General features: G+C 37.2%; 8 protein-coding genes and 1 pseudogene across 14 annotated transcripts; 3 read left to right on the forward strand and 6 right to left on the reverse strand.

Moving 5' to 3' along the window:
* Positions 1-611: 611 nt before the first annotated feature.
* On the forward strand, positions 612-5,667 carry LOC126608604 (mitogen-activated protein kinase kinase kinase NPK1-like). 4 transcript variants are annotated; one of them, XM_050276557.1, is made up of 18 exons: positions 612-1,139; positions 1,224-1,265; positions 1,577-1,642; positions 1,722-1,832; positions 1,914-1,994; positions 2,084-2,161; positions 2,249-2,331; positions 2,597-2,737; positions 2,885-2,966; positions 3,095-3,195; positions 3,350-3,389; positions 3,625-3,684; positions 3,787-3,842; positions 3,922-4,147; positions 4,231-4,467; positions 4,597-4,910; positions 4,996-5,063; positions 5,234-5,667. In XM_050276557.1, the coding sequence occupies exons 1-18, from the start codon at positions 786-788 to the stop codon at positions 5,332-5,334; spliced, it is 2,241 nt and encodes a 746-aa protein (XP_050132514.1). In that variant the 5' UTR covers positions 612-785; the 3' UTR covers positions 5,335-5,667. The 4 variants fall into 4 exon arrangements, with proteins under 4 accessions (XP_050132514.1, XP_050132515.1, XP_050132516.1 ...); XM_050276558.1 differs by having other exon boundaries at positions 3,796-3,842; XM_050276559.1 differs by lacking the exon at positions 2,597-2,737.
* An 11,558-nt stretch (positions 5,668-17,225) lies between these two features.
* Positions 17,226-18,699, reverse strand: LOC126606583 (protein FANTASTIC FOUR 1-like). Its single transcript, XM_050273980.1, has one exon. It carries the CDS (start codon positions 18,388-18,390, stop codon positions 17,353-17,355), a length of 1,038 nt encoding a protein of 345 aa, XP_050129937.1. The 5' UTR covers positions 18,391-18,699; the 3' UTR covers positions 17,226-17,352.
* Positions 18,700-29,707: 11,008 nt separating this feature from the next.
* LOC126609063 (protein phosphatase 2C 70-like) lies at positions 29,708-34,346 on the reverse strand. Its single transcript, XM_050277084.1, has 13 exons — positions 34,151-34,346; positions 32,974-33,163; positions 32,689-32,862; positions 32,405-32,580; positions 32,151-32,309; positions 31,316-31,459; positions 31,162-31,223; positions 30,944-31,079; positions 30,669-30,763; positions 30,465-30,580; positions 30,257-30,386; positions 30,083-30,137; positions 29,708-29,975 (listed from the first exon to the last, which is right to left on the reverse strand). Exons 1-13 carry the CDS (start codon positions 34,280-34,282, stop codon positions 29,820-29,822), a joined length of 1,725 nt encoding a protein of 574 aa, XP_050133041.1. The 5' UTR covers positions 34,283-34,346; the 3' UTR covers positions 29,708-29,819.
* A 15,093-nt stretch (positions 34,347-49,439) lies between these two features.
* Positions 49,440-53,310, forward strand: LOC126609384 (uncharacterized). Of its 2 annotated transcripts, XR_007618130.1 has the most exons (12): positions 49,440-49,716; positions 49,823-49,870; positions 50,270-50,434; positions 50,513-50,579; positions 50,811-50,875; positions 50,975-51,053; positions 51,179-51,297; positions 51,409-51,488; positions 52,211-52,280; positions 52,561-52,638; positions 52,737-52,893; positions 52,930-53,310. XR_007618130.1 is itself a non-coding variant. In XM_050277318.1 (11 exons), exons 1-11 carry the CDS (start codon positions 49,516-49,518, stop codon positions 52,803-52,805), a joined length of 1,041 nt encoding a protein of 346 aa, XP_050133275.1. In that variant the 5' UTR covers positions 49,440-49,515; the 3' UTR covers positions 52,806-53,310. The 2 variants fall into 2 exon arrangements, 1 of the variants encoding a protein (XP_050133275.1); XM_050277318.1 differs by having other exon boundaries at positions 52,737-53,310.
* A 1,773-nt stretch (positions 53,311-55,083) lies between these two features.
* On the forward strand, positions 55,084-68,659 carry LOC126607298 (probable ATP-dependent DNA helicase CHR12). Of its 2 annotated transcripts, none has more exons than XM_050274842.1 (12): positions 55,084-55,503; positions 55,814-55,973; positions 56,628-56,692; positions 56,923-57,114; positions 57,587-57,736; positions 63,201-63,557; positions 64,120-64,379; positions 64,533-64,748; positions 65,941-66,148; positions 66,237-66,390; positions 66,559-67,161; positions 67,571-68,659. In XM_050274842.1, exons 1-12 carry the CDS (start codon positions 55,327-55,329, stop codon positions 68,281-68,283), a joined length of 3,255 nt encoding a protein of 1,084 aa, XP_050130799.1. In that variant the 5' UTR covers positions 55,084-55,326; the 3' UTR covers positions 68,284-68,659. The 2 variants fall into 2 exon arrangements, with proteins under 2 accessions (XP_050130799.1, XP_050130800.1); XM_050274843.1 differs by having other exon boundaries at positions 56,926-57,114.
* A 539-nt stretch (positions 68,660-69,198) lies between these two features.
* LOC126607300 (RAN GTPase-activating protein 2-like) lies at positions 69,199-72,078 on the reverse strand. 2 transcript variants are annotated; one of them, XM_050274845.1, is made up of 2 exons: positions 71,786-72,078; positions 69,199-71,232 (listed from the first exon to the last, which is right to left on the reverse strand). In XM_050274845.1, exon 2 carries the CDS (start codon positions 71,206-71,208, stop codon positions 69,577-69,579), a length of 1,632 nt encoding a protein of 543 aa, XP_050130802.1. In that variant the 5' UTR covers positions 71,209-71,232; positions 71,786-72,078; the 3' UTR covers positions 69,199-69,576. The 2 variants fall into 2 exon arrangements, with proteins under 2 accessions (XP_050130802.1, XP_050130801.1); XM_050274844.1 differs by having other exon boundaries at positions 69,199-71,219; positions 71,786-72,077.
* A 3,678-nt stretch (positions 72,079-75,756) lies between these two features.
* Positions 75,757-76,456, reverse strand: LOC126608689 (40S ribosomal protein S16). The gene has a single exon (XM_050276661.1). The coding sequence runs from the start codon at positions 76,354-76,356 to the stop codon at positions 75,919-75,921; it is 438 nt and encodes a 145-aa protein (XP_050132618.1). The 5' UTR covers positions 76,357-76,456; the 3' UTR covers positions 75,757-75,918.
* A 23,868-nt stretch (positions 76,457-100,324) lies between these two features.
* Positions 100,325-101,490, reverse strand: LOC126608351 (2-hydroxyisoflavanone dehydratase-like). The gene has a single exon (XM_050276225.1). The coding sequence runs from the start codon at positions 101,450-101,452 to the stop codon at positions 100,433-100,435; it is 1,020 nt and encodes a 339-aa protein (XP_050132182.1). The 5' UTR covers positions 101,453-101,490; the 3' UTR covers positions 100,325-100,432.
* Positions 101,491-104,857: 3,367 nt separating this feature from the next.
* LOC126609145 (2-hydroxyisoflavanone dehydratase-like) lies at positions 104,858-105,886 on the reverse strand (annotated as a pseudogene).
* Positions 105,887-115,826: the final 9,940 nt, after the last annotated feature.

Below are 115,826 nucleotides of genomic sequence, written 5' to 3' on the forward strand. Positions count from 1 at the left end.
TATTATTGGCTTCGGTAAGTGTATTTCATATCATACGTAATATATATACATATATATGGAAACTATATTTGTTTTACAGCGATGGGTTATTACGTTTTCAAAAAGTTTTACAAAGCTTTATTTGTAGGCCTACTCACCCTTATTTTTCGCCCCTCCAGGATTTAGTGGCAGTGTTCGTGTCGACAGGGATTTCTGGCAAACGCTAATATCGGAGATTACTTCCAATGGTATACTTCTTATTCTAATTTTTAATACACTTTATTTATGATCTGACATCACGTGTGAAATACGTTCATTTCCGCCGCAACCTTATATTTAGGCACTTTTAGGTTTAACTTTATTTACATTTTCCACATCACTACACTTTATGGCTTCATCACCCTTCGAATGTCGGGCAGTACAACTCGATTCAGAGTTTAAGTAAACATTTCGAGTTAGGATGTGTCAATATATTTTCCTTAAAACTTTTTATTTAGATAAAAATTATTAACAGAATTATCCAAAATAATCATGGTTTACATTGTAATTCATAAACCAGTGCTCACATACGTCATAATAATAAGGCTCATTCAAATGGTGGCCGTTTGGTTATATCTATTTTTTTTATTTTTTGAATTATAGAGAAAACAGATCCCCCAGCCTTTTCCCTCCATTCAAAATTTTCAACTCTCCTCTCTCCTTCCTCCTCCCACAGAGCAACCCCTCCGCGGCCCCACCACCAAATTCCAAGAAACTAATGAAACTCACAAAACCCTAGCCTTGCTGTCCCTACAGCTCCACCGCCGATGGCGATGAGCCCCAACGACCGACCCAAAAAGAAAACCCTAACACCGATGCAAGGCCTCGTCGGCTTGATACGCGAGTCCCTGCCGCTTCGGCCTCCGCGCCGGGACGAGGTAGGAGGCGGAGGAGGAGGAGGAGGATTTGGTGGCCTGGTGGGGAAGGTCCGCTCCAGCCTCCGAAATTCGCGAATTGGACTGTTACCCAAGGCTCCGGTTTGTGCTCTTCCTCCGGTTGCTTCGAGAGACGACGCACCGCCGATTCGGTGGCGGAAGGGCGAGTTGATTGGGTCCGGTGCCTTTGGCCGGGTTTACATGGGAATGAACCTCGATTCCGGAGAGCTTCTCGCTGTGAAACAGGTCTGCCTGCTTGATGATCCTCAAGATTGAATTTGGTTTTTTGGTAATGGATTTGGGGTTTTTATGCTATTGTGATTCTTACAGGTGTTGATTGCGGCAAACAGTGCTTCAAAGGAGAAGACACAGGCATGATTCTGATTTTGCATAAATTTCATTGCTTTCTATCAAAGTTTTAATTTTTAGATTCTAGTAGTTGTAATTTTTGTTGGGTATTGCTTAATTTGCGTTTGGAAGCATACAAAGTTGCGATTAATTGAATAAACTAAGCATTTCGGTGATAAATTTGTGTTCTTTGTTTGGCTGCATATTAATGACCTCATTTTTTGTGTGCTAAGTTACTGTTAATAGTTTGAATGATATGTTTTCAGATGTGAACACTAATTTTCATTTTGAGACTAAGTGACTGCAGTTTTGTCTTTCTAATCTAATGAAATCAGGCTCACATTCGAGAGTTGGAGGAGGAAGTGAAGCTTCTTAAGAATCTTTCACATCCAAATATTGTTGTGAGTACGATTGTTTTTGTTCTTTTATGGAAGTGATGGTGATCACTTACTGTCTTACTGTTTCAATGTTGTTATTTAGAGGTACTTGGGGACTGCTAGAGAGGAGGATTCATTGAATATTCTATTGGAGTTTGTGCCGGGTGGATCCATATCGTCCCTCTTGGGGAAATTTGGATCCTTTCCCGAGTCTGTAAGTATTTGCTACTTCTAAGTGATTGACCTCTGGTGTTTGGAATATCAATTTTACATTTTGAAAATGTTACTTGTGCAGGTTATACGAATGTACACAAAGCAGCTGTTATTGGGTCTTGAATACCTTCACAAGAATGAAATCATGCATAGGGACATCAAGGTATCTCCCCATTTGAACTGTTTAATCTTTTCAGTTAGAGTATGAGGTGACCTCTCTCTCTCATTTAATCATGGGCATGCTTCATATAGGGTGCAAACATCCTTGTGGATAATAAAGGGTGCATTAAACTTGCTGACTTTGGTGCATCAAAGAAAGTTGTTGAACTGGTAATGACATTTTTAGTATGTATTATGGATAAATGATTTTATTGTCTTTTTCATACACATCAATAGCAATTTCATTTATTGCTACAGGCTACTATAAATGGTGCCAAGTCAATGAAGGGTACTCCATACTGGATGGCGCCTGAAGTTATTCTTCAGACTGGCCATAGCTTGTAAGGACAACTACTAACTTTTATGCTGAGGATGGTCACACTACTCACAATTATATCTCGATACAATGTCAATTAGAACTTAGAAGTGTTTCTTAATTCAGATTTGAAGCAGATTTGAAGTATCTTTACTAAGTTTAAGAGAGTTGACTATTTTGTGATAATTCCTTTGCTATTTGTTTTATCATTTATCAACCTTGTTTTCTGCATTAGCCATTATTTTTAGTCAAAGTTTTTTTCCAGTACCTTACTGAGACTTGTTTTGCAGTCTTGTGTGTGCCTTTTCTCTAGGACTGGTTCTACTTAGGAACACTCTCCTGGAAGTTTTCTATTTCAGTTGTGCATATATTAATCAGATAAGGTTCACTGATGTTGATATTTTGTATACAGTCTGTTTACACAAGAAATGGTACAACCTTTAACGCACTTCTCATCCTAATCTCCAACTAGAAGCATGTTCTCATGCATTGATGATTTGTCCCATCTTAGTTGGTGGATTCAGCTACTCTGTGTTTCTGATGCTTGGATCTCATTCGTTTTGAATATGTTTTTTTAGCTCCGCTGACATATGGAGTGTTGGATGTACTGTGATTGAGATGGCTACAGGAAAGCCTCCATGGAGCCAACAGTATCAGGAGGTAACCCTTCAAGCTGCTTTAGCCAACTAATAGTTTGATTATTGTGTCTAACATGACTAGAATTTTTCTAATTTAGTGTGGTTTTACCGAAGAGGTTGGATACTAAGATTACAAGTTTTTCTTTTCAGGTTGCTGTTCTTTTCCATATTGGAACAACAAAATCTCATCCACCCATCCCCGAGCACCTCTCTGCTGAGGCAAAGGATTTTCTGTTAAAATGTTTAGAGAAGTACAACTATGAATTCTATTTTTCCCTAATTTTTTCCATTTGTACAAGCTAAACATACTTTAGTTTCTCGATAGAATATGCAGATATAAATTTTTTACAAATGCCATCTATTTATATTTTTCCTTAACTCTTATAATCCATATTTTGGTGGCAGGGAACCTTGTCGAAGGTCTTCTGCATCAGAGTTAGTGCAGGTAAATATGAATGCATACAATGTTGCATATTAGTTCGTAGTGTAATTAGGAATGGGGCGTTACATACAAGCAGATGCGTCATAGTTTTCAATCATGGATATTTGACTTCCTAGGTATTATGTCAAGGATAGGATAATAAAATAAATAAATCGTGTCCATCTAAAACTACGGTCGCCTGTGAAGGTCTTTTTCTTCTTCTTTTTCACTAATGAAATAATATGCTGGTCATGTGCAGCATCCATTTGTGATTGGGGATTATCAGGAACCTCGTCCAGTACTTCGTGCTTCATTTATGGTTGGTATAATTGACTTAGTTTTATTGGTTCAACTATTCTATCTGTTTGATCATTGTTCTACAATCTTCATTATTGGTATAATTGAATTAGTTAATAACTAGTTTTATCAGGAAGCTGGAAACGAGATGGCAGCACCTGGGACAGATCTTAAGAACTTGTAAGTCTTATCATTTAATCGTTTCGGAATTTATTTCTGGTTGACAATCTTGCCTCTACTAATTTTATTACCACTACAGCCCTTCGATCAGAAGGTCTACCTGTGCCGGCTTGAAGGATATTTGTGATATTGGCTCTGTTAGGTGCTCAACTGTATATCCAGGGAATTTTTCAGGAGGGAGCTCCCGCTGGGGACCTTCCAGTAATGACGACGACGACATGTGTCAGATTGATGATACAGATGACATTGTCCTTGGTTCATTTGCAAAATTCAGATCTGTGGTTGGACCTGATGAATTAAACAAGGTAATGAACTTTTTCCTTGTCCTTCTAGATCATTCAGAGTAATAAACTCCAATTATGATGAGTGATTTGATTGTTTGAAATAGAGTTTCAATCCCATGTGTGAACCAAATGATGACTGGCCATGCAAGTTTGATGAAAATCTGGAAACGGAGAGAAGTGGAATTAACTTCTCCCCTTGTCAAACAATACATGAGGCTTCTGGGAGCATTGGAGCATCCCAAAAGGTGGAGACTGAATTCATGTTTCCTTCTGGGCCATCAGCAGCTGAAGATGATGAGGAAGTTACAGAGTCAAAAATAAGAGCCTTCCTGGATGAAAAGGTACTATTTATGTCTGCTGAGTTATTTCCTGTGCAAATTAGTGGTGAAATCATTCAACAATGGTATGTTTGCTCGGAGTTTGTGTGGTAGGATTCTAATGCAATAAACTTGCTCCATGAACCTAATCAGGCGTTAGATTTGAAGAAGCTGCAAACACCTCTATATGAAGAGTTCTGTAGCTCATTGAATGCAGCTGGTATTGGAAATGCAAATCGTGAACATGTTTCAAAGCATCTGAACTTACCTCCTAAGAGTAAGTCACCGAGTCGCGCACCTAGTAGAAGATTCTCTACAGCATTTGATGCTGCAGGCCCTGGGAAACATACAAGAGATGTATCAAATGCCAGTGGTGTACATGACCGAGTCTTGCAGGAAATTCAGCCACCTCAGCTTAGTGAATGGAAAGAGCTCCCTCATGATCAGAAAGAATCATTTAGTCTGAGGTTTGTCTTTGGTGTTTGATGCCTTTTCATACCTTATGTCTTGCACTATTCTGCTGTAACCGAATGGAGATGGGTTTAATTTCAGTGCAAGCTTTTCTGAGATGCAAAGAAAGTGGAAACAAGAGCTTGACGAAGAGCTCGAGAGGAAGCGAGGCAAGTTTTCATTTGTATTTTTCAACCTGGCATAACTAAGATTTGTTTTGTATTTATGTATGTTGTTTTGTTTTGATTAGAATGATCCTCTCTTTTTAAACTTGCGGGTGACCGTATATGATTTTTTTAGTATATAGCACGTAAATCTTACTGGAACTGGCTTGATGCAGAGATGATGTGGCAGGCTGGTGCAGGAACGAATACGCCATCCCCAAACAAAATTCTAAGTCGACAAAGAGAACGGCTAGGGATGGTTTTCCCTGGAAAATGAAGTGTATGTATGTACCTCACTTGTATCTATTTTACCATAATTTAGAAATAAGTTATGCTTTTTGATTGGGAGCCCACAGTATGCACGCACTCGGTAAGGATGTTGTCCAGTATTACATTGGTCCCCTTGCCGTAACAGGCCGTGCAACCTTCTGCCTGCTGCATTATGTCTCATGCAGCATAGCCAGAAAACGTCACAAAACCAATGATTTGTATTGATTTTAATTTATGTGGCCTTTGTATCTTACTGCTGGATATGAGACATAAAGTACTTGAGTTTGTATGAATTTTATAAAATTTCAAATATATAGTATGCTGCAGATTCTATCATGCATTCCTCACTCTCTCTCTCTCTCCCCCCTTGTCAGTGGGGTGATTGAATATTTTACCAAAATGCAAATTTCTTGGATCAAATTGTTGAAGCCACTGCATTTGGGTCATTTTATAAAACAAGCCTTAGCTTTTGTTTACGTTTATTAAAAAGGAAAATTAATGAAAATGGTTTGAAAATTTTGAGTTTTAACAATAAGAATAAAAAAAAGGTAAAGTGAATAGTACTAAGATTGATTTTTTTAGTGTAAAAATATGGTTTTTCGGTTAAATGAACAGTACCGAGAGCTTTCGTTAAAATTCCCTTATTAAAATTTTATAAACTAAACCATATTCACATGAAAATAGGTGACTTTTGGTGTGAATAGAGCTTTTTCGGCGTCCATTTCTACCCCAAGATAACTCTTAAAAAGGTGAAATTGTTCCCATTCGGAATAGCCTGTAAATGAATGTAGTGACAAGAAAGACAGTCTATTTCTAGCCAAGTAATCCCCAAGGCACCCATACAAACCTCAATATATTTTTAAACCAAATTTGTAAATCAAATGATGTGGTAGTAGATGATTGGATTATTAATTAAGTGTCAATTAACGTGTTTGTTTCTTATAGGTGACACATCATTTAGTTTAAAATTTTGGTCTCCCTAGCATTACTAATTTAATTATTGATTGCATATAAACAATCATGACTAGTCACAAATGAATTAGTAAAAATTTTCTTTAAAAGTGTCATTTGCTAAAATGTGTCACTCTAACTCACTCTTCAACAAACTCTTCAAATTTTATTTTTCAGCTTAAAATATTAATATCTTAACTTTATCTTAACTTGCACAACCCAATTTGTTAACTTGAAGAAGTAGCAACTGACCTTGTATTTACAAGGTCAGTAGTGTTAATTCTTTAATTTGCTAACAAGATTGTTAGCTCTATTGCATATGCGTTTTTCTTAGGTGAGAGCATCTCCAAAGGAGATGTCAAAATCCTAGGTGGAATGTCACTGTGCATATTTGGCATTAAAAGTTTTTCCGACCGAAGTGTTATTTGTTGACTGGATTTGAAAGCTTGGTGATTTGGAATCAAATTTGACATCAATGTCAAATTAATTTTTAATTCATTTTAATGATGGGTCCCTTATTCCACTAACATTTCAACTAATAAAAATTATGTTTCAACATTTTTTTAATAATTAAAAAAATTTAAAGTTCTATTTAAATAATAAAATAACATTTGACAGTTCAGATGAAAAAGTACAAAATTTGACATAAGATTTCAAATTGACACATCAGCCATCAATTGTAGTTTGACTCTTATAATTTGACATCTTATTTAGAGATAATCTGACATAAAAAATTTAACTTTGCTTTTGAAGATGCTAGATGAAATGTCAAGAAACATGGGCTGGGTGAGAAAGGGTAATATAGAAACATAAAATCCCCCGCGTCATATGTACCCTCATTGTTTCCTTATTTAGGTATAGAATTGACCATAGAGCTCATCACCATGACTTTCCCTCTGAAAAAATCATAAAAAAAAATCTTTAAAAGTTCCTTTTGTTCCCCAGACAAACTACCGAGTGTGTGAGCATTTAGTGGGTGAGTCAAAAAACCTAAAGCAGGTTTAAAGTCTCCATTTTCCCCAACCTTTGAATATTTGCATAGCAGAAAGTTTAGGGAACAAGGAAGGGAGAAATGGTTCAGTGTGCTGTTTTTTGGCTCAGTACACTAAATGTCATAATGCAAGTAGTATAATTTTTTATTTATTTATTTAACTATTTGTATTATAATATTTAATGTAATGAATTGTGCTGCGATCTCACTGAAAATTTTCTTTATGAAACCAGCGTATAGCGGGGAAGGGGGCTGATTTTTTAAATCATTATTTTTGTCTCGGATGCGGTGGGCATTATATTTTTCTTTCTTTTGTTGGTAAATGAAATGATAACTTCTTGATGTGAAAGGCCAAGATCGTTGGAGCTCTCAACAAGATGATTATATAGATCATTTGAAAATAACCTAATGTATTCTTTGAAGGCGAAGGAAAAAATTTCTTACGAATACAATAATATATTTATATCAAGTGGTAGAAGATTTGTACTAAAAAATACAATGAGTTAATCTTAATAATTCGAGGTTGAATTCTTTATTTATGAGAATTGAAATCAAAAGACTATTACTTACAAATTAAGAAGAACATCATCAAACTGTAGTTTTAAGTAGAAAAAGTTGTTATTGTTACATTCAATCAGCTTTTCTATTGAGAAGGATGGGGTTAAGTGCTTTTTTATTGTCAAAAATTCATTGGAAAATAAACTTGTCATGTCCTAAAGTAGCCCCAAATTACAATGAATTATGAACCGGACCATTTAGTTTTTGTTCACAAGAACAATGGTGGACCAGCCCTTATTTTATATTTTATGAGAATATCAATCGTATGATTCTCATGAATATACTTAAAAGTCCAAAGATTATAGGTGAGGTGGGTGACTGGTGCATGTCAGCTGTCTTTTTATCCCCTCCTCTCACCCTCCAACCGATCCCTCCCTCACTTTTTATCATGGAAAGTTTTAAGGACAAGGGAAAGAGACAATGAGGCATGCACCAAGCTTGGTCGAAGGGTATGAAGTGGTTCAAATTGTCATTTGTGGAACTTCCCAAGCTCACACAAACCCACGTAAGAGATTTGAGTCATCTGACATTAAGAAGAGACAATGAGGCATGCACAAAGCTTGGTCGAAGGGTATGAAGTGGTTCAAATTGTCATTTGTGGAACTTCGCAAGCTCACACAAACCCACGTAAGAGATTTGAGTCATCTGACATTATGTTTTTGCAAACCACAAGAATTGTGACAATTTGATGATCCTCAAGGTTTTTAATTAATGAGGTGGAGAGTATATGTTTGTGATTGTTTCCAGGGAAGAAATGACTCTGTTATGTTACGTGCTGAGTATTATAGACATAAATGTATGTATACTTTATCATGAATTGTGAGTAAGATTCTATGTCACGTGTGAGAGAAGATATTATATCACGTGTGAGAGGGTTACTTTCTATGCATGTATAATATATAAATTATGTATATATATGTAGCATTCTCTTTCTCTCTTTTCTTTTCTTTTCTCTGTCAATAATTTGCTCCCTTTTTTTGTGGCAATTGTAGCTAGCTGTGAGTTCATGCTTATCCATTTATGCGTGGAAAGTTAGTATGAGAGGAAAAGATGTCCTCAAACTTATATTTCAAGTCAGTTATCAAATCTTGCAACGGATTTAGAAGATGTTTATAGACTATTGATCGTAATACTTTTCTGTATTCATTTAAGGCTTATTATATTAACACCTCATAAATTGTTGAATAAACCACATACTTAATACACTTCACATTTGTTTTTTCACTTAAAAATTATCTTAATACACCCACATACTTTCCCATAATATCCCTACACCCCATATTCTCAATATACATCTTATATTTTGTACATTCACCCCACATCTGATCCAGCAAACCCTTCGACAACACTTTACTGACTGCACAGTCATTACTATTGCGCATCGTATAACATCTGTTCTTGACAGTGACATGGTTTTGCTTCTAAGTCACGGTTAGTATTGCCATATGAATCCATTCAACTTTCCTAATGATCCTCATAGTTATTTACTGTAATGTGTTTTTTATCGTGTTGTAGGGATCCAAAAGAAGAAAAACAAAAGAACTCCCAACACAACACCTCCAACAAATGCCAGAGATAAAGCTTTTAATTTGGACCAAAAATGCCGACTGGAATTTGACAAAAATGTTGCCTGGGATTTAAATCATATATGGGTTTGTTTTCAATTCCACCATTACAACCCATCTCGTCTATTTTTAATATTTGGTGGTAATTTAGGTGTTTAATTCTTCATGTAATCATTGTGATCCCTAAAAGATGAATATGAATATAGAAGTTTAAATAACGCAGCAAACGCAAGATTAAATAATTATCGATGTCGGCGAAATCACTAAAACAATGAAAAATATGAAGTCTTACCTCATGTGAAGCTCCCAAAACATCGATTTCGTATTCCATTTGTCAAAAACAATTTTTCTCAATCAACATGTTTGTAGTTTCATTAGTTAGGGTTTTGTTCAACAATGGAGGGTGGGAGGGTCTTGATAGTTGAAAAGATAAATAATACGCTAATTGTGATTTGGGGTGTATTTAGAAATTTTTATTTTTTTTAAAACCTAATAAGGTCAAAATTGTCATTGCATAGTGGGGTAAATAAGTCATTTAATATTAAATTTTAATGTGAAATGCATTCAACATTTTGTGGGATGTTAATATAAAAAACCTTCGTTTAATTAGTAAAAAAATTAGTCTGCTATAGTTTAATTAGGCATTAAAACTGTTTATATTTTGATGAGGGGGGACACACGGTTTTATCCATTACCAGACTAAGACTATTGTGGTCAATTTTTGCGTGGTCTCCTCCTTTTTGGGCTGCTTTCTTTGCCATTGTATACATTTGGGGTCCAAGGTAGCTAGGGTGGATATGGTGGTGGGGTATGAAGGATGGAGGATGAGGGGAAGCTTTTGCGTACCAGTGGTGGTTCCTTTTGTTGGTGACGCCATGGCTGGTGGCGTTGGACCCATGAAGAATGAGATTCTCCTTTACATATACACATTTTACTCGTATTAGAATATTGGTCATATAGTCATATGTGATGGTGTGAAACATGATGGAAATTGAAAGAGAATTGATGTGTCATAGATTAAAAATGAATATTTTGAGAAGAAAATGAGAAATTATTGAAAATGGGATGTTGCACGATTTGCAAAATGGTATAATATCCTTAACAAAGTGCAGCAATGAATGTATTATATTTAGTTTTTAAAATGTCCATATATAAAAAACAAAAACAAAAAATCTTATAAATAAATTACTTTAGGATGTTGTGTTTCTACTTATGTGTCATGAGTTTGAAACTCCTCGTACTCTAAATTATTGTCATAGTTTCAAACATCTTCCTCCCCTTAATAATATTTTTTTTTTAAATATTAGTTTTGGGTTTTGGATATTGATATTTACCCAACAAAGATTTAGATCCAATAGTAAATACACAGAATTCCATCTCATTTTCTTGATGCCTAATCATTAAAAAGGGGGCCAATGATATATTCTAGAGCTTTAGATTCTATCATATATGGATGACAAAAGGACAATCTACAATTAAAGTTAAATGGATTGTGCAAATTAATTTGAAAAGCACATGCATGATTGAACTTTCTCCATATAAAAATTGCAATATTGGAATTGCAAAGAGTGCTTACGCATGAAACCAACCCGTCTAAGTAATTAATCTATGAAAAAGTTATGAAAGTTGTTACGATCGAAGGTGTACTATTACAAATTGGCTCTTCGAAGCTCGATCTGCTCTCTACAAAAGAAGATAGTGGAACTTGTATATCGTGGCTTGGCTTTGCACGAATGATACAAACAACTTTCGAGTCCTTAACTACCAAGAAATTAAGTAAAGCTCCTTTCTTAAAGAGGCAACAAATAAAACCAATCGAAATGCACCTTTGGCGTTTCACTAAATGTCCACACATTCAACTTTTACACGTGGATCAATATTATTGGTCATCTATTAGCCTCGTGGATCAGATCAAATAAAGTATGGCTTTGTGGATTCCATGCATACACGATGTCGTCAAGAGGTATTTGCAAAATAATTAATCCAAATGACATTAAGAGGAAAATTAACCAAGAAGAAAAAAATTACTCTAGACAAATAGTGCACATCTGTAACTAATCATCGCATTAGGTAATTACTAATCTTTTTTTTTTTTTACTTTAGATAAATTTTGATATTATGTAATACCATAAGTTTAGGGTAGTGCAATCCACACAATTAATTTTACTTCTCATACACTCCTTCTCAATTTTCAGTCATCGAATTGAATGAATTGAAGTTGATCGATGGATAAATATTAATAAATGTGTGTGGGAGGTAAAAAAAAAAAGTGTGAATAGCACTACCCCATGTTTAATTTCATCATTATAGCACATACCATATATTTAGATAAGGAAAAATTAGTATCCGGTCCCTAGTTCTTAGTGTTCATTGACTAAGACCTTATTAGTTCTCAAATTTTGATTCAAGTCCTTAACATTAATGTGATAATGAATTTACATGTTTATTATATAATTTTTCAATATAAAAATTAGTAATTAATTTAGGGTTTAATACTCACACCTCTATTAAACTTCTAATTAATTTTCAATTCAAACATTTCCAAAATAATAAAAAATTAAATTAAATTAAGTTTGTACCTATTAGTTTTTTTTATATATAAAAAGATTCTCAATTTTTTAATCTTAAATGTACCCATTCATATAATTTTTCAATTTTTTTAATCTTAAATGTACCCATTCTCAAATATATCAATTTGTTATATGTAAAATGTACCCTTTTTTTAATATAAAATCCTTTCAAATTTTTTAATCCATGTTTAAACTTATATGGGTACATTCTTTTTCGTTGATTTGAGAATGTATCCATGTTTTGGTACAATAACTTTTTTTGTTAATTTTGGTTAATGTACCCATACATATATGTACACACACACACACACAATATAATAGAGAGTATAATTTATATTTTATTATTTTTAATCCCATAAATTATGGGTTATTTAAAATCTCATTAATATAAACAATTACAAATTTCAATTTTTAATTTTTAATTTAAAAAATATAGTAACTTACATTTTACATTAATGTCAGGGACCTCAATCAAAAACTAAAAACTAACAAGGTTTCAATAAAAGAATATTGATAGCTATGGACCGCATCCAAAGTGTCCCTTTAGATAACGATCACTTAGTCAACCATTTTTAACCAACTTCTAGTTCTAACTATACACTCCTACTTCCTGATTTACCGACAAAAGAAAAGCTAAGTATCTATGTTTTTTAGAAACAAAAAGAAAATTGCCCCAAGTTTAAGAGACAACAAACTTACTCCACCACATCTCTTTTAACTCCTCACACACAAGTGATATTTCATACACTGATATGTTATGCATTAATCTATAGTCATCAAATTTATAAGTTTTCACTATCATCATTGCAGTTAAAAGCGTACAATCCCTACACCCTATATATTCGTCATTTTCGTGCCCTTAAACCCTCTATGAACCCGTAATAGTAAAACAAGAATTTTGGAAAAGGTTAGAAAACGTAACAGAGAATTTATGTCCTCTTCCCGTCCATTCCAATTGACAGTTAGGGACTGAGAATTATTGCAACCTAATGCAAATTAGCTGGATGCATAAGTTTGAATTTTTAACTATATGGAGAAATTCAACCCAAAGAAGAACTATTAAGGCATTGGAAACCCTATCAACGTACATCTACGTGGACCAAAAATGTAATCTGGCCAACTTCCAAATTCCTGTCCTTTTTAGTGGGGACTCGGTTTCCTTTTCACAACAACTCCAGTTCATGTGGATATGAAAGACTTTGCTCTACGATTCTGTTTTTGACACGTGGTTCACATTTGGAAGTATATTATACACTGTTTTCACAGTATTCGAATCGACCCCATAAGGAAACACTTCACCGTTTTGTTTTTATTTTTTTTATTTTATTGATTTATTGCTTTTCAAACTACTTCTGCGCTTAATTTTCAACTTATGGAAGTAAATCATCAGATATCCGTAAAGTAGGATGTGTGGGCACAAGAGAAAAGATGAAATTAAGAATGAGGACAGAAATGAAGCTAGAGATTTGTATGAATGGGATATCCTGAAACAATAAAGTCACAACTAAAAAGCTCAAAAATTTATTAAAAAAACACTTATTTATTATTCCATAAAGTTTTTCATACAACATATTACAATATTCATTGATACGTTTTCATGTTTTAAAAGCGTTGCATGACAACATCATTACAAATATCATCAAATATTTGTCTTAATAAAAATAACTATGTCATCATTCATCCATTGATAATAAAAATAACTATGTCATCATTCATCCATTGATCTCTAAATTAGAAAGCTCAATTCTAAATTGTAGTGCCAAAAACGAATTAATGAAGTAAAGTCATATAAAATACCTTGTGGAGTAAAGTTCTTGCATCGAATTTTGATAATTGATTACTTGAATTCAAACTGTCTATGAAACTCCAAATTCAACTAAGTTTTGGTTGAATGAAAGGGGAGGAAAACCCTGAGGGTAATGCTAGAGAGACCAAATTTGTAAACCAAATAATGTGGATATTAATGATTAGATTATTACTTATGTGTTGATTAACTTACTTATTTCTTATTGATGATACCTCATTTGGTTTGCAAATTTGGTCTCTCTAGCATTATCCAAAACCTTGAGAAAATGAGGACAAGAATTGCTTTGCCATGGTGGTGGGATGAGTTTTGTAAGGATTAGGGACCTAGGGTTAGGAAAACGGGGAGGCACAATTAAATTGTCATCAAGTGGGGCATGGGGAATGCAAAATGGTAAACTTAGTTTAGTTGTCTACCAATTTTTTTTAATTGTAGTTTAATTAGGGCTGGTCATGAGGAATTGAAATGCAAACTATACATTTTTTCTTCTAAGGAAAAAAAAATGAGTGGGGGTGCCCCCTAGGCCTACACTAGCTCAGTCCTTGAATCAGGATATCCGAGGTAAGTAGGAGTGGCTGCAATTGAAGATAAGATGAGAGAAAATCACTTAAAGTGGTTTGGACATGTGAACCGAAGACCTACAGATGTTCTGGTTAGAAAATGAGAGTATAAGATAGAAGTTCAAGGTAAAAAGAATAAAGGAAGATCTAGAAAGACTTGAAAATAGACTTTGAGAATAGACATTAAGTATTTGGACATAACGAAAGACTTAATGCTAAACTGAGCACAGTAACGTCTAGGGATGCTGATCCTATTTAATAAGATAAGACTTTGTTATCGATGAAGTAAATTATCAACGTTAAATAATTGTTAGGTTTGAAAATTCAAGAGATACATGCAGACAATTGATGAGTAGTAAACCGCACGCGCGTTATCCTATCGAGAATTCCTAATGAATGGATGCCCTAACTCCACGATGGAGCACTACCTTCCTCTATCTGGTCTGTATATATATGGGGTATGTACTTTCATTGTTGCATGTGACATTTTAAGGGAACAAATGGAAAAAGAATTACTGTCGTCATTACTCTGATTGAAACAGACCGACCATTAAACTGGTCGGCATGCACTAATTCAAACGGCTCTAACCCTAGCTCTTGTTAATAGGTACTGTCGGCATACTCTTGTTGAAAGACTTAACTGACCTTCATATCTAACCATATTATAACACATAAAGTCGTACATCACGTTCAACTGTTGTGGGTAGATAAAAGGACCTGTGGCTAATAAACCTAATATAAAAATTCATATTCGTTTATCCATCTGATTAGTCACTGATATTTTTCCCACCTTATTTTTCTGGTGGTGCAATTTGAACTATCAACATTGAAGAATCTTTCCAAAAGGATGAAAACAGAAACATATATGGTAACTGAGTGCATGGCTATAGCGTCGTTGATGATAGGTTGATAACATATTCCAATGGTGGTGAGAGCACACAGTACGTACATGAAGATGAAGCAGTATGATTAACTATTACTATTCAGACTAAAATGTAAGGTCGATAGCACGCATAGCTACCATGAGACACTCCCCCCCTTCAAGCAACAACCACTACGATTCCACTTCCCAAATCCCCATCTTACTTTCAGTTTTGCAGGCCAAACCGTTACCAAAACCACCGCCAGTTTTAATTTCCTACCTTTCTTTCATAAACTCTCTCTCTCTCTCTCTCTAGGGGCTCTCTGTATACCAGCCCTAGACTGCAGTGCCCACTTGCGACTATCACTATCAGGCTGGCAGTTATATGAACCTTCTATCCTTTTGTGCTTTTAGCTGCTACACATCATGTTTCTGATGCCCTTGTGGGAAAATTTTGGTTCTGAGTCACAGATATGTTGGTCCCAAAAGCTTGAACGATATAGATAAGATCATACAGAATCCATCCTTATTTTAGAGATAATCCAATGTATGATACATTCTTGCATTGCACTATATATGGTTATTAAAGCATGTACAGAAGGGCAATAGTCTATATATTCACCATTGCACTATATCCAGTTAAATTTCAAATTGCTGATGGCATGGCAGATGAGTTAAGAAATGGAACAAGGAAAACATGCATAGTCTACATATTCACCATTGAGCTAGCTATGGCAGCTCGAAAATAACTCTTGGGAAATTCTGCTTACTAGCCTAAAAATACAACAACTAAAATTAGCCGCGCTCTCAAAATGCAATATTTACTAACTTTTTTGACAAGAATATCCTCAATAGTGTGTCAATAACGTATTAATATTGTGTTGATACTTTATTAACTTGAGGGTATTTTCATCCAAGAGGGCTAAAAGAGATTGCATTTTGAGAGTAGTGCTATTTTTGGTTGGTGAATTTGTAAAAGGGCTACTAAGCCCAATTGCCATAACTGTTCTGCCATGAGTTTAATAGCTCACGTGACAAGAGATATAGAGAAGAATACTGAAACTTATATACTCACTTATGAGCTAGTTGTGGTATCTTGAAAATAATTCTCCTATATTGAGTTCAACAAACCATCTGACGAGAGAAATAAAGAGAAACATTGAAATTGCTTGTGATATTAACGGAGTTTATCTATCATGTAATAAGTCTTGTGGGTTGGAGAGTTAGTCTCAGTAGTTATTAACACCATCAATTACTTATCATAGAATGGATTTGACTATTTTTAAATGTTGAAGTGGCTATATTTTACCGTGCAAACATCACAATCACAATCATTCATTTTCTTTATCATTATTATTTAAAGAACATTTCTAGAATAATTTTGTCAATTAAATACCGTTTAATAATTCATATGAGTCGAACAAACTTCATGATAAACTGTTGATTTGTTTGATACATATGAATAACTAAACGGTCTTCAGATGAAATAAATTTTTTAGAGAAGATCTTTAGATGATTAGAAAGAGAATAATTCCTTCGACTATAACGTGTGTATAAGAAAAGAGGATGGCACAACATTACATGTAATTGTTAAGAAGGAATAACTCCTTACATATACGAAAAATAGTGTAATTTCCATCCAAAAAGTATAATTTTCCAACATGTATATGGGGTCCACCCAGATCTCACCTGATTACTGCCAAATGCCTTTTGTAGGAGATTTTACAGTGTGCTAGAATTATTTTGCATGCATGTTAATTCTCTTGGTGGAGAGCAACTGCAAGAAAATTTGTTTTTTGTTTTAATGAAATAAAAGTTAATTACTGCATTAATAATATAAGAACCACCTCCCATTGTGAGTGTTTTAGCACTTTATTCAATTCAGAATATTGATGTCATTGAAATAGATTTATTTGAGGAAAGTCTGATCATTTCTGTTGTCTATGTCTTTCTGTATGCGTGTATATGTGTGTGTGTGTGAGAGAGAGAGAGAGCGAGAGAGTAACGAGATTAACTACCGACTATCACAGGGATACATTATGAAGACTAAAAGGGAATTTGTAGAATAGAAAGAGAGAAAGGACAAACAGAAAATTGTGAAATTTTGATCACACAACTGGAGAATACTGTACTTAATTAAACCTTTAATTACTAACAAGCCTAATTAAGTAGACACCCAATGGGGCTCCCAATACTTTAACCATCCTTTCTCCTCACACTCACCACCACCCTCTTTGCACCTGCTTGGCCTTTTAAACTTGTCCATTCCCTCTTCACCCCCAACATTCAAACTATTCCCATCCACCTCCTCACCTTCCATCAAGCACACATTTGATGTCTTACCTTCTTCTTCTTCTTCTTCTTCTTCTTCTTCTTCTTCTTCTTTATTTTCTTCGACTTCTTCTTGATCTTGTTCTGCTTCCTCATTGATGTCATTTTCACATGCTTCATTTTTACACCCTTCATTGTATTCATGAGTGGCTGCTGCTTCTTCTGAGTCAAAACTGGGAGAAAAGGTTTTTGAAAAGCACAATCGAAGGCGGCCATTGCTCCTTTCAGCTTGGAAGAATGTATGACTTGAAGGGGCCTTGACAGCCTTCATGATCAGCCTACCATCTTCCCTGTGAGGCCTAACTTGTAGAGAATCCTCACCACTTATTGTTGTCAACGGAGGTGGGAAACCATGAATATTATTCGCCTTTTTTCCACCCGAAAATTTAGGCTTATTTTGTCGCTCCCTTGGCACAGCATTCGATTCTGATTCAGGCGTTGGTGAGAAAATGCTGAAGCTTTCTGTGATAATGGCGCCGGTCTCGCAGCCTAAGTCTTCGGTGCACATCTCCAAGCTCTTCTCATTTAGCTTGGTAACTGATGAGGTCCTGTAAACCCTAGGAGGGGTGTAAGTATTTTCTTCGTCCACCTCAGCAGTAGGGTTTTCTAGTGAGGGTTTGGAGATAGCTTGGAGGAAACTCCAGCCACCTACCAAGTCAGATTTTTCGGAGGTGGCCTTATTGCTGTTGATTTCCTCATAATTATTGCATTTCTCTTCAGAGAAACAACCCTTGATTCCTAATTCTTGGGTGCGAATTGGAGAGATGTGATGAGCTACTGGTGCCGAAAACTTTAGCCTTAGGGTTCTTGGCTCCACAAGATGAGGAGACTCCAGGCATGACTGCAGACCTTGGCACACGATTGTCGCCATATACGATGACAATTTTCACCAAAATTTGAAGTGGGAAATGACGTTTTTAGCTGGAAAATGCTATGAAAGAAGAGAGAGGGGAAATAGAGGATTCAGATGAAAGGTCTTGTTGTTTTGTGGTGTGTGAGAAACAGGGAAAACAGAGGACTCTGTGTTTCGGGTGTTGGGAAATTAGAAGGAAGAGAGGTTTCTGTGTTGTTTGGAGAGAGAGAGAGAGAGAGAGAGAGAGAGAGAGAGAGAGAGAGAGAGAGAGAGAGGGGAGGGAGGAGAGAAGAGAGGAAGGAGGGGACTGAGCAGAGTGATAAGGGAGGGTGTGGGGTGGGTATTTGTAGTCCGAAGTGGAAGGTATAGAGCTCAGAAGGAGAGGTGACCCAGGTGGGCAGGGGGGCCTTTTTTGCACCACTTGAATTATACAAATTTTAATAGGGTAACACACTACAACTAGGCAAGAAAAGGAATTTTTAAAATAGTCCTAACCTTTAAGAGAGAGATTCAGGCTCACTATTTTTTTTCTTTTGTACATTCCTCTTAATTTCAGTTTTTATTTTTTCTTTAATTTGTTCAATCTGTCATCGTTTCAGAAGGGGTCTAGAGGTCCACTATTAATGCACCAATGTCGTCCCCAACTTATTCACTTGCTAGCCTAGCATGTGTGAGGTTTTCACAAAAAGCTTTTGTGCAATTTGAAGTGAAACCGAAGTTATATTCTATTTTGTAGGGTTTCCAAGATGGGACTTTCACATTCTTCAACATGCCCCCTCACCTGAGGTCACTCTTTAGTGAGCCACATGTGCATCCAATCTTACACCAGTCACATTTATGTTTTTTTTCCTTTTGTTTAGGCAATAGAATATTCAATGCTCACAATTGGAAGGTTCGGGTCGGGTTGAGGTCATTGTTCAAAATAGTAATCATGCTGATATTATTGGGTTGTGTTTTATCACAAAAGTGTCTCAGTGCAATAAAAAGTGTAGTCATTCAATATATGTTGTTATTTGTCATGTCAAGTTTCCAATGTAGGATTACATTCTTCAATACTTCTCCTCACGTAGAACTGTGTCTTTAATGGGCCACACAAGCAACTAATTTCACATTAGTAACCTCTTCTTTCTTTATTCTCAAGGAGTGGAAAATTTGTGGTCAGCTCTTGGTCATTATTGGAATGGTTTGTCAAGTCCAGCTCAGTTATCATGTCATTGTTTCACCATCAGATCAGCGGTCCACTACTAATTGTATCGATATTGTCTCAATTCAACCATCTATACAAATTGGCAATTATTGAGTTTTATCACAAAAAACCTCATTGTAATTAGAAGTGAAACCATTCAATATAGTTGTAACTATCATGTCAAGTTTCCAATGTAGGATTACAATCTTCAACCCACTCCAATTGCTAGAAGCAAAAAAAGCAAAATGTGTTGGAGGTGAAAAATAGTGTACATAAATCATTTTCCAACTTTTTTTTTTAACTCCAATTAACTTTTTTTTCTTTTAAACTTTGTGTTTTCTCTTTATTAATAATATTAAATTTTGAGTTAATATGAGGATTTCGAAATTTTCAGCAAAAGATTTTTTTTATTCTTTCTCAAATCTCATGTAGACAAAAATGTCCTTATATGGGCATGCATGACTGAATTTAAAGAGAGAGACAGATGGAATTTATCATTTCTTCAAACTTACCATATTTTCCCATTCATTTCCAAATGAAAGCCAACAAAGGCAAGGGAGAAAAGGAATCCTCCAAAAATTTCTTGACAGTGATATTGCTTTTTCTCTTTCCGAAATATAATACTTACCAATTAAATACCTGAAAACACTATCTGCTGTCTGGTGACCAGTTTTTTTTATGTATGATCCATATGCCGCACGAGTCTGGCATTAATAGTATGTAAATAAAGAGGAAAAAAAAATACATCAGCATACACCCTTCGACATTACTAGATTTTGCACATATTTATATATTATGCTCACCGCAGATTGTATACACACAATCAACTTAGGAATATAGGGGGACATATTTTCTTGTACGAGATAACTTGCTATACTATTATCAGGTATCAGCTTATGTTTTATTTGAATGTGTAGTCCAAATCCACAATTTAACGATATAAAATACTAGACTTCTTGTCTCTTAAGATGCTCTTGTTGTAGAGAGGGATCACTTGTAGATACCTTTGAGTGACAAAGGGGTTTTCTAAACTAATAATACAAGTCATAAGAAAATTAAACCACATGAAACTTTAATATTGGCTTGAAATGCCACCGTAACATTTTAAAAGGGCGGGTGGGTGTAGGTACCTAAGTTTCCCCGTATTGCGAGATGGTAATATATAATGTACAGGGTTGATTCTTGATAGATGATCTGACCACAGAACATTAGTATTATATGCACGTACAAGTAAAGTTCGACTTATAAACAATTAGTCTAACGACAGAACATTACCTAGATCGAAATCTACGTGTTATTCTATATACCAGACCAAGATAGGAAGATTCATGCTGCATGCATTAAGAGGGGGGAAGACTGTCAGCGCAGCTGCATGCATCAATAATTATGTTTGTAGAAATACAATTTAATTAATGTCAGCAGGGAGACAGAATCCCACGGGCATATTTTCCTATGGATCTTTGAAACAAGGAGAGGGAGATGGAGTGAGTCCCACTTCAATATAACCCTGCAAAAACTAGCCTATCTTGTTCAAATAATGTCATAATATTGCCTCATGCCTGCCTGGTCGGAATATTTGTCAACGCAACTACTGAACATCATATTTTCGATTCAAAGTTTGCGACCTACCCACCACACAATTTCATTGAAATCATGTTTCAATTTGATTCAAACCTTGAAACTTGAAGGAATCTCTCAAAGGTAAGGCCTTTAATAATTTTTCTTTTTTATTTTTCAATTTTAGTTTTTGAAAGGCCATGTGGTTCCAGTTTTTTTCTTTTCTAATCACCCAACTTGGTGGATTGTACATAAAATTTGGTTTGTGTTAACAATTATTATGTTCCTGCCGTCACTTTGCATCAATCCCATAAGGCCATAGAACCTGTACATGAATCTTAACTCCCTGTAGAGCCACTGCACTGACTGTACGGACATCTTAGGTAGACATGTTAAAAGCTAGCTAAGTGATCCTCCACTAGGTTACCCTTTTGCATGTCGGCCGGCGATGTGCTTTGCTATTCATACCTAAGGCTATGTTTGAATAAGAAATTTTTAAATTTTAAGGGATTGAGTCTAAATTAGTACGATGAATCAAAATGTAGATAAAGGTGATCAGTTATGCCTTTTATATGAGGATTATAAATCTCTCTTACATGTCTATGTACTGTAGATAGAGTCTTCTTTAGGATCGTAGGGGACTCTTTCCGCCAAGGACATATGCTCAAAAAGCACCTTGGGATTGCCGACGAAGAAAGAGTTGCCTGACCGCAAGGAAGGCCCTAGACGAGTGGTAAAAGCATTACTAATTCATACTCTATCTACATTTTACATTCCATTTGTTACTAATTTGGACTCAATCTCTTGAGACTTGAGAAATTCCTCACTCAAACATAACCTAAATGTATCTCTCTCTCAAAAGAAAAACTCGAGTGGAGACTTCCGTGCCAAGTGGAAAAATGAGGAGAGACGGAGCTATGTACAGGCCATAAACTAGCATCCTCCTAAGCATGAAAGTCTAGCTCTGCCACTAAGCAAGAGTGGTTGGTACTACCTAATTAAAACATAATATGCGTCTCAAATTTGATTTTTTAATCAAACTTCTTAACACTTTATGTTTTAACTAAACATTGCATGTATGTCACTCATCTTTCCACATGACAGGAAAGTCCTCATGCTGAAACACCAGCACAACTGCAAAAGTGATCGATGTTGCCTATAGTTAAAACATAATATGTGTTTCAAATTTGTGGCTATAATTTAAATTGCATAGCACATATTATATTCTAGGGGAAACTTGATATAAGTCCAATTTTTTGAGTCAATAGTAGGAATAATCCAATTTATTAAAATAAGTCCAATTCCTTAAATTTAATTATTTAATTATCAATAATTATCTCTTCAATGAAAAAAATTATTGTAAAAATCAAATTTCTTCCTAATTATCTCTTTGATTATTTCTTTTTATTTATTTTTTTGTTATTTCTTGTTCTTACTCTTGCTTTATCCTATTATAGATTTTATTTTAATTTTTATAATCAACCTATATTATAGGTTAATTTTATTTATCTACCTATATGACATATTTTTTTCATAGTCAACTTGTCACCAATTAATGTGTCTTGCTTGTAGGTATATTATGTTTTTTCTACCTTTTAGTTAGGTTTCATATCTCACTTATAGTTATAATATACATTCATAAATTTGCTACTTGAGTTAGGGTAAAATGTTTTGCATATAAATTTATGTTAGTATATTAGTTTTTTTTGTTATAAGATATATTAATTAGATATTTTGGAGTTGGAAAATGCATAATTTTAAAATTTTAATTGATTTTTAATATTTTTAGAAAATATTAAATGAGTATAAAAGAAATAAATACATATAATTAGATAACTGGATTCACTTCTAAAAACGCTCTATGATTTTGGACCTGGATCTAAAAGCCCTATATTCTAACTAAACACTGCATACATTTTGACCTAAAAAACACTGCCTAGTGCATACATATCACTCATCCTTCCACGTGTCATGATGAACACTCTTTATATCAAAGTCCCCCAAGAAAGGTCTATGATCTCTCTTTCTCTAAAAGATCAAAGGCTTGCTTATTGATCAAATGGAAAACCAGCTCAAGCTAAAGAAGCTATAACCACTTTGTGCTCGCGCACACAAAAACCCTAAACCATGTGGGAAGACAACAAGTGACCTACCCTAAACGCTAAAGCATATAATTGCCCTAAAAATGTTGCTTTTAGGAGTACTGGTTGCTCCTACTAGAGGGCGTTTTGTGGTGGTGAATGATGTGGGTTTCCCAGTATAGAAATGCTGGACCAGAAAGTTGCGCAATTGGAGGAAAAAGTAAAAAGGAAACCAGCGGGAGCATCGAGCAATCAAATTTTTTTTATGTGTACCTGCTGACATATTATGCCATTTGCATGTTGCCTTGTGTTCTTATAACTTATATGTATAATATTAGCAAAATTACGTCATACTGACGTCAAAAGTGTACTGTTTAAAAACATTATTTGTTTTATGTTAATATATACCGACCTCTTTTGTTCAAGTGCATACTATTAAAACATGCGTTCTCGTAATTTTATTTCACTATTTTTCTTTATTATTTTACATATAAATTGATATGAGAGGTCCAAGAGCCTGAAGCGGCCAAGACTTTGCATGAGAGTGCATGCTGAGGTCGCCGAGCTGACTTTCTTTTAAATGATCAGTTGACAGATTAATTAACGAATAAATTCCTCATTTAATTACTAATGGGAGGATTAATTAAGTTAAGGATAGAAAAAGCATAATAATACAAGAAATCACTAGATGCTTTCTGTTTAGCTGTTTAGTGTATTGTTTAATGTTCTATAACGTCATTAGTTTTGTTTTTCTATTTAATTATTTTTAATTCCCATATCAAGTTAATTAACTTAATTCGGTCCATGTCTTGTTTCTCTATTTTCCATGATGCAAAGAAAGCAATAACTTCCCGCAATTTATAAGAAAATGATCAGCATATGAATCTATGATTAAGAATCTAAGATAAAGTTAATCAGCATAATATGTGGAGAGCATCATGCATTACTATTCAAGTAAAGTTAATTTAGAAGGAAAAACCAAACTCATGGATGCTTTCATCACCTTTGAGATATTTTGGATCAAAAGTTGGAACCATTTGTTCATGGACAAAGGTCAAATACCATGTGCTATGATCATCAAATGCTGTTAATCCAAAATTTGAAAATTTGACCATCTATATGATCTATCTATTCAATCTTATCTCATTTTAATAAAAAGGTTAAATGCCCATAAAAAAAGTAAATTACAAAATATATCTTGAGGTTGAGAGGCACCAGCAGTATCAACCATTAAAAATTACGTATAACAAGAAAGAGTTTGCTCAAAAAATAGACGCGGCGGGTGGGAGAGACTCAAGTTTGCTAATTCATTGACAACAAATTTATCTCGCAATAGATATGTCGAATACTACAATTTCAATTATGACGTATCATCTCACACTAATCTTATCGCACTGTAATTTCATAGAGTTCTAGCTTGGGGACGTATATATGGCCATATGTAATTCGATCTCGTAGTAAATAGTCCCACAAAAACCAGAAAACTTAATTAAGAACCCTGATTAATTTATTAATAAGCTTTTGGTATACCTCTAATTGATCATACTTTTGTGCTCTCTGTTAGTTCATAAGTTTCCTCATCAGCAAGCTAATTGAATAACAAAAAGGCCATCAAGTGTGTATCAGAATCTGTTTTTTTCCCTAATTAATTTTGTTGAGAGAAAAACAATAGTTCAAACTTTCTGCACCTAAAATTTTATGTGACATTTATGCGATCTATCTATTTAAGTGACACACGGGGTTTAAATTCACGCCATTATGTAAAAATTCAACTTCTTTCCACCACTATGGTTAAAAGCCACTTGCACGTGTTCTTTAACTTAACTTATATTTAGTTTTTAATTTTTTTATTAAGGAGATAAGTTGAAAAATTAATACTGTTAAGTAAAATTTAAATGAATGGTTAGATCTCAACAAATAAGATAGGTCACAAAGGCTACATAGAATTTTAAATGAAGATTTGAAAATGAAAAACAAAGAGATAAAATTGCATCAGATTCCATCATGGCTTTTTGAGATTTTGAATTGGAGAGAATCTTTAACAAAGCAAACGTTATGTTCCCTTGGCTTTAAGTGAAAGCCTAAAGTTAAGCCTTTGATTGTTTCCAATAAACATCATTTTTTTTCGGCTAAGTTATGCAAAGGTCTCTGATTAATATTGTGAGTTTAATTTTTTGTCTCTGAACTCTATTAATAGTTTTTTTTTTTTGTCCTCAAATTATGTCATTTGTTGTATAGTAGTCATTTTCATTAATTCTGTCAACTTTTTCATTAAATTGAGGGATAAAATAAGGATTTCATCCAAAAAATAAGAAAATAAAATTTTCAAAGATAAATACTTGGTCCTCAAGGATTGAGGAGAAACCCTTAAAATACTTTATAACCTATTCATAGAACTTCATGCTTATAATCGAAACTCCTTAAAAATTGACTAAACGATCTTAATTTTAATTGATTTTTTGTAGAAATGATCTTTAAATAGTGATTTATAATATGAACAATTCCGATTACAAACATGAAATTCTGCGAATAGGTCACGAAGTATTTTGAGTAGCAACACCCTCCTTAAGGAGCCAACCTCTTTTCATTTTTGAATAAATTAGATTTTTTGTTTTGGTATTAAAATACCACTATATCCTTAAATTTGACAAAAAAGAGACATATTTGACGGAAGGATCGTTCATGCAATTTAGAATTAAGTTAGAAGACATAACAATTAAATATGAGAGTACAGAGACGAAAACTAAACATGAGGTAAGTTCAAAAAACATTGTTACCATGCATTTTTTTTAATTAAGGCTTTACTGAGAAAGACAAGAGGACTCAGTTCGTGGCTTACACAAGCAACTAATTAAATAAAGCACTCACACACATACACACCTTTTTGACCCATGTTATGATGTTAGTGCCACGCCTTTCGCTTCCATTTTCAATTTCTTCAAATTAATTATATACTTAAATAGCAGCCGAACAAAGCAATGAAAGCCTACGTAATCCATGCAAACATGTCATGCAAGTAATGGTAATTGGTTTATTTTATTCCTAATCTAATTACAAAGTTAACAGTCCACCAACATCGAGCCCAAGAAAAAAAACTTTTAGAAGCACGCAGCCGTAAGTACACATATGTAAGCATCGCAGTCGAAGGTTTGGCTTTATTGATGGTGACTAAATAAACTTTCAACTTTTAATCTCGACTTGCATGTCTTTTTCTTGGATTTGGCATTAAATCAACATACTTAAACTAAAACAAAAATAGAAGAAAGATTGAGATATCTTGGACGCAAGATATTTGGAATTATGTTTCCTAGTTGGTTGGGGATTTGGTTTTAGTATTGGATTTGGTTTCCTATATTCTAGGAATTTTGTGTAAATCCATGACATCTATTAGTATAAATAGATGGATACGGGATAAAGTTTTGTGTGAGAGTTTTGAGAGGCATAAGTTTGTATACTTAAAGAATTAGAAAGGTACTCCTATATTGGAGGAACTCTGAAATCGTTTGTGTTTTGTTTATTGCTTGATTGTTTTGGTTTAGTTTTCAGCACTTTCTAGAGCTTGTAGTTGTAGTTTTGACTTTTGACTTTTAACTATGTTATCTATTGATGCAAGGATTTAAAGAGTAATAATAGGGAGATCAAATTTTTCAATTAAATTTGTAAACCAAATGATGTGTCACCAATAAGAAACAAACACATTAGTTGACACTTAATTAACATCCAATCATCTACAACCACATCATTTAGTTTGCAAATTTGATTTTAAAAACTTGGTCTCCCTAGCATTACCTGAATTTGAATATCTCTGATATATCTGTAAATGGGGTTGCTAATAATGAAAGAGAGTGAAGTGATATCTTTGCAAGATTTCTGCAAATTTTCAGATATATTTCAGCAATATCGATAGTTTCGGTAAAATTTTGGTTCTTTGGTCACATGTGTAACAAATTTTGGAGATTTTAGAGATATTTCAGTAAAAAATTAAGAATAAGATTCTTTATGGTTGCTAGTCGGTATCTTAATTGTGTAATTTGAAATTGAGAGGCAATAAAAACAATATAAATTTTGAAATTGCCCCTAAAAACAATTCTTTCAAGTTTCAACAACAAAAGGAATAGAACAGAGAAAATGTATTTTATACAACGTAATTCAAATTGAATTGCATAAAACTGTAGTATTGTGCTTGAAGTCAATTTCTTCCAATTTGCTTTCACTTTTTCAGTAGGAGTAACTTTTATGCTACTAGTTAGATTCTGTCATTAGATAATTTTAAACGATATTTTCACCGACATCGATTTATGTATGAATATTTCTCTAAATTTGGACTGCATAAGTGCCAAAGAAAAGCAGAACCTGCATGCGTCATTTGGCACTTTCACTTCCACTACCATAGTATTATAGTGGTAATCATTGAACTAAATTACTAGTTAAATTGTTAATATCCTTTTGTAGATATTATTAGGGTTTCTAGATGATCAAAGTCCAGCTAGAGTTTCTGCATTTGGCCTTAAAAAGTAGCTGTAGCTATTTAAAGTTTAATTAGAACAAAAGTAACGTTTGTAAGCACACTAGACTAGCTGACTGATGAGGAATAACACTACTACTATGTTAGGAAATTTCCCTCATCGAGTTATCCAAAAATTATAAACTTGGAGGATTAACTAAATATATGTAAACCAATCATGACTAAAAAATAGTAATAAAAAAAATTAAACATTCCAAAGATTGTAGCTAGCATTAAGAAAGTCAAGCATATAATGTGTAGAGAACATATATATATATATATATATATATATATATATATATATATATATATATATATAAATGCACGCATTCACAAAAATAATGTAGTTAACTCATAGCCTCATAGTTACTCGGTCTGCGGACCGCATATACTTTGTAATTTTTAGGGTTAACAATATATATATATATATATATATATATATATATACATATATACATACATACAGACATATATACATACATACATACATATATACAAATGGTAGCTGCATCATCTGATGTTTTGATTTTTGTTTTGGTTGATTTTATGGTGTGACTAGCTATAGCAATTGATGATGGAATGAGGGTGAAAGCATTGCAATGCTGCAGCAATGGAGTACAGTTAAACCAGATGCCACACACTGTAATCCAGAAAATAATAATATTAATATTTCACTTGAGAATTGTTATTAGTATTCTAAAAATCTCATTTGGTACTCCAAACTTTTTATAATTAGAAAGAAAAATGCACTTGTGAGGAGTGTATAATGAGATTTTTGGAGTGCTAATAATAATTCTCTTTCACTTTCCAATTCTTTTCTTTCTCATGTTTGCTGATGCATGTTTCACTTTCACTTCAACAACGAAGAAGCCAATGATAAGAAAGCAAAAAGCCCCTTCCAAGAGATATTACTCCTTGCCTTGGATAAATAGAATCAAATGAATTGATATTGGTACGATCCGGCAACGTGAATATAAATAAAAAACATTTCCCAAGTAAGCTTCTCAGCTCCATGGTCTTCGTAATAGAAAAGACATTTATCGATACGTTTGCATTATTTTGGAGAGATCGTCATAAATGATTGAAGTGTGCTGTTTACGGGTAATAAAATATTCAGCTAATTTAAAAAAAAATAAAAAAAATAAAAAAATTGTTATCAACACTTCAAAAATATTATTTGCATTAACCACATGTGCGATTGGCAAATTACCACCTTCAGTTGGCCATCATCTAAGAGCACTTTGTTGCTAGAGGCAAGCCGAATATCGAGGGGAGATTAGTCCCACTCTTTGGGTCTGGGGACACTTCGTGGTCTTTACCAAAAAGAGTATTAATTTCCCTTCTCTATTTCTTTTATGTGCTCTTTGTTTCTACTACTCTCTCCTCCTGCCTTTTACCCCGATCTATTCTATCCCTCTTGCCTAGTTGGTATCCCTCCTCTTTGTTCATCTTTATTCCGATTCTCAACCATGAATATCGTGGAGATCGTGTGTAGAGCTCCGATGTTTTCACCGACTCGAGTGTTTCCAACACCACCACCTTCTCCTGGTTATCTGCCTTTACCAGCGGCGTAGTTCATGGGCTTCCACGGACTTCATCCCAATAGTTGGCTTCCTTCGATCAGTTGCTGGCTGTCCTTTCTTTGTGGCTATGCTCGTGAAGCAGATCAAGGTAGAATGATGCATTTGAAGAGGCGATGCTCGACTCTAGACAAGGAATTGAATGACTCGAGGTTTACTATGGTAGTGGCGGATGCAGTGGATGTTTCTAGAGTCTGTAAATTCGTTTGTGTGTTTGGACTTCAACAGTTGGTTGGACGGTCCAAATTTTGTCTTGTCCATATTGTTTGCTTCTGGTTTGTAATAAAAGTAGCTTTAAACAAAAAAATCACTCTCCAACTTCAAGACACATTTCGATATCGTCCATTTTTGCTTGTTGATAAACAAATCTTACTAGAAAAATATGTAGGCCTTGCAGGAGACTTGTTTGGTAAGGGAGAGAGAGAGAGAGGTAAAACTGTATCTATTAGATTTTGGGATCTGAAGATCGACGAAGGTGAAACATAAGAAAAGAAGAGAAACCTAATTCTGTGTTGAAACTATAACTTATATAACTCATATCAAGATTCAGATTTACATACGATCCTAGAAGTATCAAAATCTAAGAAAATTATAGAAGTATTATCCTTTGTTCGCACTGTTCTAGCCTCACTCAACAAAATATTAGCATTCTTCTCCGCCAAATTCTCCCCATCCATCGAGTATCTCTCTTTCGTCTGTACAACACAAAGTTCAAAAACCCAGAAAACAAAAGACGTTCAGCGAGTAAAGAATAAAATATTGATACCTCACAGAAAAATTAGTAAAAGAAAAAAATATATACCTGAAGGACTAGCTGAATCGCCTTCTTCGGACTAATTACATCCCATAAGCCATCACTGCAATTTCAAATCCAGAGTTAATTTCCATCATCCATAAGCATTGTATTTTTCTCTTGTGCGCTATCGAATTTCAGAATGTAAGCTTTAAACAAAGTCAAATCAAAAGGCGCCCTAACCTGGCCATTATCGCAAAGGCATTGCTCGCTTGATTGATATGCACCACTGGGCTAATGTATGGTTCTGAACTGAAGCGGGAATCCTGCTGTTTAAGAAATTTGTCTCCAAGCATCCGAGCAAGGTTCAAACCTGAACATGTGAAGAAAAGCGTGGGCAATCCCCAACAACTAATCATGTAATTCACAAACAAAATGAAGTAATCATTACCACATAGTCGTGTTTCACCCTCTTTCAGAGGCACTCCCGTTTCCTGGATTCGGAGTCGTTCACCAGAACTACTAATTCTATGATCTTCGGTCATCTTAATCAGCTTCCCATCAACACTGCCACAATTAAATCATACTCGGTTTAAAACAGGGAATCACAGGTTTACTTTTATCCTAATGGAAAGACAAATAGACAAACACATACTTCATAACACAAGCTGAATCTCCAAGATTTGCACATTGTACAAAGAAACTGTCACCACCATCAGTCCAAACTAGAAGCAGAGTCGCAGTACAGCCCTGCAAAATATGGTCCATTATATTTATGCAAACCACAAACTTTAACTACTAGTAACAGAAACATCTGAAATGTATATGAGAAAGGAATCAATTTTAGATGTGTGAGTCAACTGCTTTAGTTTCTAATAACATAAAAAGTACAAACTAATGGACCAAGGTGAATCAAGTGAAATGGGAAACCTCGTAATGGTGATTCATGCATGTTTCTGTCTGAAAAAATGACTCCCTGAGAACATCTGAAGCATCACATACTGACAAGACCCTCTCCCTTTTAAGCGAATCCAATAAAATGTTGGCAACAATCTGAGGAAGAAGCCTGTAAAATAAAAGGACTATAAGGTAACTACTAAAGAATCCAGTACAAACATAGGACACTAAATTGTAAAAGAAATACTAACTTGCTAGCAGATCTGGCGGCCTCTGCTCCACCATGTCCATCACAGATACCAAAAAGTCCGAACTGAAAGGCAAGAACTTAGGTGATATTAACTCGTTCAGAAACTTACAAAAGTATTTCAAAAGAAGAAAACACAATGAGATAAGCTCTGAAACCTGATCAACCCCGGGAAGAGGCCATTGATAGTAGCACACATCTTCCATTGGAAGCTTCTTCCCTCCACGACGCAGAGCCATGGGATCTGAAGCCACGCCAACTCCAAAGGGGATCTGACTCTCAGTTTCTGATGCTATATGAACCTACAGGAAATTAGCAAATGTTATGTCAGCTATACAATACAATTTGTAAACACTAGATATCCTCGTTATAAAGCCAAAAACTAAGCGAATTAGGATAATAAATATAGAATAAACAACTATGATATCAAACAAAGCCTTACCCACAACAGAAAATAATATTCATATACAGATTATAGATCGGTTTTCTAGAAGGAACCTGTTTGTTATGTTCAATAAAAGAGGCGCTTGTACAGAAATGAAAAGAAATCATTAAAGGGGTCATCTAAGTAGCACAGAATTTAAGCATCTGTATCATAGAACGTTATGATATAATGGTAGGTTTGTCCTATTATATTTACACAGGCAGGGTTAGAACAAGCGATCTTGGGTCTTGCACCTATTTTGTATACCACATGAATCCAAGTACTTGTATTCATTGAAACTTATATTGTCTGATATAAATTCTTCTCAGTTGCAGAAACAACATACAGCCTAAGTAAAATTATATTAATGTGAGAAATTCACGGTAAGTGTATCTATGTCGCCCAGCCAGAATGTCAGCTTTTCTCAATTACGTGTATGTTCTGCATAATTATATTTAATTAGCATGAAAATAATCAATATTAAGAAGAAAAAAACAGTAATGTTATACTTTCTAAATGCAGATATACATTTTATTTTCTTCACTCAAATATAAGGCACATTGACTTACAAACACTTTTGAGGTCGTTCCGAGTGTTATTATGTCTCCACTTGCAAGCTCCATGGGGTTACCCCAATGTCTACTTCCAGAATCAGGATTATTGATTGGCTGAGAGTTCAGAAGTGTTCCATTCAGGCTGCCCATGTCTACCAGCTCCCATTTCATTTTCTGCAGCCAGTGATCAGGAATAACATAATTATTATACCACAAACACACAGATGCAATGCCAATAAGTTCAAAGAGGTAGTTGTTGTTATGCTTACATTTGAATTCCAGTTTATCAATGCATGCTTTCCTGACACCTCCGAGTCCTTCAATAATAAATCACTTGGAGGAACCCTTCCTAGGGTCATAGGAAGCCTGGAGGTACTTGTTGACTGTATGGAACAACGAAGTCCATGGGAAGGACCAGATATGACCTCCAGGTTGAGGCAGGTTCCTGCACTTCTAAAAGAAGAATATGATCACATGTTTTACACACTCAACTGTATAAAAAAACCATTAGAAGAATAAACACTTCAAACATGTGAAGGCGATAAGAAATTACTTTGATTCAAGGTATCCTTGGGCAGAACCTCTTGAAATCTCTCTTGTTCTGAACTCTGTCTACCGCTCTTCTGCTCTTCCACTAACTGCTGGATTGCCAATGGACGCTTGAGTGTCTGACCAACCAAAATATCCTCTGGAGCATCAGAAATCACATCCAGGACCAAGCTATCACCTGAACCAAGTGAAGCATAAATGTCTGGTTTTGCTAAGGAGTGAAATTGCACTTAAATGCAACTAGTAAAAGAATTATTGAAAGGTGGAATAACTTGATAAATTTAATTACCTTGAGCCAAATTGGGAGGTGCAGTGGGAAGCCTCAGCTTATGCACAAGTCCTTGTGGTCGGGGTGAGCGAAAATTCCCTTCACTTGGAAAGCATGCTCCCTCTAGATCGTAACCTCTTGGAAAATCAATGCCCTGGTTCCGGACCAGATCCGCATCATCCGAAACAAGGGGTCTCTCAAGCTCACCAACCTAAACGAAGAATTACAAGGTGTGAAAAAGCTTATGAACCATAGCGTAAACCAAATGATAAATCATATACCCAAGAAGCACTTGGTATTCAGGTATTCATTGAGAATACTAATAGAGACACGAGACAACAAATCATCTAGTGGGATGGCTTGGGTTTTTGAAGGGTCACATAGCACCTGCCCTTTTCACCCTTTGTTAGAGTGTGTAGTTTTGTTACTTTCTAGTCTCTTGTATAAAGCTCATGCGCTAGAGCACCACACCTTGGCACTCGTTCAATTACTCTTTTCGCAATGTAGGCTTCTGATTTCATTACTTTCTTGAAGGTAACAAACGCAAAGCAGAAAACTAAACAATAGAAAACATATAATCATAGAACTTTCAACAATAGAAACCATCGACCGCTTGAATATGAAATGAAGTAAACAGCTCAATAGAGTCGCATACATAACATCAGCAAAAACACAAAACAACAACTAAGTTCTAACATTAACCCACAAAAGCTCAAATTCCCAGCTTCAAAGTCTTCAACTTTACCAAGATACGTAATATCAAACCCTAACAAAACTAGAGGGCACCAATAGAAGCACGAAACAAATTCAATTTTACGCATCAAATCATTGATCACGCTCAAATCACCACAAATGCTACTCACACATTCCGAGCTAAACTGATCAAAGTGGCACAAACCTACAAATCTTAGGCTCTAAGCTATAACTCAAAATCCGAAACAAATAAGAAATTCCCATTAAAACGGAAGAAAAAAAAAACCCCCCGAAAACCAGTGATAAAACAAGGTCAAATCCGATGCGTCAAAACATTCAAATTTTCCTTCCTTTTTTCCTACGTTTTCTCGGCAGCCAAACAGAACATTACACTAATGGCGCGCTCTCGAACGGTAAGGAGGATCGAAACCGAACCTCTGAGAATTTCTGAATTGAAAAAAATTGGGGGGAAAAGTGGAAAGAAAAGAGGGGAGGAGGAGAATACCTTGATAGTGCGAGAACGAGAGGAGGAGGAGAAGAAGCGCCATGGTTTGCAGGCGAGGAAGATGAGGAGGAGGATCAGAAGAAGCATAAGGAGAAGAAGACCGACAATGCTCACTAGCATCGTCATCGTCATCGCTCTCTCTCCTCTCCAGATAGAGATTGCCTTTGAGTTTGCGAGAAGCTCGCTTTGAAATGGTCGCACTTTTTTTCCTTCTTCTTTATTACTTTTTCACCTTCTTTTTATTATTTACTTTTTTTACATAAAACCCGTTGAGTAAGTTGTCTTTTATGTATTGGTGAAAAAGAGTTGGATTTTTGCATGGGACGTGAATTCAAATTCCATCGATGATTACTTTAGCAAAACTTATTGTTTAACAAAATAAAACAAAAAATATATAACCTGTTGAATAAAAATCGTGTATTCGGATTCAATCTCAATGCCCCTTCTCATTAAAAATAAAAATTAACTTTTTAACTTACCACACGCAACTGCTATAGTATAAAGGGTTCTATGTTTTAACATTACGTATATTTCTTTTACAAGCACTAATGTGATGGTTATGACTCGAACTTGAAAGACAGTGGGTTGAAGATTTTATTGAAAATGTTGGAAAATAATTTTAAATGTGAAAATAAATACTCTAAAATATGAAGGAATTTATATAATTTTATGTGTTCATCGTAACAAATTTTTTATTAAAAAATTATGTTTTGATTTCACTAAACGAAATAATCATAAGATAAACAATAATAAGCTTAAACTAATGATCATCGTACTAAAAGATCACTAAATTAACATTATAGTTCACACTCCTACTTCAAATGTCGAGGCATTGCTTTGAATTGAAAAAAACCATTGTAAGAATTATATAATGATAAAAAAAGCTCAGATAACAAAATAAAAAATTGAAAACTAACTGCAGAAACCGATCCAATCCAAAAATAAATAAAGACTTTTTATATTAGCATCTCACAAAATGTTGAATGCACCACATATTAAAGTTTAATATTAAATGATTTATTTATTCTACTATGCAATGACAATTTTTGTAACATCTCACATCGACCAACGGAGAGGAGGTGATGTGTCTTATATGTACATGCCGACCCCCATATAGCACGAGGCATTTTGGAAGCTCACTGGCTTCAGATTCTGTAAGAACTCCGAAGTTAAGCAAGTTCGCACGAAAGCAATCTTAGGATGGGTGACATACTGGGAAGTTCTCGTGTGAGTTCCCATAAACAAAACCGTGAGGGCGTGGTCGGTTCTCAAAGAGGACAATATCGTGCTACGGCGGAGTGGAGCCCGGGATGTAGTGGACCCCCAGTGGAAATGTGACAATTTGGTATCAGAGCCACTCTACCGTTCGATGCAAGTGTGAGAGAACGAGGATGTCGGGCCCCTAAGGTAGGTGGATTGTAACATCCCACATCTGATGTGCCTTATATGTACATGCTCACCTCCATGTAGCACGAGACCCTAGTCGAGATGTGACAATTTGGTATCAGAGCCACTCTACCGTTCGATGCGAATGTGGGAGAACGAGGACGTCGGGCCCTTAAGGTAGGTGGATTGTAACATCCCACATCGACCAAGAGAAATGGGGTGATGTGCCTTATATGTACATGCCCACTTCCAAATAGCACGAGGCCTTTTGGAAGCTCACTGGCTTCGGATTACGTAAGAACTCCAAAGTTAAGCGAGTTCGCGCGAAAGCAATCCCAGGATAAGTGACACACTGGGAAGTTCTCTTGTGAGTTCCCAAAAACAAAATCGTGATGGCGTGGTCGGGGCCCAAAGCGGACAATATCGTGCTACGGCGGAGTCGAGTCTGGAATGTGGTAGGGGCCCGGGCTGGGATTAACATATTATTTATCTTCTTTAACTATCAAAATCCCTCCGACCTTCTATTGTTGAACAAAAGCCTATTTCACACCCACCTCTTGGCTGCTTTGGACCAATTTGGCATCAACTTTTTCAACCTAACCATAAGATAATCTTTGATATAATGTAAGGCAAGTGAATAAAACGTTATCACGCTGATATTTGTTTGCGTTTCAAAATTAGATATGGAAGAGATACCAAGGCCGAAGAAGAATCCTATATTGTAACTTCATGTTCCAAAACTAACGACACAATGATCTTACAAAATCAAGCTCATTTTGGTTTAGAGAACGTATGGTTAACTTGAAATGAAATTTTACATGCACTTATTAGACATACTCATTATCTCGCCTCATTTCACGTAAACCTTATCATATAACAATGCTACAACCCACCACGGGGTAGTTCAGTAACAGATGATGAATTTCAGGCTCATATTTCATATGGCACATCTTGGGTTTCATTTCTGATTTTGGTCAATCACACGATAATAGCTAAAGAGAGACTGAAATGCCTCTGTGACCCGGCCTCCAAAAGAATAGACTACCGTGACGAAGACTCACAGAGACATTTCAGAGCTATTTTAGAAGAAAATTAACATTATATACGACCCAAATGCCTCATGCATTAACTTTCCAATGCATGCAATGACATTATTTGCCATGAATTCCAAATTATGTATGCATGCACTCCTAGATCTCGTTATTAAGAAATTAAAAAGAAAATTAACATATAATAAGTATGATTAGTAATGTTCAGAAATAGTATTTATATATAGTTCACAAAATGTATGTAAATTGTTTAGTACCGAATGGGGAGGATATGTGGATAAAGATGCAGCAGCTTTAGACATTTCCTTGATGAGGATGCGCATAGAAACACAAACTTTCTTCTTCCAAACTCGATAAGCAACAAGTGTAGAATTTTAAGATGAATGTTTGATGTGGAGAGAAATGCAAAAATGGTTTTAATTTATATTTAAAAATAATTAAATGGTTTTGATTATAAAAAGAAAATTAAATATATGGAAAGTGTACCTAAGGTGTAATATGGCCTTTATATAATAGAAGCCATATCGCCAATAATTATTTACATTCTAATATTTTAGATTTAATTTTAAGTTTTGCATCCACTAATATTTGGTAAATATATTAATTTTTATATAAAAAAAATTAAATTAGTTAATTTATTTAAGATGAATGGAATATAATTAGAGTATTTAACCTATATCTAATAGAAACAAGCGCACGGTCGAAAGTCTTATATATTGTTATATAACGCGTCCAACACTTACGATTTTCAATGTGGGATTCAACATTCTTTGTTAATTTAACAAGAATAATATAACCGTGAATAAACGCTCACTACCACTAACGTGCAATCCCATAGTCAAATGTGTGTTTGTTGTTGACACACCCCAACCCGGTATGTTCACAAGGATTCTAAATTGAGTTGTGTTGGCCGACACCTGGAAGGTGACGAAGCTATAAAGTGTAAAGATGTGGAAAAATATGAATAAATTTGAACCTAAGAATGCCTAAATACCAGAGTGCACTGGTGAGCGAGAATAAGCTCACTTCACACGTGACGTTAGAGCATAAGTACAGTAGAACGGATAAAGATTATACCCTCAAAAGTAGCCTTCTATCCTGAAATTGCCAAGAATTCTTGTCGATACAAACATTCAGCAATTAAAACCTGGAGGGGTGCAAAACAGAAGATGTGAGTGGGAAAAAAACAAAACGTTGAAACCATAATTATCTTTGTAATAACCCCTCTTTGTAAAACCGTATATTTTCTGAGAATTCACCATGTATAAGTATGATATCAAATGTACGCTAACATTAAATCCAAAAGTATACCACAACACAACAGCTCAACAACAATATAAATAATCATGTGCTTAATAATTCATACTAGTACATAAGTCAGAGTCACCTATGGTGACCTGTACAACTGCACCCATATCTCATCAATCAATGTTAACTCATAAGTCAGAGTCACCTATGGTGACCTATACAACTTATCCATATCTCATCACATATGCTAGCTCATAAGTCGGAGTCACTTCTAGTGACCTGTACGACTTATCCATAGCTCAATAAGTATACATGCACACGAGTCGGAACCAGCTAAAGTGGTATGTACGACATGACTGGGTGTAAATAAATACGCTCAAGTGCTACGATCACGTGAAGACTGTGCGAATAATCGCGGATCACCTACGAGTCGGAACCACCTATAGTGGTCTGTACGACAGGATTGTGCACCTACCTTGGATCCAAGGTAAGCGTAAGGTGCGGGAGGTGAACATCACGTGAAAGACTGTGACCTGGCCACGAGCAGGAGCACTAACACCAGGGTGCATGTTTATGAGCTCTAACTATATCTATTGTAACATATACGATTCTTGGGCAACATGTACGACAGTGTCAGAGTTGCCCATCATTGCAACCTATACGACAAGGTAGGAGTTGCCTAAACATACATGTAGTCATACCATAACCCCATTAATTCAACTAATACCATAAACTCACCTGAACTTACCTGAGTGTCCTGCGTTCACCTTTGCACTTCAAAGCATTCATAATAATTGTGTGCAGGTAATATACATATAGATAAACTATGATGAAATCTGATACTCAACCACGTTATAGCATTTCCAATTATATACATATACATATATATATATATATATATAATGTGGCATAAAAATGCATAAGCTATAATGCCATACTCCCGAATTATTTATTTTCGGGAATACTTATAAGTGACAAGCCCAACTAGACACTAGTTTAATTAATTATCATTACTTACGTTTCCTTACTTCAAATTCTTGATTGTTTACACATTGATTTATGACCAACATTTAACCACCAAATCATAAGGTTAAATCTCATATTCTCCACCAATGTCTCTCACATTGCTCAATTCCCTAAACAAGGCTATTGTCTTAATTATTGTATGGCTGCATCTAACGTCTCGTTAGACTGCCTACGTACCCTGCACAGGGATCAAGCCATTCATAGTTCACATTAGTACTTCAAAGCGTTCACAGTAGTTATATGCAATAATCAATTTATAAACGTTTGTGGAATTGTCAATTATATATATATATATATATATATATATATATATATATATAATATACAATAGAAAGGAAAAGACTCACTCATCTGGAATGCTACAACTCCCTAGCACACACATAGAGGTGTCATGAACGATCAGCGCCTAGAACAATTATCAAATCACATCTCAAAATTCTTATCGATAGAATACATAATTTACACAAAACACATTCCTACGTAACTCACTCCGAAAGATCTACATCCCAGATTTTCAATCCGTTACTTTCCAAGATTCACATTATGTTCCTAGAACCATATCCTAATGTTTCATTATGATCCAACGGTCGGATCTCCGCTAATTGCCAAAACCAAGTGGCGGTCAACATTTTATTTTATGAACTTACATATCCAATTCAGGAAAATCTGTACATCGGATTCTTGATCCATAAGTTTCTATGGTCCTCAAATATTATGTACTATAATGTATTAAAATTTGGTGACAATCCAACGATCGGATCATCAATTCACAAAATGTTCAAGTAGAGGTCTTTATCAAAATTATGTTCAAACGATGAGATTTCATCAATCGAACTTTACCAGTGGAATTAGGGTGTAAAACTTAGCTTAGAAAAGTCAGGGGTGACTCGGCTCACGCGCCGCCGCACACGGCGATCAGCTACCCCGATTCGCCGGAAAATTCAACTATCTCCAAAAATCCTCAAATTTCACAGAAATGAAGATCTCAATGAGAGGAACAACTTTTATACCTTCCACGTAGTCCAAAAGTGGACAGAAGATGGTCAATTTTGCCCACGAAGCCAACAGGTGCCCAAAGCTTCCCAGTGTCGATTCGTCGTCTACGGTGGTCCAACGGGGTCAAGGTTGGTTAGGTTTTGCTCCTAGGATGATGGGCTACAAAGCCCAAGTGGTGGCATCGGTCATTGCTTTACCGATTAGCCAGAAAATTGAAAAAGGTGGCTGGAGTACTATTGATTTTCGTCGACTTTTGTGGCCTCAAACCGCCACATACTGTGGTTAATCAAGGTGGTTCTTGGGTGGGTTTTATAAAGGGAAATGAGAGCTTTAAGATGGTGGTGGTGCATCGAAAATCTCCACCGGAGTTGGTCGGAATCAGCCTTGGAAAATGGGAGCTCGCGGTGGGTGTGGGTCAACGGAAGGCTACTTCCCTTTTTTTTTTCTTCCTTTTTTCCTGATTTCTGACTGGGCTTCTGCCCTTTTTCTACCTTTTATCTAATTGGTCCTCCTTAACCAATTAACTAACGTTAAATAACCAACTTCAAACGTTCGTAACTATACCTTTATAATCCGGACTCGCAAACGACTTTCGTCTATGTGTTCGTACCAACAATTACTACTTAAATATGCCAAAAGAATAAGTCACACATTCCTTTAGACGATGGTCAACATAAATCAAAATCCTTACCTCTAGGCATTTTCGTCAATTCTCTCGATTAAAATAAATAAAAACGAAATTTTAGGGACGGGTTGTCACAGTTGTTGCACTAAATTTTTCTCGATTTAATATTTGATTTAGTTAGAGTAGTTGCTGGTGAATGTTTTTAGTCATTAATCGAAAAGATGGAAGTCGATTTTCACATACATCATGATGTATCGACAGAAAAAGATTTATAAACATCAAAGCATAGTTGTGTCGTGCAATCAAGTTTTAAGTGGTCATACATCTTCTTAATGTTTAGTTCACAACATAAAACATTGTCATTTACATCTAACAATTTGACGAATGTTTAGATTGAGCTCAAATATAATGTTAATAAAATAAAACTACAACAGCCTAATTGAAAAGAAACTCAAACTACTAGGGTCAAATTCAATTTTTTTTTCTGTCACTAATTACACTATTGTAACCGAGTAACTTGCCCATAAGAGCAAGTCCATCCCTAAAAAAATGCGCCAGCACCTAACCTATGTAATAGACTCGAGCGTGTATCACACGCGCTTGACGCAAAAAAAAAATCAATGGGCTTTGACATTAGGCTAATGCAAGCATGACGTCAGATGGTCCAGCTATTGGGTCTATCGATTCTGGGCCTATCTCTTTGTAATACCCTAGAAAATTTAAAATATATGAAAATGTAGAAAATTTATCGATAAGTAGAAAATGCCCCTCATTGATTAAACGTAATTTTAAGAGGATGTATTTTATCCTCGTATATTTTATTATATTTCTTGACATATATGGATAGAGTTTGATCCTACGAGCGTGTAGGCGAAAATCGTTCGTGAAACGGAGTTATAACGAAGAAGTTATTAACGATTGAAGTTGAGGGCAAAGATAGTGATTTTTCCATTAAATTGAATGGTTCCAGATTTTCTGGAGAAATTGGAGTGCCACGTGTATGGCTATGATGAAGAGGGATGTAGAGAAAAGAGAGAAATGAGGGATCAGATTGCCCAATCAGAAACAGAAGAAATGAGGGGAAAGAAGGGAAGAGAGAACGAGAGAACTGGTTAACCCAGTTTCTCCACCCGACCCGGTTCCTTGACTCAGTCCTACCTTCTTCGTCTAACCTCTGTTCGAGGTGGTTCCGATGTCTATAGAAAACTCTCATCAAGCCTAATGTCTCCATGGCATTAGATTTCTAACCCAAATTCACAAATCGAAGCCATAAAACCCAAGGGTGTCCCAATGGTTTTATCCTTTTTCCGGTGAATCCGATAACGATTGTCGTCAATGTCTACCACCAAAAGATTCCCCTTAACCTCAGGGACAAGGTCCAAGCATTGGATGAGGTGTCGAAGTTCGTTCTGGTGGAAAATCGACAACTACCCAAATATTGAGGGTTTCGTCGGAAAACTGGGTTTCTGTTCGCCGGAAACCGCCACGCTTGGCGGCGCGTGGCCAGTAAGCCGATGCTGCCTTTTTAAGCCAATTTTGATACCCATAATCTATATTTGATATGCAATTGGTGTGATTCACTTGTTGAACATAGCTAGTGATTGTTAGTCACTTGAATGATTTTCGAAAAATGAGTTAGAAATTGGAATTGTGAACTACGAATGGCTTGATCCCTTTGTAGGGTACGTAGGCAATCTAACGAGGAGGTTAGATGCAGCCATAATATGATCAAATTTCATTTATGTGGCTAATAGTATATTGATTAACCATGATTTTATTTTGGCCTATCACTAGATTTAACTTCCCATTTAGAATTTTTGGGTCGTTACACTCTTGCCTAGCTTAGGCTGGGGTGGAGTGATTTGGCTGGGGGCCAGCCTGTTTTGGGTGCTGGGTGCTGGGCAATCCACTCCTGGTGGACTTGCTCTAAAATAACTTTCATGTCAATGTTTTTCTCTGACTTTTGCATTTTTTTCAACACCTCGTCTGCCAACTATCTGTTTTTTGATTGGTTTATATATAGACATAGATATATAGTTAAGAGTTGGAAAAATTACATACAAAGTATACTTTTAATACTAAATTTTATATTGAAACAACATTTTAAAACATTTCAAGAAGAGACAAAAGTTAATACATGTGATAGATTCATCATTGCCTTTTTTCACTAGAGTGTAAGTTACACAAATACCCTATACAAATTGATTATACTAAAAATTACCCTTTAGTTGGAGGATATGAAAGCGAGTCTGCAGTTAAAGGTCTCTCGCTTGGCAATTTGGTCATCCCATCTTAGTGTACATTTTTCATTTCAAGATCAGACATTTTTTCTCTGTTATCTCATTGAATTAGAATTTTATATGAATTTTGAAGGAAAAAAAACCGTCAATAAGACTTCCACCCACCCACCCCACTTCGCTCCGCCGTGTGCAAACTGTCAATAAAACATACACCCACCCAATCCACCATTAGCACTCCCAGATCTCCTTAATCCTCACCCAGCCAAGCCCTTTTCTCTCTTCGTCTAAACTTCCACACTAGGTTCATATAAGAGGTTTTGATTCAACTCACTGCTTATCACTACCTTTCAGATTTCAAATGTGCAGGGAGACATCAAAACCAAGTTTGAAATGTGCAACAAGGCACGCTGTTTTAATTGGAATCTCTTAATTGGTTTATAAAGTTAAATTGTAAATTATATAAAGAAACAAAAATTGAAAGAAAAAAATGGGTTAGTTTGGTGGTGGTGGTGGAACCACTTTGGTTGAAGGTGGAGATTGTGTTGCAATCTTGCATAAAGATGGTGAAGGGTGAGATGAAGGTGAAAACCATGGGCTCAAAATGGATAGTTTTCCAGTTTTTCTTATTTTTATTTTACTTTTCTTAAAATGGCCCCGCATTGCAATTAAATGCTTTAAGTTGCGAAATAGGAGTTCAGCAACTCGTGCATAACTCTCTTTAGCAACAAGTCTTGCTAGCAATTATCTTCTTTACATTTACGGTGATAAAAATAAAATATTTATATTTACAGGTTATATTGATTCTGCAAAAATGATCAAAGATAGTTGAACTAATTTTGCAAAAATAAGACAGGTTAAACTGATTCTGCACAAAATGCAAAAATAATCGAAGACCAGTTGAACTGATTCTACAAAAATAGTCGAAGATGGGTTGAACTGATTATGCAAACATGGTCGAGGGGTTGAACTGATTTTGCAAAAATGATTGAGGACAAGTTGAACTGATTCTACAAAAATAATCGAAAACGGATTGAATTGATTCTGCAAAAAATGTCAAGGGGTTGAACTGATTTTGCAAAAATGATCGAGGACGGGTTGAATTGATTCTGCAAAAATAGTCGAAGATAGGTTAAATGTTGAAGACGAGTTGAACTGAATTTGCAAAAATATTTGAGGACAGGTTGAACTGATTCTGGAAAAATGGTCGGGAACAGGTTGAACTGATTATGTAAAAGTGGTCGAAGACGGGTTGAACTGATTCTGCAAAAAATGGTCGAGGATTGATTGAACTGATTATGCAAAAATGGTAGAGGACGAGTTGAATTGATTCTAATAATAAAAGGATATAAACTAAGTTTGCATATAGTTTCAAAACTGATTATGTAGAAATAGTCGATGATAAGTTGAGCTTTTAGCACATATTAATTTTGTTAGAGTTGTGACAGTTAGATTTTATTATCGGAAGAGGATCCGGTCCGGATCTTTCCCATCAAATGCCCAGGATCAAGTGATATGGATATTTGAAATTTGATCCAATGACTACAAACAGGGAGCCTTTTTAAAAGTTATAATAATTGTAGCCGTTAGATCAAATTTCAACGGCTTAGATCACTTGATCCTGGGCATTTGATGAGAGAGATCTGGACCGGATCCTCTTCCTTTATTAACAACCATAAAGCCTTGGGGGTATGGCTGATATTTTAAAATATTGTTTAAATGTTTTTGGGCTGGGCTTTAGTAGTTTTTATGTTTTTGTTTCTCATTGACATGTTTAAAAACTAGTGGAGTTTCTTGAAATATAGTCAAACATTTTGTTTCTCTATATAAAGCTCCCTTGAGTTTTGTTATGTTTTTCTTTTCTATTATTTTGTATATCTCGTGATGTTAATCAAGTCGCATGTCTTTTTTTTTTTAAATGTTGTTCTAGTTTTTTATATCCAAGTTTGGGGATGAATAGTTTTGTGTTGTCCTATGTACTATCTATGCCGATTAATAAAACGGATAATTCAAAACTAAAGAAAAAAAATTTTAACAAAAAACTCTCGGTACTGTTCATTTTTACAAAAAATCACATTTTTACACTAACAAGTCAATCATGGTACTATTCACTTTACCCTTTATTTTGTCATTTTCGTTAAAACTCAAAGTTTTAAAGCCTTATTCATTAGTTTTCCTAAGAAAAAATGGTTAAATTTTTTTTCTATGAAAACAAAATAATTATTAAGCGGACACTAAGGGTGTAGTCAAACTCGGATTTGACAGGATTTTAAAAGACTTTAAAATCCTAGTGTAGTCAATTAAAAGATTTTAAAGGATTTTAGAATCCATTCAAATCTAGATGTAGTCAATTAAAAGATTTTAAAATCCATCCAAATCTAAGTGTATTAAAAAAATTAAGATTTTGGAGGATTTCAATAAGTTGTGAATTTTGTGAGATTTAAGAGCAAGACTAAAAAGAATCCAACCTCACCCCTTAGGATTTCAAATCCTTTTCCATCTGGGCAATCCTCAAATCTCTACCAACCCCAGCTACACACAGGTAACCACCATATACTTTGGTGGAATCTCACCCCCTAAGATATCAAATCCTTTTCTATCTAGGCAGTCCTCAAATCTCTACCAACCTCAGCCATGCACAGGTACCACAAGGTACGTCTGTGGCAAAAGTGTGAAATCCAGCCCGTTCCTGAATTTCACTGTTATGATTTACATATTTGAATTATTGAGATTTTGTATTATTGTTCGAGAATTTATTTTAATTTGTTTGAATTTAGATTCTTATTAAAGTAGTTACGAGGCTTAAAGTTTGGAAATTAATTATTTAAAATTTGTAGACCATTCGAGATCACAATTTATATTTTCGAATAGAGCTTGATCTCACGAACATGTAGGCGTAAACCATTCATGAAACAGAATTATAACGAAAGGGTTATTAACGTTTAAAGTTATGGATATTTTAGTAAATTTGGCCCTCATTAAAAGGCTCCAGATTTTTTGGAATGATCAGATTGTGACACGTGGATGGCTAAGGTGAAAAGAAAAGAAAAGAAAGGAGAGAAAGGATGGGGAGAGAAGGACCAATGAAAAACAGAAGCAAGGAGGTGAAAAGGAAAAGGGAGAAGGAGGGGAACCGGACCCCCTTCGACCCGGTTGTAGTTTTGACCCCACCCGTCCATATTTTTCGATTCCAGCCACCGTTGATGACGGGACCGGTGCCAAAATGGTCCTTACTTCAAACCCAGTCGTTCTCTATCATTTTCACACCCGAAAAACTAACGCAATTAGAGTGATTTTAAGAGAAATCGTACAAGGGGAGGGGTGCGACCGGTTTGGCTTCGATTCACCAAAACCTGAAGCAATTTCCTTCAACCACCAACACCAATAGACTCCCCAACCTCAGAAACAAAGCCCGTGCATTGGTTGGGGCGTCGAAGTTGTTTTGAAGTCAAATCAAGAACACCCAAAATCAAGGGTTTTCGACTGTTCATGGGAAATTTGAGATGTTTCCCGGCCAAATTGGACATGGCCACAGGTATGAAACTTGCTCCCCTCACTGAGATATACTTGCTTGTAAAATTTGGTAATTTTTAAAAATAGTTGAATTTTCTGGCGAGATGGGATAGCCGGCCGCCACGTGCGGCGGCGCGTGTGGCGGCGCGTGGGCTGAGACCCCACATGCCCTTCCTAAACTGATTTGGATACCCTGATTCCTTATGTGATGTTCGATTGACGAGATCTCGTCGTATGACTATAGTTTTGATAAAGACTGCCACTTGGACATTAAATGAATCAACGATCTGACCGTTGAATGGTCACCAAACTTTAATATGTTATAGTACATAATATTTGAGCACACTAGAAACTTACAGATCGGGAATCTAACGTACGGATCTTCTCGAATAGGATTTGTAAGTTCGTAAAATAAAACGTCGACCACCCCTTGAATTTGTGATTGGCGGAGATCCGACCATTGGATCATAATGAAATATTAGTATGTTATTTTAGAAGCATAATGTGGACCTTAGGAAGTTACGGATCTGAAATCCAATGTGTGGATCTTTCGGATCGAATTACGTAGAGTTATGGATCATATCTTTGACTGAGAGTTGACTTTTCGACGACATGTCTCGAAACGTTCTAAATAATAAAATTAGTACTACGGAAGACTAAGTGAAGTCTAGTGGGCCTACATTGGTTAGAGAGTGACTTGAATATATGTGATATGGTTATTACCTTAATTTCTTATATTAATATCATTTGTGAATATGAATTGGTCTTATAAATATGATTATATTGAAATGTGATTTTTATATATTTAGCCATAGACTTATGTTTATTAAACATGATTTGGCTTGTGTACTGATGATGATTGTGATATATGTGTGTTTAATTATTTTTTAGTAATGTGAATGGTAAGTCTGATAAATGTTGTGACGATGTGATCATAGAATCCTATTAGAAGTATTCTGTAGAACTTATATGCTTATGAGACATATTAGTTGGTGGCCATGAGAAGTTGATGGTGTAGGTGACTACGTTGTAAGTGGTGGGTAGGATGTGTGTTGAATTTCCTGCACCATGTAGCAGTGGTACATGAATGGTCCTGCTTAGTTAATTCGCAATAGGGGACCATACTATTTATGGATCGTGCTTGGTTAATCCGCGATAGGTGATCCTTATATCTTTGATATGACCATATACACACACTCAGGGGTGATCATGCTTGGTTAATCCACGATAGGTGATCACTGCCTAACAGTTTCGTAGGTGTGACTCTGCTTGGTTAATTCGCGATGGGGGTCACTACCTACTTGGTTAATCCGCGATAGGGGACCATTTTTTCTATGGATTGTGCTTGGTTAATCCGCGATAGGCGATCCTTATGGCCATACATACTTAGGGGTGATCATGCTTGGTTAATCCACGATAGGTGATCACTACTTAACATATGCGTATGAGTGACTCAACTTGGTTAATCCGCGATAGGGGGGTCAATGCCTACTTGGTTACTGCATGGGTGGTTCTGGTTGGTTAATCCACGATAGGGGGCCACTTCCTGTTTGGTTACTTAAGTAGACTTGGCTTAAATGTGTCGCTCTATCCTTAGTTTTTATATATTTGTGACAATGGTTTCAAGAATCTTGTGAATTGAGTTAGAAAAGTTGTTGGACGTCTGGGTGACTCATTCAAGATTTTCTACGATTCGATTATGATTTCATAAGGTATGAATTTAGAAGATATGGGAATGATTGTTATTATTTTGATCATATTAATTAATTAATGTGGCTAGAGAATGGTTTTGTGCTTCATCTGCTCTTAAATATGATGTATGTTGTGAATTGTGATATCATGATGAGACATAATGATTTATATGTTGGATGAAAAAGAAATCATGATTTTCATAAGGGTTTTTTATGTAGCCTGAGTCCAGGAATTTCATGTTGTTAGGTTATAGTAAATGATTGAGGGATGCTATGCTTTTCTGCTTGAACTCAGTGGGATAAACGTCTGATTTTGTGAATGGTGAACTACGAATGACTTGATCCCTATTGAGTGTACGTACGCAGTCTAACGAGGAGGTTAGATGCAACCATAGAGTATACGAAAATTACTATGCGATTTGATTCTTGAGTTCTACTTTGCCCATATCCCAGAGGCGGGGATATGTTAGAGATACGAGTATTTGATGACGTCACGTTTTGATTCTGGACGTATGTCGGGATCGGGATATGACAAAAAGGGCAGTCGGTGGTGATGGTTGTTGGTGGTGTAGTGTTCAAAAGCTCACCAAAGTTATGTTGATCTATCAATTGAGAAAGAGATGGAGCCATGATTGTGTGAAAGGGAACCGAAAAGGGAGGGGATAAAGTGGCTATCGAGTAAAGTAGGGCAAGGGGAAATATTTTTCTTTTTTTTTCAATAAAAAAAATTATATGAAAATCCACCACAATCCACCAAAATCTACAAACTAAATCCATTCAAATTCTTTAAAATCCATATGAATTTTGTAGGAGTCTTCCTAAATCCTATCAAATATATCACTTTTAAAATCCTTTTAAATTCTTTACAATCTTAGTTTGACTACACCCCCTAACACTGTGTTTGGATAAGGAAATTTAAGATTATTAAGCAATTTCAAACTAACGGAAATAGAACTGACGAAATATTATTTTTTAGAATTTGTGAATTTTCTTGTTTGGCTAACCTAAAATAGCAATAAAATTTGAATACATAATTTTTTATTCTTAAACTCTCACTCATAAAAATGACACCTATTTATATGAAATTTAAACTTAAGAATTGGAGGTCCCAAATTCCAAGATCTTTTTTCACGCGGAAATTCAAAATTTCTATATTTATGAATCTAAATAAGGGAAGTAATGCATTTCAATTTATAAATTCTAATTTTTTGGTCAAAATTTCAAATTTATTTCTCTCATTTAAACATACATAGTGTAAGTTATTGGCGAGTGTTGTATTTCTAAAAGAAATGTGGGGTACTAGTTAGAATTTCCCATTTACAAGCTCCAAACTCTATTTTTCAAGGATAATGCTAGGGGGATTAAATTTGTAAACTTTATGATGCATCATCAATAAAAATAAACACGTTTATCAAAACTTAATAATTCAATTATCAATTTCTATATCATTTAATTTATAAAATTATATATATATATATATTTAATCTTTCTAACGTTATTCTTTATATTTCGAAAAAAAAAAAAGACCCTGAACTCTAAAAAAAAAACCATCGGAAAGGCGCGGTAAGGACCCAAACGACCACGTCGAACAGAAATGGGGAAGAAGAAGAGAGCCGAATCAGAAGCAGAAGCACAACCAGAAGATAACAAAGTCGACATTGCCAATGGAGATTCTCATAAGAAAGAGAAGAAGAAGAAGCACAAAGTCGACGGGGCCGCCGTGATACGCACCGTGAGCGTCGCCGTCCCCGGTTCAATCATCGATAACACTCAATCCCTCGAACTCGCCACCAGAGTATATTTTCTCTCCGTCCAAACGGATATTTGCTTTCTGTTTATCGTTTCACTTCCTCTTCAATTTGCTAATTAATTAATTTTATTTATTGCTAAATATTTCTCAGTTGGCCAGTCAGATTGCTCGTGCTGCGACGATTTTCCGAATCGACGAGGTTTTAATTTTTAAACTTGTTTATTTGAACTATGATTACCAAAATTAGAGGTTTAGGCTCTGTTTGGATTGCTTCGATAAGGGTTAAAAGCGCTTCTTGACAGCCATAAGTGCTTCTGTCTGCGTTTGGCAGAAAAGTTTAGAAGTGCTTATGGCTCAGAGAACGATTTCTGGAGAAGTGCCTACGAACATGCTTCTTCAGGAAGCACTTCCAAGCTGGAAAAGCACTTGGATTGTAAGCAAAAATTTTATCTTGTTTATAAATGAAAGCACTTTTAGCGAAAGCGCTCGCGTCATTAGTGGTTTCTATAGAAGCAATCCCAAAAGGTCCCTTAGTTATATCAGTTGATGTTTAAATGAGCATATTAGTCTATTTTGTTGTTGATTATTGTGTAAACAGGTGGTGATATTTGACAATAAGAGTGAGTCTGGCTCATTGCCAGAAGCTGATTCGGATGAGAATGAAAGTGGTGCTGCTTTTCTTGTACGAATTTTGAGGTACCTTGAGACACCTCAGTATTTGAGAAAAGCTCTGTTTCCGAAACACAACAGCTTAAGATATGTGGTGAGTTCTTCGATTATGCATCATATGTTGTTTTTGTTTATTATCAGCTTGTATTCTCGACTTACATTGGTTTGACAGGGTATGTTGCCCCCGCTTGATGCTCCGCACCATCTGCGAAAACATGAATGGGGTCTGTTTCGGGAAGGTAATATATTGAAATAATGCTTCTTCTAAAATACAAAAACTTGTCTGATACTTGCTTAAAAGATGACAATGTTCAAGATATTGAACAAGAACCAACATGATAAATGAAATGGTCCAGACTTCGGATGTACATGGGATGATGGGATTGTGCTACTTAGTTTTGTTTGGTTGTTTGTTCTTTCTGTTTAGATCTATGACCAAATAACTTTGAGAGCTTGCGTTAAATGTATAGGTTTCACACTGAAAGAAAGACCTCCCAACCTTGTGGGAACACTAGTTGATGTGGGCTTGAGTAAGGTACTCTCTCACATTCTAGTTGTACTGCAACTTGATAGTTTCTTCCTCGCCTTTCCCTCCCGACTTAACCATTAGTTAATTTAATGGTGGAATATGCAGAATGTCATTGTTGATCAAGTACTTGATCCTGGAACCAGAGTTACTGTGGCTATGGGGGCAAGTTGGAACTTGGATGCTGGTAATGATTTTGTCCTGAATTTTTTTTGGGCCTTTCCTATTCTCTCTGTCGTCCATTAGTGGAGGCTTTTGCTGTTGACTATGAATCTTATGTGGGTATTGGCCTTTTCTATTGCATTGATCTAGATATCTCACGGCAGGTTGTCTCATCCTCGAAGCCTAGGGAAGAAGCAGGAACGTATTGGGGGTACAAAGTGCGCTATGCTTCCAATATTACTTCAGTAATGAATGAATGCCCATACAAGGTATTCATGCATTGACTCTCTCTCTCTCAGCCCCCTTCCCTTAAATACATGGTTTCTTGTTAACCTTTCAGATATGGCGTTTCTTTACCAACTTCTGTTATTCAATCACAGGGAGGCTATGATCATTCAATTGGTACATCAGAGCACGGTCAGATTATTAATTCCTCTGATCTCACTATACCTACCTTCAGGTACTTTTCTCTGAACGTACTAACCATTAATAACATTTTTTTTCCTTAGATGCTCTGCATTTCGCATTATCTGGGTAGCTGGTCTTTAGCCACTGAAGGCAATTGTTGTTCTTTGTATGTTGTAATTTGATAGATGCCTACTGTAGTTTGTATTCATTGACTAGATTGCTTAGTTATTGGGCAGGATCTGGTTGTACCTGCTATGGAATTTCAGCCTCTTTCAATCTGTTAACCTCTTTCTAGATGCACATTCTTTTAGGGATATGGAGAAAAATAACATGATACTCCTTCCATTTCTTTTCTATAGGTACTTCAATTGTTAACTTACGTGGGTTCTTTAGTTTTCTGGTTAAGTAAGTTCGCCTGGCGGGCCTTCTCAGAGATTGGCCTGAGGGCAACCGTTTCATCTCTATTACAATATTCTATCTGTAAAGTTGCATTAAAGTTATTAAACAGAAAATGAAAATTGTACAAGCGTTTTTTCAGTCAATATTTTTTTATTCGAATAGATGACTGTATTCAGTTGTGTTAAAGCATCATGGGTATTTGAATTTTTTTTATAATCAGTTTTTTGCAACATATCAGAATTCCTTTGATTTTTATTTTTAGACACTTCATATCTTCGTAGTATTACTTCTTCCAACTATATTACAATTTTTTTTTAGCATGAGGCAAATGTGAAATTAGATACTTGTTAATTGACTGAATGAATATTTTGGTAGGCATCTATTGATTGCTTTTGGTGGACTTGCTGGATTGGAAGAGAGCGTTGAAGAGGACGTTAACTTAAAGGTACGGTTCCTAGGGCTTTAGTGTGATACTGTGAATTGATCAGGGCCTTGGTTTTACAACTTAAAGTAGATATTGAGTAGTAAAAAACAAACTACTCCGTACATCTGAGCAATCTAAAAAATTTGTTAGGACAGAAAACAGCCCCTTATGGACTTGTGAATATCTTTTGATCTTGGAAACGCTTGCATGAGGCAAAACATCTAGTAGCTAACTTAACTGAAAGTAAAAATATAGAAAGGAAGCAGCGATTGAATTCTGTTTTTATTGGATCTTTTTTAAGGCAAAGAATGTGCGAGAGGTATTTGATTTGTATTTGAACACATGCCCGCATCAAGGGAGTCGAACAATTCGAACAGAGGTACTTATGGCGTACTCTTTGCTCTTCTGCTTATGGATGAAAAGTTCTTACTGAAAATACTGCGTTACTATTTTGAATATTTGCTTTTTCATGAGCAGGAAGCCATTCTCATATCACTTCAGTATTTCCAAGAACCAATCAGCCGAGCATTGAAGAGAACTCATTGAAGGACATTAAAAATTCCCACAGTTGTCAAGATCACAGGGAACCTGAAATCAAGTCGCGATTCTTCCGCATCGTAACTTGGCTTCTAACGTCATGTAAGGCGGGATGGCAATTTTGTGGCAGAAGATTATCCTCTTCTTTTTTGTTCATTTGTTTTTTCGCAACTAGTCCACAAGCTCAACCTTAAGCTGCGCGATTAAGCGGACAATTTGTGATCTGAATTAAGCTGATAGGTTGGAAGGAAAGTATGGTCAGAAGCTTCATTGATGTTGAGCATCATTGATGTTGTAGTCCGGGTTAGTATTGAAGAGCTTTTGTATTGGCGCTTCGAGTGGATGGATCGAGCGCAGCTAGTGAATTTCGGAGCATTAACTCATTGTTTTCTTGTTGTAAACGTGTGAGATTTTTTTTTTGGGAGCTGAAATGGTTACATCATCTTACAATTTGTTCATCATTTTATTGATGAAATCATTGTCCTTAAAAATATTTATCAGAAGTTTTAGTTAACTTTGATGTGTTGTCGCCATCTTATTGGAATCTAAGAAAGCCAATAACCAGCAGATGATGTTTACTGCAGTGGCGGAAAACAATTATGTTTATGCATCTTGTGTAGGTTCGATCTTTCTCCCCTTTACAACTAACAATTTAACGCACTTATGCTATCGTTTGCTAAAAAAAGAAACCAATAACCAAATATGGATTTCAAGTGTTGTTAATAATACGATATTTTGAAAATAAAATTACTCTAATTAGAATTTTTTTTAATTTTTAATTTATTTTTTATGTCAATAGGGTATTTGAACTTGGGTGTGAAAAATGGGACAGCGTGTTTGTCATAACCAAACCTAACTCACATCTACCAAAATGGAATAGGTGATTTGGCTTATTAGTTTTGGATGTGAAAATGCAAACTATTAATAGTTATTGCTGAATAAAAACCGAAAACTAAATCGATCAATTTGATTGGTTATAATTTCAAAAATGGTGGTGCTATCCACACATCACTTTTTACTTTCTACACACACCTTATTAATTTATGTTCTTTTATCATCTTAAATTCATTCGATTAGATGACAGAAATTGAGAATGGTATCTGAAAGGTAAAAAGAGTGTATGGATAGCATCATATTCAAAATAATCATTATCAAGATAGTCAATTTGGTTAACGGTAAAGTGCATATGAAACCAAAAGAGATCCGTACACACCCTATGCAAACAAAGAAAATTGACTAAGCTCTAAAAGGTCGATTTTGCCACTCCGTTTCATGATTTAAACGCCTTGTCCTTAATTGAAATGTATAGCAAACTACGCAACTTCAATTATCAAAATTAAATCTACAAGTTCGTAAGTGAAAAAAAAACCTTAAAATAAAAGTCAGTTGGAAACAAATTACATTACCCAAAAAATCCTTTGGAATAAAAAAGACCTCAAAGATAGACTTTGTAATTTCTCATTTAATAAAAAAGGGACTTTTAGATCCAGGTCCAAAAACATAGATGGTTTTTAGGAATGAGTCAAGTTATCTAATTACATGTTTTTATTTCTTTTATATTTTTGTCTAAAAATATTAAAATCAATTAAAATCTTCTAATATTATGCATTTTCCAACTCCAAAAAATATAATTAATATCTTATAACAAAAAAACTAATATACTAACATAAATTTATCTGTAAAACATTCTACCCTAACTCAAGTAACAATTATATGAATGAATATTATACCTATAAGTAAGATATGAAACCTACCTAAAAGGTAAAAAAACATAGATACCTACCAACAAGACACATTAATCTTAGTTAATTATAAAAAATCTATCATATAGGTAGATGAATTAATTAACCTGTGATATATGTTGATTATAAAAATTAAAAATAAAATCTATAAATGAGGTTTAAAGCAGGAGGAAAAACAAAAAAGAACAAAAAATAAATAAAAAGAAATAATCAAAGAGATAATTAGGAAGAAATTTGATTTTTATAATAAATCTTATCATTTAAGAGATAATTATTGATAATAAAAATAATTAAATTTAAGGAATTGGACTTATTTTAATAAATTAGACTATTCCTATTGGCTAAAAAAATTAGACTTATATCAAGTTTCTCTATAAAAAAAACAAAAAAAAGTAGCAAAGGGCACAACCGGTATAACCGTCCCTATTTCTCATCCGCCCAGGGGCATTTCCGTCAAACAACAAAAAATAGAGCCGTGTTTGGCATCATCACAAGTACAAGAATTCGGTCGTAATTTTTCCAATAAAACCCAAAAGAGAAAAAAGACAGCGACAAAACCCACCCGAACGCCGAAACGAAGACAACAACCCAAGTAATCTGATAAACAGAGAGAGAGAGGGGACAAGAGAGAGAGAGAGAGAGAGAGAGAGCGTGAGATATTTGTAAAGCAACATCTCACAGATAAAAATTCCTCCCAAAAAATAATTCATTTCAAAAAAAGACCGTTTGAAATCAGATCGTATTTGGGAGGGGGTCTGTGCGTTCTTTCTCTCCCGCCAAGGTCCCCCATGGCCGAGCTGGACAGCAGCAGCGCCAGCCTCGACCACGTCCACAAAACCAAGTCCCTGATCTGCGCCCTCAACCTCCTCTCCCGCAACCTCCCCCTCCCTCCCGACCTATTCGACGTCGTTTCCTCCATCTATGAATGCGCCCCGGATGCCCCTCTCGACGGTGACGAGGGTTTGGTACGGTTTCTTCCCACTCCCCTTTGGTTTTTCGAAATTTTGGGTTTTGGGGTTTTGGTTCTTGGGTTCTTGCCAATTTGGCGTCTTGGGTTGGTTTTTGTGTGAATTGGCGGTTTGGGTTCGTTTCGATTTCAGTGTTTGGTTGAAGGTTGTGAAATATGAGATTTTGGAGGAAAAAGTTTCGACCTTTATGTGTTAACTCAATTTAAATTGTTCACTGGAAGAGTAAGGGTTTTTTTTTGCAGCTTCTTGTTGTTTATCTTTTTGCTTCGTTGATTCGAAATTTATTAACTATATGTAATGCTTGCAGGATGGCCCTCATAGTTCTGCTTCAGGAGAGGATTTGTTAGCAGGCCTTGGAGATGCACTGTTGGAACAACGTCAAAATTTCACCTCGGGTGCTTCATTAATAGAATCGAAGCAAAAACGTTATGAAAGCCACATTCAGCATCGGTTAACCGAACTTGAAGGTGACTAGCTTTTACAATTTCATGAGAACTAATCACCTGGTGTTTCACATTCCTTTGCTCATTTGCCATTCCTGCTAGACTTTATGAATGATATTTATTCAGCATCTAATAGCACTTTCGTATGTTTGGTAGAGCGGTGATATAATGTTTTATAAATAGGCTCCTAGTTGTTGTATGTAGAAATTTCTGCACATTCAACTATGTCCAAACAATGTGAAGGAAAGAACGAACAAAAGAAGAAGGAAAAGCTAAATATTTTTTATGATTGATCTGGTTGGCTTCTGTCCTCTCACCTACATTTTAAAGTTGATGTGAAGGTTACGGATTTGATTATAATGTGACCTCTGGGCCTCACCTCCTTTGCTGAAGAGGGGCAAGGTCAGGTTAGACTAGGTCTTTGGTCTGCAATTTTTCCTGCAAAAGAACCATAGTGGTCATATGTTCATATCTTAACCTGCATTGCACTCAATTCGAAGACGTCATCGTTTTTGCACCTTTGGGCCATGTTTTAACCAGTAATGTACTTAATTCAATGATCAGCTAGAAATTATTACTTCAACCCTATGAGTAGTGTTCTAAATTGCTTTTCGAGTCTCATTAGTGTTTTTATGTACAATTATTGTCTAGCCTTACTTACCACTGATTTTGAATCAGAATTACCTTCAAGTAGAGGAGAGGACCTGCAGACAAAGTGCTTGCTCGAACTCTATGGGCTAAAGGTAAACTTGATGTACTGAAATTGTTTTGAAATTTCCATTTCAGAAAGACACTTTCCGTTTTTGCCTGTGAGTCGAAAACTTTTATGTACTTGTTAGCATCTTCCATTTTCCTAAAATATACAACGGAAAAAGTTATTATTGTGATTGTTATTGAGAATGTTATGTTTTATATTTTCTGGTACCGATGGATGACATGCATATGTCCTTGTTGGCAAGGACTTCTATTCTAGCAGCTTGCAGAATTGCAAAAGAAGGTTCGCTCTGAAGTGAATTCAGAATACTCACTCCGTATGCATTGTGAGCATCCTGACAAAACATTGTTTGACTGGGGCATGATGCGGTTGCGTCGTCCACTCTATGGTGTTGGAGATGCTTTTGCCATGGAGGCTGATGATCAGTTCAGGAAGAAACGAGATGCTGAGGTTCTATCCTAATACATGCTTTACTTATTTGAAATGGTCACACTTAGATGGGGATAATGAAATCTGGGTATTTAGAGTAACATAGAATTGACAGAATGGGTTGGCAGTCTTTGATTGATTGTATTTGGCTGGTAATTTTAACACTCCTCTTTTAGTCTTAGGCACTCTGCCTGCGAATGCAGAAGAAATTGTTAAGTATTCAGTTTGGCGTGCATATGGCGATAAGAGAAGTGCCAAAATTGCTGTCCTTGTTTTTTTTTTTTCAGGCTACCTTCTTTTGGTGTTAATAACAAGTAAACGTGAGGTTTAATTTTGTTGACAAGAAAGCTATAAAATATCCGGGGCATTTCATAATTTTTTACATGTTCTTAAGAGAGAGACTAATAATCAGTAGGATGATCTAAGTGAATACATGTTAAGTGCATCAGTGCATCCTGAAAGCTGCTGATACAGTAACATACCTTTGATGCAGCGCCTCTCAAGGTTAGAAGAGGAGGAGAAGAACAATATCGAGACTAGGAAAAGAAAATTCTTTACAGAAATACTTAATGCTGTTCGTGAATACCAATTGCAAATTCAGGCTTCTATGAAACGTCGGAAACAGAGGAATGATCATGTCCTGGTATGCTTTTTTGTCTTTTCATAATTATTACTGTTTTCTCTTCACCTGTAATGTCTCGGTTGAAATGTATTGGGATATATAGAAACAGAAAGCTTCCTCTATAAGTTTTCCAATTGTATTGAATGAATAAATCAGTTACACATGTGAATATATATAGCCTTAGCTGCCTTAGGCTAGTTACAAGAATACCCTCAACTACCTTAACTAATTGCAGTTACTAACAGAACTAATTACATTTAGCTTGAACAAACTATTTAACAGTAACTATATTGGATGACTTGTCATTCTCCCTAATACACCCCCTCAAGCTAAAGGAGGAATCAGAGAGGATTCCAGTTGGAAGCTTGGAACACAGGAGAATCTGCTTTTAGACAAAGATTTGGTGTGGAGATCAGCTAATTGGTCTTCACTATAAACATAGTGGACTTTGATGAGATTTGCTAGTACCAACTTCTGGATGTAGTGATAGTCAATCTCAACATGCTTGGTTCAAGCATGAAAAATAGGATTAGATGCTAAACAGATTGCTGAGATATTATCACACCATAGTGTAGGCAGTGTAGGTAGAGGGAAATGAAGATCTTTGGCAGACCCAAGTGAGTTCTACAGCAGTATGTGCTAAAGAATGATATTTAGCTTTTGTAGAGGAACGAGCAACAATGCTTTGTTTCTTTGCACTCCAATTGATGAGATTAGAGCCAAGAAATACACAATATCCACTGGTGGACCGCCTATCAAATGTGCAGCCAGCCCAATCAGCATCAGGGTATGCTGAAAGATTGATAGGACCTTTAGTGAACCATAAACCATGGGAAATAGAACCTCTAAGGACCCTTTTTGCTGCTTGAAGATGTTGTTCTCTTGGAGCATGCATAAATTGACATATCTGATTGACAGCAAATGCAAGATCTGGTTGAGTCCAAGTGAGATATTGTAACCCACCAACCATAGAGCGATATTCAGTGGGATTTGATAAGAGAGGTCCACTGTGATCTAGTTTCTTAGAACCGAGAGGAGTGCAACAAGGTTTTGCATCCTCCATATTTGTTTTCTTAAGGAGATCAAGTAAGTACTTGGTTTGATGTAGAAAGAGTCCTTTGTTAGATCTGTGTACTTCCAACCCCAAGAAATAGTGTAAAGGACCAAGATCTTTCACTGGAAACTGAGTGCTAAGTTGTATAAACTGTTGATAGAGTTGAGAGTTGGGTCCAATGACTAAGATATCATCCACATAAACAAGGACAATGACCAATTGAGGGCCATTAAGAACAAACAAAGAAGCATCAGATTGGGATTGGTGAAACCCAAGTGTACGAAGGGCTTGAAACAATTTATCAAACCGAGGAGCTTGTTTAAGACCATATAAGGATTTCTTCAGGTTGCAAACAAAACTAGGAGAGTTAGGATCAATAAAACCAAGAGGTTGTTGCATGTAAACATCCTCCTTTAAATCTCCATGAAGAAATGCATTGCTGATGTCTAATTGGTTCAAAAACCAATTATATTGGACAACAAGTGCAAGGAGAATCCGAATGGTAACTGGTTTAGCAACAGGATTGAAGGTGCTTGAAAATCAACTCCTTCTTGCTGATGAAAGCCCTTTGCCACCAAGCGGGCTTTGTGTTTGTCAATGGTTCCATCAGGATTTTTCTTGACCCGAAACACCCATTTACAACCAACTACATTATGAGTAGGATGAGATGGAACAAGAGACCAAGAGCTTGTGGTTATTAAAGCATTAAATTCAGCCTACATTGTAGCTCTCGAGTGAGCATGCTTTGATGCTTGTAAATAAGCACTGGGAACAGATTCAAGATTAATTGGAAGTGGATGTTTCGTTGCTGCATAAGCTCTAGACTTGTATATTCTAGCCTTAGATCTTGTAATCATAGGATGTGTATGCCCAGAAATAGGTAGATGACTTGTCTGAATAGGCACTAGAGAGGATTCTCTGAAAGAGACAAAATTGGATGAACTGTGAGAATTATCCACTGATTGATTGCATGAAGGATTCTTAGTTGAAGTTGAGATCTGAGTGATAGGATTAGGTACAGAAGTACACTGGTTCTGAAGAGTTACTAGTTGTAGGAGAACTTGAGAAGTGTTTGCTAAAGTGAAGGTCCAAAGATGGAGAATATTTTGAAGATGAATTTTCTGAATTGGAACTGTGGAGCTGCAATGACTTAAATGGATAAGATTTTTCATCAAAGACAACATGTCTTGATATGTAGATTCTATTTGTCATGGGATCAGGACACCTATAGCCTTTATGTTGAAGACTATATCCCAAAAACACACAACTTTTGCTTTTAGCTTCCAATTTGCTGTGAATGTAAGGTTTAAGCCATGGATAACATTGACAGCCAAAGACTTTTAGTTTAGAGTAATCTGGGTGTTGGTTGAAGAGAAGTTCCCAAGGTAACTTTCTAAGACTAGAAATAGTAAGTCTATTAATAAGATATATTGCAGTGGAGAATGCTTCAACCAAAAAAACCTGAGGAACATGAGAGGCAACAAGTAATGTTCGAGCTGTCTCAACAAGATGTCTGTGCTTTTTCTCTGCACAGCCATTTTGTTCAGGAGTATGTGGACAACTAAACTGATGTAATATACCATGTGCACTAAGAAATGAAGCAAGAGAATGACTAGTGAATTCACCGCCTGAATCTGAACGCAGAATTTTGATTTTATTTCCACTGAAGTTTTCTACATAGTTTTTGAAAGTAACAAATGTAGAAAATACATCGGACTTAGACTTCAATGGAAAAAACCAACTATTTTTGCTAAAGTCGTCAATAAGTGGGTAATACTTGAAACCACTATTAGATGTGACAGAGGCAGGTCCCCATAGATCACAATGCAGAAGTTGGAGACTTTGAGTTGTTGATGAAGAAGCCAATCCAAAAGGATGCTTGTGGTTCTTAGCAAGTGCACAATCTGAGCAGAAAAAATCAACAATCTTCTTGCCTTGCAGTGCAAGATTATTGGTAGATATGACCCTTCTAAAAATTGAGGAGGATGTCCTAAGTGCTTGTGCCATACTGTGACAGGAGCTTTGATGCTGAGAAAAGTTGAAGGTGGAGAAGTATGAGAACTGGTGGAACCTTGTAGGGGATAGAAACCATCCCTAATAGGTCCTTGCAAAAGCATCTTCCTCGAAATGCTATCCTTAACAGTGGATCCATAAGGGTCAAGAGTCAATTAACAGTTATTATCCTTAAGAAATTGATAAGCAGACAAGAGATTATGTTTCATGAAAGGAACATGTAAAACATTTCTCAGCTTAAAGGAATTATGAGGAGTGTGTAGAGATGATGAACCAATATTATAGATAGATAATCCTTTACCTTCTCCAATGTACACTTTGTCATCTCCAGTGTAGGGAGTAGGAGAAGAAATATTGGCTACATCATTGGTGATGTGGGAAGTGGTGCCAAAATCAATTAACCAAGGTTGAGAGGGTTTGGCTGAATGATGCACACACATAGTAGCAAGTTTGGCTGGAGGAATTCGATCACAGATGTCTGGGTTCATACAATCAAAACAGTCAATTGCCTCATGACTGGTAGAACTACAAATCTGACAAGGAACTTTGAAAGTGGAAGAACCTTGGTAATTGCAAGAGCCTTGATAATTTCAATTTCCACGATTGTTGGTGAAAGTACCACGATTAATATGAAAATTGCGATTGCTGCGATTTGAGGAGAAATTACCTCGAGGTGGCTTACCATGATTTGAGTTAAACCGAGATGCTGAGTGAAGTGGTTGGTTCTGAGCAGCAAAAGCAGGAGTAGGAAGCAGGGGAGGCTGAGATTGCACTGAGAAGGCTTGAAAGGGCTTAGTTGCAGAGGATGAAATAACAGTCTTGTGGCGAGCCATAGATAACACTTTGGTGAGTAAGAGACCATGGAGTTCATCAAGGGATGTAGAGGATAACCGTAGCATGATGGAATCAATAAGGGACTTGAATTCATCAGGCAATCCATGTAGTGTGGCAGCAATTAGGTCACGATCGAACATTGAAGCACCAACAACTTGCAAGGAATCAGCAATTTCCTTGATTTGTTGAAGATACTCAGGGATGGACTGTGATCCTTTCTGAATTGATTGAAGTAGCGATCACAATTGGTGAATGTGAGCCTCAGAAACTCCACCAAAGTGCTGTTTAAGCTTCACCCAGAGCTCACAAGAAGAGGAAGCCCCAACCGTGAACGGAATGATCTCTTCTGATTGGGTAGAATTAAGCCAGATCAAAAGATTTTGCTCCTTTTCATACCAATCCTCGAAGGCAGGGTTCATCGAGCGATCAGGCAAGAATGGTGAAGGACAAATCTCAGTGCCATCAATGATACCAAGAAGTTTGTATTGCCTGAAAATTGGAGCAAACAATGTTCGCCATGGCAAATAGTTGGGTCTTTTCCACTTGATCGGCACCATAATGCCGATGTTGTGAATCGTAAGAGAGGTATACGAATTCAGAGGAATTAGGGTTTTGGACCGAAGGGGAGATGATCGGAGAAGATGATCTAGTTGGTGGCGATTCAAATTGAGCAGCCATATCTTGCAGAGATCAAGCTTCAAGAGAGATCGGAGACGAAAAATCGAAGAATCAGAGAGAAGAAAGCAAGAATCAATCAAGAATCGATCGATTTGACGAGCGGAAGGGAAGGTCGGTGCTGTGAAGCAAAATGGCAAGATACCATATAGAAACAGAAAGCTTCCTCTGTAAGTTTTCCAATTGTATTGAATGAATAAATCAGTTACACAGTTGTGAATATATATAGCCTTAGTTGCCTTAGGCTAGTTACAAGAATACCCTCAACTACCTTAACTAACTACAGTTACTAACAGAACTAATCACATTAGCTTTAACAAACTATTTAACAGTAACAATATTGGATGACCTGTCATTCTCCCTAATAGGATAAACTCATCAAAGATGTTCATACTTAGTTTTGGAAGAGACCTAGGAACAGTCCTTATCACTTAACACAATCTTGATCTCCTACTCAGTGATGAGCACAATATCCATGCTCACCATTAGATTGAAATCCGGCAACTGATAATTGAATCCGGATAAAGTACTTTTGTTTTTTGAATGTATGTTAGCTGTTGGATAGCTCACAAGCATAAATTTTCATGCTCCCCAAAGAGTAGGTGATGATGACTGTACACACTCACACTCACACACACACACGCACACACGCACACACACCCATATTATATGTATACATCTGTATCAGAGATGCTTTAAATGGGGATCTCGTAAGCAAAAGGGATCACATGTAAGCCCAACTTCATCAAAACAGCAGTCTTTTAAATCTTCTTTACATCCTGAAGACAGGACTTGTTATATTAAGGGCCTGAACTAATACAAAATATGTTGGAATGGAATAAGGTGATTGCTATTCTTACTACATATTAATGGTGAAAGAGTCCTTTTATCATTATCTTATTTTGACAGAGTTGGCATGGAAAGCAAAGACAACGAGCCACACGGGCTGAGAAATTGAGGTTCCAAGCCTTAAAGGCTGATGATCAGGAAGCATACATGAGAATGGTTAAGGAGAGCAAGAATGAAAGGCTAACAATGCTTCTTGAAGAAACAAATAAACTCCTCGTTAATTTGGGAGCTGCTGTTCAACGGCAGAAAGATTCTAAACATTTAGAGGGTACTGAAGAATTGAAAGACTCTGAAGGTGATTTGACTGACTTGGAAGAAGATGTGGAGCTCATTGATTCTGATTGTAATGATGACAGTAGTGACTTGCTTAAAGGTCAGCGGCAATATAACTCAGCCATCCATTCTATTCAGGAACAGGTAAAAGATAAAGTGTTATTCTATGCCATTATAGTTTTCTTTTTTCTTTTTCACTCCATTGTTTATATTCCACTGTTGTACAATTTGACCTTTATAATTTATTTGTTTTAACTACTTTCTTGAATGGTATTGGTATCAGACCTTGACAGCTTTAATTTGGGCTTCCTAGGTCTTAGCATAAAATTAAGACACAAATCACTCATGTGGAAGTTCTTTTTGTGAACTTTATGGATTTATGAAAGCTCGTGTTAATCAAATGAGCAACATGGCTTGAGTTACTTAATCTATAAGACAGGCATATGCTTTCTTTGTCTTAAGGATATTGAATTGAGCCTTCTTTGGGAATTTCCTTGGCCTTCGACATGCTTTCATTATTAGTTTCTTGGCTATTATATTGTATGTGGGTGGGTTATGCGTATGAATTAACTAGTATAAGGGGTGGTCCATTTGCCTCATTTTCCGTGTGATCTATTTGAAAGCTTTTTAAAAGTTCTATTTGTGACAATGTTGGAATTGCTGAGTGCTTTGGAGTAGAGAATTTACTAATAATTAAATTCAACAGGTGACTGAGCAACCCTCCATGCTTCAAGGTGGAGAATTAAGGCCTTACCAGGTTGAGGGCCTACAATGGATGGTTTCCTTGTTTAATAACAATTTAAATGGTATTTTGGCTGACGAGATGGGTTTGGGTAAAACCATACAAACTATATCGTTGATTGCATATCTCATTGAAAACAAGGGTGTTACTGGACCCCACTTGATAGTGGCACCGAAGGCCGTACTACCAAATTGGGTTAATGAATTTGCAACATGGGCTCCTAGGTATGTTTACAGGGTCTTTAAACAGTGATCTCTCTGTCTCTGTCTGTGTCTCTGTGTGTGTATATATAAAGATATGATATATACCTACCTACATTTATGATAACATGAAAGAAGAATTATGACGGATCATTTATGTATTTTCTTCTTGACCAGTATTGCTGCCGTTCTTTATGACGGACGTCAAGATGAAAGGAAGGCAATGAAAGAAGAATTATCAGGGGAAGGAAAATTTAATGTGTTGATCACACATTATGACCTTATTATGAGGGATAAACAATTTTTGAAAAAAATCAACTGGTACTACCTGATCGTTGATGAAGGGCATAGATTGAAGAATCACGAGTGTGCTCTTGCACAAACACTTGCAGGGTACGTGCTACATGCCAATAGAGGCCTATTTTCTTTTGATGCTTTATATAAGTCTATGTTTCTTCTTTCAATTTTTAGTTTTTTACCAATTCAGTAGGGCTATATATTAACCTTGTTATTAACACTTGCTTCGATGCTTCATTTTATGCTTTTGCTTTCCAAGTGGTGGTCATCTTGTCCACTCCTTGAGTAGTTTAATAGTTTATGGCAATAAAAAAAATTTCATTGAAAAAAAAAGGATTTATTTATTTTCTGTTTTTGGATGGGCAGAAAGCTGCTGTTTAGCTATTTATATCCTAATCTGATAATTCACAAAAGCTGTTTATTTCCTACCTCTGGGTGAACAAACTTTAAAGATGAAAAGAAAAACTTTGTCCCGTTTTTTCTTCTTTCCGAATATTTTTAACTTGGGCGTTTTCTGAGAGCTCGTACTTTTGCCCATACCTAAAAAAATCTTCTTAACTTTGTGGGAATGCTGCTTTGTAATAATACATTTGTGGTTAAGGTTAAAGGTTGGTTGTAAAATTGGACTGAGATCATCAATGTACTTCCAAAGAAACAAAGAAAGAAACAAGTTTTTCTTGCAACAACAACAACAACAAAGCCTTTTCCCACTAAAGTGGGGTCAGCAAACAAGTTTTTCTTGCTGATCACGTAAAAATCTAAAATGTATCTGACTGCAGCCAGAGCATTCCTAAACTTATCTAAATTGGTGGTTGCTCTCTGTTGTGTCATCATATGATTTTAATGAACAAATCTAATAATACCAATGTGATTTTTCTCTGAGGGTGTGGCCTAGTTTTTTGTCCCCACTTCGTAGGCTCCCTATACTCATGAAATGTGAACTGAGACTGTTTACTTTGCAAAGGGCTTTCTCTGTTCAGGTAAAAGAAAGTCTCGGTCTTATATTTGAAGTTTGAACAAAGTCTTGGTATACTGATTTGATGCAAGTTTGAACTAAGTCTTGGTCCTATAGGTTCAATAGTGTTTTGAGTTTTTATGAAGATTAAATGCAAGTTATTGCCTCCATTAGCAAATACATAAATGACTTCTGTTCCATAAATTTAACGATCGATTATCCTTTGGGTTCTTGAAAGGTATTTTGGTTACTGTCTGCTGGTTTCTTTTTTTCGTACTTTTTGTTTTTTATAATATGACGGGTTCTTTAATTGAAATTTTTACCTTTACACAGTTACGATATGCAACGTAGACTTCTGTTGACTGGTACCCCAATACAGAATAGCTTACAGGAGTTGTGGTCCCTGCTTAATTTCCTTCTCCCACACATTTTTAATTCAGTTCAGAATTTTGAGGACTGGTTTAATGCACCTTTCGCGGATCGGGGCAGTATTTCTCTTACCGATGAAGAACAGCTATTGATCATTCGCCGTCTACATCATGTGGGTCTTTGCTCCCAGTTTCTGTTTATTTTTGTTTTGTGGACTTTTTTTTTTCTAAAAAAAATTGAAACATTTCTTTATGTTGTAGGTTATACGGCCCTTCATACTGAGGAGGAAAAAAGATGAGGTGGAGAAGTTCCTTCCTGGAAAATCTCAAGTCATACTGAAATGTGACATGTCAGCATGGCAGAAAGTATACTATCAACAAGTTACGGATGTGGGCAGAGTTGGGCTCGATAATGGTTTGTAGCTTTGTTGGAAATCCTCTACATTAATGTTAATGCGTTTCACCATTCTTCTTACCTGAATCTAAGTTGAAACATTGTGACAGTTAACGTCCTTGAAAAGCAGTCTAAAATTGCAATGATTATTTATTTTGTCATAATTTACTGATAAGAACTTGTGTTTAGGTTCTGGAAAATCAAAGAGCTTGCAGAACCTGACAATGCAACTCAGGAAGTGTTGTAACCACCCATACCTTTTTGTGGGAGATTATAACATGTGGCGCAAGGAGGAGATCATCAGGGCATCGGGAAAGTTTGAATTACTTGATCGTCTACTCCCAAAACTCTACAAAGCGGGGCACAGAATCCTGCTTTTCTCACAAATGACTCGTCTCATGGATATTCTTGAAATTTATATGCAACTTCACGACTTTAAGTATCTTCGACTGGATGGTTCAACAAAAACTGAGGAAAGAGGGACTCTGCTTAAGAAATTTAACGCTCCAGACTCTCCTTATTTCATGTTTCTCTTGAGCACTCGTGCTGGAGGCCTTGGTTTGAACTTACAAACGGCAGATACGGTAATAATTTTCGACAGTGATTGGAATCCCCAGATGGACCAACAGGCAGAGGATAGGGCCCATCGTATAGGTCAAAAGAAAGAAGTTAGGGTATTTGTGTTGGTTAGTGTTGGATCGATTGAAGAAGTAATTTTAGAGCGTGCTAAACAGAAGATGGGCATAGATGCCAAGGTCATCCAGGCTGGACTGTTTAATACAACTTCCACAGGTTGGTTGTACTTCAATTTCATGCAATTTTCTCTGTTATGATGTCAACCTTCTAGCAAGAAAGAACTAGGTTTTATTGACTGCTTCATTACGTTGCCTGCACATGCTTTCTACACATGCATCACGTTCATACAAATGTAGTTTCATAATACACATGCATGTTGTTCCAAAGTCAGAACCACTGCACTGAGTCGCAACTATTATCGATCTTGAGCTTGCTGTTGAACCCCGCATAAACTACAAGGTCAAAACTGTTTTTCTTTTTCCACTCACAGTAATGCAACACATCTGCATCAGAGATTGAATGGAAGGGATGTCTTGCACCTTGCACGGTTAAGATAAACACATTCTCTTTATTTTGTGCTCCACTATGGCTGTATTCTGACAAAAGACATACCTTGTGTTTGCAGCGCAGGACAGAAGAGAGATGTTGGAAGAAATCATGCGCAAGGGTACAAGATCGCTTGGGGCAGATGTGCCAAGTGAGCGAGAAATCAACCGCCTTGCTGCCAGATCAGAAGAGGAGTTCTGGCTGTTTGAGAAAATGGACGAGGATAGAAGGCGAAAAGAGAACTACAGATCTCGCCTTATGGAAGACCATGAGGTTCCTGAGTGGGCATATTCAACACCTGATAAGCAAATTGCTACGAAAGGCTTTGACAGTGGCAATATCACAGGAAAGCGCAGGAGAAAGGCGGTACAGTCTTATTCTGATGGCCTTAGTGATTTACAGTGGATGAAAGCTGTGGAAAATGGAGCAGACATATCGAAGCTTTCAGGTAGAGTAAAAAAGAGAAATCACGCGCAATCAGATGGCGTTGTATTAGTTAGTGGTAATGAAGGAACAGAGGAAAAAGTTACAAAATTGATTCCAAATGTTCCATTGGTGAGAGAGGGAGATAGTGAAGATACCTACGTGTTGACACCAGCCACGAAGAGACACAAGTCTGAAGGGCCTAAAATAGAGAAACAGGAAAGTCACGCAGCTGGAGGAAGTAGTTTGAATGGGCCTATCTTGACGTTCAAGATACATCGGAAGAAGAGATCAAGCTATGTTAACCCAAGTTCATCCTCTGATGGCAGAGGGCAAAATGCCAATGTCAGAGGAAATGGATGGGCTTAATCGAATTGGCTCAGCTACTTACCTGAGCATGATTGTAGTTGCTGTCTTGTACATGGTCTTGCGCATTGACCAGCTCGCAGCTGCTCGGTTTACGCAAATGCTTCACGACTTTGTAGACTGATCTGGTCATGGGTGACACTGACTTAACCACCATACATTCTGGTTCTTGTAAGAAGTCTAGCACTTGGAGCAGCAGCGTGAACTTTATGAGCTCGGAATTATCGATAGCACATTCCGATCTCTTTGTCAGGCTCAGTAGGATAATGTATCAAAGAAGAATTATGGTAGGAAAATGTATAAATTGATAATCTTTTGGTTTACAATTAATTAGAGATTGCATCCGTAAAGTTTAAAGTTTACGTGACTGCTTTTGAAAGCGTTAAAAGCGATTTTTGAGAATAGAAAACGCTTATGATGGCTTTTGGCTGATGAAGTTAAAAATGCTTATAGGACACGAGTACCATACACTTACCACGTATCTGTACCATCTCTCTAGTAGAAATGATGGTACAAAAAGTAACATTTTTTTATAGGTCATAGGAACCTTCTTTGAAAATCAAACGCTTCTTCAAGAACCGAGTTCAAGTGTTTATACAAGCACCTTCATAAAAATTTCAACGTGTTTGTAATAAAAGCACTTTGAGTTAAGATAAAAAGGGCTTCCTATAACAGTAGTGCTAAACGAGCGAACAATCCTACTAGCAATAAATGGCATGCTTTTAGAGCAACAACCCGCAGACACAATGTGGGAAAGAACAACTGTAAGAGTAAAGCATCAAGGCTGTGTTCCACTTCCATGAGTAAAGCCTCTTAGAGAAAAGAACAAAGCCTTTTCACTCATGGAAAAAAGCCAAATCACGTCATTTAACAGTAGTAATATCACATATTTCGTTCTAACGTCCCCCTAGGTAGACATCCGATAAAATTGGAACGTTATATTCTGTTCTAACACCAGCAGCAATGCTTTGCTGCATCTCATAAAATAATATCCAGAATAACCCTCATACATAGCAACATCAGAAATCAACTAGAGCCACATCTATCACAAAAAACAGGAACTAACAATGATTAACTGAATACATGCAGATAAAAGAAGCAATTTAAACCCAATTCTACGAACACCCGTCATCACACAGCTCTAAGAAACAGCTGGTGCCAACTGATGCATAATAAGATTCAATAGTCTTCCTAAAAGCTGCAAATACCCTCATCAGTAATTGATGTTAAAGAGGGTATTAACTCTGCGGAACCTAATCAGGAAAGAGAAAAACACCTAGACATACGACAGGACCTCTATTCCTCTTGGCCAACTTCAAGGTTTTTCAGTTTTGATTCCAATTCATCCTCATTGCCTTCGCCCTCTCCAGATTCTTTGTCGTCATCTTCATCTTCATCATCGTCATCTTCTCCTTCAGGGTCATTCTCGTCCAAAGATCCAAGCAAGTTGGGAGATTTCTTGAAAGCATCCTTCAGCTCGTCAATGCCCTCATCAGAAATGAAATTTGCATTGATGTTGAGCAACTTAAAACCGGGCTTCTGAACCACAGCCTGCGCCAAAGCACGAGCCCCTGCTCTTCTGATTTGGTTGGTGTTGAAATCAACTTCCTGCAACTCCGCATGGCCCTCCAACACCTTGCTGATCTGAATAGTGCCTTCATCCTTAAGGCTGTTCTCACCTAAATTCAGCTTGGCCAGATGTGGTTTGGCTGCTATACAAGCTGCTATAGCAGGAGCAGCTTTAGCTGTTATGTCGTTTCCAGCAATGTCAAGGACTTCAAGTGCAGGAGCTGATTCCTTGAGAACATTGGCAATTGCAACTGCACCCTCATCTTCTAGGTTCAAGTAACTTAGGTAAATCTCTGTCAAATTGTCATGCTTGGAAAGAGCTTTACTCAATGCAACTCCACCTTCTACACCAAACATGTTGTCCCGCAAGTCCAGCTTTTCCAAATGGGTACAAGTCCCAAGTGCTTCAGATAAGGCAACTCCTCCCTCAGAGCCAACCCTCGTGGAGGAGCAACGGAAATTGTTCAATAGGGGAGAACGCTTGACAACCTCAGCAATAGCAATTGCCCCTTCATCTCCTGTCATATTATTATGAAAATGGAGGACTCTAAGCTTCTCTGTGGAAGGAATCAACTCACAAACTGCTCGAGCAGCTTCTTCTGAAATGCCATCATTCATCAAATAGAGTTCCTCCAAGTAACTTTGTGATTTCAGGAGTGCCCCAAAAGCCCGAACACCTTTCTCACCCAAGGCATTGTTGGAGAGATTCAAATACTTCAAAACACTACCTTCTAAGGCAGCGGCAAATATATTCATGACTTCAAGAGCTTCTGCCTCCGGTCTTCCTGCTATAAAATCTGAAAGGTCAACTTCTTTCAACTGGTTCTTAAGAGAAACCAATATGGGCTCAGCAACACGGGCTGCTCCGAGACCAAAGCTTCTATTGCTGAAGCATATTTTGGTGTAAGTGTTCCCTGGCTCCTTCAGTGACTTCAAAAGCTCCTCAGCTTCCTCAGCCTCTATAAAAGCCCGTTGGGCCTTCGATATATCAAACAAGGTCTCAGTGGGAGTGGTACCAGATGTCACCTTTCCATCCTCCTTGCTTCTAGGTCCTTTTTTGAGAACTTCAAGCAGGAGCTTACTGCATTCCCGGGCATAAAGCTGCACTGCAGAACTTCCATCCCCATCAGGTTCATTTTCATAGTTTTGATCTGCAGTAGCAAAAGCGACATCCTCAATTCGTTTTGCATTTTCCTCAGCCTCTTCCTTACTCAGACAGCCATACTTCTCAGTGAAAAGGGATTTAGAGCTAAGATTGTTTATCATCCGCTCCACAAGCACTTTCCTTGTATTTTGACTAGGAGGCCATAGTTTAATTGAAAATGGACGGCGTTCTGAATTCAGAGTTGTGGCATCCATTGCAACAAAACCTACAATTGCAGGCTGCGGTTATGTAAATGACACTCATAAACACTAAAATGAAAAGATAAGCAACCTACTTATGACATACATATAAAGTTCCAAGATATTAAATGATAACCATCAAGAATTTCGACTGCAGACCATGTCATTCCTTCTCTCTTTTCTCATCTCCAACGCACACTCGTATATATTAAGACCAAAAAAAAAAAAAAAAAAAGAAAATCATATCTATAATTTTGGCTATAGCTGATGGATCCAACAATCTCATTGAACCAACCCCATTCTCCAAAACTAAACATAAAACCCACAAAGATTCAAACTTCCGCAGTAATTATAATCTGCAACTAAAATAAAATTAATCAACTAGAAATCGAATATAAACCCAAATGAATCTGAACCCTCCAAGCAAAACAAAAAACAACCCAGAACAGATAATCAGTCAAAGAAAACGAAATGGGGTTTAGTGGCTTCAAAAATTTCAAATTAAAGCCAGATTATCAAGCACAAAACGTTGCCCTAAAACCGGAAAAGTAGGTAAAACCGAAGCAAAAGTTGAAGAGAAAGAGATGGGTACCTTGCTTTTTCTCTCCCGCTTTCTGGGTACTTTGGGATTTTCTGATATTCAAACGGAGCTCTGAAATGGAAGAAAGCAAGAGAGGGAAAAGAGAGTGGAGGGAAAAACTGAAATTTAAGGGCCAAATATTTAGGGGAACATTGTGTCAATTATCATGTGCGTTTCCGGCCGCCACTTTTGATGTTTGGAAAGCAAGATAGCAAAGTGACATATGCGGATAGGGTTTGGTTCCCAAACTGAATCAGACTAGTATTATTTGGCAATTTCCTTTTTCTTTTGTAAGACGCAAAAATGAGAGTTTGTTGCAACGTTCTTCCCCCTTTCTTCATGCTTTTAAAGAAAAAATGTAAATACGTTTGGAAATACATGTATAAAATATTTACTATAAATATTTTAAAATTCGAAATACTATTGAATTGGCGGTCAATGAGTACAAGTCATTTGAATTTTAAAAAAGCGAGCGCTTATCTTTTCAACAGTAATGTCTTTTATACCAGTGCAGGAGAAAGTTAGACAGTTAGATTTTTATTTCAACGGTAACATTGAAAGAGTTTTTTCTATATATACGTAACAACTGCCAAAGAACGGTCAGCGAGGTATTTACAATGACAAACTAAATTTCACGAGGAAACACATGAAAAATTAGAAAAATCAATCACAAGAAACAAAATTGAATTTTTTTAAAAGAAAACGCATAACGGCAGCAGCTCCAAACCCAACCCAACCCATTCTTACCCGTTCCACCTATATTAGTGGCCTCCCATGGCCATGCTCACCCACCCTTCCCTCTCTATCTCTAGGTTGCAACCATATTGAGTTAGCGTGACAAGCCTGTAGAGTGTGAGTTAAAATAAGATATTGTGTGCTTTGGGGCAAGCACACAATATTGACGTAAGATGTTGATTTTTGTGTGGTACAAGAAAAGCTCGCTATATACGAGTTTTGGGAGTCGTAGGTAATAAAAGTAGTAGCTTTTCCAACTACATCTCATAAAAAGCTTTGTTTATAAAGCAATAAATGAATCTATACAAATACGTATTACACGACTCCAAGTGGGTTAGTTTTCTCCAGGAAGGGGCTTAGAAACAAGGACCACGCATTGATAACGATGAGTTGAAAACAGTTAAAATGTTAAACTCGTGGGACTATCCGTTAGGTGCATTTGTTGCCAACTTTTCTAAGTTCTTGAGAAACAAGCTAAAAGGAACAAGGGGAGCAATTGAAAGAGATTTATAGATTACAACATAAGCCACTCAACTGCCTTAAGACACAAAGTACCCTTCTTTTAGTTTCACTGAGCTTTGGAAGCACCAAAAGGAGTAGGGTTCTCCTATTTGAACGGTTACAGCTAAGGCCTGCAATGATGCAAAGAAGCATTCAAGAGGTGGTTGATAACAAGGTTTCGAAAGAGGTTACGATCTTTGGTAGGTTTTGGTAGATGGACTAGTCCCTGGAAATGCTGCTTTTACTCACTATATTTGGATGAAAAAATTTAAGATTACTAAAGAATTTTAAAATGACAGAAATTGAAATGACAAGATTTTATTTTCAAGAATTTGTAAATTTTCTTATTTGGTTAATCTAAAAGAACAATGAAATTGAATACTGAATTTGTTATTTTTAAACTCTAAATCATAGAAATTGGGAAATGACATCTATTTACATGGAATTTGAACTTGAAATTGGAGGTCCTAAATTCCAAGTCTTTTTTCCATACGGAAATTCTAAATTTCTATGTTTATGAATCCAAACAAGGGAATTGGTGCATGTTAATTTATAAATTTTGACTTTTACCAAAATTCCAAGTTTATTTTCCTCATCCAAACATAGTGTAAATTCATGATATCTGGGCTTTGTAACTTGTGTCCCAACTCCTGCACATCACAATTGCAAAGAACCGTGTCCTAGATAATTATACGTGTCAGGAGGTAATCAATTAGGTGTGCAAGAAACGAAAGCGAAGGGGGCTTAAGGGTTTACGGGATTTCAGTGATCTAAGGAACAAGGGTATGATCGAGAAGGGATATCGTCCAAATGAGTACACGTACACAGCAATGCAACGATGCGAGGACGCGTTTACAAGCGACCGAAAGTTGTCGTTGAATCGGTTAAATGAAGCTTCTCTTATATGGTCTCCAAAACATGCCTGACAAGTTGATAACTAGTTTAATTTTTGGGCATTGTTTGCAGTGGGTGAAATGCATTTCATGTTTTGGCAAGGCCGTCATCGGCATTGTTACATGAGCGATGACATGAATGCGCCGTTCCCTCTTCATCCTTCATGCACAGAAAACAGTTGCTAACAGGTTGATTGAGTTCTGTTATTCAAGTAAAGGGGAAACGATTGCGATGCTCTCTCTACCCGACATCCCAGTAGACGAGTTATTCACAGAGGCACAGCACAGTGGCCAGTTGGTTATATTCTTTGGGTGGAGGTGTTTGGGCGGGTTGGGGTTGAACAAGGTTTGGGGAGATGGTGGGGGAGAGGTATGGGAGGTTGCGCAGGACAAGAGGGATGAGCTGGGCAACTCTGGGTTCCAACTTTCTGATGGGTCAGAAACACCAGTTGAGATTTGATCAAACGGCTAAAACACAAATAAATAATGAGATAGGCAGATTTGCTAGACAATTATATAAGAGAAGAATGGTGCTTGTAAAAGTAGTGTGGTCATAAGATTTCTGTGCCGAAGATTAAATATTGCTAACAATTACAACAGGGGTGAACTTTGATATTTGATCAAGATTTCCCAGAAATTTCTAAAGAACTTCGTTAGGCACATGAAAATGAAATCATCAGACAATGGCACTTCGTTATTGAAGGCAATTAAACGATATAGGCACTACCAGATGCAAAAATTAGCATTTGGAAAACTGAGCAGGAAACCTAGGCCAATTAAAGCGAAGGTTGGAAGGATAGTAGAAGCTGGTTATACCATCTGCGGCAATAAAACCCAAGACCAGGGTTTGAACATTACAATAAGCAAATGCGTTCCCAATTTCTTCTAGGGCAAAGATCAAATGAAAATCATACCCAATGGACCCTAACCTTAAATACTCCAACTAGGGGTGCAACTTGGGTTGCGCCAATCCGAACCCGTCCGTGTCCAACCCGACTTTAAACCCGAACAAGCAATTTTCTTTTAGTTATAGCTTGCCCGAACCCAACCCAATTTCAACCCGTTCATTGATTGGGTTGATCATTTGCCGTCCATCCCCAACCGAACCTAACCCGACTAACCAAACCCAATCTAACCAAATTGTAACCTAATCAATTAATGCTCATACTACACCCTAAGTGTGCCAAGTCCAAAAACCAATGCCCTTTCTAATAACTTTTTAATAAATTACCCTTTATAATTTACTTAAGCTTTTAGGGAATAAGAGGCTTTGATTAGTCAGCCCATTTTCGTAGTCTCTAAATCCTTAAACTTTATAGTAGATTGATTTATGAAATTAGAGTTATCTAGCTTTGATGCTACTTGGTTTATTTTTTTTAGGAATTCTTGGAAACAAAGTTGTTAAAAGATTAAACTTAAAAAAGTTGGGCAACCCAAACTCAACCCAAGTAAACCCTAACCCAAATAAACCCGAATGAAACCCAATCCGAAACCGAGCCCGAATTGTAAAAGTTGGGTTAGGATTGGGTTGACCTTCCAACCCACCCAAGTTGCACCCCTAACTACAACCACCCTAAACATGTTTGGTTCATGTTTTCCCGATTCGAGAAATACGGCATCCTGTTCCAAGTTTGGTTCCATAAAATTACAACTTCAATTGTAACTTCATAACAACGAATAAGCTAATTAGGTTCACTAAACCTAAGCAATAAAAGGATGCCTAAAGTTAAAAGCTTGCCTAAGTTTATTTCTAAATATCAAAGCAAAACCTGCCTCAATCAACCACAGTAAGAGCAACATTCTCTAAGCAAAGAATCGAAAACCCAAAAAACCAAGCCCAGAAACATTCAATCATTCTTCAAAATATGACCAAATTATAACTAAGCATAAACATCCAGAACACTTTCAAAATCCATAGCAAATATTAAAACTAGGAATTAAAACAAAACACCGATTGAGATCAATTTCGATACGAAAGCGATAGTAATAACATAAATTGAAAAAGGGGCAATACTCTCAACGGTAGGACTTCTGGAACCTGGCTCTGGCACCGCGACCACCGAACTTCTTGGGCTCGCAGCGCCGGGGATCAGCGACGAGGAGAGTCCTGTCGTACCTGACCAGGATGTCCTTGATCTCCTTCTTGCTCTGCTCGTCAACGTACTTCTGGTAAAATGCCACAAGGGCCTTGGCGATGCTCTGACGGATGGCGTAGATCTGGGAGGTGTGGCCCCCGCCTTTGACTCGGATCCTCATGTCGACGCCGGCGAAGCGCTGTCGTCCGAGCAGCAGGATCGGCTCGTAGGCCTTGAATCGGAGGATCTCAGGCTCGACGAGCTCGATTGGGCAGCCGTTGATCTTGATCAGGCCGCGTCCACGCTTGCAGTAGGTCACTGCCACCGCCGTCTTCTTCCGACCGAAGCATTGCACGGACTCGATAGCTGGGGCCGCCATGGTGTTGCTCTCTAGGGTTTGGGGTCTTCTCCTGGGGGCTCTGTGCGTCTCTGCTCGCTATGAGCTTGGAGGCGCGAGACGGAAGTGTGAGAAATCTTAAATGAGAGAGAGATATAGGGTTTTTGGTTGATTGGACGGCTGAGATTGTTTTGTGAAGCAACAGTAAGATGGGTACCGAGGAAAATGTATTTTTTCTGGACTGAGCCATTACATTGTTTCCGTCCGGCCCATCGTTAGAGGCCCATACTTTATGTTGGGTTGTAAAATTATGAATAAATCACACTAATGCATGCAATTTTTAATTTGGATTTTGTGAAAATGGAATATTAATGTATCCATTAAAATTGACCAGATGAGATTTGGGGTGAGTTCAAAAAACCGAAAACTGAAAAAAACCGAAAACCGAACAAAAAAAAACCAAACTGAATCGAACCTAATCTGGCCAGTTCGGTTTCGGTTTTTAAGGTTCGGAAATTGAACCGAACCGATATATATTTAATTATTTTTTTCAATATTATAAATAGTTTATTCATACAATCATAACAAAACATAACTTGTTGCCAAGTTGGTTTCAGTGAAGCTTCTCAAGCTGCAGCGCATGGGTTTGAACCCTTACGCCTCCAGGATTTAAGAGAATTTTTAATTTTTTTGAGAAATCAACAAAACCCTTTAACCCTAGCCACTAGTAGTAGCAGCCACACCTTTTATTTGTTTCATTCCCCTCTTCTCTCTCTCGTTCCCTGCCTCCATTGTAACCCTAACCTAGTAACCCTCTCGTGCAGCCTGAGCCTCCTCTCTCTTTCTCGCTCGGTCTTCAACTTCAATCGCTATGTCTCTCTCAATCTCTCAAGCGACCCACGATGGCGCGACCCATATCACTCTTAATCTCCACACCTCGCCCTCATCGTCAGCTTTTTCTTACCGTTTCGAGTCCTGACAGCAAAAGGTTAGCCTCCTTATCCTCTCTTTCTTTCTCTCGATCTTCAACTTCAATCACTCTCTGTCTCTTTCAAACTCTCTGTCTCTCTCGGTCTTGAATCCCAGGCGACCCACGACGACACGACAGTCTCTCATACCTCGCCGTCAGCTTCCTCTTGCCGTTTCGAGGAAGTTGGCTTCTTCTTTTGGTACATGGCGAGGAAGTTAGATTCTAATATCACCTCAGCTCACTTAGATTAGATGATTAGACTCTTATACGTTTGCCTTTTTCCGTGATTTATAGTGTATAACTATAGTTTTTTTTCTCTTTTAAACCCCATTAGATTTCCAACTGCTAATAACCTGTTAAAGTTTGGGACTTGATGTGTGCTTTCATAGAACTGGTTCTCATAACCTGTTAAAGTTTGGGACTTGACGTTTGCTGCATTTTGAGCTTATTTTTCTGCTCTGGTGATGAAATTTTGTGTTGAGATCAGCTTGCTTCCCAGTTTGCCAATTTCTTATTCATTGGTTTTTTAGATTTTGATGCATATATTTCGCTTAAGTAATTGTAAGCCTTCTGATTTTGTGATGAACATTGATTGTAAGCCTTCTGATTTGTTTGTCAATATGGAATTAGGGAGTTCTGGAGCATTACACTCTGTATTGCTAATAGTAATTGAAAAATATTTTTATATGAATATGGAAAGCATGGACATGGAATTTGGAAGACTTGATTGCAATTGAACTCTGAATGTTTATAGTTTCCATTCTTATGCTTGAGGAGGGACACTCATATATGATTTTTCTATATATTTATATCTTGTTTTTGCAGTACTTGACCCCTACTCCATTGCCATTATGTAAAATTTTGATAGGACTGATGTTTCTTGGAACTCTTGTGAATTTATTTCTTACCTCTTGCCATGACTTTGTTGAAGTTTGGGACTCACATCTTTAACCTTGCTGTAATGTTATGACCTTTGCAGAGACGTGGGCTGAAATTTTGATGGTCGTTTCATGTTGGAGAAGTAATCTTCAACAATATTATTCATATTATTTTGGGTGCTTATGTTTCTTAGGACTTTTTTTAGCTATTGGGAAAAAAAAAAAAAAAAAACCGAACCGGACCGAAACCGAACAAAAAAAAACCGAACCGAGCACAAACCGATTAAAAACTGAACCGAATTGACTCGAACAGTAATTTCGGTTCGATTTTTGGTTTTGGCAAAAAATCGAACCGAACGGAACCGAACCCACCCCTAGATGAGATGTAGATGTCACTTTCTTTTTGGATTACACAACTAAACGAAATGTGGATGGAGCATTCTCAATGCAAACTGAGGATTAAGACGAAAATGTAATGAGAATATTAAGAATTTAGACACATTCGATTAGATTTAAGGGGCATTTAGATCCAGCTTCAAAAAATTAGCTACTTTCGGATTGAGTCTAATTGGATGTCCTTACCAGTTTAGGTCTAATTGATCTCGTCTTATTTCCGTTTTGCCCTTTATAGTAAAAACAAAAATATATTTAAATTTCCTAATTTATGCATTATTTACTCAATTTTGAATTTCAAAAATTGAGTTTTCAAATTCCTCAGTCCACTATTTAAGGAAAAAAGTTAAAAGTAAGTTCAAGTGTATGACTATAAACCACGACTTAAGTTGAAATGAATGATATTAAAAAAAAGAGAAAATTAGTATCAGATCCCTAGTTTCTAATGTTCATTGACTAAGACATTATCAATTTTTAGATTTTAATCAAAGTCCCTATCATTAATATATTAATGAATTACATGTAAGTTACATAATTTTTATAATAAAAATTAGTAATTGATTTGGAGTTTTAATACTCACACCCTTATTAATTTTTAATTCAAACATTTCCAAAATAAAAAAAAAAATAGAATCTGTACCCATTAATTTTTTATATAAAAAAAATTCAATTTTTTAATCTCATATGTACCCGTTCTTAAATATACCAATTTGTTATATGAAAAATGCACCCTTTCTTTAATATAAAATGTACCCATTTTTGATATAAAATTAATTCAATCTTTTCTCTAATCCATTTTTTAAACTTATATGGGTACATTCTATTTCGTTGATTTGAGAATGTATCCATGTCAAGTTTAATAGAATAAATTTAATAATGTTATTAAGCCTAATATCTTTTTTTTTTTGTGTTTTTGAAAAATGCACCCATGCTTTGGTACAATAATTTTTTGGTTAGTTTTGATGAACGTACCCATGTATATATGTATAAATAGATATATATATATACACACAATATATTGAAGAGTATAATTTATCTTTAATATTTTTAATTCTATAAATTATGAGTTTTATTTAAAATCTCATTAATATAAATAACTACAAATTTCATTTTTAATTTAAAAATATAATAACCTACATAGAAATTAATTATTACATTAATGTTAGGGACTTTAATAAAAAAACTAAAAATCACAAAGGTTTCAGTCAAAGAACATTGATAGTTAGGGACTGCATCCAAAATGTCCCCTTAAACAAATATGATATAGGTAGAATATGAACAAAAACTTAAGATATAGATAAACTATGAACAAAGACCTATGATATAGGTAGATAAATACTTTTACTTTGAATTAGAACATCAAGAAATAATGTGTGTATGCACTCCATGGTATAAGGTATGATATAGGTAGATAAGCATACTTAATTTGAGATAGATTATCAATAATGTGTGATTGGTAGGTAATCCAACTTATCTATGATACATGTAGTATAAAACACACAGAGGTAGACTAGAAAAAAATGTGATATATAAACACCAACAAGATCCATGATGAATAAAAAGATGATACTGAGGGAGTAAAACACAAAGAAGAAAGTAAGAGTTTTAGAATAGAAAAAAGAAAAAAGAAAAAAAAGTAAAGCTGACAAGATTGGCTAAATTCTACAAATCAAACCAACAACCATCATACGAAATCATCAGATGTAATTTATGGATAACTCCATATCTGGTAGCTATTTTCCAACAACAATTTTATGTGTGGTCTTTGTATTCGGAAAACAAACAAAACAGAGGGGAGCTGAGAGGAAAAGTAAAAATAACCATTCAAAAGATCATTTAGGTAGGGCCTCTACAATCTGTCTCTCGTACACCTCTGTACAAGTGGTTTAAGGCATAGGTCATAGCGAGTGACATATGGCATATCAGGATGTTGATGAATTGGTGGTTCACTTGGAAAAATCCTTGGATCTGTCGATTATGGAACATGGGGTTAAACTGGTTGGTGTGGCCCTAGTTAACAGAAATTTGAACAAGTGGGGTGTCAGAAACATTCTTCGGTCCTCTTGGAAAGAGCTTGGGGAGGTTGATGTCAAAGGGGTCCAGGATAATACTTTTATCATAACAGTCCAAGATGAAAGTACAACAGCAAAGATCCTCAACTAGGTACCTTGGCCAGTGATGAAACAAAACTTCTCTGTAAACAGATGGCATCCAGAACTTCTCCGTAATCACACATCTTTGCCTTACAACAAAGACATGGGTGCAATCCAACGGTCATGATACAAGAGATTTAGGAGGAGGATGCTCAGAGGAGGGAAAACAGAGATCACTATTCAAAGGAGGCCGAGGCCAGCCAAACGAAGCGAGGAGCATAGCAAAGGGACCTGGAAATGACCCAATCTCCTCAGAAAAAGGTCAAGAACATCGAAAGCAGGGATGAGAGAAAAGAAAGAGCCGCAAAGAGGCTGCGAAAAATGAGTATCAGGGAGATATGCTTGATGATGGAGATAGCTATATATGCAAAGGAGGAACTCCAGGAAGTCTCAGTTGAATATCATGACATGTGGGATTATATGGATGAGGTTTCTAAGCCAGAGAGGAAATCACTTTTGGCAAAAAGAGCAAGATTTCCCAAGGTGGTGGCGGCTGGCCTTCAATAGCTAGACGTTCACCATGATACACCTCTTTTGGAACTGTCGTGGTCTTGGATCGGACACTGTAGTTCGAGCCCTACATGAGCTTATTAGAAAGTATAGGCCCTCTATGATCTTTCTCTCGGAAACTAAGATGAAAGATCATAGAATTGATGGTGTGAGGAGACGAATTGGGTTCTCAAGAGGATTCAATGTACCTCCAATCGGGAAGGCAGGTGGCCTTAACTTATGGTGGGATGATTTGCTGGAAGTTGATGTCACTTTTTCCTCAAAGCATATCATTAATGCACATGTGCGTGATGTGGGGGAGCTTCGTTGGGTAAGGGTAACCGGGGTTTATGGTGACATGCCCCAACCCAGATATCCAAATGACACCTGGATGACACGTGCTAGCCGCCACTTGAGAGTGACGAAAGCCATGAATATATGAATTTGTGGAAACATGAAGGAACAAGTAATCCAAAAATTATGCAGCAAACAATAATCACAAGGAATACACAAACAGTGAGAAGCAATAATAATGATCCAAATTAAGCATAAAAGAAATAGAATATTCAATGGTCATAAATCCGAAATAAATGATGTACGAATATGTCTAGAGCATACCACAAACAGAAATACTAGTGAAAGGGAAAATATCAAGGTACAATTATTCATGAAAGAAATCCATATGTAAATGGAATGGCGCTAGTCACTATGCCCTGGGGGGGGGGTGCAAAAACATAAAAGGTGAGTGGACCATAATTTATATTAATACTAATAATACGAAAATTGATTTATTTCTGAATATACTAACCCCCTGTTTTGAAAACACATAAAATAATACATATGGCATGAAGCCTCTAGCATGCCATGAAAAACGTTCGTAAAACCAGTACGTATAAAACATTGCTTAGAAATGGTAGTATAGCCGTTTGAAGGCAAATCCGTAAATCTTATCAATATTGTACTCACCAAGGGTATCATAGTCACCCGAAGGCATAACATGTCCATCACTCGAAGGTGAAGCTGTACAACATTGAGTTACGCTAGTGAAGAAACATGGTAGGCCCTATCACCCAAAGGTGAAGCTGTATGACTTTGGGTTACGTCAAAGGAAAAACATATACATATAACATCACACACCGACACTGGTTTCGCAATTGAAGCTGAGCATATGGCATAAATATCCTCAATTATGTCCTATGGCCATAGATGTCTACATACTCGTGTTGTATGGATGTGTTGTATGACAACCCACTACATAAGCATTCAAAAATATATCTCAAAAATTCGTATTAATTCACCGGAGCTCAAAAGCTCATAGCCTCATCTCATAAATCCATGATAAATCATATTCGTAAATCCACATAATTGCATATACGAAAATACAATAATTCATAACGTTTCGTAAAACATAATTTGATAAATCATAAATAATGCACAAAAGCAATTTTAATAAATCATAATTTCTTCATAAAGCATAAATCTAAAAATTCGTAAATCATCTCATAAAGCATAATCAATTCAAGAAATATGAAATGCATGCAAGCCTAATATTTTATAAAAACATGCAATTTAAGAAGGGGTCCACTCACAAGTATTCCGCTATCAGAGAACTGCTCGAACTAGGGAGGATTGGATAACTTTCAACCGAAACACCTAAACACAAATGGAGACCATTTAATAAAACTCTACTAGAATGATGTAATTTAGGAAAATAGACAGCGGATTCGGATTCGGTACGTCGAAAAACTTAAGGAGAGACATTAGGTTCCCCCACTCGCCCCATGGGGTGATGGTCTAGGAAGCCACTTGCCACCGCACGCCCTAAGATGGGTCGTCGAAAAGTTTGTCAGAAAAGTCGTCGGCCCAGCAGTGGTCGCCGTCGAGGACGGCGGTGGAGCACAATACCTCTGACGGAGGCGCGTGTGCTCCACACACAAGCTATGACAAGCACTTATGTGTGGTTTACGAGCTGACCGTGGAAACCGAGACTAGGTTGGGGTTGGGTCGGACCCAGGTCGGATTTGGGCTTGGGTTGCTAGATTGGGCCGGGTGTTGGACTAGGCCTGGGTTACTAGGTTGGATTGGGTTGGGCCGGTTATTGGGTTGGGTTTTCAGGTTGTGGGTCGGGTCGACCTGGTTCTAAGCCGTGGGTCGGTCGAATTCCCCGAAGAAGAAAGCCAGAGCATGTATGAGGAGGTCGGAAAACTTCAAAAGGCTATGGCGACTTTATTTCTAAGTCAAATCCAAAAATTTAAAAGTCAAAATGAAGACATGAAGATAAGGAACAAGAGTATACCAAGATGAGGTTGAGTCGAAGTCGGGATTGACCGGAAAAAACCTGCAAAGGTCGGGTTCCTCGCCGAAAAATTGAGGAGTGTTTTCCCCGAGTGGTTTCTGTGTCAAAACACCATCAAATTGTCTAAAAAAACTACCTAATCTTAGTTCTAAACATGATCTATGAAGATTTAGAGTAGTTATTGAGCTTACCTTGTCGGAAATGGCGAGAACTCGCAAGATCAGCTTTTTGCACAGTGAAGGTACTGTGCAACAGAGAGAGAAAAAACAAGGGGTTTCTCCCTGTTCTAGGCTCATAGGACTTGCAGGGGAGGGAGTGATGGTGGTTATGTTGTTGGAGGAAACTTGCCGGGGGTGGCCTCGGTGGTTGAGAGATGAAAGGGGAAAAGAGTGGTGAAGGCGAGAGACAATGAGAGAAAGAGAGAGATGTCACGGGAAGGGAAATAAAAACACCCTAGAAATGGGGAGAGAGTGTGCCACGTGTCAGCCAAAGAAAGGCATCTTTGATAGTGAAATTACCAAAATGCCCTTGGCGTTCAAAAATTCGTAAAAGCTTTGTTTTAGCTTCGAATTCAATTCCGTTCACGCCTACGTGTTTGTATCGACGAAAGCTATGAAAATAAAAGAAAAGAAAATTTCTAACATGTCGACGGATGAAAGTCAACCTTTCCGTCATTAGGGGTATTTTTGTAATTATAACCAATTAAAATGTAAATTTTAAAATAGGTTGTTACATATGGTACCTCGTATCGGGATGAGGGAAAGGCAGCTTGAGGGGAGTGTTATGATGCTGCGTCTACTGATACTGCATATGACTGATGCTGGCTCTAGCCTCTGCTCTATTCCATTGTTTTCTAGGCAAGCTTGGCTCGATTAACCTCCTCGATCCAACTTGAGAGGGAGTGTTGTGATGCTACATCTACTAATGTTGTATATGACTGATGCTGCATATGGAGTCTACTACTAAGATGACCCCTAGGGTAAATCTCTAGGGTAAGAGGCTCATTGTAATTTTTAGGGTAAGGGTATGTAAATCACCTTTCCCTTGATTTAAGGGAGGAGATTGATTGGGGTAATGTCTTTGTGTAAGGTTTAGATTAGGTAGGCAACACGCCTTCTTCTTTCTTGTCGGCTGCTTGTTGCAGCCGTCTTTCCCATCTTTTTACCCTCTCTTTTCTCATATATACCCTGACTCACTTTTGTACAAATATACATGAAATATGTTGATGCACAAAACCGGAGGTCTTGGAACAACGTAAATCCGACCGTGAATCTGCATGAATGTAAATAACACAGGATGTATCGTGGTTCACCCCAAGGTTTGGGCTACGTCCACACTGATATTGTATTTATCTGAGATGTGAGGGAGAGAATGTGAGAGCCTCTGTAATGAGAGTGAGGCTTTGAGAGGGGGTGAGAGGGCCTAGGAATTGGCCTCCCCTATTTGTGAGGGTGATGAGTCCTTCTATGGAATAAGGGCTCCTCACTTATTACATATTTGCCCTTCCATTTATTACATAATTACATTTGAGTCCCTCGAGTATTTGTACGAGATCTAAATACGGAGGCCCTAAGTATGGTATAAACAAAATATACATTGAAACTTTAAACCGGAAAATCTACAGAGCGTTTTACATGAACTCATTAAAAAACAAGTAAAGAGAGATTCCATGTTTGACAATTGGTTGCCATGCAGTAACATCAAACAAATTAGCCGCATGGTCATCATCTAGCAACATAAACTCTAGAGCTCTCTAAATAATTATGTAGAAACCAATATCTTCTCGAGTAAGAAACAAGTTTAGAGAGAGAATGAGAAATGTAGAGAGAGATAATTGTGATGAAAATACTTTTCATTACGTGATAATGTTATTACATTGAAGAGTATATATAACTCTTGGTTATGTACAACTATACCCTTAGCTAACTATGACTAATTACATGGTGTACCACTACTCATCTTAACTAACATTTTACTGTTATAACAAACTAACAACTTATACACCCTCTCAAGCTAATATTGGACTCTGCAAGAGTTCCAATGGGAAACTTGGATTTTAAGTAACAAAACCTGTTTTTGGACAGAGACTTAGTGTAAATATCAGCCAATTGATCTTCACTACAAACAAACTGAACTTTGATAAGATTTACAAGAACCAACTCTCTAATATAGTGATAATCTATTTCGACATGTTTGGTTCTGACCTGGAAAACAGGATTTGAAGCAAGAGAGATAGTTGTGATATTGTCACACCATAAAGTGGGAATAGAACTGATAAAGAAGCCAATATCATGAATTTTTTTTGCATATGTAGGTAAACTCAGTAGCTGTGTGCCAAGGACCGATACTCATCTTATGTGGAGGATCGAGCTACAATAGCTTGTTTCTTTGCACTCCATCTGATTAGGTTTGAACCAAGAAAAACACTATAACCACTAGTGGATTTGCGATCAAATGTGCAGCCTGCCCAATCTGCATCTAAGTATGCAGTGAGATGAAGAAAACTCTTCTTAAACTAAATGCCTTGATAAATTGTTCCTTTCAAATATCAAAGAACTCTTTTAGCTGCCTGCATATGTTGTTCTCTTGGAGCATGCCTGAATTGGAAATTTGATTCATTGCAAAGGATAGATCAGGTCTTGTCCAAGTCAAATATCGAAGACCACCAACAATGGACCTGTAATAAGTAGGATTAGACAGAAGAGGACCACTGTGATTAAGTTTGGTAGAACTAAGATGAGTGCAGCAAGGTTTAGAACCTTCCATATTTTTCTTTTTGGGAAGATCAAGTAAATATTTTCTTTGGTGAAGAAAGATGCCCTCAGGTGTTCTTTGAACTTCTAGTCCCAAAAAATAGTGCAAATGCCCCAAATCTTTGACTAGAAAGATAACACCCGATTTTTGAATGAAAGATTGACATAGGGCAATGTTGGGACCTGTAACAAGAATATCATCTACATACACCAACACTATTACCAAGGTAGGGCCTTTGAAAACAAATAAGGATGCATCTGAAGAAGATTGGACAAAACCAAAGGTGTGGAAAACCTGAAATAATTTGACAAACTAAGCCCTTGGTGCCTGTTTTAGGCCATAAAGAGACTTTCTCAATTTATAAACATGCTAAGGCATTGAGACATCAATAAAGTCTGCAGGTTGCTCCATATATACATCTTCTTTTAATTCACCATGAAGAAAGGCATTGCTTATATCCAATTGATTTAAGAACCAATTGAATTGAACTACAAGAGACAAGAGAACTCGTATGGTAACTGGTTTAGCTACAAGACTAAATGTGTCTTGATAGTCAATACCAGCTTGTTGATGAAAACCCTTTGCTACAAGGCAAGCTTTATATATGTCTATAGTGCCATAAGGTTTCTTTTTAATTCGAAAAACCCATTTGCATCCAACAACATTATGAAAATCCGAGGCAGGAACTAAAGACCATGTACCATTAGATTGCAATGCATTGAATTATTCTTGCATTGCAGATCTTCAATGAGCATATTTGAATGCCTGCAAGTATGTAGTAGGAACATATTCAAGATCAATGGGAAGTTGATGTTTGGTTACTGAATATGCCTTAGGCCTGTATATTCTAGCTTTGGATCTTGTGACCATAGGATGAGTATTGACAGCACTGATAATTGGAGCAGAAACAAATGAACTAGTTGTTGAATCACTATGAACATGATGGTTAGAAGAGGTAAATGGAGAAGAAACATTGTGAGATCCAATGTGAGAACTGGATTGCATATTAAGTACAGGACCATCTGGAGTAGGAAAGGTAAGCAAAGAAAATTGCAAATCAATCGATGGTGAGTGTAACGATCCGTCCCTAAAAATTATGGTTTTAATAATTTTAAAATGTGAAATTACGAAAAATGCCATTTGAGGCAAAAACGTTGACTTTTGTTGACCGCCTTGTCGTGTCACGTAAGAATCATTTTCTTGGTGTATTTGGATGGTACTCGTTGCTAAGAATGCGTGGGCATAAACAGAACGTGATTTAGAGTTATAACGAAGGAGATATTAATGTTTAAAATCAAGGGCATTTTAGTAAATTGATTATTTTTTAGAAAGCTCCAGATTTTTGGAGTAAAATCTAGAAAGCCATGTGTTTGGCCCAGATTGACTGAAAGAAGAAACGGATGGTTGGGAAAAGAGATAAATGAGAGAAATGAAGGGCGGGACACCCAATCAGAAAGAAGAGAAGTAGAGAGTGACCAATAGGGAGAGTAGGAAAGGAGGGGAAATGAGCGAGAGGTGAAGCACGGGATCACTAACCCGTTATCATTTTCCCAACCCGACCATGTTCCGCAGTCTTCTCCGGTGGTTTATGTCAGTTTTTCCGTCAAATTGCCGCCATCCACCACCTGGAAAACCTTCCATGACCTTCCATCTTCCATTTCCAGTCAAATTTCACTAGGTTTAGCCTTGAATTAGTGAAGAACGGAACCTGTGGGTTCCGAGGGTGCCATGGCGGAAATCCAACGGTTTTGAAGCTAACTCAGCCAATTACCACCACCAATAGGCTACCCTCTACCCCAGGAACAAAGCCTATGCATTAGTTGAGGCGTCGGAACGAGGTTGGAGGTCGAATCAAAACACATCCAAATCTAGGGTTCCGACGGGTTCTAGTGAAATTGGGGCTTTTCCCCGTAGTCACATGTATGAAAGTTGTTCCTCTCATTAAGATCTTCATTCCTGTAAAATTTGGGAAGTTTTGGAGTTGTTGGATTTTCCAGCAAGTCGGGGCGGTCGACCGCCATGCGCGGCGGCGCGTGGGGGAAAAACCTGAGGTTCCTACCTAAGTTCCTCGATGTGTCGAATCCGAATCCGCCATCCGTATCCCCAAATTCTAACATGTTTGTAGAATTTAACTAAAATGTCCTTAATTGTGTTTAGGCGCGTTGGTGGGAAGCGATGTCATCCTCGCTAGTTTGGGTGGTTCGCGGGAAATAAAATCAGTGAGTGGACCCTTTCTTAACTATATATTTTTATAAAATACTAACCTAGCATGCATGGCATATTTCATGATTTGAGTGATTTATATTTTATGCTTTGCTTTTTGGATTTCTATATTATGATTTATTTAATTTACGTTTTATGAAACGTTATAAACTATTAGTTTTACATTGAGGAAAGGTTTACGACTATTGCTTTTATGCCCTTTGAAATATTACGGATTTATGAAATATTATGGAATGTGGTTTATGAGAATGATTTGAGTTGGAAAGCTTTCATGGTTTAATACGATTTATGAGATGACGTTTGAGCTTTTGAACTTCGAGCTTTGATACAAGTTTTGAGATATATTTTCAATACTTACCTAGTGGGTTATCATACGGCACATCCACACACCACGGGTATTGTTTATGACCATAGGACATAGATGATGGAGGAGTGAGTTATGATATATATATATATATATATATATATATATATATATATATATATATATTATACCCCCAGCTCCACTGCCGAAAACGGTGTTGAACAGCTTCACTAGCCACGGCTAGTGTCGGTGTGGATGTTATGCTATTTATTCAGCTTCACCTACGTGTAATGGACAGGTTATACAGCTTCACCTTCGGGTGATGGACATGTACTGGCCTTTGGGAGACTATGATACCCCTAGTTGAGTACTTCACTGATGACATTTACGAATTTGCCTTCGGGCGACATTTTCAACATTTTTTAGCATGATTTTACACATATCAATTTTACAAACATTTTTCATTGCATGCTAGGGTTTTCATAAAACCTACTATGTAGTATTATATATATGTTTTCAAAACAGGGGGTTAGTATGTTCTAAAATAAATTGGTTTTTGTACTATTAGTATTATTATAAATTATGGTCCACTCACATTTTCTGTTTTTGCACCCCCTTCAGGAATTAGATTCAAGGCACACGATCCCGGTGTCAGGACATTCCCACTAAGGCATCTTTGAGCCTCTTCTGTGTGAGTTCCATTCCTTGGTTCGTACTTTTCTATAGTAGTTTTTTCACATTATTCTTACTTAGTTGTATGCTCTGAACATGATTTTGCTTTAGTTTAATCTGTTCTAATTATATATTTTAGTTATACGCGTGTTTTAAATGGCTTCCTCGCCCTCGGGTGTCGGCAAACACGTGCTTCCTTATATTTATGGATATCGGGGTTGGGGTGTGTTAGTGAGCTACCAGAAGTATTGGGAACTAATGATAACTTGGTGTACTTGTGAAATGGATAGGTGCCCTCATCAAAGAGAACATGTCGAGATATATAAATCTTGCTAGTAGTAGGATTAAGACATCAATAGCCCTGATGTTGTAAACTGTAACCAAGAAATACACAAGGTTCACTTTTTGGATCCAATTTGAAGTGAACATAAGGTTTGAGCCAGGGAAAGCAGCTACAACCAAAAACCTTAAGTCTTAAATAGTCAAGAGGCCTGTGAAAAAGTAATTCCCATGGAGAGTTGGACAACCCAAAAATTGGCAACCTGTTAATCAAATAAAGTTATCGAGAATGCTTCCACCCAATAGAGATGAGGAACCTTGGAGGCAACAAGGAGAGTTGTTGTAGTTTCAACAATATGTCAGTGTCTTCTCTCAGCACAACCATTTTGTTCAGGTGTATGGGGACAACTTAACTGGTAAAGAATGCCATGAGTTCTGAGAAATGAGTTAAAAACATTGGAAGTGAACTCACCCCCTGAATCTGTACACAAAGTCTTTATTTTATTTCGAAGAGAGTTTTCTACATAAGACTTGAATACAACAAATGTATGAACAGCTTCAGACTTAGCTTTTAAGGGAAAGAACCAACTATACTTGCTATAATCATCAACAAGTAACATGTAATACTGAAATCCACTAGGTGAAACACTTGATACAGAACCCCACAAGTCACAATGCAGCAACTCTAAACAGTGAGTTGATGAAGAACTAGAAACACAAAATGGAAGTTTGTGATTCTTAGCTAGAGCACAATCAGTACAAAAGAAATCAACAACATACTTTCCTTGCAATGTTACTTTATTACTAGAAAAGATCCTTCTAAAAATTGATGAAGAGGGATGTCCTAATCGTTTGTGCCAAACTTTGACAGGAGCTTTGACACTCATGAAAGCTGAAGGAAATGTGGAAGTTGAGTTGGATGCTTGACTAGGATAGAATCCATTCTTAACCGGACCCCACAAAAGTATCTTCTCTGAAATACGATCATTTACAGTGGATCCATCAGAGTCAAGAGTTAATGCATAATTATTGTCTTTTAAGAATTGATTATGGGTCATTCAAGGAACATGTAAGACATTGCTAAGTTTAAAAGAACCATGAGGAGTATTTAAAGATGAGTGATCAACATGATAGATGGACAAACCTTTACCATCACCAATATAAACTTTGTCTTCACCGGTATAGGTTGAAAGAGCTGAGATATTAGCAATGTCATTGGTAATATGAGATGTGGCGCCATAGTCAATCAGCCAAGATGGATTCGATTTTGAAGAGTAATGAGCACAGAAAGCAGCCAATTTTGCTGGTGGTACTCTTCCAAAAATCTCAGGGTTCATCCTATTGAAGCAATCAATGGCTTCATGACTGGTGGAACCATAAATTTGACAAGGAACTTTAGAAACTGTATGAGAAGATGAATGCTGAAAAGTGCCATAAGTTCGAAGGCAGGGTTGAAAGAATGATTAGGCCAAAGCGGTGACGAACATGATTCAGTGCTATCAATGATGCCAATGAGATTGTAGCGGCGAAGAATCGGCATAAACAAGGCACGCCATGGAAGATAATTCGATCATTTCAGTTTGATCAGGACCAAACTACCGATATTCTAAATAGTCAGAGAGGTATATGCATTCAAGGTTGAAGAAATTCTAGAAATTCCAAAGGAATTAGGGTTTGGCAATGTTGGTTCAATCGGAGAAGACGAATTCGAGGGCGATGCCATGGCTGATAGAGATCAAAGTAAAACACAAATTGCAAAGAAAATGTACAAATCAGTAAAGAAATCAATGAACATTCATCGATTTAAACAACGGAAGATGATCAATCACCGTGAGGCAAAGCGATGTGATACCATGTAAAAACCAATATCTTCTCGAGTAAGAAACAAGTTTAAAGAGAGAATGAGAAATGTAGAGAGAGAGAATTGTGATGAAAATACTTTACATTACATGATAATGGTATTACATTGAAGAGTATATATAACCCTTGGTTATGTACAACTATACCCTTAGCTAACTATGACTAATTACATGGTCTACCACTACTCATCTCAACTAACATTTTACTGTTATAACAAACTAATAGTTTTTGATGCTGAGGCATTTGCCTCAATAAATTATACTCCAATCACACTCTCTAGTTCAGGAGTCATAATAATTATGGACTAATAGGAATAGAGTTTTTATTTAAAATATTATTAAAAGATTAGTAATTAATGCTTGGAGCTTCTTCCTTTTTTCTTTTTTTTTAATATCAGAAAGTCAACTTTCATTAAGATAAAAACTAGTACAAGGCCCAAAAATGATCGGGTAAACTGAAGGAAAATTTTTTGTCCTAGCTAAGAACATGTGAGAATATTTGAATACATATGCAAACTATTAACACATTAAAGAAGGCATGCATTCAAAAACAATTCTAAAACCCATGACTTTCAAAGCCTAGTGAATGGTGAACCAATATATACTCTTTAACAACATTAAAGAGAAGAAAGGATTTAGAGTTTCATTACCCTTGAAGCTCATCCTTGTTTACACAAGGGATTCACCCAAGTGGAGGGCCTTCAAGTCACCTCCTTGCTCTTTGGATCTTCCTTGTGATTTTCTCCCTCTTGATGCTCCTTTGCTCCTTTGAGGATTTGAGGAAAGGATCTCCAAAACACCAAAAGTTTGATGTCTCTAAGTCTCCACACCAAGGATGAAGTGTGAAGATGAAATGGATGACTTAGAGAAGAAAAGATTGCTAGCTAAATCCCCTCTAAGTGGCCGGCCTCTTTAGAGAAAAAGAGAGAATAGGTTTCACCTCTTTTCATCAAGAAAAACCCTTAATGAAAATAAAGCTATAAAGTTGAATTTATACTTCATCACATGTGAGTGGCAAACTTGTAATTAATCCAAGTTTGACACTTCTCACCCTAATGGCCGGCCATATCAAATTGATTAGGCTAATTGCCCATTTTGTTTTAGTTGTCATACAACTTAAACATAATGGGCCTTGTGGACCAAAACGCTTTTGGGCCCCGAAACCCAAAACCAACATATAAGCCTAATACGAACATTTCGTATAATTAATTAACTAATTAATTAACCTTGACCATTCTTCAATTAAACCATTTAATTGCTTATCCATTTCATTTAATTTCTTCACCTACATCCTTACTCGGTGTACTATCCATTAGGTTCCATTTAACGAGGTAGTGGGCGATTGTTACTCTTAACGATCGATTGTGAATTGAAACCACATTTCAATTCTCCCTTAAAATTAGTGTTTGCTAATCTTTAGGGCTTCCACAAACCATGAGTGACACCTAGCAGCATATCATGGTTACCCAAGCTAAGTAGAAGTGGTTGGAGAACCTATCCAGTTACAACTACAATGCAATACGGTCATTCTCTAATACAATACTCTTAATCACATTGTTTTAGGTGATAGTTTGTTTCATGTCTACTATCCAATGTGATACTTATCTATATGATTCAATTGAATATGATTTGGAACAAACTTCCTAAGTCATATTCATATGCTTTGGCCAAAGACTCTCGAATCATATCTTAGAGTATTCTCCTTCCACCATGGAAGGTTAAAGATTCCTTGTTGTGCATTCATATGCCTACATGACTAGGTAGCTTGACCACAACAATGCCGTGGACACTCCAATGGAATGCCTTTGACATGATCAAAGATCAAAGACCTAACCATTAGACATCTATGATGCCTCAGGTCAAAGGACTACTTTGCATATTGCAACTTTCGAGTTCTTACATGACATGTATGCTCGAACTCTCTTTTGATCGTTGTTCAGTGTACTCGATCACTCTTTCGAGCACCTATGTGTTTGCCTTAGTGTCCAACACTAAATGACATGAGACTAGTCATACTCACGCTTGAGTCGACATAACACATACTAACCTTAGCGGATTGTCAATGCCCAATTGGCAATCCTATGGCTAGGAACGTTTTAGGAATGAACATAAGAGAAAGGTCTCGATAATCTAACTTACTTAAATCACTTATCTGTTAGATCAAATACATTCTTTGGATTCCCTTATTGCTTAAACACATGATACAATAAATAGTGATTAACAATAAGCTTTGCCCTTCATTAAACATATAAAAGTTTAATACAATAAGTATTCCAAAAGCTATTACATCAAATGAGTGGCTTTGTGGGCATACTTCCAACATAAACAACTACAGGCAAAGTAAAAGGCCCGAGCAAAATAAAAGCAGCAACCCAAGATACAACGGTAGGCCCACATAAGCTTAGTCACGAAGGCAGTAGAAAACAGAAAGTAAAAAGCCTTAATCTCCAGTAGGAAAGACCACATCACTATTGCCGTCACGTCTTTTGATGAAGCCAAACTCTGAACCGAGAAAGAAGACACCAGATCCAAATCTCCTTCAGGAACCCCTGCAAATATATACAAGCAAAGTATCATACGGGTAGAAGGGTGAGGTTAAGGGGGTATGTAGAATACCCAACACTTGTCCTCGATGGGGATCCGACATAGGTATGTCGGTTGGGGGATGGGAAGTGAATGAGGGTACGTAGTAGATTTTGCATCATTTTCCTGATCAGAGCCTGCCTAACCGAGTACATGGTGGGATGGGGATGTAGTATCACAACTAAGGAGGAGGGATGACAGAAAGTTAAAAGACAGAAAACAGTAAAATTAGGCAACAAATGCCGAATATGGGGCAAAAAGCCCAGATCGAGACAAACTTAGGGGATAGTTGAGACCTAGCTGATGGAAAACTAAGATAAACTCAGAGAGAACCATGATTAAAACGAAATAAAGAGATTGGAAAGAGGGGAGGAAGAGATGGATGCAGGGAGGGGGATGAAGCAGAGGAAGTGAAAGGGGAAGAAAAGAAGAAAAAGGCAAATGAAGGAATGAAAGAAAGAGAGAATGAGGAGGGAAGAAGGAGACTATAAAGAGGAGGAGGTAGCAGGTTGCCGCCTACCTCGAGCAAGAGCAAGGGGAGGCGGCTGAAAGCTGAAGCCGAAGAAGAGGCTATGGATCTGGGTTTCTAAAGAGAGAAAATAGGAGAGAAAGAGAGAGAGAGAGAGAGAAAGAGAGAGAGAAAATGCGTTTAAGTGAGATTCAGGAACTTGGAGCTTCTTTCTTACTCACTAGATTTAGGAGATCTAAGGAGAATTCATATCTTAGGCCATCTACAACCGAAGAGGCTATCTTTAGCCCCGTAAAAAATTATAGCCTGCAAGATATTATTTTTAAATGAACAGTGTTAGACCCCTCAATAATTTATTATTTTTAATGATGTTCTTTAACATTATTGGTTAATTGAATTAAAATACCATATTAAAATAAGTTTATCCGGATATATTTTGAATGTCACTTGTCGCTAAATGAATAAGGTTATCCGGACATATTTTGAGTGTCATTTGAAAAAATATTGAAAATTTTAAATTTAGATTATAGGAAGAGGTAAGAGAGGGATGTGTATGAAAAAAGTGTTTGAGGTGAACAAAATGTGAAGCATTGGATTAAAATGAGGTAAGATAATATGGAAAGGTAAAAAGGATGTGAGAAATGATGTAGAAATGTCTTAGGTATTTATATGAAAAAAAAATTAAATTTTTAATTTTTTTTTTCAAATTTCGCCCTTAAAAAAATATAAAAAAAGAACCAACAAACGAGCTACCAGGCAGGCTCAATGACACGCCACAACCCAAATATCCTAATGATACCTGGATGGCACATGCTGGCCGACACTCAAGGGTGACGAAAGCCATAAATATATAAATACGCAAGAATATAAGAGAACTTAAACGTGAGTGCAACAGAAGGACCAACAATCACAAATCCAAAACAAAAGATGCACAATTATGCCTAGAGTGCACTACAACATGGAAATACGAGTGCAAATAAGAAATCAAATTACAATTATCATAAAAGAATCATACACGAATGGAAGGTCACAAAGTCACTAGTAGGGAAATGCCTCGACGCTCGGGCTGTACTCCTTGTCACTATGTCCTGAGGGGGCGCAAGGTGAGTGGACCATAATTTATATTAATACTAATAATATTCAAAACCCGAATTCTTTATGAACATAATAACCCCTGTTTTGAAAACATATAATATACTACGTATATGTTTTTTCTGAAACTCTAGCATGCAAGAAATGTTCGTAATCATAAAATCATCTCTAAAAATGATATCAAAATGCCCGAAGGCAAATCCATAAATCTCATCAAAACTGCACTCTCTAGAGGTATCATAGTCGCTCGAAGGCAGTACCTGTCCATCACCCGAAGATGAAGCTGTATGACACTGGGTTACGCCAATGAAGAAATATGGTAGGTCCCATCACCCGAAGGTGAAGTACGACATTGGGTTATGCCAACGAAGAAATATATGTATATATAGCATAACACACAGACACTAGCCATGGCTAGTGAAGCTATCTGACATTGGTTTCACCAGTGAAGTTGGGGGTATAACATAAGTATCCTCAACTATGTCCTATGACCATAGACTAATACCCTTGATGTGTGTATGTGTCGTATGATAACCTATTATATAATCAATAAAAACATATCTCAAAACTCGTATCAAGCGTTAAAGCTCAAATGCTCAAAGCATCTATTCATAAAATCATAGAAACTTTCTAGCTCAAATCATCATCAAAAACCATGTTCGTAAAATCCATAAGATCTCATAAAGTATAAAAGCAATATCGTAACCTTTCATAAAGTGTGAGTTAAACATTTGATAACGTTTCATAAAACGTAAACTCAATAAATCATAAATGCAGAACTCCATAAAGTAAAGCATCATATAAGACATATTCAAATCCTGAAATACGAAATGCATGCTAGTCCGATAGTTATAAAATATTCAATTTGAGAAGGGGTCCATTCACAAAAACTTCGCTCTTGGGGAGCTGCTCGAACTAGGGAAGACTGAATCACTTCCAACTGATGCACCTATACACAAATAGAGACTATTTAATACCACGCTACTAAAATGATGGAATTTAAGAAAATGGATAGCGAATTTGGATTCGGCACGTTGAAAAACCTACGGAGGGACCTCGGGTTCCCCCACGTGCTACCGCTCGCGCCGCCACCGGGCAGTGGCCTGGAAGGCCACATGCCCAGTTGAGTCGTCGAAAAAGTCGCCAGTGCCACCGTGGACAACAGCGGAGGTGCATGTACTCCACGCACAGGCATCGATCGTGGAATCTAGGTTTCAGGCTCGAGTCGGGTCAGATCTGGCTCAGGTCTGATGGGTTAAATTGGGTTTGCTGGGTTGGGCCAAAGGTTTTGGGCCGGGTTTAAAGGATTGGGCTTGGGCTAGGGTTACTAGATTAGGCCTAGGTTAAAGGTTTAAAGGGTTAGTGGACTAGGCCAGATGACAAGTTAGATTTGGATTCAAGTTGGGTTGACTCAAAATAGCTCGTGGGTCACTGACCCATCAAAGAAGAAAATCGAACTTTTGGCCAGGAAACTCCTGGGCTTTGATTTGGGGTTAAAACTCGACCAAAATTCAACATTTAAACATCAAAACGAAGCTAAACTAATGAGAAACCAAATTATACCAAAGATATAACAAGACAAAGTCAATTAGTGGCCTGAAATGATCTACAACTAGCCGAAACCTCACCGAAAATATGGAAATAGAAAGTAGAGTGCATGCATGAATACATAGTCCAAAACTCGACCTCAAATCATCACTAGACAAGGTTTAACCCATGAATATAAAGGTTAAACGAGAAATCTCAACTGGGTTTTGAGTTTCGAAGTTTGAAGCTCTCGGGTCCAATCGTGGATCACTCAAATGGTGCTCCAATGGTGCATACAAGGATGTATTTGAGTTCCTTGAGTCTTAGGGATTCCAAATATGTGATTTTGGGGCTGGGTTTGTAAGAGAATCGAAGTGAGAGCAAGGGTAAAGCTCTCGGAGCTTAGAGAGTGAATGAGAGAATTTGAGAGTTAGACAGAGTGAGTGCGAGAGAGGTGTCGAGCAAGGGGAAGAAGGGAGAGATGTGTCACGGGTGAGGGAAAAACAAAAGCTATGGGCCAAGTTTTGGGTTTGAGAGTCCCCAACCCAAAGATTTGGGCCAGAATGACAAAGCCCAACACGAGGGCATAATTGTAATTTGCACCTATTTTTAGAACAGGTTGTTACACTCGACATGCCTAGGCCGATAGCCAAAAGGCTCTAATTTGGCCTTGTGGAATCCACTTGGTTTTGGCATAGCCCTCTATTGAAGTTGGGTTTTGTAAAAAAAAAAAGGCTAAAAATTGGCCTGTGGATATTCAAGGTATGATAATATTCAATATATGAATTACAAGAAAGGTATGGCTACACTATAACGTTAACATTTATACTCCAAGGTTACACTAAACAATGCTATTTAAAACTATATTACGTTTGCACTATCAAGATAGGTCATATACGTGGACAAAATTGTATTACTCTATACGATCATTCGTATGGATACCTTCCTCCCCCTCTCCCCCCCCCCAAAAAAAAAAAAAAAAACCTATTTGAACGATTCTTATGATTTTTTTTTTCTTTGACGTAGACCAAAAGACCCCCATCCTTTCATAATTTAAGAATAACTCATTTGTTTGTGATACTTAAGAAAATTAAACACCTTCTTAAACACACACAAATATTTAGTAAAAAGAAATAGATTCGTATGGATACCTTCCTCCCCCACCCCCCCCAAAAAAAAAACCCTATTTGAACGATTCTTATGATTTTTTTTCTTTGACCTAGACCAAAAGACCCCCATCCTTTCATAATTTAAGAATAACTCATTTGTTTGTGATACTTAGGAAAATTAAACATCTTCTTAAACACACACAAATATTTAGTAAAAAGAAATAGGATAAAAGGCATCTATATCTAAACAAGTTTTTCACAAATTGTAATAAAATCTCCTCTATGTGGACATGTCTTTCATCCTTCTCCCAAAAATGATATCTTTTGTTGAAAGAAGAAAGACATGCCTGCATAAGAATGCTACTCTCTATGACTGTCATATAAGCATATGAAAACGACTATATATTACCAAAAGTTTATAAACCAACATACGTTTTTAAGTTTCCTGAACCAATATTGGTTGTCAAAATAATGTGTTAGTGCAAAATTGGCAATTCTTGATAAAATGCATGAGTCTGTAATAGCTTAGACTTGTTACATATTTTCAATTGTAACTGTTTACGTCTAAGGATGTCTCTCACACTTTCAATCGCAATGATGTTACGTAAATGAGATACTTATTCAGGTACGTTTGCATGCACGCATCCAACTACATTCATCAGATATCCCATGTTATTGTATTTGGGATAGGACTCTTAACCATCATGTGTTTTATCTCTTTAAGATGAGTTATCCTTTCTACATTTATTATTAAAACACATCTTTTGTTGGTGGGATTTATCTGATTGCATGCTTTAAAATAAACTTATTGTTTATCTGGATGTTGAAATGGTTTTGCCATTCTTATCTTGTGTGCGGTGATTTTTGTCTATACATGAGAAGTCATGTCTTTGGAGAAAGCTTGCATGAATATTTGTTTTGAGCAAGAAAAATAATTTTTATACTGCTGCTATTTTGTGTTTTTGACAACATGTGTTTTTAAGAGAAAATATTATTTTTCATCCTGCTTTCATTTGAGTTTTTAATTGAATGTCAATTATGAAAATATGTATTGTGATTTTCGTAATTGATTGTTTTTCAACAAACATTTCATCATATATACATTTTGTATGATCAAGTTAGGATATTGCAAAGTTCAAGGGAAGGAGATTGACGACCGCATTAGTGTCGTGTCACTTCAACTCAAAGGCTGAAGAAAGATTGAGTATCAAAGTGCAAAGACAAAGCTGCCAGCTAGTAAGGTTGTCTAGTTGATGAGTTTTTGTAAGTCTTTATGTATTCTTTCTTTCTTAGTGCTTCCTGGCTTGGTAGTTCGAGGATTTTCCCAGTGGTAGGTTTTGCCTCATTAAATCCTACATCATGTGCGCACTCTTTATATTAATGCTGAATATTTGTGTAGAATTTAGTTTGCGTAACTGGTTAATTTAAATCATAATTTTAATTAGTATTAAGTTGGAATCTATTTACATCTCTAGGTTAAATTAGTATTCATCCTAGGACTTTCATAATGAATTAAAGAATGCGAAAAAAAAAATCAAAATTTAGGTCGCGTTCATACAAAGAACTTCCATATGCTTATGGTGCACAAAGAATTTGATTCTTTGTCACTCTTGAGCAAAATGATATGTGAAACAAACTCATTAATTGGAAAACAAACAAATTAAGGAAAAAAATCACCCTCCAACAACAGCAGGAAAATAGAATTGTTTTGTTTTGTTTTAAAGAAAGTTCCAATTGAGGCAGTTTCTTTTGCATTGGAAAATAACTCAGAGACCTTTCACTACACTAGTGTATCTACTTATTATGTGAGACTGACGATGGTACTACTTGACGCAGCTTAATTAAATGATGAAAATAATAGATAGATAAATATTTCATAAAAAATTAGGAGAGTCACTATTTTTACTTTGATCAACAAGCAAGTTGGGTTACTTCGCTAACAAGATGAGCTGTTGCAATGTACATAATTCATCATATCTAGTTTTATTTATTTATTTTGTATACCAAAGACAGTCACATTGTGCTTCATGCGGAATTGAGGATTCTCATTAGCATGACATAAATTTAGCTACACAAGAAATGATGCCAAGCGTTTGAACATTTTCTTAACATTCTCAGTCGTAGTCTCCGTCTGATCAGTCTTGGTCTCGATCCCAAGCGAGACATGAAAGCAATGATCCTCTCCTTCCACTTCAAACAGCTCCAATTCTCCTTTCCACCCGCTTTCCTTCACTAAATCATAATATTGAACACCTCGATCCCTCAGATGATCCTTTCCAGCAACACACACAAGCAGCTTAGAGCACCCTAGTCCAGTAAGGCTCGGTGCACCCTCACCCGCCGGATTCACCATCGGATTGTCTATCCCTCCGGGAGCTGATGGATAAACAAAGTCCCAAACCAAATAAGGTAAAGTTTTTTCAAAGTTTTCACCTTTAGGCTCTGACCCAATTGGCTTGGAACCCCAAAAATAGGGACAGGACAAAAATACCCCCAAAATTTTCACACCACCACACAGGCCCTCAACTCCTGCCTTCATAACTAGGTTATGTGCAATATTTCCACCTGCACTATCACCACCAATGTAAACTCTGTCAAAATCTCCATAGTTGAGTAACCATGTCTCTTTGTTACCATCTGAGGAGCCTTTGTTAATTGAGTGAGAAGCAACCCATTGAAGAGCAGCCCAGCAGTCTTCATAAGCAATAGGAAGTGGGTTCTCTGGGGCAAGTCTGTACTCAACAGAGACAGCTACAACTTTGGCTTCTGAGACCAAGCGGTTGAGATAACGTTGGTGAAGGAATGAGAAGGTAGACGCCATGCAAAAGGCACCACCATGGAAGTAAACCAAGATGGAAAGCTTTTGGGTTTGGTTTTGAGGGAGATTTGGGAGGAAAAGGCGAGCCGAGAATTTGGGGTTGTCTGAGATGGTGATGTCCTTGGAGTAGACGCCAGTTTCTGGATCTTGATCAGGAGATGGGGGCACATATGAAGAATACGGAAAAGGAATGCGCTCCACAGTGCCATCTTCAAAGATTCTGATGAAAGGATAGGACTTAAAGGCTAATTCTTTGGCGATGGAAGCCATTAGAGAAGATGTATAGATAACTAAGATGTGTGAAAATTTACGGTGTGAAGATGCCTATTAATAGAGGTAGCGTTTTCCTTTAACTCATTAAGAAACAGATGAAGAGAGATGTCGCTTTTGAAACTTGATGTAATGCAGTACGTAACAGCAAACAAAATAGCAACCATACGTCTTCGTCTAGTCAAGTAACTCTGGTTCTCTCACCGTTGAAACTTTTGCATTTTGCTTTCACGAAATTCAGGCTGGAAATTTATATTATAATATGTATTGGATATTATAGTATTTAGTTTCAAAATATTGAATGAAAAAATTAATCTTGTTTGTTCTTAAGTGTTGCATCTGATGCAAATTGCATCATATTATTTGTAATTTGGGGCGTGTAGTTTGATGAGTGGTGTAGGTTACATAGATGCAAAGTTGCATCCTTACACCAAACAACACAATGGGTTCTATATAAACTCATGAAACCATTATCATTTGATATATAAAATTAGAGTTAATTTTTACCCTTGAGAAATAGGGTTTCCCCACTCTATTTCTCTCATTCTTCGTTTGTAAAATTCCGAGTCATGTTTTGAGAGTACATAATATATAAAGTTCGTCAGAGTCTGAATATTAAAGTGCTTCGACTTTGGATTATAGATTGTTAAATCCTGGGAGACGGATTCTTACCAAACTACAAGCACAAGAGTATGGGCAAAATTCTGTCTTTAGGACATTACATTTATGCAAGCCTTAATCTCCAAGTTTGTCAATTTTTCTAACTTTATCTCTAATTATTTATACTAATCTCATATATAATTGATGTTGTAAATTTCTTTATGATTATTATCATTGAAATTATATTATTGTTTGTCATATTTTATAATATTGCTCCAACAATTTACACTCGAAAAAAGTCATCACACACTGTTGTCATACTCATCAAACCAAATACATAAGTGATCGATTACACCATCACAGAATTTATTAGGCATTTTAAGCATAGTTGCGTGATGGATTGGTGATGAGTTTGTTGTTGGAAACCATCCTTATAAAATAAAGATAGTGCACCAAGAATTTGATTTATTTCACATATAAGTAATTGTGCGAAAAGAAAATGAACTTAGATTCTTTGCCACTCTTACTTTAACAAGCTAAAGAATTGAGTGAACTGATTTGTTAAACAAACTCATTAAATTAGAAAACTAAGAAATAATGGAAAATACCCACCGTCCAACAACAGCAAGCGAATAAAAATGGTTTGCTTTTATGGAAAATTCGATTTGGGGTACTGTCTTTTGCAGTGGAAGATTACTCAAACACGTTTAACTGAAGTAGTGTATTTGCTTGTCATGTAAAACTAACGATTCGGAATAAACCGGCTATGGTACCACTTGAAGCAGCTCGATTAAATGACGAAAGAAATGAAATATTGAATAACAAGGGTAATAAAAATATGGAGAAATTAGTTTCTCATCCTTCTTTTTACTACTCCATTGATTAAAATCATATTCCTTTTCAATTTTTGATCAAGGTCATTGGGTATTAATAACATCATTAATTATTTTAATAATAAATTTTTTTTTTCTAAATATATTCATTTAATGTTAAAAATGTTACAATTAGTATATTTATATTTATGACTAAATTTTTTATCATATATTTTTAGTTTTAGTTTGTACCCATTTTTAATTTGTAATTTTTTTTTTCAATTTGTACCAATTTTCTTTTCAATTTTAATTTGTACCCATATATTAATTTCTTTTTGTGCCCATATTTTTTAAAGTTTATTTGTATTTGTACCCATATATTTTTTTTATTTGTACTTTTTATTTTGCTAAATGTACCCATGCTAATTATATGTACCCATTCATGTAAAACTTTTTAATCTTAAAATGTACTCATTCTTAAATATACCAATTTGTTATATGTAAAATGTACCCTTTTTTTAATATAAAATCTATTCAATTTTTTTTCTAATCCATTTTTAAACCTATATGGGTACATTCTTTTTTCTTTGATTTTAAAATGTATCCATGTCAAGTTTAATCAAAGAAATTTACTAATGTTATTAAGCCTAATATCTTCTTTTTTTTGTGATTTTGAAGAATGTACCCATGTTTTGATACAATAATTTTTTTGGTTAATTTTGATGAATGTACCCATGTTTATACACACACACACACACACACACAATAGTATATTTATATTTTAATATTTTTAATCCCACAAATTATGATTTTTTATTTAAAATCTCATTTATATAAACAACTAAAATTTCTAATTTTTAATTTAAAAAATATAGTAACGTACATAGAAATAAATTATCCATTAATTTCAGGGACCTCGATCAAAAATTAAAAATCAATAAGGTTTCAATCAAAGAATATTCATAACTAAGGACCGCATCCAAAGTCTCCCTAAAAATATTTATAATTAGCAATGCTGATTCAGCAGTTAGGATTGAAAGAAATTGCTCACTTCAGTAATATTTCATAAGGAGTTAGGAGAGTACACCATAATTAGGTCACTTTTTATTTTACTTTGATCTACAAAGGCAGTTGGGATACTTTATGCATTCTAAGAGCAAGTCCACCCCCAAGGACTTTGTGCCAGCACCTAGCACATTTATCCACTCAAGTGAACAGTAATAGACTCCATTGAACAATAATAGGCCAAAGCATCTCCACCCTTAACAAAAAATAGCCTAGTCCATTTTATTAAAATATTATTATTTTATTATAAAATAATAATTTTATTGTTAATTTCTGAATTTATAAAAAATAAAATAATAATAATAATAATAATATCTAAATTTATTAAAAAGTTTATGTATTTTTTAAAAGTGAAATTCTTAATTTTTTGGGGAAAAAAACGTGGACCGTTGATCTGTGATCGGACGGTCCAGTTTAAAAGTGAAATTCAATTTTTTTTACCGTTGAAAATCCAACGGTCTAGAATAACTAGCCGTTGGAAATCCAACGGCTGCAAGTGGGCCACGTCGTCGAGCCTGGGTTGTGGTCTGAGTGTGCTTGCACGCGGGCCCCGCCGCCTAATTTCTTGTCTCTTACTCGCGCCCACGTGAGCTTGAAGGCCACACACCAGTGCAAAAAAGCAAACAAGCCAGTCCCTTGGTCGGTCAAAAATGGGCTGGGCTAGAGACTGGCATGGGCTGGGTGCCAGTCAATTGGGTCGGCTGGAGGGGATTCACTGGGTCCTGGCCTATTTTTTCGGCTGGGTGCTGGGCAAAAAGTCCTCTGGTGGACTTGCTCTAACAAGATACAATGTATAAATTCAGATTTAATTTTATTTATTTATTTGCCAAACAAAGTACAGTCAATCTCTACTTCATGAAGAAACTTATCAGCATGATATAAAATTGACAAGAAAAGAAGCCATGCGTATGCTCCATGAGGAAACTTATTAGCATGATATAAAATTAACTAGACAAGAAAAGAACCCCAAGCGTTTGAACACCTTCTTAACATTCTCACTATCAGGATCAATCTCAGGCTGGATATGAAATGAAAGTAATGATCCTCTCCTTCCACTTCAAACAGCTCCACTTCTCCTTTCCACTCGCTCTCCTTCACCAAATCATAATACCAAACACCTTGATCCCTCAGCTTATCCTTTCTAGCAACACACACGAGCAGCCGAGAGCACGCAAGCCCAGCCAGGATCAGTGCACCCTCACCCACTGGATTCACCATTGGATTATCAATCCGTCCAGGAGCTGATGGATAAACAAAGTCCCAAAATTTACAAATCGGATTCTTCTCAAAATCTTCACCTTTGGGTTCTGACCCAATTGGCTTGGAACTCTAAAAAAATGGGTGGCCCAAATATGCACCCAAAATTTTGACACCATCACACAAGCTTTCAACACCTGCCCTCATAGCTAAGTTATGTCCAATATTTCCGCCTGCACTGTCACTACTCACCACCAATGTAGAGCCTATCAAAATCTCCGTAGTTGACTAGCCATGGCTCTTTGTTACCAGCTGAGTTTTTATTGCTTCCCTGAGAAGCAACCCATTGAAGAGCATCCCAACAATCTTCATAAGCAATAGGAAGTGGGTTCTTTGGAACAAGTCTGTAGTCAACAGAAGCAACTACCACTCAGGCTTCCGAGACCAAGCGGTTGAGATAGCGGTGGTTGAAGCCTCCGAAGGCAGATGAGTCATAAAACCCACCACCGTGGAAGTAAACCAAGATGGGGAGCTTTGGGGTTCTGTTTTGATGGATGTTTGGGAGGTAAAGGCGAGCAGAGATGGTGGGGTTGTCTGAGATGGTTATGTCTTTGGAGGAGACACCAGTTTTCGGATCTTGATCCGGAGATGGGGGCCCGGGCACATATGAATCGAAATTGTGCTGTTCCATTGTGCCATCATCGTAGACTCTGAGGAAAGGTTGGTTTTTAAAGGTTAATTCAAAGGTGATGGAAGCCATTAGAGAAGATGGATAAGTTATTAAGATGTGTGAAACTTGAGGGTGTGAATGTGCCTATTAATATAGAGAGTGTTTTGCATTACTTAACTCATTAGAAAACAAGTAAAGAGAGATTCCATGTTTGACAATTGGTTGCCATGCAGTAACATCAAACAAATTAGCCGCTAGGTCATCATCTAGCAACATAAACTCTGGAGCATCTTTAATTATGTTCTCTGTGGATGCAAATTTCTTCCTCTTTGTTTTTGGACAAAATTGCACCTACAAAACAAATAACAACTTATGTCAAGGCCAAGAGCCTCACACGCCCACGATGAATGAGGGGGAGCTTTGGCCGAAGAACCTCCGATGCCAAAGTTAGAATTTTGAGGGAAAAGTGTTTGGAGAATTTAGAGAATTTAGCAAGAGAATTGGAATTTAGTTTTGGAGAGAATGAGGTAGTATTTATAGGGGTGTGGCCAGCCCCTTTAAGAGGAGGAGGACCGGCCACTTGGTTAGTATTTTGGGTGAGGTTCATGATTTGTAGCTAAATAGGAATAATTGAATAATAAATCAATTAATTAGCTAATTAATAGAATAATTTCGTAATCGATTAGCTAATTAATATAATAAAAGAGGAATGATTTTGGAGTTACCTTGTGGAGAGGATTTGATAAGGTTAAATAGGTTTTGAATTATTACCTATTTTGGGCACTTTTGATTTGATTGAGGGATGATTGCCCACTACTCGAGCATAGGAGTCCCGGTGTGCCTCAAGGGTAATTTTGTCATTTTCACCCAAAAATCCACGTGTCGCCTTATGATTATTTTTGGCTCTACAAATGCCTCCACACCTGTTGGGCTGCTCGCAGAAATGGGCAACAGGTGTAGAGATTTTCTTGCTTTAGGAAACTTAGGACGGCTTCCTATTTTGATGTAGATTCCCTCTTTAATAGGAAATTAGATCCTTCTAGGAAAGGGAAATAAATTTCTCTCAAAGCCTATTTAAATCCACCTTAAGTGGATTATTAAATCAACTTTGGAGAACGATTTATTATACCCTACAAGAGAGAGAGAGAGAGAGAGCGAGCTTAGAGGATATTTGTTCCCCTTCCTCTAGCAATCTTCTACATCTTGCCCGTGCGAAGGATCGTCTTTCGTTGCTTATAGGTAAGAAAAAATTAATTTTCTTGTCTTCATAATTTTTTGGAAGCCTCAGGGCTTGAAATTGGCTCGACGGGGGTTGAGGAAGTGTGAGAAAGTGGCTTGAAAAGCCACGATTTCAAAGGTTGTCGTGGGGTAGTCTTGGCATGGAGGTAACTCGGCTCGGGCCAGGGCATTGAGGCGCGAGCCTCTTTCTTATTATTATTATTTTTTAAGTTAGGCTAGGGCCCGTGCTTGAGGGAAAAGTGGAAGTCAGCAGGCCGTAAGGCTTGGCCTGCTTGAAGTTTGGGCCGAGAGCTCTTTTTTTTTTAATAGCCCTTAAACGAATCCCTCTTGTATCTTTGTAGAATTTCTTCAAGTATGTCTTCCTTGAGCCACAAGAATGATGATGGTGTGCCGCCCTTGTATCGTCAAGGCAAGTCTTTGAGCAAGGTTGGTTACTTCAAGGATGCTCACTTCAAGATTAGCTCTGATGACTTGTTTAGAGACTTCCTCAAGGATGGTAGCATGTGAAACATGCTAAGGATGGTAGCATGTGAAGCATGCTAAGGATGGTAGCAGTCGTGAACCATGTGATCGGGCTCGAATAGCCATCAAGTTCCACCCCTACTAATTTGTGTTGGGGTTTACTTTTCCTATGCCGTGTTTCTTCCAAGAAGTGCTATGCTCCATGAGATGTGCCTCCGCCTAATTTTCTCCGAACGCGGTCCGTGTGATGGTGGGATTCCACAACCTAAGCCAATTCTTTGACTAAGATCTAACCGTCAACGAATTTTAGTACTTTTTTGACATAGGTCACATTGAGGGAGTTGGGCAGCTGTGATCTCGCCATAGGCTTTTTGATAACTCGAGCAAGGGAGATCATGATTGGGCTAAGGAAACATTGGAGATAAGTGGAGAATGAGAGTCTGATTCTTCCCCCAAGCTGCGTGTATCAACGGTTTTCATATATGGTGAGTGGGCTGCTTAATCTCTCAGCTGCTTTGTATTTGTGCTAAGCTACTCTTTAATTTTCTAATTGTCTTCCGCTGCTTTTGTAGATTCGAAATTCAGCTCAACTCTTAAGACTTTTTCAGACATGAAGAAAATGCACGTTGCTCTAGGTATCCTCTCCGAGTACCATGAGTGGCGTTGGCTGCTTAGTTCTCTTCGTAGGGAAAAAAAGTGGGCTACCCCCGAGAGAAGAGATAAAACGAATCAAGGCTGAGGCGTTGGCTCGTCCTATCACTGTGATGGAGCCTACTACAAATAAAGGTGGGACAATGAGGCATTCTCCGCTTGCTCAAGAGACGTCTACTGAAAAGAAATCAAAGACTTCTTTCACTGCTCGCGGGAGTTCACTGGATACTCAAGAGATGCATGCTGAGGAGAAATCAAAGACTTCTTCCGCTGCTCGCGAAGGTTCACCGGCTGCTCCCAAGCTTGTGATTGACTTGACTTCCTCCAAAAGCAAGAAAAATGAGGCTGCTAGATCTGTGCTGGTGGCGTCTGCCGTTCCGAAGGCTACTAGTTCGATTGCTGATAGGATTGCCCAACGTAGAAGTTCATTCATGCCTTCAATGCCGAAGTTAATGCCAAAGCGTCCATCTGGGGCTAAGTCTAGTTCACCTTTGGAGAGGCTTGCTACTATGAATAGTGACAAGGTGCCCCTGCTTGCTAAAGTGGCACCAAAACTCGTTCCCTTTGCTGTTGAGACCGACTCATTTACCGAGAAAAATGAGACTGCTCGTGCAAGTAGTCGTGAGAAATCCACCAAGTTTGTTTCTGGGGAAGTTGCTAAGATTTGTGCGCTTTTGAAACCAGATCTACTTGAGGACATGGATGTATATGCCAAGTTTGTTGATGGCGTCAAATGGGTTGTTGGCCCAAGTTCATTCGCGAAGCATACGACCGGGTATAGGAGGACTGCTCTGCTAGCCATGATGCAGAAAACGACGATTCTGGTAACCGAGTATATGCTTCTTGATCAAGAGGATACCAAGGCTTCCAAGGAGGTGGCAATAATTGTGGCAGCCGAAGCTTACTCTTCGGCCGAGAAAGTCAAGAAATTCCAATTTGAGCTTGCTGCTTTGAAGGGGTCTAATATCTCTACCCCTACTTCTCTACAGCTTGAGACTACTCGCCAAGAGATCGTGGATTTGAAGACTAGGCTTGACGCAATCCAAGTAAAGTATGAAAGTGCACAGAAGGAGATCAAGTGTTACATACCTCAGATTCAAGATCTTAAGTGTGCCATCTCTGAATTATACTTTGCTGATTATGCAAAGGATGAAGAACTGATCGCTTCGTACAACCAAGTGACCACTTCAAGAAAGTTGTTAATAGGCTTGAGCCTCAGGTGTTGGAACTCCAAAGTACCTTGAAGATCAACGACAATCTGAATAAAGAAGTGAAGGAGTTGCAGCTAGTTCGTGCTTATTTGCCTGATAAGAATGAGTAGTTGAAGGGTTCGAGGCTTCACTTACTCAGAATTAAGCCGACTTCTACAAGTTGGGTTATGTAGATCATCTTTTCGGGTGGCCGTCTGACTTTGAGTTTTCTGGTAAAGACTTCAAGACCTTCTCTATTTCTCTGAAATATTTGCTCACCTTTACTTTTGAGTCTTCTATTAGTGAAGTAGTCGAAGAGGTTGGTGCCCAGGCTAGGGCAGTTGGGAGTGAAGCGTTGGATGGTGCTGCTGCTGAAGGCGTTACGGCTGCTGAAGGTGTGGCAACCGAGTAGTCGTGGGATATCCAAACTACTGAAGAGTAGTCTTCTAGGTAGTCTTTAGGATTTTCTTTGTTTTCCTTGTTGCTTTTGCTTGAACTCCTTCGGTCTTTGCTAGTTCTTTATCAATTTTGCTAGAAAATTTAATAAACTTTATTCCTTCACATTTCTCTATCTTTGTTTCTTCTGTTCATGCCCTAACCTTTAGACTTTATAGGCCAGTGGTGGGCGTGCTATTTTTCTATAAACAGACAGGCCTGCGTAGCATATGCAGTCGTAGGTGTTGGTGTAGAACTTTGCAAAGTTGTTAGCCATAGGGTTGGCAGTCGGATGCCTTACAGAAGCAGACAAGTCCGCGTAACCACTAAGTTGTTAACCTTGGCTTTCTCCAATTACGTAGGTTGCGTAGTAAGTACCACAACACTTTAGGACTTGGTGTGGTGAAGCTTATCGACTACGTAACATGTCGGCAGTGGATAAGACTTGGTATACGCAGGCTAGCTTGTTTAACCTTTCACAAGAATGTGTAGTTATATAAGTCTAGCGCGGCTTTACTGCTCGAAGGGCAAGCCGTAAGCAATCTTCCAAAAACCGTAGGCTACCTTAGTGCACTTGATAGCAGCTTTAGGTTCCAGGGTAGTCGTCCGTATGGCGTACTGCGTAATGTGCCTCCTCTAACTCTAGGGTCCGGTTCCCCACGGATTAGGCCAAGAGACCATAATGGCTACTTCTAGGAATCCCAGCACAAGCCATCATGCATCTAGTTATAGTATGGCAGCCTGGCTCATCCACGTCTGGATATTCGGTGTAGAGTTTATCATCCCGCTTTGGAGAGCAAACCCATGTGGGTGTTGGGGAATTAGTTTACCCTTTCGCAATGGAGAGCATGGTTAGTCCCTCATGGGGTACAATTCCTGCAGTGAGTCCCTAAAAAGGGTGTGATCTTCTTTTGAAATGCAGGATAGATAAGTTGTTGTGTAGTAGAGCCAAGTTGTAAATTACTTCTGAATTCTTCATTGAAAAACGAGTGAAATGACCGAATAACTTAGCTGTAAAAGATTGCATAATAACTGGATAGTCTTCGGTTTACGAGGTGGTGCCCGTTGAGCTACTTGAGTCTTTGGGTCTTGATATAGTGGGAGGTCACACATGGTACTTCATCAGGTTGTAGGCGTTCCATTACTTCTCGATCTCTTTATTGTTCATGGTGGCAAGGGTGTAACTACCTTTGCCGCCTACTCTGCTGATCTTGTATGAACCTTTCCAGATGGGGTCTATCTTCTTGAAGCCTTCTCTGCAGGCAGTGATGAAGGTTTTTCTTAGGACTAGATCTCCAGGTTGGAACTGCCGGATCTTGGCCCTCTTATTGTAGCTGGAAATGAGCTACTGTTGGTAGGTTGCGATGCGAGTGATAATCTGCTCACACTTCTCCTCTGCTAGATCTAAACTTGTGGCCATATCCTTATTGTTTTACTCAATGCTTTGCAGTAGAGTACTGATGCTTGGCACGATGATGTTAGGATGAATGATCGCTTCCAAACCAAATGCCAAAGAATCTCACCAGTTACTCATCTTTTGGTGGTGCAATATGCCTATAAACATCCGGGGAGTTCGTCTGGCCATTTTCCCTTTTTGTCAATAAGGGACTTCTTAAGGCAGTCGAATATCATCTTGTTGGATGCTTCGGCCTGCCCATTGCTTTGAGGATATCTCGGCGTGGACATGTGCTGCTTAATGCCATACTTTTGGAAGAACTTTGCCCAGGAATTGCAAGTCGTTGTCGATGACGATGGACTGAAAGATGCCAAATCGGCAAATGATGTTCCTCCATATGAAGCGCCCTAAGTCTATCTGAGTCATGGTCATCATGGGCTATGCTTCTACCCATTTAGTGAAGTAGTCGGTTGCCATAATCATCATGCCTCTACCCCAATAACAGGCGACATAGGTCCTACCAGGTTGATTTCCTATTGCATGAATGGCCAAGGACTCGTCTACGGGTGTAGCTCGCTGGCAGGCAGTGTTGGTACCGGCTTATAGCGTTGGTAGTGGTCGTATTTTTACACTAACTCCTTGGCATCTTAGTGCATGGTAGGCCAGTAGTAGCCTGCATTAAGAACCTTCTGTGCTAAGGATTGGCCTCCAAAGTGGTTTCCACAAATGCCTTTATAGATTGAGCTTAGAAACTTCAAGTCATCGGAAGGCACTAGGCAACGAAGATTTGGTCCAATGTAGGATCTTCATACGAGAATGTCGTTCCACATGTAGTAGTGTGCTGCCTTTATTTAGAGTTTTCTAGACTCCAACCTTTCAGTGGAGAGTGTGTCATTGACTAAGTAGTCTATAATAGAACTTTGCCAATTGGGAGTTATACTAACCTGTGACACCTCAGCTGCCAGCTCTGCCTCTATGCTTGGCTTGTCTAGATACTCCACTGAAATCGAGCGTTTAAGTTGGTGGTCAATGGCAGAGCTTAAGCCGGCTAACACATCTGCGTGGACGCTTTCTGCCCACGGAACTTGAGTGAAAGTGTAAGTCTGAAATGCCTCAAGCTACTCGCGTACCTTCTCTAGGTATTGCGTTATCCTTAGATGCTTTGCCATGTATTCCTTAGTAGTCTGGCTGGTGATTAGCTGGGAATCGGAATGAATTGCAAGCTTCTTCACCGCCAAGTCTTTTGCCATTCGGAGGCCTGCCAGTAGGGCCTCATACTCGGCTTCGTTGTTGGATGCTTTGAAGCCTAGAGTGATCGCTTACTCAAGCATTGAACCGTCTGGGGTGATAAGAACCACGCCTGCTTTTGAGCCTTTGTAGTTGGATGCGCCATCAACATGCAAATGCCAGAAGTCTCATTTGGGGGAAGTAGACACGGCTAAGGTGTGCTCGACTGCTTTCGGGACGTCATTGGGCTGCTCTATTACATCGCCTAGGCTAGGCATGAATTCTACTATGAAGTATGCCAAAGCTTGGGCTTTTATCGCCGTGCAGGGTCGGAAAACTAAACCGTATTGGTGAAGTTCCAACATCCACTTCATCACTCGTTAAGAAGTATCTGAACCATGTAAGATTAATCGTAGATGATATTGAGTCATGACGATAACTGTATGAGCTTGAAAGTATGGTTTGAGCTTCTGAGCCGCAACAACTAGCACCAAAATTAATTTTTTGATCTTCGGGTATCTAGTTTCTGCATTGGGAAAAGCTTTAGAAGTGTAGAAGACCGGCAGTTGGGCCCCCAGCTCTTCTTATATAAGGACATAGCTCATTGCTACTTCTAAGACTACCAAGTAGATGTATAAGTCCTCCCCTGCTTTCGGCTTGGATAGTAAGAGAGGTGATGTGAGATACTTCTTTAGGTCTTGGAAGGCTCTTTCACACTCTTCATCCTATTTAGTTGTATCCGGAGTATACGTCCAAGAAGTTGAGCAGCTGGTTCCCGGAAGTTGAATCCATCAATAGATCGATTCAAGAAACTGGATAAGGATCTTTTGGGCATGCTTTGTTGAGGTTGGTGTAGTCTACACAAACCCTCCATTTGTCTTTCTCTTTCTTCACCACTAGCATAATGTTGGCAAGCCATGATGAGTGTGCTACCTCTTTTATGAATCCGGCCTCCAGTAGCTTGTCAATTTTTGCCTTGATTTCAGGTGCGAAATGTCTTCTCTTTTGGATCACCGGTTTGGCAGTGGGGTCGACGTGCAATTTATGGTAAGCTAATTTGGGATCGATGTGGGGCATGTCGGAAGGCGTCCATGCAAAGTCATATCACTTTTCTTTAAGGAAAGCTGTAAGTTCTTCCTTCTCGACTAGGCTTAGACGTGAACCGATTCTAGTCGTCTTTTCTGGCTGCTGGGGATCAAGAATGATGTCTTCGGCGTTCTCTCCGGGTTTCCATCCTATCTCGTCTGCTTGGGTGCCATCTTCTCGATCCACCTATTGTAATTACTATTTGGTAGTTTCTTCGTCCCTTTGGACCTCAGTAGCCTCTACAGGGGTAAAAGTCCATTTGGACCTCGGTAGCCTCTACAGGGGTAAAAGTTCTCTTCTTTGACTTCTTCAATACTTGCACAGTGCATCGTCGAGATGTGGCCCAGTTAGACTTGATCTCTCTGACTCCTCTTCCCGGGATGCGGAATCAGATTTTTTTATACTTGACGAAAATGACGACATCCAGCTTGATCAACCAAGGTCTCCCAAGAATCCCATTGTAGGGAGATGGGTTGCTTACGATGGTGAACATCTGCTTTGCGACAACTGGTGGTGTTTTCACATCAAGTGTGATGTGGTCGATAGCAGTCGAGGTGTGTCCGTTAAATTCAGTGAGTACCTCTGCTCGGCGTATGATTGTGTTTTCAGGCCCATCTTCTAAATGACTGAGAGTTGAAATAAGTTGACTACACTTCCATTATCAACCATCATTCTGTCAACCATGGCGTGAGCCAGTTGGACAGATACTACCAGTGCGTTGTCATGTGGGAAATTGACGCCTTCTGCATCCTGCTCGATGAAACCAATGATGGGTCCAGGTTGGGGGTCGACTGCTTAGACCTGGGAGACTAGTAGAGCCTACTGGATCTTTTTCTTTTTGGAGTTATTGGTGGCCCCCAAGTGCTCGGACTCGGTGAAGATGCCATTGATTTGAATCATCTTAGTTGGTGGCTCTTCGTCGTCGTCTGTGTTCCTTCTTGGTTGTGCAACTGGCTTGTCCAAGTATATGTCAACCTTGCCTTCTTTCATGAGCTTCTCCAGGTAGTTATTCCAAGTGTAGCAGTCGTCAGTTGTGTGACCGTGGACCTCGGTGGAATGCATAATATTTGGTGTGGTTCAACTTGGAAGTATTTCCTTTTGATTGTTTCGGCAACTTGAACCATGGCTCGTTCTTGATGTTGCGAAAGATTTGGTGGATCGAAATTAAAAACTTATAATAGTTCTTAGTCGTCGAGCCTTCTTTGGTCGTGGGTCGGTCCCTACGTTTGGCCTCTTGCATGCTTTTGCTGGACTGCTTCCCTTCCTCATTCTTTTGAGCCACTGCCGACTTTTTTCAATGCTGCTTGGGCGCCTTGTCTACTCGTTGAGCCTCATCCCAAAGTGCATGCTTCTCTGCCAGAGCAAAAGAGTTTGCTAGAGTTAGATCTTCTTTCATGATCATTTCTCTGAACAGTGGGTGGTCTGCTGAGAGTCCTTTTTGGAAGGCTGCGCTTGCTACCGAGTCATCATATCCGACGATCTTTGCCTTCTCTGCTTTGAACCTCTTCATGTAGTCACGGAGCGACTCCTTTGGGTTCTTCTTCACGTTGAACAAATGGTCAGACTTTTTCTTGATCGAGCGGTAGGATGAGTATTCTTTGGTGAAAACCAAGGAAAGATCATCAAAACTCTGGATGGATCGTGGTGGCAAGGTGTGAAACCAATCTTGCGCCTCACCTTGTAAAGTGGTGGTGAAGATTTTGCACATAAGGGCATCGTTGCTCCGATAAAGGACCATCGTGCTTCGATAGTGCTTCAAGTGCCTCTCCGGATCTCCATCTCCTTTGAAAGATGTGAAGTATGGCATACTAAACTTGCGTGGAGGCTCTACCTGCTCGATCACGTCCGTGAAAGGTGACTTGCTCATGTTGGTCATATCTTGTTGTAGTGCTTCCTCAGCCCCTTCATTGCGTTAGAAATTACACAATCGCTCGTTGAGAAGCCTTTTTACCTTTTCCTGAATTTGCCTTTGTTGGGGTAGTGGAGCTTTCGGCTGCACTTGATCTTGACCTGCTGGTCTAGGCTACTCTTCTACATGCTCGGCTCGTCTATGCTGCAGTAGTGGTGCATGTGCTTCATTCCTAACAGGTGAGGGAATCTTAGACCGATTTTGGCTGCTTGGGAAACCACGAGAACAGGCTGGGCCGCGAGAGTGGCCTGCTCAGCATGTGGTGCACGCGGGTACGAGGCTTGGGCTCGGCTTGGCAACATATTGGGTTGGATTTGGGCGGCACAGGCTGGTTTGCCTTGGGCTTGGAGTGACCCAGCTTAGGTCGTGGCCTTAATGCCGTGCGCCTTAGATGGCACGACAAGCTTGGATAACATGGCTTGGGCTGTGGTGGTG

This window comes from Malus sylvestris, chromosome 16 (assembly GCF_916048215.2).
Source record: "Malus sylvestris chromosome 16, drMalSylv7.2, whole genome shotgun sequence".
In the NCBI taxonomy this organism is placed as follows: Eukaryota; Viridiplantae; Streptophyta; class Magnoliopsida; order Rosales; family Rosaceae; genus Malus; species Malus sylvestris.

Coding starts and splice junctions, on each gene's coding strand:
- LOC126608604 (XM_050276557.1), top strand. CDS start 786: ATGGCGATGAGCCCCAACGACCGACCCAAAAAGAAAACCCTAACACCG. Junction 1,266..1,576: donor CTTCAAAGGAGAAGACACAG/GCATGATTCTGA, acceptor TAATGAAATCAG/GCTCACATTCGAGAGTTGGA. Junction 4,148..4,230: donor GACCTGATGAATTAAACAAG/GTAATGAACTTT, acceptor TGTTTGAAATAG/AGTTTCAATCCCATGTGTGA.
- LOC126606583 (XM_050273980.1), bottom strand. CDS start 18,390: ATGGCGACAATCGTGTGCCAAGGTCTGCAGTCATGCCTGGAGTCTCCT.
- LOC126609063 (XM_050277084.1), bottom strand. CDS start 34,282: ATGACGATGACGATGCTAGTGAGCATTGTCGGTCTTCTTCTCCTTATG. Junction 33,164..34,150: donor CTCGTTCTCGCACTATCAAG/GTATTCTCCTCC, acceptor TTCTTCGTTTAG/GTTGGTGAGCTTGAGAGACC. Junction 30,764..30,943: donor GCATGAATCACCATTACGAG/GTTTCCCATTTC, acceptor CATATTTTGCAG/GGCTGTACTGCGACTCTGCT.
- LOC126609384 (XM_050277318.1), top strand. CDS start 49,516: ATGGGGAAGAAGAAGAGAGCCGAATCAGAAGCAGAAGCACAACCAGAA. Junction 50,435..50,512: donor ACAACAGCTTAAGATATGTG/GTGAGTTCTTCG, acceptor TTGGTTTGACAG/GGTATGTTGCCCCCGCTTGA. Junction 52,639..52,736: donor GTCGAACAATTCGAACAGAG/GTACTTATGGCG, acceptor TTTCATGAGCAG/GAAGCCATTCTCATATCACT.
- LOC126607298 (XM_050274842.1), top strand. CDS start 55,327: ATGGCCGAGCTGGACAGCAGCAGCGCCAGCCTCGACCACGTCCACAAA. Junction 56,693..56,922: donor TCGAACTCTATGGGCTAAAG/GTAAACTTGATG, acceptor CTTCTATTCTAG/CAGCTTGCAGAATTGCAAAA. Junction 63,558..64,119: donor TCCATTCTATTCAGGAACAG/GTAAAAGATAAA, acceptor TAAATTCAACAG/GTGACTGAGCAACCCTCCAT.
- LOC126607300 (XM_050274845.1), bottom strand. CDS start 71,208: ATGGATGCCACAACTCTGAATTCAGAACGCCGTCCATTTTCAATTAAA.
- LOC126608689 (XM_050276661.1), bottom strand. CDS start 76,356: ATGGCGGCCCCAGCTATCGAGTCCGTGCAATGCTTCGGTCGGAAGAAG.
- LOC126608351 (XM_050276225.1), bottom strand. CDS start 101,452: ATGGCTTCCATCGCCAAAGAATTAGCCTTTAAGTCCTATCCTTTCATC.